This window comes from Gallinula chloropus (genome assembly GCF_964237585.1).
Source record: "Gallinula chloropus genome assembly, chromosome: 3".
In the NCBI taxonomy this organism is placed as follows: Eukaryota; Metazoa; Chordata; class Aves; order Gruiformes; family Rallidae; genus Gallinula; species Gallinula chloropus.
The window spans coordinates 112581002-112725180 of NC_140087.1; the positions used below are offsets into that span (position 1 = coordinate 112581002).

General features: G+C 43.8%; 4 protein-coding genes across 8 annotated transcripts in view; 2 read left to right on the forward strand and 2 right to left on the reverse strand.

Annotated features, from left to right (window-relative positions):
- Positions 1-9001, reverse strand: part of SDC1 (syndecan 1) — a 24339-nt gene extending 15338 nt beyond the window's left edge. Inside the window, exon 1 of the mRNA XM_084261685.1 lies at positions 8710-9001. Within this exon, the coding sequence (XP_084117811.1) occupies positions 8710-8766 (57 nt within the window). The 5' untranslated portion in view covers positions 8767-9001. The remainder of the gene's footprint in view (positions 1-8709) is intronic.
- Positions 9002-23845: 14844 nt separating this feature from the next.
- Positions 23846-71123, reverse strand: PUM2 (pumilio RNA binding family member 2; the record flags this gene model as incomplete). Of its 5 annotated transcripts, none has more annotated exons than XM_084261401.1 (20): positions 23846-26748; positions 27437-27629; positions 28890-29011; positions 29920-30045; positions 31662-31799; positions 32045-32179; positions 34103-34232; positions 34776-35043; positions 41386-41622; positions 46339-46620; positions 47614-47757; positions 56524-56662; positions 58196-58335; positions 59501-59626; positions 61381-61474; positions 61748-62018; positions 65061-65233; positions 65861-66048; positions 66347-66452; positions 71061-71123. In XM_084261401.1, 20 exons carry the CDS (start codon positions 71109-71111, stop codon positions 26617-26619), a joined length of 3195 nt encoding a protein of 1064 aa, XP_084117527.1. In that variant the 3' UTR covers positions 23846-26616. The 5 variants fall into 5 exon arrangements, with proteins under 5 accessions (XP_084117527.1, XP_084117524.1, XP_084117523.1 ...); XM_084261398.1 differs by having other exon boundaries at positions 32051-32179; positions 59501-59623; positions 71061-71111; XM_084261397.1 differs by having other exon boundaries at positions 32051-32179; positions 71061-71111.
- Positions 71124-105322: 34199 nt separating this feature from the next.
- Positions 105323-115245, forward strand: LOC311190407 (b(0,+)-type amino acid transporter 1-like; the record flags this gene model as incomplete). The annotated part of the gene is made up of 6 exons (XM_084262319.1): positions 105323-106066; positions 107643-107776; positions 110846-110975; positions 113077-113201; positions 113949-114036; positions 115012-115245. 6 exons carry the CDS (start codon positions 105323-105325, stop codon positions 115243-115245), a joined length of 1455 nt encoding a protein of 484 aa, XP_084118445.1.
- A 27440-nt stretch (positions 115246-142685) lies between these two features.
- Positions 142686-143675, forward strand: RHOB (ras homolog family member B). The gene has a single exon (XM_084261903.1). The coding sequence runs from the start codon at positions 142964-142966 to the stop codon at positions 143552-143554; it is 591 nt and encodes a 196-aa protein (XP_084118029.1). The 5' UTR covers positions 142686-142963; the 3' UTR covers positions 143555-143675.
- Positions 143676-144179: the final 504 nt, after the last annotated feature.

Genomic DNA, 144179 nt, shown 5'->3' on the forward strand with positions numbered 1-144179 from the left:
TGGTGCAGAGACCAAGCTCTCCGTGCCTCTTCCTAGGACACTAATGGTCTCTGCTCAGGTTTACAGAAGAGTTGGCAATCCTGCATGTCAGACAAAGCTCTGACAGCAGTTGCTTGTTACTGCCCAGTTCACAGTTAAATTATGCAACACCTCAATGAGATTATGGAAGCTGGCTGGTACACTTCCAAGCTGAGTCATGAGGGTGTTGAAGTATCATCTCAAAGCTGAAGCATCAAATCCTCCCCATCAGAAACAGTCTTAAAAAACCTGCTGCTGCAATGGCACTCTAGTCACCTACAGTCCTGCTCCTTTCAGAAATGAACACGTGGCATTTCTTGACCAAATACTTAGTGTATTAAACCAAACCGACCTAGAGCCACCCAGCTGCGCTGTTTGGTACCACATCTGTACAGCAGAGCCCTAACCAAGGGACTGTTAGAGACAGAGAGCTTCCCTTTGATCTAAGCTATTATCCAAGCCTCACTGTAACAGGCACAAGCTTCAGCTACCCCACATCTTCATTTTTGGGTGTACAGCTGTCCTCCCCACAGCCTTGTTGCAGAGCAAGTCACCAAATCAACTGAAAAGTCTCGAGTTTAGGGGGAGATGCTACCACATTTGTGGAGTCTGGTTGCTCTCCTGCCTCATACGGGCAACTGTGATTTGGACATCCCTGCATTTTAGACATCTATACTGTGACAAGACATCACTAATGCCACCTCTGACAGACCATCAGGCATTAAGACAAGTCAACAGAACAGTACCCAAAACTGCAAGGCAAGATGAAGTGGTTTAGTACCAAGTTACTCCTAGCATAACATGTCCCTTAGTTCAGACAGGTTTCTGGGAAGGAGTACCATTGGGATAGCTAGATGCTACGTAATAACAGATCAAACTTGTAAGATGCCATTCAAAAAAAAAAAAAATCACTAAGTTAAAGATATTTCATGTATGTATAAACTTCTGGGTCTACTCACTGACTATTGGCTCTAGTCAGCACAACAGATCTCTGAAAGTAGAGCATGAAATGCTGAAGGACCACCTTATGGGCCAATTCTGAAAGCACAGGCAGAATCACTGGTGTGTACAAACACCATCAGCTTTCACACAGAACGTTAGGAGTCGGAAGGGACCCCGAAAGATCAGCTAGTCCAACCCCCCTGCCAGAGCAACATCACCTAGACCAATCACAGGAACACATCCAGGTGGGTCTGAATGTCTCCAGAGAAGGAGACTCCACAGCCTCTCTTGGCAGCCTGTCCCAGGGCTTGGTCACCCTCACAGTGAAAAAGCTTCCTCTGCTCCAGCTTGCACCCATTGCCCCTCGTCCCATCTCTGGCCATCCCTGAGAAGAGCCTGGCTCTGTCCTCCTGACTCTCATCCTTTACATATTTATAAACATTAATAAGATCATCCCTCAGTCTCCTCTTCTCCAGGCTAAAGAGGCCCAGCTCCCTCAGCCTTTCCTCCTAAGGAAAGTGTTCCACTCCCTTCATCACCTTAGTGGCCCTATGCTGGACTCTTTCAAGGAGTTCTGTGTCCTTCTTGACCTGAGGTGCCCAGAACCGACTGTTCCACATCTTGCAGTATTCACCTTGCAAAGCTCAGCTGATTGATTACACAGGATTTCTCACAGTTGCTCTTTCTCCTGAAGCACCTAAAAAGGTTCAGTTTTCAATGAGAGTCGTGAGCTCCTATTACAAACTTTCACTTTCTTTTACTGGATACTGCAGTTTTCACAATTTCATAATATTCTGGGCCTCCTGCCAGAGGCCCACTGGCTACATCCATGCTCGTAAATTAAACATCAGGGAATGTCCCCGGGCACTGGAACACAATCTATCCCATCAAATTATTAGAACGATCTCTGGCACGGTTTTGAGCCTCGCCAACTGGTACACCCCCAAAAAACGCACGGGAAGGTTCCCCAGCAGGCAACCCAGTGAGGTGGGGGGGGGAAGCCTTAAAGGGTAGGTCAGATAATACAATGACCTGTAAGACTGGGTCCCCTGCCTGCTTTGCTTAAAGCCCATGCAAGGAGGCCGGATGGAACCTTTTAATCCTTTCTGGCTGGGTGCTGGGGAGGTGGGGGCATTGAACACTTCCCATCTACTACAGTAATGGCTTTTAATTATTCATAAGTGCATCTTCCAGGTCCCGTACCAAGACGCTCAGCGCCATTTCCCAGCTCAGCGCCAGTACAGATGCCAACATGGGAACCTTCAGCGAGTTACACACGCTTCAGATGCTGCTGGAGGATTAAGCTAGCAGCCTTCCTCTTCCAGGCCGTGACTCAGTTGATGTAAGCGCACGATAGCAGAGCACTCCTTTGCCACTGGCCCAGACATGCCACAGTCAGCCTCCTTTGTTAGGTGCTTTGTTCACCGATGGGAAAGTAGTCACGATCTAGATGATTCCTCCGTTAGGACAGAAGGAGATTTAGCAGTCAGAGCTGTCTAGCTGCAGGCTGTTAGGCAAGTTTCGGTGTAAGCCTCACCACCAGTTTTCTGTGGCACGTAGGTGCCACTTAAACCCTGTCAGAGCCAGTGAGGTGGACAAATCTCATTTGGCCATCAAATCTGCTGGTGCGAGAGTCTCTGTTACAGCTTCACAAGCACAGCAGGGGAGGAAAAAAACATTACATATACTGGTGTTTGAGTTAGATATGAATTCAAGCAAGATTTACGGTTCCTCTAATTTGGGTTTTTGCTCCTCTTACCCCTCCACTTCTTGACCAAAGAAAGCCTAGACTCTGTCCCTAAAGAATGTACCCATTAGCTGCAAAATGGGATAACAGGTTTGCTTTTCTGCAGAGATGCTCTTACTGAGGCCGATGACAGCCTCGAAATCCTGCTGTGAGCTGGTCAACAAGTTGGACAGGGGTAGCCGCCTCTTTGTATAAATATATACATGCCTATATTTGTATTTCTCCACTTTACTGGCCTCAAAGCATACAATAAGGCAGCAACAATAAGGATCCTGTTTTGGGACAGGAAAGAGACAGGTAGTCTCTTCCTACAGTACCGTGGCTGCCAGCTCTGATCCCAGGGGAGTGTACAAAGGTTCCCTACCAACACAGCCACGGCGGTACCACTACTACGACACAGAGCTTCACAAGAGCCCTCATCTGGAAATCGTTACGTTAATCACCGCTCGCTCTCCAGATGGTAGACTGGCTCCACTCTCTCCTGCCCACCTCTGGCTTCAATATGCAGTCTGCTCATCTAGTAATCCCCAGATGCATGGGACTGGACTGGAGCTGCTGGCTGGCTCCAACCAGGATGTGTACTGCGATCAGCATTAGAAACTAATTAGAAGAGCTTTCCTGTGTACAGCGCAGGACAGTCATGGTCTGCGGTGCTGCCCAGAAAGCATTCAGCACCCTCCCCTCGCAACTGGAGCGGAGTTCAAGTTTCCTTCCATTTAAGAGGCAATAAGCTTCTCATCACGTGGCAGGGGAAGACAAAGAGCAACCGCTGTTCTCTGGCTATGGCCTCTCCGTGCTCAGGTGATGGAGCCAGGGCACTCGGAGGAGTTGCTGCGTGAACCAGCTGTACTTTGCAGAAGGATGGGTGAAGGGATGTGTGCCTGGGACTGCCTACAGCCAAAAAATAAAGTCAAGACTCTCAGCCTTTGCTTCCATGACTGGCCTACAAGATGTTGTCATTACTGCACAGACAGCGTGCAAAAAATACAGGGTGGAGTATGACAAGAACACAGAGCCTGCATGAAAGGCAAAGTACCTGAGAATATTTTAAGTTGGTTGGCAGGCAGTTCCATGACTTTTATTGGTGTCTTTGATTTGGTCAGGGCTCCTCCTGCAACAGCAATCCCAAAGACCTTTCAGTTACTAGAAAACCCACAAATACTAAGAGGCAAAATGAGCGGGCGTTTAAGAGAACCATATTGTGAAAACAAGGGCTATGGAGAGCACAGCTCTCTCACACAGCACAGCAGTGAGACACATTAAGTAAAGCAGCAAAAGCCCTTCAGCTGACCAATAATCAAAGGAGTTTCAAACTGGAAACCTAGCAGGGGAAGCCATGACTTACACCACTTCCATGACTCAGGTGTAACTGCAGCTCCAGTGACTCAATGGGAAGTTCTATTACCAACTCCATCCAAATCCCACTAACACACTGGTTCCCATCCAGCAAAGCAAGCCTCACTGGTGAGACTGGTCTCAGCGGTGAGATACAAACATTACAGTCAAGCATGGCAAGGAGCCCGAGCTAACAGACTCCGTTGGACCCATGCCGGTTCCACAAGACCCAAAACGTCAGCTGCAGCCAAGCACTGCTTGAGAAACTGAGAGGTTGGGAAACCACCACATTAGCAGATGTTGCTCCACAAGAGCTGCTTGTAGGAGGTCCAAATGTTATCTCACCTTGAGGTAAGGCTTCACAGTGCAGTAACTTTTCCACTAGCATCTCCCCAGCAGAAAGTGCACCATGCCAGGTTTCCAGCCAGGCCAGATAAAGCTCATTTCTGTGGTACACCAGTAGCCTAGCAGAGCAGCAGTTCAAATGAAGTGTGCTAGTCAACTCCAACTTACAGACCTGATAACAAAATACACTCGGCACTCTGAAGAGGACACCAATCTCTCTGCATTTTAGTCTATCTTCTCAGCTCAGAAGAGAAGGGATCCTGTAAGAAATATCAGCAGTCCTTGCACGCTGTTGGTCAAAACAGCCTTCAACTTGCAAGTTCACTGGCTGTGTCAAAGGGAGTAACAAAGGTTCCTCACTTCTAATCCACAAGTAAACAGTGCCTTGAAATACTAACACACTCTTGATGTGTCTTCAACAGCTCCCAACCTTTCCCCAAGAAAACCCATCCACTTATGTTTCTGCTCACATGCCTCACTTCAGAACACTGACATAGGACCCAACTATACTCTCCAGTTTCTTCCAACCTTTAGCAGAGCAAGAGCACAGTACCATCTGGAATCACAGCTGCACTAAAACAGGAGAGCGCTGAAAGCTGATGTTTCCCCACTGCTTTGCTAGTTCTCTTGGCACAGGATTAGCAGCTGTCCAGTCTGTTTATGGAGAGAGCTACCTTGCAATTAAAAAGACTATCACGTTGTGATAAATCGCTCTCAGGTAAAGACACTAAAGAAAAGGCGCCTATGCACCCCTCAGAGGCAAAATGAGATCTAGTCAACAAAGCTCTGACAAAGCAACTCACTTTGAAGTAGACATGCAGGGGCTGGTGAGGTAATGCTCTCTTTCCACGACTATAATGAGAGCTTAGGCACCTAGCACACAGATAGACACCTACATTTAGACACCTTAACATCAACTGAACTTTGTCCTGAGGGACTAGTGTCATTTGAAGTGCCCTGTGTCTCAGTGAGTGCATCAATCTCCAGCTGTCCTGGAGTGCTGCACTAATAGCTCTGAGTTAATGAGCAGTAGGAGACATCTAAGATGAAAATACTAACGCCACAATGCTGAAGCACTGCAATTTTATCACCAGCAGCACCTCTTGGGAAAGGGATCCTATCTTCTGTCTCCCATGAAGCTCCCTCCTCCCTGCAGCAGACCTTACTAAAATCCCAGCTCCCTAGATGCCAGGTGACACAAACAAGTGTGAAATGTCCCTCTCTGAGGCAACAGTACGGTTCTCAGACACAAGAGCCGTTTCAAACAAGGTCAGGACAAAGCACTACTACATAGGCCACCTGGAGACATCTAAGCACTAGCAATGCAAAACACATACTTAAAATGGGCTGATTCTGCTGCTAAAACAGCAGCCTACATTTCAGGTTAGTGCACTAGCTTAATTTTAGAAGGCTTACAGGTTTCTTGCACTTGCTGTAACTTGTCTCGGGTTGTTAGAGAGGATTGTTTGGTTTCCAGAAGTCTCAGGGTGCTGCCATTACAAATGTTAGCTTTTGGAGCCACTTGAAACTGGGAGAAACCTGGAACAAAAGCCTGCAGACTTGCACCAGAGCCCACTCACGCTGCAGGAACCGCAGCTGGTTTGTCTGTCCCCTGATCAGAGTTGACCAGGTACAAGAGAGTCACCATTTCACAGGGAGGCAGCCACCAGCGAGCGAGTGCTCAGGTGGAGAAGCGCCTGATAAGGAACACGCCGCTGCTCTGCCTGTACTGCAGAGGAAAGTGCTTCCTCCTTACCCAGCGCCTACACGTTTAATAAGCAAGCTGGACTACCTAATTTCTCCTAATTAGTTTACATTCAGATAGGAATGACATCACCTTTGGAAAAGCGTTCTGCCTGCTCTGCTGAGCCTGAGTTAACCACCAGCATGCACCTACACCAGATGAAACCATCAAAACCCCGTTTTCCCTCATGATACAGGCCGGGTTGTCCATTGCCTTCCTGCAGTGGGCTCTGCATCCTGGCTCAGCTGCCTTCATGGCAATGTTATACCATGTAGAACTTTCCACATGAGAGAATAACTAGGTGAATCCATTAAGATATGTCAGGCTTCTTATCTCAAGGAAAACAATGCCCCTATGACAACAGAGGGCGATTACTCTTGTACAAGGTGCTTTGAGCAATAGCGTCACCTTGATGAAGGTTAGTTTTCCAAGCATCAGACCACCAAGCATCCACCAGAACCGTGCCAGCCCCCACAGCACTGTGACCTGGCACGTGCAGAGGGCTACGTAAGGTCACTCTGCTTCCTGTGCCCAACACAGGAGATGCTCTGCCTCTCGATGCAGAAAGCTAATTAATCCAGGCGGGTGGGAAAGGCAGCTTAGTCGGTCTCACTGGCATTTCGACATGGGAAGAAATCCACGTGGTCACCAGAAGGAAAACCGCCTCACTGCTGAGTCACCGTGGAGAGCCCCAAAGGACTTCTGCTCCTCCATGTGTTCACCCAGGAAACCCCTCCATCTGAAGCGCCATCCAGGCCTACGTGTCTCTTACACACCGGAAAACTCCAGACAAGCATTTATTTTGTGTCCTTATCAGTTCTAGCACAGAATCTTTACCGCAGGGGAATTTTACCCAAACGCACTGCAGAGGCTGTGAGCTGCAGTTTTTCCACTTTCTTCAGTGGAAAGCTCATTCAGAAGCTACGAGCAGAGCTCTCCCCCCATGAAGCAGGGCTGAGTACGCCTCTGTGCTTGTTATTTTCAGTCATCCCACAACTACTCACTACCACGTGGGCTAGAAGGGTCCGTGTCCAGACCTACAGGTAGAGCTCACAGAGGGGTACAGCGAAACTCAAGGTATTTTGAGCAACTTGGATCCCACCACGCACTTTGTTCTGCCACTCCTTACCCAACCGCTGCTGCAGTTCCCCTCCAGACAAGTTTCATATCCAGTAACTCCTTTCAGAAAGGGGAAACCACTCAGTTTTGACTTTGGTTATCCTGCCTCGCGTTCCACCTAACCCATCCAAAGGGGAAGGCTCCACGAGGGAGGCACACAGAGGTCTGGCACTGCGGGACAGCAGAGAGCAAGTCCTCAGCCACCCTCGGAGAGAGGGATGGGGACTCGGGCTGCGCACCCGGGGACAGGCGGCCACACGGACCCCTACCCCACACTCGCGACTCCCCCGCAGGGGTCGGGGGGCGGACCCGGCCCCCCAGCACGGAGCTCCAAGCAAAGCGCTTTCACAAGGCGGCGGTGCCGGGCTCCGGTGGGAAGGCCTTCGGCAGGCAGCGCGGCGGCGGGACAGCCGTCCTCTGCTCACGGGTGACACCTGCCGGCGGCAGCTGCACGGCAGCAGAGCCTCCCGAGCCCGAGAGGCTGCCCGCAGCCCACCGGAGCTGCTGCTCTACGCGGTCCGGGGAGGGCTTCTCCCGGCACGCCGGGCTTTGGAGCAAGCTCAAGCTAACGCGGCGTTACTCACTACGTACGGGGGGAGCGGCCGAAATCAGCGAGCGCGGAGCTGGGAAAGCGGGGGGCTGGGGAGGGGGTGGGGGGTGCGGAGCGGAAGGGCCTGAAGCTCTGCCCAGGCGGCTCCGGTGGGCTGGAGGCGGCGGGACGCCGGGGTGGCCGCACGCCGCCGCCCGGGACAGGGAGCGGGGCTGGTTTCCCGGGTGCTGAGCACGGGCATCCGGGGAGCCGGAGGATTCGTGCGAGGAGCCGACCACCAGGATTTTTGTTGAAAGGGCATCCGGGCGTACCCTCCGCCGGCCGAGCCCTCCGGGCACAAAGGCAGCCAGGGGAGCAGCCGACCCCGAGCTCCCTTCGGAGTCGGGCCGTGCCAGGAGCAGAGCTCCCCGGCCACAGCTGAGCCACAAAGAGCCGCATGCGAGCGCTCGCCCAAACTTACCGCTCGCCCCCCCTCCTCCGGGGCGCGCCACGCCGGAGGGAGGACGTGAGCATCTCTTCCCCCCACCCCCCCGCCCCGGTCCCTATGTCGGCCGCACCGAGGGGCTCCGGCGCCCCGGCGGGGGGTTACCGGGCAGCGCCGCCCGCCCCGCAGCGCCCCGGGGCGGAGCCGCCGGCAGGTCGGGAGCAGCCGCAGCAGGTCTGGTTTGAATTAAGGCTGCCGGGGCTGCCCAGGCTGGAGCCCGCCGCCAGCACAAAAGGCCATCGAAGCCCCGCCGGCAGGGCAGGGCTCCCCTGCCGTAACCTGTCGGATGAGGGGAGCGGGGCGGCCCACGGACCGCGGCCCCCCAGCCCTGCCCAGCCCAGCCCAGTCCGGCCACCGCCCCGGCCCCGCGCGGCCGCCCGGGCCCCGCCGCCCCACGTGCGCCGCGCCGCCCGCCGCGGACTCACCGGGACGGCAGCCTGGAAGCAAAGGGCCACCAGCCACACGGCCACCACGCTTATCATCCTTCCTCCTCGCCGGGCCTCGGGAGCGCGCAGCCTGCCCCTTCTTCCCGCGGTGCCCTCCGCCGCTCCTGCCCCGCTCCTCTTCGGGTTCTTTAAGTAGCCGCGGGCTTTCTCCCCTCTCCGCTTCTTTTTTTTCTTTCCTTTTCCTTCTTTCCCTCTTTTTTTCCCCCCTCCTCCTTCTCTTCAAGCCACCCAACCAAGCTCCCAGCGGCGCTCTGCAGCGGCAAGGAGTTGAACTCTGTCTTTTAATGAACCCACGGCAACAACCTTCACCTTACGGCCACCCCCCGGACGGCTCCGCCTCCGCTCCCCTCCCCTCGGCCCGGCTCCCCGGCCCCGGCCCCAGCCCCGGGCCCGGCCGGCACGCCCTGCCGCCCGCCCCCGCTTCCTGCCGCCGCGCTACCTGCGCCGGCCGGCTGGGCCCGCTCCGGTTCCCCCCTCCCCGGTTCCCCCCTCCCCGGCCGACGGCAGCCGCCGCTTTCCTCCCATTGCATGCCCAGATTTCCTCTGCGGCAGCGGCATTCCTCCCGCCGAGCTTCCTTCCTTCTCGCTAAAAATAATAATAATTAATAATAATAATAATAATAAAGTTTCAAGTCCCTCCCTTCCCTTCCTAGTGTGGGAAAAGCACGGGGGTGCGCTGCTGTCTCCCCCTTCCCCCGGTGCCGCTCCAGGGAGAGGGGAGGGAGCGCTCCCGCCCGGCCGGGCAGGCACCGCTCCCCGGCGGCCCCGCTACCGGGACGACCCGTCTGCGCCGAGGATCTTTCGTTCCTCCCCGAAAAAGGGTGGCCTCCCTCCTGCCCGCGGGTCCCGGGGCTGGCCCCGCACCCTCAGCCCGTGCCCTCGCGGCACCTGATGCTCCGATGCTCGGAGCGGGTTTTCTGGCGGTGCAAAATGGTGCGGGGGCGGGGGGGGGGGGGGGGGGGGGGGGGATGGAGGGGGGGAAGCAGAGGGCTGCGTTAAAAGAAGCGGCTCCCACCCCCAGCTAACCCCTTCTTCTTGAGTAAAGAACTACTTCAGCGCTGCTGCGGGTTGGTCATCGCACATCTCACTGTAGATAACAAAACCGAAGCAGGACAGTGCCCTGCAAAAAACTGACCCCAGGACCCGGGGGTGTTCGTGGACAGCCGGCTGAACGCGAGCCGGCAGTGTGCCCAGGTGGCCAGGAAGGCCAACGGCATCCTGGCCTGTATCAGGAACAGTGTGACCAGCAGTAGTAGGGCAGTGACAGTCCCATTGTACTCGGCTCTGGTGAGGCTGTGTCCAGTTTTGGGCTCCTCGAGAAAGACATCGAGGCCCTGGAGCGTGTCCAGAGGAGAGTGATGAAGCTGGTGAAGGGTCTGGAGCACAAGTCCTGTGAGGAACAGCTGAGAGAGCTGGGGCTTTTTAGTCTTGAGAAAAGGAGGGGGAGACCTCATCACTCTACAGCTACCTGCAAGGCGGTTACAGAGGTGTCAGGCTTGGTCTCTTCTCTCGGGTGACAAGCGATAGGACGTGAGGAAATTACTTAAAATTGCACCAGGGGAGATTTAGGTTCGATGTCAGGAAGAATTTCTTTATTGAAAGGGTTGTCAGGCATTGGAACAGGCTGCCTGGGGAGGTGGTAGAGTCACCATCCCTGGAGGTATTTGAAAGGCATGTAGATGAAGTCCTTAAGGACATGATCTAGAGAGGGACACGGCAGGGTTAGGCTGTGGTTGGACTCGATGGTCTAAAGGGTCTCTTCCAACCCAGGCAGTTCTATGATTCTGTGATTTGACCCTGCTTACAGAGTCAGGGCTGGAGCTCCTGTTCTCACCATTCCGTTGTCTGTTGTTTTGGTTTTCTTCCTCTTCTGGGGTGTGTGCCAGCACATCCTGAAGTATTGGCTATAAACAATGCAACTGAATGTGTGTACAAATGTTATTTAGGAGAAAAAAAAAAAGCCATTTTAAAGAAATAATGCTGCTGCTGGGACCCGCTGGAGCATACGTTGGCTGCATGGCCAATGGGCACCATGTGCCAGTGGAGTAGCTGAAAGGATGGGGGATGTAGTCAAACCTACAGGCATGGGGCTGTGCTGCACTGGGACTGCTCATGGGAAGAAGTACCCAAAAAAGACCCATAACTGGTGTTTCCTGGTTGCTCAGGAGGCTGTTGGTGGCTGTTGACCTATGTCTGCCAGACCCAGGATCCTGATCTTAATAGACCTAATTGGATATTCAATGTTGCTAAAACTTGTGATTTTATCATGTGGTTTTGATCAGCTTCCTTTCTTTCCTGCTCTCTTAAATTACGGAATCAGCCTTCCTAGGAACAGCTCCTGCCATGATGCCTTTCCCTTCGATGAGCCATGGCCACCATGTTCTTCTCCCCATGGTCATAGAAACATAGAATGCTTTGGGTTGGAAGGGACCTCAACCCCCCTGCCATGGGCAGGGGCACCCTCACTAGACCAGGTTGCCCAAAGCCCCATCCAACCTGGCCTCAAACGCCTCCAGGAATGGGGCGTCCACAGCCTCTCTGGGCAACCTGTGCCAGGGCCTCACCTCCCTCACTGTAAAGAATTTCTCCTTAACATCTAACCTAACCCTGCCCTCTATCAGCTTGAAGCCACTGCCCCTTGTCCTATCACTGCACTCCCTGGTGACCAGTCCCTCTCCCACTTTCCTGTATGACCCCTTTAAATATTGATACACGGCAGTTGGGTCACCCTGGAGCCTTTTCCAGACTGAACAAGCCCAACTCTCTCAGCCTGTCTTCACAGGAGTGGTGTTTCAGCCCTTTGATCATCTTTGTGGCCCTTCTCTGGCCTTGCTCTGCATCTTCCCTGTACTGAGGACCCCAGATCTGGATGCAGTACTCCAGGTGAGTCTCACGAGAGCAGAGGAGAGGGGCAGAGTCATCTCCCTCGACCTGCTGGCCACGCTGTTCTTGATGCAGCCCAGGACACAGTTGGCCTTCTGAGCTTCATGATGATGGGGAGGTGTTGGTACTCACAGGACCCCACGTGGCCACTGGTGTCTGAGGTGGTGTGGTGGGGTAAGAATGCAAAATAGAAGTGGTGGGGACACATGGGTGCCTGGTGGGTGGCTATGCTGGAGCAGCAGCTCCTGGGTGGGAGAGAAAGCTGCCAGTGAGGGATGGAGGCAGAGCAGCCTTTCCAAGCCACATCTTGAGCCTGATGCAACCAGGACATTGGAGATAAGACTTGGGACAGGGAGGCTTGGTGCTGGGGTCTGCAGAGCATGAAGCTGAAAATGTCACCTGGGCTTGGTGTGCAGCTGCTGACATCCAGCTGTGATGGCATCACTGGGAGCGGGGACATGCGTGCCAGCCATGGACACCTTTCTCAGCTGATTTTAGGGTGGCAGAGGCCATTTTAGACAGGACTGCACCTGACACTGGACCCTTGCAGCCACGAAGGAGGAAGGAAACACTTCCTTGGGGGCTGCTCCCAGGAGCAGTGACGAGGTACTGGTGGGGTTGCACGACACAGGGGTTTCACGCAAGTGTGGGCGTGCGTTGGGGGAGAGGGTAGATCAAATAGCACTGTGGTGCTGGCTGGGCTTGCTAGAAAACATTTAGAGCTTGATTGGGATGTTCTGGTCAGGATCTGTGAATGGGGTAAGGGAAGAACAATGCTGTGTTTGGAAGCCAAGTGCTTTCAGTGACATTCCTGTGCCCTCTGCTTGATCACTGAAGCATGCGGAGTATTGTGGTTTCAGTCAAAAGAGCTCCATGCTGAAAAGCCAGATGAGACTTGCATGGAAAGGAGTTTCTTGGCAGCCCCGAGCTCAGGGGATGATAGGAGTTGGTTGCCTCTGCCCAGGACAGTGGAGCTGTGGGGATTTCCCAGAACTGGATCAAGGGCTTCCAGCAGTGTTGCCCAATTGAACTCGGCTTCCCTGGGGATAAGGGGCTGGTTTGAACTGTGTCCTGCCATGGGAAGAGGGGAAACACAGCCGGGGGAGGAATCTGGACTGCTGCTTCCGCCACCACCAGAGGCAAAGGGGGGGAGCAGGGATGGCAACTGTTGCTTTTGGGCAAGTGCCACCATTCTTCTGCAGCAGCAGCCATCGCTCCTCGTGCCCTGATGAATGCGAGCGGCGCGCAGCAGCCGGACCTGCCCGCCTGGCTGCCCAGGTGCCAGACCTGCTCCTGGCAGCCTGTGAGGATGCAGCCACTGCCATCATCGTGCGTCCTCACCTCGTGTTTGCCTACCAACAGCACTGGAGCCTGCAGAGCAGATGACTGCTCTTCTCTTGAAGACTGGTTCCATGTGTCCTCAGATGGTTTGTTAATGGACAGCGACCAGATGGGGTTAAATAAAGCTGATTCTGTTCTCAGTTCCCAAACGAGGGCTGGATCGTACCTGTGGCATCAGGCTGGACAGGCTCACACACCACATCTCAGTGTCCTCACCTGGTGACAACCTTGTTTGGGGATGTCACGGTCTGACACCTTCGGGGTGGAGAAGGCGAGTGTAGTCTGTGATACACAGTGGGGGGTAGAGCACGTGCAAATATTGAGAGAGATTTAAGTGTACAGGCTGGTGGCTGCCTGCTGGGGTCATGGAATTGACAGCTCACTGCTAATGGGTGCTGTTTCTGGTTGGCCTCAGATTAGTTGGCTTCCTGGCTGCTGATTGCCTGCTTCTCAGCTGTTGCTTTCATGCCCGAGAGAAACTCATTTTTCCCCGTTTCACAGCTCAGTTAACTAAAGGGGGGTTATAAGAATGGAAACCCACAGCTCTTCACGAGTTCCACTTCCTTCAGCTATGACACGTAGATGAAGCTTTGGGTGAAAGGCCTGAATCTGCATGGTGGCCACTGAACAGAACTGAGAGGAAAGAAGGTGCCTTCAGACACATGGGATGGTTCTGGGTGGTTAAACACAATCAGTTCAATGTGTTCAGATTGAGTCTGCCCCAGAAACTGGTTGGAGTGAGGTAGGAGGTGCACCCAAAACGAGTGATGCTGTTTGGTATGGGCTTGAAGTACTGTCACTGATGTTCCCTTTGGTGTCTGTGTTTTTCCCCAATGGATGGTGCCTCAGAACAGTGAGCTGGCAACAAGAGGTTTTGATCAGTGGCCTAAAACCTGGGGTAGAAGAGGAAGGAATTTTTTGTGTTGTGTTCTCCCGAACCTGGAGGAGGTTGGGGCAATGTGGCTGGTGGTCTGTTCAGAGACTGTGGAGACCAGGAAGGTGCACAAAGTTTCATTCCCTGCTAGCCTGGAGCTTCTCTACTCCTTCCCCCCTGAAGTCTCTCTGCCTGGTGTTTCTCATACCCACGGTCTTGTGTTAAAGGTTGAAGTAACTTGGAGCGATGCCCAGCTCGTTGTTGTAAGCCCTGTCATGTTCAGTGTGCTGAACTATCACGGTTACGGATGCACAAATAATGAGCTCACACCACATCCTCCTCCTTCTAACTCCACAAGCCCAATCTGCTCCCTCCTGAAATCGATACTGAGAGTGAGAGCACATCTGCAGAGGAAGCAGCCTGGACCTTCAGGCTTGTGCTACCAAAACTTGCCTGCCAGTGTGTGACATTTGGCATCCAGTTGCTCTGCTGGGTCATCTTCTGGGTGCACAGACACTGTGGCCCCCAGTTCTGACCAAATTCACTCTTTGTTCAGGGTGGTGGCACTGAACATGCTTAATTCCCTTCCCGCCTCCTCCCAAACCTTGGTTTGCTTTGGATGTCCTTTTGCACCCATGTAGAAATAATTGATTCTGACCCTTTCAAAGGCCAAGGGTGATGTGCAGCAGGATCACCTGGACCCACCCATGGCAGATCTCCCTTGTTCAGCCCAGCCACCTCTGCAGTGAGTCAGACATCTCCATCTACCTCCTGGCTTTCACTCCCAGGAAGTGAGAGACCCAAGGCGGTTCCCCCAGGCATGGAGTGTGCAGTTAGCCTGAGGGGATGTCTGCTCTGATCTCCTTCCTTCTCCCCCATCTAGTGTTCTGATGGAAGGGATCACCTTGCTCATTCAGCCAGGAATAAGCCTTCTTGCAAAAACTCTGAGGGGATGGGTTGTTTTCAGCCTGAACAATGCCATGTTTAATGGTCCCAGCCTCAGTGTAGCTCCAGTGTCAGCTTTATGAACTGAAACAACGTGCCTGCCTCTCCCAAGAACCTGGGGAGAATTTTCTTCTCCTCTGTCCCCTTTCCCTGTGTCCTGCTACTGAGAACTTCTGTGTAGATACTGAGAACTATATATAAATGAGTCTGTGCCACTAAACAAAGAGTTCTCCACCTAATTTAGCAGAACTTCCTTTGGCAAAAGCCCAGCTGGCAGTGACAGGCCACTTTTGTGATTGTTTTCATAACAGCTGTGATAAAACCAGCTGCTGGGTTTTTTTGATGCTGTGTGTGAGGGCCTCGGAGGATCCTACACGCTCATCACCAAGAGCCTCAGAACTGGATTTCAGGGGCTGGTGCATCGAAATCTGCGGAGGGGTTTCCCATTAGCCACCGTGGGGTTTGGCTGAAGCTATGTGGATGTTGCTCACAAGGCTGACTCACACTCCCTTGACAAGGTCTGTTGCTGTAATACCAGCTGGTGCTTTCACTGTTCAACAAGTTTGGCCCATCAGTCTCCGGGCTCCTGGACCAGGCAGGTATTTCTCAGAGAACTCACCTGAATAGCCACTTTTTGGGGGTTGGGTTTTCCCCACCCCTTACCCTGGGGGTTGGGGGTTGGCATTTCCTGCATTTCTGTGATGCACTTGCCCACGTGGCTAACTCAGGACAAGGCACGTGCAGTGGCTACAGCTGGTTTGTACTGCATGATCCTTCAACTTCTGTGACCCTAAATAGAATGACAGAATCATTAATGTGGGAAAAGACCTCCAGGGTCATCTAGTCCAACTGTCCCCCTGCCACCTACATTACTAATTAAACCATGTCCAATGCCCAACCACTCTTTCTGAAAAGAAATTTCTCCTCAGTTCTAACCTGAACCTGGCACAACTTGCAGCCATTCCCTCTTGTCCTATCTCTAGTTATCTGTGAGCAGATGCTGCCCCCCAGCTCACCACAACCTTCTTTCAGGTAGTTGTAGAGAGCAAGGTCTCCCCTGAGCCTCCTCCAAACTGAAAAGCCCCAGTATCCTCAGCTGCTCCACCTAAGACTGGTGTTTCAGACCCTTCACCAGCTTCGTTGGTGACACACTCCAGGGCCTTGATGTCTTTCTTCTAGTGAGGGGCCCAAAACTGAACACAGTACTCGAGGTGCAGCCTCACCAGAGCTGAGTACAGCGGGATGGTCACCTCCCTGGCCCTGCTGGCTCTGCTATTCCTGTGCAGCCCAGGATGCCATTGGCCTTCTTGGCCACCTGGGCACATGGCTGGCTCATGTTCAGGGTAGTGTCAACCAACACCCCCCAGGTCCTTCTCCTCTGTACAGCTCTCCAGCCACCCTGCCCCGAGCCTGTAGCACTGCCTGGGGTTGTTATGCCCAAAGTGCAGGACTCAACACTTTGCCATGTTGAACTTCATCCCATTGGCCTCTGCCTATTGATCCAGCCTGTCCAGGTTCCTCTGGAGAGCCTTCCTACCCTCTGGCAGATCGACACTTCCCCCCAGCTTGGTGTCACCTGCAATAAATAAATAATTTGAGCACAGAACAGGATTTGCCCTGATGTGAAAATGAGCACGGAGAGAAGGGCATCATGATTCCTTGGAGCATGCAGATGGGTGGCTGCTGCTGCTGGGAGCTTTGGAGAAGAGGGCAGAGGTACAGGGAGGACAGAGCCCACTTATTTTTGTGGTATCCCTTGCTTGGTACCTGCTGGCTTTCTCTCTGGCAGCCAGCCTGGCTCTTGCAGGGGGGGGTTCCATGGATCCTCTGCTCCCACAAGGGACATGAGCTTCCTTCAGGACAAGACGCAGAGGTTGGATGCCTGAGCTGTGAACTGTCTGACTGTGGATTAGCAGTCAGACCCTTCATCCCTGCCTGCCATCCTGCAAACCTGGGGCTGCCACACTCTGCACCTTTCCAGGGCCTCGGCAACTGCCGCGAAAATAAATCCCTGTGTGGTTTTAATCCCACAGCTGGCTCTGGCAGTGCCACAGAGACCCATTATTCACCCGGCAGAGGTGGGGACTCTGGGTGAAATGAGGGATAATCTCTTATCAAAGGACTCCTGTCTTTTCTCCCCATAGTCCTTTACCATCCTTGTTTGTGACAGAGGCTCCCGGACGCTTGAATAACTCGTGTAAAACTTGAATAAAAGTTCTCCTGTAGGATGTGGTGCCTCTTCCTCTCCAACTGCACCAAACTTACAATGTCCTCTCGAAGGTGCTGACCGGGTTTCACATGAACCAGCACTGTACTGCTGGTTAAAGCACCTGAGGGAAGGAGAAAGCTTTAGCCAAACTACCCCAGTGCTCAGTCAGCACAGAACACCTTGGGAGTAGGATCCACGCTGTCACTTTTAAATGGCCGAGTGACTCGGGTTAGGTGATTCTGCTACACGGGGAACCTGAGCTAAGCACGTACAGCTCCAGGAATTCTGCCAAAGCAGGTTTAGTACTCCTACGTATGCAAAAAAGCTGTGGTCTTGGAAGAAGCAGATACTGTAGCAGATGCAGCCGTGAGGGCAGGGCTAGGCTGTACCGGGGGTTTCAGTTCCCTTTCGGTAACTGCCAGTTCGAACAGGTATTTGGAACACTGAAAAATACTGTTGTTTGGGGGGGTTGTTCCTTTCCATCAAGCTGATGGGATCCTGGACCCTGGGCTGGCTGAGGGTCTCTGAGTAACGCTGCCCTCGGGCTAGCTGCAGGTTTCATTGTTTACTCTCGGTGCTACTCATGACTGCATGAGTATAACCGGCAGGTTTTCTTCCCCAGGAACCGAAAGGATGCATCCTGCTGTAATTATCTCCCTCCATTTAGCATTTCGAGGCCACTTACCTGCTTCTGCAGAGATGGGGCTTCTCTGGGCTGTGTGCAGTGGCTGCACTGCCGCATCCCTGCGGGCGGTACGCGTGTCTCTCAGCCCGTGCTGTCATAGTGTTGATTCACCCATTGGTTCCCCACCCATCCTGTCTCATCCTTCATCCTGGACCTTCTCACGCATTCATTAGGAGAACGCCTTTGCCAAGCCCCTCTTGCCACCCCACTTGGGAGTGGGCTTGGTGTAACCCCTACTCCAGGTAGGTCTGTGCTCCCGTACCACAGGGATGGAGCTGATACAAGGCTGGAGCAGAGATCAAGCTCCATGGGAGCTGTCTGCCCATCAGTGTGTGCTCCCAGCGATCAACCACCACTATGGGAACGCTTGCCCAGGTGGGAGGCAGGGTGCACGGTCACAGGGAGGAGAGCAGGGCCCAGGAGCAGACCTCCATGGGTAAGGAGATGAAAGGGAGGGAGCGAGGGCTCTAAATCCAGCTGGGCTGTGGGGTGGGTTTGTATAGAGCTGCCCTACAATGTCTACAATCAGGAGGGTTTTACCTTGGGTTTCAGCCTCGTGTGGCACATGTGCATGCTGCCTGCCCCGCTCCCAGTAGCACTGATGCTGCAACAGTGAACACAGACCTCTGAATTGCTTCATTGTTTCCTCAGGTTTTGTCTCCTTTCTGAAATGTCTCCTCTTTCTAGGCCAGGATTGTGAAATTAGCTGTACTTCACAGGGAGGCCTGGAATGGAGACCTTGCTGTGCATAATGGTGTCTTTATTAGTATTTAAAGATAACACTGGGTTCCCAAGGTGCTCCTCCCTTCCCCCTCTCCTTCTCTCAGGATTTATAATCCAAAGAGTCATTATGCTTGTTTATTACATGGTGGTTACAGTAGCTTTGAGTGTGTGTGTGTGGATGTGTACACTTCATTTCTCCATCTCTCGTCCCATCCTATTCTGCGATATAAAGCTCTTCTCGCTCCCACCTCCAACAACCCCCCTAGGCCTGTTCCATCTATTCTGTTCCCTCCCTCCCCCTTTTAACCACTGGTTTATAAAACGTTGCTTATTGGTTTCTGGTACCTTCTGGGAGACCCACTGTCTATATGAGGGAGTCCAGTACCATCTTAAATGTCCTTCTGGAGCAGAAGGCAGAGGTTAGGTTGAGGCAAGCTCCCAGGGAAAATTCACCTGCCCTGTCCAGTTATCTCAGATGCTCAAGGGTCCCTCAAATAGGACCAGATACCTGAAGTAGGTGTTGTAATTTTGCATGGCTGGGTTCTGGTGGAGGAGGGGGCTGCAGGGGTGGCTTCTGCAAGAAGCAGCCAGAAGCTCTCTGCAGGCCCCACAGAGCAAACACCAGCCGGCTCAAGGCCGGAGTCACTGCTGACCAAGGCTGAGCCCATCAGCGATGGTCACAGTGCCTCTGGGAATCACATTTAGGGGAAAAAAACCCACAAGCAGCTGCTTTTTGACACCAGAGAAGGGAGTGAGAAGATGTAACGAGCTGTGCAGACACCAAGGCCAGGGAAGGGGGGGAGGAGGTGCCCCAAGTGCAGGGGAGAAAGATGCTCCTGCAGCCTGTGGAGAAACCCATGGTGGAGCAGGTGTCCCCCTGCAGCCCATGGAGAAGGCTGAGACCCCACCTGCAGCCAAAAACCACCGCAGCAGGCAACGGGATCTATTCCCAGTGTACGTGTCTGCATGGAAGCATCTATGCCTAAACAGGACTGGTTTTAAACTGGGATGGTTTCTCCCCTGTAGCCTTGCTGATGGACTGTTGCTGCAGGACCCTCGCAGGAGTATCCCTTCTCCAAGGGGTTAGTGGAGCTGTACAGCATCTCACAGAAGAGTGGGTGACCTTTAACACTCTGATCAGATCTCAGGGCTTTTGGTTCCCCACGTGTGGAGGGGGTGGCACATGGGTAGGGCTGGATGAGAGACCCTGTCCCAGCAGGATGCGAGATGGAGCTCGTATGACTCCCGAACTGGGATGAATAATCAAACCCTTGGTTCTCATGAGACACATGACGTTTCAAGGAAATAGGAGACATCATGTGAATTTTGGAGTACTTAGGCCAGTCAGTTTTCAAACAAAACAGCTTTTTGAAAGCCAAATGGCCCAGTTGAATGGGATCAGGGATCAATGTATAGCCTGGAGCTCTGACTGGGGTGAACTCTGCTCCACTCATCCCATCCCTCCGTGCAGGGGTTGGAAGATTGACTCTAATTGCATGGAGTTTGTCCATCCTCAGCTTCTCAGCCCAGATTCAGCCCCCTGCAATCCTTGTTTAACCTGCGATTGCTCCAACTGTTGCACCAGCCCCTGGAAGCTAATTTATATACAAAGGTGTGGAGTGGGGAACACCATGGCAGCAGACCCACCAGACCTGAGCCTAACAGAGAAGCAACTGGGCTGAATTCTTCCCCAAGATTCCCAAAGATCCTTCCCCTTGGTCTCCTGAAATCTCTCCTGCTGGATTGATCCTGGTGGAGGGGAGAGTTGAGAGTGCTTTCTGATGCTGTATTTCAGCTCTCAGAGAAAGGGAGGAAAGAGGAGAAAGGTCTGCATTCACACCAGGAAACCTCTACCTTCCGGTTCTCCTGAGGTAGGCAGGGAATAGGGTGCTTGTTTTCCTACAGGAAAGACGTAAAGGTGTTGGAGTGAGTCCAGGGAAGGGTCATGAAGATGATCAAGGGGCTGAAGCACTTCTCCTGTGAAGACAGGCTGAGAGTTGGGCTTGTTCAGCCTGGAAAAGGCTCCAGGGTGACCTAATTGCAGTGTATCAATACTTAAAGGGGTCCTACAGGAAAGTGGGAGAGGGACTAGTCACCAGGGAGTGCAGTGATAGGACAAGGGGCAGTGGCTTCAAGCTGATAGAGAGCAGGGTTAGGTTAGATGTTAAGGAGAAATTCTTTACAGTGAAGGTGGTGAGGCCCTGGCACAGGTTGCCCAGAGAGACTGTGGAAGCCCCATCCCTGGAGGTGTTTAAGGCCAGGTTGGATGGGGCTTTGGGCAACCTGGTCTAGTGAGGGTGCCCCTACCCATGGCAGGGTGTTGGAACTAGATGGGCTTTGAGGTCCCTTCCAACCCAAAGCATTCTATGAGTCTATATTTGCACTCATGGGAGAAAAACATAGCTGTGAATGTGCTTTCTGCCACCATCTCCCTTGCTGGACAGTGCTTTCTGTCACCATCTTGCCCTTAGAACCCCCCTTCTTGTAGTTTCCATTCACCCTCAGGAAGCAGTTGCACATCTCTGGGGATCTTCATTTTGGCACCTACTTTCAGTGACACCTGAAACATCTCTGCTTCCCTACCACCATGAAAAGCCCTTTGACAGAAGCAGACTGTGGACATGCTCCCCAAGAGGGCACAGCAAACTTGACCTGGAAGGAGAAGGAGCCTCAGCAGGCTTGGCCAATTCCTCACCAGTCCCCACCAGTGACACCAAAGCTCCACCCTGCTGTGCATCCCAGCGTTTGTGGAACTGCAGTATGTGAACCTGCCTTGTGACCGGCCGCCAAGCAGGCTGCCTTCCCCAAGGAGCCTCCACCACCCAGCACGGCTGTGCCAGGAAGGTTGTCTCCCTCCTTGTGCCGCTTAGGCTTGCCTGGGAACAGACCTGGCAGCTGAGCTGGGAAGGGCTGTGGTGCTGTGCCAGGAAATCTGAACCCTCCAGGCAGGTCTTCAGCTCAAATGAAGTTCATTAGGGCTGCTCAGCTCAGCTCAGCTCGGCGCAGCAAGGGGGTTTCTCCCTGTCCTGTGGTCTAGCACGTCAACTGTGTCACTTCCAATGTGGTCCTGATTCCTGTTCGCTGACCTACACTTCAAGGCCAGGTGCAAGCAGAACAGGCAGAAGACCTCTTGTGCCCAGAGTGCCAACACTGGTGAGAGGCTCAATCTTTTATTCTTGTGTTCATTTCTACTAAAGCAAAGAGGGTCTTTAAGTCTCCCTGGATTTCAAGGGCTATAGGGAAAGCCTCTGGAGCATTTCCAATTTGTTAATGACAGGGGAACGCTGCTCCCAAGATCTATTTTGCATTAAATGAGTCTGGGAGAATGGAGTTGGGAGACAAGGATCTGGAGAGCAGAACCTACCCGCCCCCACCCGCGTGCTTTCGGAGTCATGCTCCATCTTGTGCCGTTTTGTGATGCAAGGAATGGTTCAAGCTGTGCAAAGAGCCCAGCCCAAACTCAGGAGCAGAAAGCGAACCCGCCCAGTATCTCGTGGTTAGGACATACTCCTGTGAAGTGAGGGAGGTGGGTTCAAAACCCCGAGGCTGAGAAAGGAAATGAATTCAAGCATCTCATTTGCTGAGCAAGTTCCCCAACCACAGAGCTAGCATGCAAAGGGAGCGGGCTCTGTCCAAAGGGCTGATGGAGGGAAACCTCCCCCTGCCCCACCCCACCGAAGAACACCAGCAGCTCGGTTCAACCCCTAAGCTCCATCCCACCTCCCAGCTGCCTGCCCACAGTGCCAGCAGGAGCTTCCCGATACCCTCTGGTTTGAAAATTGGTACAGAATATCTCATTTTGGTTCACTCCAGGATAAAGCAGTTCTGGGGTGCTATCAGTGCTTGATGGACATCCTTCCTGTGCAGGAGGAAGGGACCTGTGACTGGTCTATCCACAGTAACAGTGCTGGTTTCTAACCTCAATGATAGGTAGCGGAGGCCTGGACTGCTCTGCCACAATAGCACAGTCACCCCAGGCTTCCTCTGCAGCAACTCAAACTGTCTCTCCCTGGGTCGCACGAACATTTGCCAAGCTCTCCCAAACCTCTCTAGCCCAGTTCTGCATACTAGGCCTTGAGGAAACAAGCAGAGTCCCAAGAGGGACACACTATCCCTGCCAGGAACCAAGCCAAGAGGCACCCGAGTTGGGATCTGTTGGGCACAGATGGTGCCTGTGAGCCTTGTGAGCACAGGAAATACTTCAAACTGGGACACGCTCACTGAAACATCAGTGATGCCCACTGGCTAATGGGATCTTTGGATCCCTACAAGCACTTCCAGTAGCTTGGTAAGACACAGACCTTTGCGTTACACCGACATAGGCTCCAACACTGTTGTAGGCTGGGGACCAGGAGCCAGGACAGCCAACAGCAGACACAGCACATGGTTTTGCCCTTTCCTTCCTCAGCAGCAACACAGAACCACCTCACCTCTGAGCCAAGCCGCACAAGTACCTGTCCTGCTCGGGATACAGGATGACCAGCCACTGCTCCCTTGCTAAGATTCCGCAGCAGTGCACTGCAGCTGTGTGGCAGCATGTCACCGTGCTGTAGCTCACACCAGGTTTCCCCCCCAGGCACCTGACCTAGATACAATCTGCAAGTTTAATGACCAGTCACTAGATCTCAAAATGCTTTTGCAATTGTTCTTTCGGCTTTACTTCCCTGAATTACCAGGTGGGAGGAGTTGTCAACTCACCATTTTCCTAGTTACTACATCAAATATTCCCACAGAACAAAACTGACTGACAGATCACCCTAACTGCCATGCCACTACACAGTGAGTCACAAAAACCTCCCGAAATGTGCATTTCCTTAGAGCAGAGGGAAGGAGAGAGGCTGAATCAGTTTCTGAGTCTCTGTCAGCACTCTAAGCCACCTAATTTATGAGCCCTGAAACCTTACTCTTTCCCATACTCCGAATGAAGAGGTGTCAGTGGGTCTAGCAGCCAGCAAGGCAACAGAATTAGGGTTGTTCTGCCTGTAAGGGGCCACTTCGGTGAGTTACTTTAACACCAAAAAGCAGGCCTGTTCCCCTGGAGTTAGACCACTTTGCTCCACACCTTAAGATAAAAATGCTGGGCAGTAACAGGAGTGTGGATCCAGCAATGCCACACAGAGCTGACAAGTCCCAGCCCTCTCAAACACCCAGAACTCAGCCTGCATCTGGTGAAGTACAAAGAACACTGTGGTCAGGCTGTAGCCTTACCTAACACAAGACAGCATGAAGGTTTAGCTGCTCAGAACTGGCAGTTAATGATCTAACAAAGGGTTCTCCAATGACTGATTGATTCCCATCGGATCACGAGTACCTTTTCAAAGCTGAGCTCTGCAGGCAGCAGACAAGGCATGTAACAGAACACAAAGAATGGCTGGTTTCCTACAGGAAAAAACACAAGACCAGATGTATTTCACACAATGTCATTCACACATTTTCATTTTGATTTTTACAGTATATACATGTGAACATTACATTATTCAATATGAGCCACCTGGAGTCAAACCTAATCAAACTGGTCCATAAACAATCTATATCAAAAAGCGATACTTGAGCAAAAAAGTCTAGTGGTTCTACCCAAAGCCTAAAATAGTTGCAAGGAAAACCAGTGATTTTCATGTTCCTGAATAGAATTTGTGCAAAATAATTTTAGGAGAGCAAGTGGAAGTTTATGTTCCAGATACTGAAAGCTCTAACGATGACAGTTCTAGGACTGTTTAAATTCAACCATGGCATGAGTGCTACAGGGACAAAGTACTGGGACATGATCAGTTTCTGCCTGGACATCCCCAAAAGCCTAATTTACTCTTTTACATGCTCAAGAGAACATTGGCTCTGTGCAATACAACACACAGCGTTTGTACACGGGGTAAAAATAGTCACTGGGAACTCGTGCGTCCACAGAAGTGGCTCAAAAGTCACCCTTTGTGTGAGGACAGGAAAGCTCTGGCTCCAATGGCAGGGCTTGTACCTCTGCCATGTAAAAACTACTTGGCAATTAGAATTGTACTTTGTGAAAATAATTAGGCCTACGACATCCCTTAATGCAGGCACTAAACAACAGATCCAGAATCTGGAAGCAGGCCAGAACAAACTTTCCCATTTGCCTATTAAGGAGTTAATGCTACCATAAAAAACATAGTGCCTCAGATGTACACTTCAGCAAGGTTTCTGTAAACCTGACACACAGTAACAGGACAGAATTCCTTATAAAAGTTTATACCCCCACTATTTTCCTTCCTCGTGATCAGACCCCCTACTGTACAGCCTTTTATTTGATCAATGCTCAAGACATTGCTTCCAAACTATCTCTGTCGATCAAAACTTCAGGTTAAGCCATCCAAATGAATGTTTTACACAAAATACTTACTTCAACAACATACAAAGCACTTTCTTTATCTTTCAGAAACTGAATATACAAAGTAAGCTTTTTTTTCCAAAATATTTCCATAGGCAAAGGATTAAAAAGGATTTTAATTATACACATATGGTCACAATTCTGCCTTAAAAAGATCATTGGGAAATGTACATAAGGCCGCTTGTAAATGTACATCATCTTTATGTTACTGTTACAATGTCATATGTCCAGAGAAAAAAATTGACAGTATCATACATATTTGCTTTACGCTGGGAGAAGGCTATTCAAAAATACAGTACTCTTCTGTACAAAAAAAATCATGCCACATTTATTAAGATGGAAGAAGCATTGGTTTCTGAGATAACCAAATCTTTCAGTCCATTTCTTACTATGCAGATTACCCCGACTTAAAATTTGAACAGATTGATTTTCCCAAGTGTCCATATTAACAGAATCGACAGCTATGTTATAAACAAAACATAATGTTTCTCACAATAGATAAAAAGAAAGCCAGTTCATATTTCTGAAACCATATAAAGATAGAATTTAAAAAATCACTCTTGATTTGCTGAAATAAATTTACATTATACAACACTATATGCCAGGGGGAGAAAAGGGAATGGGGATATGAATATACACTAAAATGCAAATTTTTGTCCCAAAAAGGGGTAAAACAAATTACATTTACAGCATGAAGGTTTACAAATGTACATCTGTACAACCAAGGTAAGCATCACTACTAAATTAGCAAGGCTTGTAATAAACATCGAAACGAGAGATTTGTTTTCAAACTGTAAACTTACACCTATTAACTACACGTATACAATGCTTATATTTATAGGAAGCAAAAAAGCTATCTGAATATTTAATCGATCATGCTTAAATGTTGAGCTATCAAGTTTACTTTTCAGTGGCCCCTTTTCTCTTCATCAATACCTATTTTTTTTGCATCTACATTGAGAAAGCAAAATAAATGCTCAACACTTTCAAATCCTTACAAGTCTATATGCAAAATAAAAAAATACAAATCTCTACTCTTCCTGCGTTGTAAAACTGACTGTAAAGTTAATACAGGGTTGGCTCCTTTTCCAACAGCGTACTTTACTGAGAGGAAGTACCACCATCATTTGAATCCCTCTACCTTGTACAACAATTAAATATATAAGTATATACAGCGCTTTTATTTTTAATACATTGCTAGAGGAAACCTTAGGGCACTATTAAAAAACAAACAACCCCACTGTATCCACAGCAAGTGATGAAAGAGAGTCTTTTAAAGTTTCCACTGTTTTGTTATTCCCTATGTTAATTTACTGTGCCCTGTTTATTATTTGGAGAGTACGTTGTGAACCACCAAAATACAACTTAACTTTTCAACGTGTTAAATAATGTTTATGCAGCTGATCAATTTTAATCTGGTATAAAAGACTTCACACAAAAGGGAAAAATAAGGATCAATTCTATATACAACTCTATAAACCTGTTGTGCTATGATGCTGGGTAGACCTACCAGATTGCAAGCCAGTGTATTAAAAGAATACTGTACTTTTTCCCTTTAAAAACTATTTCAGTGACTTTACAAGGTAAAAATTTACAAAATATGTGACAGCTATTTTGATACAATTACATCATATACAGGCATTCTGTGCTTTGCCAGCCGTCCAATCTGATAGGTCTCCGGATCAGGGCTGGAGATAGTTTTTTCTTTTTTTTTTTAATAATTCACTCCCCAAAAATATACACAAGAATAAAAATTTTACAAATGGATGAACAAAGTCAATAAATAGATTTAAAAAAATCAGAACATTTATAGTTAAGTTGTATGCTTTGATCATTCACAATTCAATTTTTCTTCCGTTTCTTTTCCTCGTTTACAGCATCCCATTTGGTGGTCCACCAATTGGCCCCAGGTCAGCACTGTTCTTCAGGTAATACTTTTCCAACTTGGCCAGAATGTGTTTGCCATAGGTATATTTACGCAGAGTTGTGATGTGGGGTCGAATCTGTAAGAAGAAACCCGTTATTTTTGGTTTCCCCCCCCCCTCAAAAATTCGAAGTGGAGGCTACTACATTTGAAAGCATCAGAAGCTGTATTTCAGAATCTCTGGAAAGATGTCAAATTGGTGATTTTGACTCCCGAACAACTGAAGCATGTGCCACAGGAAAAGGCACGCAGCCCTTTCCTGGGAGTGCCCCAGAGCTCCCACAGGAATACACTGGCCTGTGTTAGACAGTGTAGGGCAGTTACAGCACTAGCACTTTAGTCCATGTCTGGGGACCGTTACCTAGGAGACATGCCTGTACATTAGGAAGTAGGGGAATCTCTTTTGGGGGAGCTGCAGAATGGATTTACACCAGCAACCACCAAAAAAAGAGAGAAACCTGTATTTCTCTGGTTCCATTAACTAAGATGACAGGTAGTGTATTTTTTACAGTACAAGTATTTTCACAGAAAGGCTGGCACAAAGAGAGGATATGAAACCCAACCTTCCAAGCTTTCCTGTGTATTTATACTTTAGACACGACTGAGAGCTGAATATATTCTGCTTTACCAAGCTCCACTGTATTTAGTTTATACATTACATTCTAGATTGCAGAACTAGCGGTTTACACCTAGAGGGAAAAGTATTCTAGCAGAAAAATTAGCATACATAATATTTTCTGAACCAATAAAACTATATATCAATATACCTTGTGCATTATTATCTTCCGCTGAGCCGGTTCAGCCATATCAATCATCTTCTGAACAACGTAGTTGGCGTACTGGTCCTTCATCATGGTGTATAAGGCACTGTGAGGACCATCATTCTGGCAACAGACCTCATCAATCAGTAGAGCTCTTTCAGCACGAGAAGCATGAGTTACACATTTTTCTACCACATTGCTGAAAAGAGAAATGCATACTGTGACTCAAGAGGTAACATGCCTTTAATCACCAATTTTAGATTTAACCTGAACAATTCAAGAGTTTTAGTGCCACTAAGGAGCCCACCGTGAATGCAAGCCCTGATCTCCAAATCTTTAGTCTGTAATGACTGAGGCAGTTAAAGGACTACACACTCCTGCTTGTGTTAGAAAAGTAATTCCTGTTACTTCTTATCTCCTAGGAGAGATTTTCCACGGGACCTATAGTAGCTGTACTGGACCTCAGGTTGCAGACGTGTTCTGGTACATCTATTTTGGTTGTGGGCCTTTTTAAAACATAACAGAGAAAGCCAGGCACATGGCTTCCTGCTTTATGAATAAAGGCACTTTTCAGGATCAGAGAAATTGTGAAGTATTTGTTTTGTAGAGCAAGTCTCTGACCTTCCAGGCATCTCAGAAGCTGGAAAGGCCATCAGTGCTTTTAAGACAGCAAAGAGGTTCTGGACCTACGTTTGTACTTCAGAGATTAAGGGAGTTCCAAGGAGAGGATTACAAACTGTTCTATTTAGGCAAAAGGAAATAAAATCCAGATAAACTCGCTAGCTTGCATACAACCAATTTTCAAAACAAATGCCCCAATATTGTCACAGTTCATTTCTACTTAACTTTGATGACAAGGTTAGTCTCACTAATCATCAACCAGGATGAATTCTGAGGTGTGCTTTCCTTAGCAAGAGGCACACAATCTCATTTCAGAAAAAAGGTGCTGAAGGATGATGTTCAGGTTCCAAGTTTAGAATAGCTCAGGACTCCTGCAATAGTCTTGGAGTCTTCCTAAGGCATAAAATCCTTGTCAGGCTGAATAATCATTTTTTATGGCTAGCCTTTTATACTTGTACATTCCTTGGCTGGACAGACAGTCAGGAAGTCCCAGCTCATCAGCAGCAGCGTATTAGGAAAGTCAGAGAGCTTTTCATCTGGCTCTGGGGATCCTCACACGGAGACTTGGAATCCATTCCCTGCACTTGTGTACAAGGTGAACAAAGCCTATTCAATAAACCTGTGGAAACTCTGTTTGGCTACAGAACAGCAATTCCCCTTTTCTTTCCCCAAATCTAGTATAAAGTACCACTACCATTCTTTTCTGTAAAAACATGAAATTTCAGGAGGGAAGTTACACAACAGAAAAGCCCTACCATATCCTTTTTGTTACACAATTTAAAAAATCTGATACGACAACTTTAAAAGGTCAGTGAACCTTCAGACGGTTGTGCCATACCTGGCAAATTTGTGCTGACTCAGAGCTAGAACTTTTCCTCTTATTTCTGCAACTATTTTACTCTTGTCTTCAGGACGACCGTGCTCCAGTACATGTTGAATAACGTAATTTCCATATTGATCCTGAAAATAAGATGACTTCAATTATCCTTTGTGTTCATAACAAGTAAACTACACAGCTTATATATATATATTTTTATAAACTTTCAAATTACTTTTTGCCTGGATATAAGGGAAAGTAAATGTCAACATGATAGAAAAAGTGATGTAATTTCTTGCATCAAGACCACAAAAATTACAAGCAAAGCGTAAATAATTTGTGAAACCAGCCATTTGCTAGAGCACCTTGTATCCTCTTAAAGCAGCTCCCCAAATTAAGATCATCCCCAAGACAGTTACGTTTTAACCACAGACTTGTCTATACAAGAAACCACTGAGAAATAAACTGGACTGTGAATATGCAGCAGAAGGCAATTCTTGCCTTTTTACGCATGCGAATTCCTACTGAACACCAAGTCCCTTCTAGTACACTACACTGAACTTCAAAGCCATTAGTAGCACTTGTTTTGTTCATCTAAGACCAAGAGAGGAAATCATGCTGGATAAGGCTTTTTGCTGCCTTTTACAAAATATGCTTTTTTTTGACTAAGAATATGCAACATGTATATTTAAAATGTTCAACTGTGTTTAGACATTAATAGACATTATCTAAAGGACACCTGAATGAATCAAGGCAAATTACTAAAGGGCAATCTGTGCAATGAAAGCAAATACTAATTCTGTGTGTTTACAATGTATGTTCAAAGCTACAGTCAAAAGTATAATTAAAAGGCTTTTCTATCTTTTTTGCTTCCCAACTTCCAAATTAATTTTCATTAGAACTATGGAAGGAAAGAAGAACAACAAAAAAATCCATGTCCACAAAAGTAAGAAGAGCCAAATGCTCTTAAACGATTTAATCTATGAAACAGGAATATATTATAACAGAAGAGTTCTAGAGTGCTTTTTAAAAAATGAATATATGCACTAACCTGCACTAGCTGTTCTGTGTGTTGATGCAGCTCTTCCAAGATTGGCAAAGTCTGCTCAGCAGTACAGTGTTCCAGAATACGCTGAATTACTCTACAACCATACGGATGAGTTGAAAGTACAAATACCTTAAAACAGGATTGCAAACTGAAGTTAAACCGACTGAAGTTTACAGACACAGTAATATCATCATGTTGGAAACAGAACTGAACATGGCAACTGTTTCTATAAAACAAAAAGTTTTTCCTGTCAAGATCAGGAGCCCATCTCCAGCAGAAGTCAGGAAAAGAGGAAAATGTGGTTAGCTGGTTGTGTCCCCAGCAGTCCAGTAATTCTACAGCTATGAACCCAAGTTTTTATTGCAATGTTTCTAGACTACTTAACTGCAAAGAAAAGTCTGGAAGCGTGACCCTTAGTTAAGCACTGTTCACCTTTCAAGCTTTCCTTTTGACTTTGTAGTCAATTTTCAAGTGTTTTGACGTTTATAAAAAGGAATTTGATTATTGCAGCATTCCTCTCATTTCACATTCCAGCATATACAACAAAGTTAGTACTCAAACATACAGTCAAAATCTTGCTTATTCCTTTTGCTTACTTCTCCAGGAGGCAGGTTTTAGTTTCAGGGATTAATTCAGAAGATTTAAGAGTTGTTCAGAACTGAACACAGAATCTTGTCTGATCCAAAGAACAGATTCAAACAATGAAGAAAGGTGGAAGAGATACATATTGTTACACCACATGACTGAAGTGTTGTATTTTTCATTTGCCACTTCATATTAGCTAATATTTTTTTAATATGTAATTACTTGGAGCTTGGATGAATGTCCAGTAAATAAACTGAGTCATATTTTAGTCAAAGGGCTCTCCTCACAGTTTAGAAACTGTATCTCATCTAACACATACAACACTTTTTGATGTATAAAGACCCAATCCTAGAAGCCTTGGAATGACATTTACTACTATGCATAACAATAATTCAGGTATTGCTGTTGTGGAAGATAGGAGAAGTAGATTGTAGATTAACAGACAAATCTGGCCATCGACTAAAGTAAAATTCAGTAACACTGCCAAGTTAGAAATATTTTCACATTTATTTGAAACTATAAAAGTACAGGTTTGTCTCGAAGTATTAAAATCTTACTTAGCAGCAGCATATTCTCTAGCCTGCAGCACAGTATCAATCTTGTGTTTTAATAAAAAATGTTTTTAGGAAACAAAACACCCCCCCCCAACCTTAAGTAAAACAAATACCACCACTGTTCACTGAGCCCCAGCCCATACATAGGGAACAAATCAGTGTAGTCCTTTCAAGGTATTTCCTTAATGACAGACGTTAACTGGGAAACACTGAAAGACAGACTTGCAGCATAAGCAACAGAAGAAGAATATGGAAATTTTAATGAAAAGTATAGGCTAGGGAGCAGAGACTTTATTATATCAAAAATGGCAGTGTTAAGAGTTATAAAGGAAATTTCAAATGGCATATCACAAAGTGCAAGCAGAAAGACTGGCCTTAAGCAAAAACCTCTATTAGTATTTCTAATACACCCACCAATGTCTTTTTAGAACCTCATTTTCAACAGATTCATATTTTTACAGCACCTTAACTGCCTTTTCTGTTTTTATCACCCCTTTTTTACCCTACTTAAAACAAGCTGACTGCCAAGCATCAAACAGCATTGATGGGAAACAGTCTGCAAGTCAAAGCAACCCCACAGAAGGGGAAACAAACTGCTGACACTACCTGGCCTTTGAACGCGTCGATGATGAACTGAAGCGACTGGGGTTGGACACACTCGATGCATTTCTGTACAACATGGTTTCCATTTTGATCTTTCACACATTTCAGAACATGACCATCCAACTCCTTCACCATTTCATTCTGTAAAAAAGATTATCCACATCTTTACAAGGATTTTTCATTTATTTTTCCCTTCAAAGGAATATTCTACTTCACCCTAACTGCCCAATCTTCACATTCACTGGTGGTTTACTTGTGTACCCCAGCATTTTATTTTACACATCAATTTCAGACCTTAGGGCATTTCATAATGGTCAAGGATTTAAGTAAAAAGATGAATGCAATAAAAAGAAATAAAATTTTAAAAAAATATTGATCTAACTTACAATTACCTGCTGGTCAGGTGAGATTGACTCAAGTGCTTTCTGAATTACACGACAACCATACATCTGTAGGGCTAATGGCAGAACATGACCACGTATGCGTGTTGCTAGGGCTAACTTTTGATCCAGGCTTCCAAACTAAAAGACAATAAATACAATGAAGACATATTGCAGCAGGTTGAGATTCACACAGAGTAAGTACTTTCAAGATGTATTACAACTTTACTGTATGTCCTGAACGATTGTTCCCTTTGTATTTCTGGTGGATATATTTACCAGAAGCTTTCACCTGCGGAATGCAGTGTTTTGTAACATTCCACATTCCAGTCACATACCTGCTATCAAATGCACAACCTTGGAAGACAATAGAAGGAATCAAAGTAGTTTATACTTGTCTGTCTGAAGGAGTATTTAACTGCAATAATCTTAAGACAAAATTATACCAGTCAAATTACTATAACATATTAATTCAAATCAGAATTTTTCTGGTATCTCAAATCTGTACTGGTTAGCATCTCTCATCTTGCATAGACCACGCAATCTGTAGTAATAGGTGGAGGTTGGGAGGAGGGAAGATTTCGACTCCTTAAGTGGCTTCTTGGTAATTTCATGTGACTTGAAGGATCATTCTTACCACAGGTGCTTTGGGAAATCTAGAAATCCTGGGTTTTGCAGAACAAAATCAGAATGGTTTTGTACACCACCAGAATTAGAGTATAATCCAAGCAACATTTTTCAGCTGTAGCTACTTCCTGCCCATATGATTTCCTCCATGGTGCTATGCTACTCCAACCTTCTGTGCCACTTTGTGTTGACTGGAGTAGAAGCCAGTCAATAAAGCCATGTTCCCAGGTGCCCACACAAGACCCTGAGTCAGCACAGTACTGGAGGCCACACAGAAGTGCCAATCAGCTGGGTGGCACCAGTAACATTCACACAGTGCTGCTGAGTCCCCGTAGTACCCCACATCTACAGTCACCTAAGACTCTGAAGAAAGCTCAACCAACCTCCCTTTCTTGCTTAAATAATCAACTAAGTCCCTTACTACACCTAAGGCCTAGTACACTTTTTTTCTTGAAAGTTCTTCTGCAGAATTAAAATGAAAACACCCAATTAACAATGATTATCTATGGATACATCCAACTTGAAAGTTATGGAACACACACCAAAAAACTGGTGGTCCTTGAGCAAGATCAGTACCTTGTATACCATATGTCAGCCACACTTCTCAAAGGTATTTTCATTTGTAAAAAAAGAATCAGGTAATGAGAAAAAAAATACAACATGTTGTTTTGCAGATTACTCAGTAAAAACTACACTCCTGTTTACAACTTCCACCTTATCTCCTAAAGGATGCTTTTCAGCTTCACCTTCTACCCACCCAAATACTTTAATATGGTCCTCAATTTAAAGCACACTAAGCTAGATCCTTTTCCTACACAGAACTTCTTCCAGGACACAGGTATTGCTTTTTCTTCTCTAAGTCAGATTTTGTAATCCTTTGATAAAGGTTTGGGGTTTGTTACCCCATAGTTTTTAACAAAAGCCAAAACAGTTTTAAGCACTAATTTTAGTAATATTGGATGCAGCTTATGACATCCCTTCCTTAAAATTCTTCCACCTCAGTACATTTAATGTGAGTTTCTTTGAATACAGCACTGGATAAAGTTCAGAGAGCTATTTATCTGGGTGTAAGAGCATTTTCCAGACCCACTCTTTACCCAGATCCAGTAACCAACAAAAAGTATCCTTCAAATCTTCATATGTCTATCATCTGCTGAAAGCCTCTGTAAATTATACAAGACTTGCAAAGCCTGAGTGTGCAGCCTGTACATTTCCCAGTGTATGCACCACCAGTGTAAAGAGAAACCATGCCCATTGTGCAAACACACAAGCAGGGGATACAGAACAGAAAACACGTGTGCAGTGTTATACACTCAGGTTCTGTGGTAAAAGTCCAGTAGAGTTCTTCTATGATGTTAAGCAAAAAACAGTTCATTTCAATCAGATTTTACAGCATTTCATTCACATTTCTCTTCCTACACTTAGTGGTATGCTTACCTCAAAGAACTTCTGTATAACATAGTTTCCAAACACATCAGTCATCAATTGATATGCTGCTTGCAGGATCTCATTAAACACCATCTGGCGCTCAGCTGGAGTAGCTCGTTCCAGCTTTTGCTGTATAAATCTAAGTGCAAAATAAGGTGTATTACGCTTTACATACACAACAGAAAACCTTTCAAACACCATTTCAATGAGACACCTCAAAATTCTAAGGCATTCGACATTTATAAAACCTATTAAAATGAAAGTTGTGCCTTTGCATGTAAAGGGATATATTTTAAGAAAATTATACTTGAAAACTTTCATTTGAAAAGGATTAAAGATGAAAAGAATAACAATAACTAAGTACCTGATGATGTATTGCTGAAAAATGGTTTTACATTCCAGATGCCAGATATTTTGTTTTCTTAATCAACACCTTTTTGATACCTAGAGTTTACAAGTCTCGTTATGAGGCTATTTCTACACTGAGAACTTCTACAAGCAGCTAAATTTATAATACTTCTATAATGAAATTTCCTAGAGAAGAAAGAGGTCAGTGTAAGAGCATGTGCCCCAATTAATACCACGCTTTGCATTAAGACGACTAGCAGTTCACTCAAGAGTTCAACGTTAATATAACAGTATCACAGCAGTAAAATATTATTAACTTTACTGGAATAATTACCTAGAACCATGCTGATCCTGGGAAAATTCAACAATATGTCCAACAAGGTCTCTTAATTGAAGATTAGGGAAACGATTGTTTCTGAAATCTTCCAGCAACCGACTACGTCCAGAAGGCATAATATCAGACCTACTGTAACGAAGGCGCGAAGGAGGGAAGAGCTGACTGGTGGAGCTAAAAAGACTGGAGGTACTTGCCGCACTGCGATACTTTGCTTCGGCTCCAGGTGCCGCAGAAATATAGCGACCACTACCATTTGTCAGTCCTCCTACAAGGAAGCAGTTCTGTCAGTAAAAGCCACAAGGAAAACAAGCAACAGCAAAACAGATAAGTGTACTAGAGCTACAGATACACCCTGGAGCCAAAGAAATCAACAGTGTTGTCTTGTTATTTACATTTACCTCATATTGGCTGGAGGAGTTAGATAGCTTTATCTTCCAATAAATAAAACCATTCTCCTCCTTGTTTTTATTTTGTGACGGGCACCAGGAAAAGAAACATCATGAGAAGAATATAACGAAGCAGGTAAAGTGAACACCCACTCAGACTCAAAGAAACTTTAGAAGTGGGTGGGCCTTGTCTTAGCAGACAGATTTCCACTTCACAAGTAATACTGACTTACACCCTTGTTGGCAGTCTTGAAGTTAGCCAATTGTTTCAAAATAGACCATGAAATCTGAACTACCCTTCAGTCCCTACTGAGGCACCTTTCCAACTTAGAGTGTGAAAGGGCATTTTTGGGGAGGTGCTGTACCTGTTCTGCAGGATATTTGATGACTTCAGCATCTCAGGCTTTCAATCTGGTACCTCTCGTAAGCACTAAATAGGCCAAATTTCAAACCAGGTAACTAAGAATGCTCTACTTAATTCTAAAAACACCAAAGGTATATCAAACTGAAATTCCTTTTAGAAACATTAAGTCCTTCCCTCGCTGCAAAAACATCTGTCACTCTCACTACACTTCATCACTCCTTATCTTCTAAGAACTGAATTGTGCTCCTATGTTTAGGTCCTACTCATTTTTCTAGTGATTCCACCCACAGCTATCATCATCCTACAATCTGTGAATTTCTCCTCATATATATAGTGATCTCTAACCAGTTTATGTCATTCTGAACTTCTGGAGGCCCCTCTCCCCTCCACTTTATAAAAGGCTGCAATTATCGTAATAAATATGCAAACAAAGCATTTTTCAAACTACAGTATGATTTTAAAAGGAATGAAAATTCCCACCTAGAAACCTCAATGCTACTACTAAAAAACCCACAGACACCAAAACCACCAACCTAAAATTACCGAGTATGACTTGTAAAAAAGGAAGGCATTTTCAGTTTCCCTACAAATTATCTAAAAAAAGTGACATAGTAACTGAAAGCCCTTTCAAAGTCAACAGAAGAAATAATGACATTTTGTTTTAAATTGCAGTATGTGCTGTTTGAATGGTGCTCTGTTACAAAATTAATTAAAAAAAGAATCATCTGACAGTGCCCCAGCCAAGCCTTCTTTTGGTTCCAAGTAATTATAAGGCCAGGCAAAAACGTTACAGTGGGCTGGTATTAATGGTAAATTATCTTTTTCAAGAGGTCAAACTGCAATACCAGAATCTGAGATGTTAGTGCTCTGCAAAAAGTATCAAGCATCACATTTATTGCACTGTATAGGATTATGCCCTCAAGTAGAAATAATTAGTATTTATTTTACAATTGGTTTTCAAAATTCAGGTCTAGGAATCAGTTAACACTTTATGCCCCACAATACCTTTAAAAATCACTAGGTTTTCTTTTAAATTAAAGCCGCTTAATCCTTTAATTAGAAAAATCAAGGGGTTTTTTAACTATCTTCTTGTTTCCACGGACAGTCACCGTTTCCAGTAAAGCGCCGACAGCGACAGGATACTAACAGACCAAAAGAACAAAGAAACCCAGCTTTCTGCAGGGGAAGCAGTATGCAGAGTGATGCTCTGCAGCCATTGCTAGGAACTGCCTTCTAAAGAACACCTGAAACCACAGTATTTCTCATCTAGATTAAATATGAATGAAATCATGCCTTCCCTGTAAGCGCAGTGAAGTAACACCACTAAATGCCATCAGAGGGCAGCAAAGCCCGCGTAGAAGGAAGTCTTCTAGTGTACTTCCCTGTCATAGCCTATGGCTCCACTAGATCCCATGCTCAATTCTGTGCCAGGAACTAACAGGATAGTTTTTGAATATATGCTCACCAACTGCAAATGACTAATTAGTACACACAGTCATGGGATTGCTCATGTGCATCAAGAACTCTTTCAGTTCATTGTTTTTTTAAATCTGAGCCTTCGTATAAATTTAATGCAACAACTTATCCAGCAATTAAAACTGAAATGAAGAATGGTAGCTTTTAACAAATATGCTATATATGTGCAGTAGAACTGCATGCATACACTTCACTCAGGATTATCAAGCCTTTCTTCAGTCTAATTTGAGACCCATCCCTTTGTAAGACTTGTAAGACAACTATGCTGTGACTAGGAGACACCTGTCTAGCCTGTGAAGCTGTTTGAGACAATCATGTTAAGCAGGATCATAACACAGGAGAGCTGAAAACATACCCATAGTGCCTAGAAGAACCTGTCATACTTCAAAAGCACACAGAAAGCTTAGCCTTGAAAGCCCTAGACACTATTATAAAACATAATAATTTAACAGGTAATTAGCTTTTCTTCTTGTGTAACCTTTTATTACAGCAGCAGTGTTACAGTTCAGTGGCAATTTTTCAGATCTGAAAAAGTAAAAGCCCTCAAAAGCATATTGTCATATGTACTATTAATATGCAGATATACTCTTGTATACATTGGCCTATTTTCTTAAGTACTGTACTTGTTACTTTCCCAGTCCAAAACCATGAAAGCACTAGTGTGGACATTAAGGACACCTGGCCTTCCTGAAAACTTTTGAGTGTCAACAGTTTAAAAAAATGGAAAACCAGAATCTGAGTTCTAGTTACCCAAGCCCTCCTTGTTAAGTCCACTACATCCCTGTGCTCTTCAAGACCTCAGGACAGATCCTGATTCCAAACTAGAAAAGTACCTCTAGACCTCATAAATTGTTTGGGGAACACACCCTACTGAATAAAGCATCTAAACTTGTCTCTTCACACTGAAATTTTGAAGACTAATCAGGAATCAGTACAGCCACACAATTACAAACCACTGGGGAATAAAATGTGTACTTCATTCTTCAGATAGTCACCTAACTATCAATTCTGATTGCATAAAACAAAGATCTCCAATGCAATGAATAACATTAAGTTGGTTTACAATCTAATTGGGCCTAAATCCCTGTGGCTAGTCCACAGGGAAGAAGAGGCACAGAGGTATAAAGGGGATGGAGACCATCTCAACCAGAGCTTTGCTAATCTTCAAGGACACAAAGCATGTTAAATTACTAGCTCCTTAACATGGATAGCATATTTAATGTGAACAACATGAAAAAAATACCAAGCCGTAGATCTAGGCACATTTCTTTTGATAGCATTAATCTGTTAGTACTTATAACTAAAGTATTTATTCAATAAAACAGATATACTGCATAGTAACTGCTGTTTAAATCAGTCAGCAATATGATTTTCTAGTAAAATGCAAGTATATAAACACTTTAAACTTGATTTCTATCAAGTATTTGTTCATCACATCCTCAGCTAAACACCTAATCTTTATATGGGAACAGAATTACACATACATACATAGACATATATGAATATATACGTATGTGTATTTCATCAATCAATGCAAGTTCTTATCATGCCTGGTTTACTAAAGCCTTACAAAGTAGTTAACACAGCAGAGGCAATGCAAAGTTCCCTGTACTGCCAAAGGGCCTTTACTCTTACCTAAAATGACCACTTCTGAAGATAAAACAACATCTAAGCTAACAAGCTTGGTTTGCAATGCACAGAATATATTTACTTCCAAAAGCCCAGATTTTAAAAATCCTACTCAACACTTAAACCCTGCTATGTACCATCAAACAGAGTAAGCACTACCAATAATCTAAGGGGATTCTTTAATAACACAGGACAAATACTTCCTCTTGCTGGTTTTTGTCCCTGGGAGTGAAAGGGTAGTTCAAATTCATGACCTTACTGCTCCAACTGATTACAGTAAAGAAGCAGTTACAGACAACTGACAAATCCCTTCAAATACAGGAAAACTGGCACTAGAACAAAGTAATTAGCACACTCCTATTTTAGGATGTTGGATAAGAGTTGGTAAGAAGAGGTAAAAACAGTAAAAGACCACAAATTTCTTGTAAAAGGGAAATTGTTTTTTAAGCTACAAATTGCAGCAGTGTCTGACAAAGGGGTTATAAAACCATGCACCCTTTCCCAGGATTGTGCTCTAGTGTTCTGGTGGCTGAAACAGGAGCAATCGACTTTGATGCCCATTTTAAAATAGGAGTTAAACTTAGCTGAACCTGTTGATCTAAGCAGGCAGGACAACAAGTTTTGAAGGTGGAGGGAGAGCTGCATTTGACAGGCATTATCAGAGTACCAATGGAAACTGCATGCAGACATGAACTTACAATGTTGTTCTACTCTGAAAAGTGACATAATTAATTGTACCCTGTTTGATTTCAGGGATAACTTCTCATTTGCTGAGAAAGTTCTGTTTTTTTTTATATTTTTTTACATGAGAGGACAAAACAAATGCTTCCAAGAGTGGCTGATGAGAGCACCAGTCTAATTTGAATAGAATGACAATCTGCAGAAGCAGTCTTCAACTTGTTGTGATGGTGCACTTTGGATGTAAACACAAAGGTATGACACTGGGCAGAGCGCTGGAAATGTTAAAAAAACACTTGCATTTTTATGGAAGTAAAAACCCAGATAATTTCCATTTCCAAATTTTGATTGGTTTGGTAAGGTAGGAAAAAGTTCACCTGTAATGGTGTCCCACTTCATTTGAAGATGAAGAGGCAGCACACGTGGAAGCCAACAAGGTTGTGTCAATTTTCAGAGTACAACTGCACATTCTGGCCTTTACACACTGATCTAGTACATGATTTTAACCAACTAATATGCTTAGTTCACACTGCCAAACAGTCCAGAAATGGATAAAAATCAGTATTGAACAATTTCTGCTGATATAGATAATCCTCTCTGCTGCTTGCAGCTTATTTTCTCAGAACCAAGAAGTCTTTTACTTAACATTCATCAAATGTGAAACAACACAAGACTTTCAGTGGTTTCAATTTTAGATAATGCCTTCCAAAATTTGGTTTAAGTATAGTTTTCAGTAATATGAAAACTATTGTGAGAGTACTTTGAAAAGAAAGAAAGAAAAAGATTTCCATGATAACCCCATTGTCAGATGTTCAGAACTTTCTCAAAAGCCTCCATTTGGGCTGAAACTTTCCATGCTTGGTCTCAGCCCAAAGGTGCACTTTGTAGACCTGAAAAAGGAAAAAAGGTAAGTAAAAAAAAATAAAACGTGCTGAAACATCCCCTTGCCCAGTTTTACTTCGGGTATTCAGCACTTAACCACGAAGGGAATACTGAACTGTAAATGTATTATATATATATATTTAAATCACTTTTAACCTTGTTATACAAATCACTCACACATTCCTGACTTGAAGTGTACATTCTGGTAGGCACTTTTAATTTTCCTGTTCTGTTTACACTAACAGAAGTACAGGGGACTAGGTTGCCTTTTACATGCACAAAAACGTGCACTGAGTAGTTACTGGAGGAACAGGCAACTCAATGTTGAAATTACATCCAGTTTCCCTGTATGATTTTAGGATCCAAATTTAACGGCCACAAATATTTGTAGGAAAAAGTAAAGTTTATCATGTAACCTCAGTTTAGAGGCATTGTCTTCTAAATAAACTGTAGGCTGTGGTAGGGTTTCTTTAGATTTTTAAATTTTATTTTATTTTTAATATTATTTATTAAAAGGTTGAGCTCCCATGTCATCTCCCTAGCTCAATTTTCTAAGACTACTCTTGTCATTCCTTAAATACAGAGAGCCACCACTGACAGAACCTTTGCTATTTCTTTCACAAATGCATTTTCTTTTTTTTCCAACAGCCTGGTGATGAACTATTGTCTTCCTGGCAAAGCATCTGGGCCACGAGGTAGCAGGCACACTGATTCAAAAATTGCCTTTCAATAGACTTTGCATTGAGAGCTTTGCTCACTTTTCTACTTTATCATGGTAAGGGGCAAGAGTGAAAGTCACTTCACCGTTAAACACAATATGATCTTAAAATGTCCTTAAAAGTGGCAATACACTGAAGTAGAAACAAAAATAATGCACCTTTGCTTGTCATACTGTAGAAACAATACAAAAAGGACCAGTAACTCTTACTGGGCTCTCTATCGGGCTTCTGCAAGGGAAGAAAAATCAGTTGTTGGCCCAACACTGCAAAAAGCCGCGTGCCCTCCGCTGCCAAATCAAGGAGCACTTCAGCCTGCTCGTCACCTCTCAGGAATGGCCCCTCTTCATTACAAAACTCTTTAACAGCAAAGGTAACGTGACATCTCTTATGCAACATATATTTTACACATAGAAATACATACACACATACAAACAAAAAGTGTTTTTTTGGTTTTTTGTTTTTGTTTTTTTTACCTAAATGCAAACTGGATGAGGATCCATGTGATGAAAGTGATGGCGGTGGCGTAAGTGAATGTCCTGGCGTTTGGCTTGGCAGAGGCATGCCTATTGGACTTGGAGAGGAGGAAAATCCCAGACTATTGTAAAATGGCTGCCCTATGGGTGCTAGGCTGCTACTAGATCTTTTGTACAAGTCAGAGCTAGTAGATAGAGAATCTCTCCTTGTGGCACTACTACTTGCAGAACTGCCAACTGAAGAAGAAATAAAAAGACCCTAATTACACAGTGTCAACTGAATAAAACCTATCCCCAACTACAGCTGGGCAATAACAGATGCGATCACAACAATTACAGCAATCGTTATGACAAAGACAATTACTGTGATAACCACACATGCTTTTAAGTAAACCTAAGTGGGTATAAACACACCACTGAAAAGTACTTTCACCAATGCCCATGTCTTCAACATTTCATTCTAGACTTCTCATAGCAGTATTGCAGTACTGGTTTAACTGCCTGGCTTCAGGCTTTGGGACAAATACAGAATTTATGAGATTGGATTACACTGTCACTTTACAGAATAAATGATCCTAAAAATACTTCCACTAAACTCTCTGATATTTTTTTTCCCCACCATAGATTATTAGTGATACTTGATTTCAGGAAAAAGGCCAGAGACAACTGGTTGCTGCTGTTTAAGGGTTCAGAAAATAAATCTATGTTGGTATTCAGCTGTTTCTGAACTTCATCTTGTTTGTGAACCCCTCACCTGTAGAAAAACGTTACTAAAAATTCCCTACAAGAATTATGGTTCTCAAAGAAGTGTTTTGAAAAGATATAAAGGAAGAATAAGCTAGGAAGATGATGAGAAGCAGAGCAGAGATAGGAAAATTAAGGTGAAAAAAAATTAATTTTACTGCTACCAGTATTTCTGAAAGTCAGATTAGACTAGAAGCCTTAGATAAGTGTATTAGTGAAGGACTGGTTATCCTGCACAGCATCATTCAGCAGGGTGATAAACAGTCTAGGATAAATGAGGAGAATAATTAAAAGTTTTTACAAATGTTAAATTCTAGTATCTGTTGCATACTAGCAAAATATTAAGCTAGAGTGTCTATTTTAAACACTGGAGCATTATTATACTCGAACAAAACCATGATTACGGATATTTTGGTAACAAAGGTGCTTCTAAAACTGAATTTGGAAAACTGATTTCTCCTTTTAAGTTAAAAGGGAAAAAGTCATAATTTCTATTTCCACAATCTTTACCCTTGCCAGGTACCTTCCTACAACAACTGGCAACAGGGCCCAATATAAAGGCTGCCTGACAATTTCCATTTTAAGACACTCATTTGTTTTGTCCTAACATTAGCAACTCAGCTAACACTTTTTATGGCAGATAGCTGCTTGGACCAGATTTTTCAAAGAAGTTCTGTCCAAACACCACTGCCATTTCAGAAAAAAAAGCAAGGCAGGATGCTTTATCCTTAGCAAAATAATCCAGCTACCTATTATTTGAGAAGTTAGTGCTTTCATTTACTCACACCAATGTGGTAGCTATGGGAGAGCTTTATTTTCACTCTTACTTTTTTTGAGCTAAAAATCATAGTAAAATCAGAGTTCACACAAGTTCAGCACAGGTCTGCTACAGACTCACAGCTGAAAACTTAAAAGTCCTGTCCATACATGGCACATCCAAGATGGCTGATAAAGGTTTTCCCTGTAACTAGGCTTCTGTGTGCCATGCATTAAAAGACTCTGAAAGTGCTGTCCAAGATCCCATCTTGTGTTCAGAAGGCCATCAGGCAGTGTGGAAAAGTTTTCTACTTCAAATGCAAAGGAGACAAAAGCCAAACACAAGAAATAGACCAGGAAAAAAAGGGAAAGAAAAAAAAAAGAAAGGAAGGAGGGAGACACCAGAACCAGGAAGAGAGAAAAGGTCAGACAAAAGAGCCAACAAAGAGACACTAAGAAAACTGGCAAGCACTTTCAAAACCAGTGGGACTGAGTATGAAAAGAAAGCAGATCTGGAAAGTTGGGCTGTAGAAAGTATACGTGACTGTGGGGCAAAAAGACTGGAATAGTAAGCTGATGATGGGAACATCACACAGAACAAGCAGAAACAGAAACATTTTGGGGAGGGGAAGCAGGAGATAAATGTGGCCTGGAAACTGGGAAGGTATATTAGAGGAGAAGCCAGAAGGTAAAGATACTGGACTAACCAGGCAAGGAGATTGAGAATAAGAAATCAGAAGAGCAAATTAAGGCAACAATTGAAAGAAATACCAAGATTTGAGACTAGCTGCACAGGTTCTGGCTCAGCTGGTGAACCATGTGAATGTTAATACAGCGCTACATGATGGATTGTTATTCTCCAACTATGAAAAAAGCCAAGCAAACTTGAGCTTTCTTCAAGGGTTTTTTACTCAGCTAAATTACTGCAGTTTAACAAGTTACTGGGAACCAGCTGAGCTGCATTTTTTCATACAAAGAAGCAAAGCTCACAAAACCCAGAAAATACTTTGAATTAGCTCACTCCACCACTAAGCTAAAGCAATTAGCTCAGACCTGTTACAAACCAGAAGCTGGCATCTGGAAGGTTGCCGTAGTTGATGGAATTCTTAGTTACCTGTTAAGCTGCAGTAACTTATCACGTACCTACCCCTTTATCATGGAGTATGAATAACTTTTATTATAAAAAAGCAGAGACTGTACAGTACATACAGCCATTTAAATGGTATGCTTGCCTCTTTTTTTTTTACCTTATTGTTCAGTCATTCAGCTAGAACATGCTAATCTTTGCATTTTTTACAGAGCTATTTTTTTCTCCTGCGACAACTGAAAACATAAGGGTGAGATCTGTATTGCCATCTGTCAGTCTTCATGGCTATATTTTAACAGAAATTCAACCTTTACAACACACTGAGGGGAGTTACAAAGAAGCTGAAGCTCTGGCAAATAGAAAAATTAAACTTGTTTCTAATTTGCCTCCCCATGCATCAACACCATTTGTTTACTCATCTGTGTAATTTTCAATTCATATACAAACTCTCAAAAAACAATCAGGAAGCATTTTTAATGGCTATTACAACAAGCACGATTTATACTTGGCAGACGGGCACTTTCAATATACTTTTATTCCAGTGATACTACTAAAAATATTTGAGGTTCAGATAGCACCTTTCATCAGCACTTCTCAAACTGCAAAAGCATAGGCTTCCTGCTACCCTGTGGAAACTACCATGCTAATTAAATCCCCTAGGATACTGCTGCAAAGTTTCAGCACATGCTGTCTATGCTGAAGGCTTTGGACAACGTTCTGGAACTGACCTTTGCTACAAGAAAAAGGTTTAATCTTCTGCACTGAAAGAACCACACAGATTCTTAAGTAGATACACCACTAAAATTTGTATTCTATGGAGGTCCTTGTGATAATGCTCAATAACAACTTTTACGACTTAAAACTATTCTATCTAGAGACTTAAAATTGGTGCACTGCATTAAATATGCAGATACTCTTGTGATCACTATCTCAGTGAAACAAAACTGTACCTAGAGTGAAGCACAGCTGCTAAGAATTCACTAAAATCCTACAAGTAGCTCACAACAAATTATATTACAAAAGATAGCACCTGGATAGCACAATTGCTTTGTAGATAAGATTTACCTGCTGTGGTGTTATGGGAAATTAAGAAACCCTACACAACTGAGTAATCTCAACATTTTATTTATTTATTCCTAATTAAGATGGTATGTTTTGGGTCTCCTACTTAATCAGATATTAGAAAGGATCAATGTATACATTTATTTTGGATTTCCTAGCATTAGTTTTGTTAAAGTAAATAATTTTTCAGGTTATTTTACGAAAAACAATACTGAGAAAACCTGTTGGTACACATTACATTTAGTATCACTATTTACCTCCACTTAGTTACCAAGTAACAGGTAACATGTTTTAAGACCTAAGGGCATACTTTTCCTTCTGTTTTTCCATATATTAAGCTATCTTGTAACAATTTAAACTTTTTACATTTCTTTCAATTTCTTTCATTTCCCTTTGGGCATTTAATTTTGAAAAGAATACTGTTAAGAGTACCCTCAATTTCTATGGATCTGCCAAATACATAAGATTATAAGCATGCTCCACTGATCTAATCAAAATAATAAGCAGCAACTCTGTGTTGTAACCAATAGCCAAAGGAAATACTCTTTAGAATAGATATTAAACTTGCCTTACTAATACTGAATCTGAAATATTAGAAAGCCTACCTTGCATGCTTAAAATCTGTGTAAGGTTTCTGCCATAGAGCAGAAACATGATGGCAATGCTGGGTTTTTGATACAAACAGGTTGAAAATATGCAGGAGCATCTGTTAATATAATTTAAGGCCCCAAACTTGCACAGGACTTTTTATGGATTAACTGTACCTATGATTAAACCTACTGGTGCTAACAATGACTATTCCTGGCTATTAAGTCTTTCGATTTTATAAATCCTATAAAAATATTACAGAGGTAAACACTTCAATATTGGATCAAATTTAGAGTGTCATATACACTGCTTTTTTTAAGATAGGAATTTTCCTGACATGAAAATTACAACAAAAGAACACATCCCTTAACCATTATAGATTGTTATTTTCAACACAGAATGAAGGCTCCCTTGAAAATAAAAAAGCTTACTAAAACCAGTAACAAACTTCTGGGGCAGAGCATAGTGCTCAATATGGAAAAGTATTTTGGATATACCTATGATTACAGGATATTCTTCAAAAATGCATCTTTGATACAGAGCCCAAGTGAACTTAAACCCCCATTTTTCTTTCCCTAAAATTTGTTTTTAAACTTGAATAACCTATTTTTGCACTCTTTTTTAGAAAGGTATGTGTATATAATATCTGAATACAGATACATTTTTCACTTAACACAGAAGTCTCACAAAATGTCCTCACTATGTTAATAACCTACCTGATGAGCCAAATCCACCAAGTGCAGAGCCGATAGCTGCTCCTAAAGAGCTGCTACTTCCAAAGCCAAGAGATGTGCTTCCTGGTTGGCCAGGACCATGTGAAAAAAGGGAACTGCTCTGGGAGTTACTGGTCAAAGAGTTACTGCCATAAAATGAATTGGATTGTAGGCTACTATTTGTTTGCTGTTGCTGTTGTTGTGGCTGGGCACCAAGTGGCCGAAATAGACCGTTCGTGGCTCCCGCGAGATTGTTTGCTGTTCCTCCAGCTGATGCAGCTGCAGCTGTAAAACACATGTTTTCAATCATAATTACTCTCTCAAACATTTCTGACTGAAAATGGACTATTCAGATCTAAATCATGTTTTCTTGAAGCTCTCACAAGCAAGCAGAAATTCACATATTAAAGGACTAAAGAGAGACTTTACAGTATTACACAGTCTTAATTACCCGAGGGAAAAAATGAAGGCAGCGTATTTTGTAAGCTGATCAAGGCTGCAGAATCGTTAAGTAATTGAGGGAACGTTCAGTGTAAACACCAGACATTACTGGTTACTGAACTGTGTATCTAAAGTTGCAATAGTAGAGTTGCAGCTAAGAGTTGGACATCGTCAGCAAGTTCTGCAAATAGAAAGAAGCTTATAATTTAAAATCTAATTTTACGGACAGATTAATTAAGTCTGGTGCTAGCATTCTGGATTTTAATTCAACAAATGCAATACATACAATGGTTCAGTAAAGTATTACCAGACCCTATCGTTGATAAAGGCAAAAAGAAAACTAGAGGCTTTTGATATAACTAATTCTCCTCTTCTGCTGCCCGTTCTATAGGATTTTTTCCTTGCCACACTTTCCAGGAGAAAAGCACGGCAGGGCCCCAGAGCACTCCATCATCTCTGCCAGGCCGAAGCAATGAAATGATGCTTCCCAGAGGACACCATTTAAGGGATTGATGAGAAGTGCATGTTATATGCATGGGGAGAGGGAAGGGGGAAATGTTCATATCTGACAAGCAACAACGTTTGCAGAAACATGCCTGCATATGTATGGGGAGAGGACTGTAAATTTGCATTAAAAAGGAAAACTACAACTCTCAGAGAAACAGCAGTGTCTCTCAGAGAAAGGGAGTCAACAGAATAAGAACGAGAGCATGGATGGCACACCCTTCACAACTGCATACAAAACACATTGATGGTACCAAATACTAATTAAACAACTCCACTGTTAAAATTCAGTATCAAAGGAGAAGAAACCTCCATGCAGGATCAAATACTTACCCGCCTGTGCTGCTGCAGAACTGATTATAACAGGAGTTGAGGCCACCAATCTGACTGGTGCTCCAAGGCCAGTTCTTGCTCCAGGGCCTACTACTAAGGCACCAGTCTGATCGTAATAGGCAGTGGGAGCTAGTACTTGATAGCCTACACAACACAGAATGCAAGAGTTAGTAGTACAAACGGTCTCATATAGTCAGTGTTTCTTTTCTCCTTGAGATACTCTGACAAAAAAACTACAAGGGGGGAAAAACATTTCTGTCATATTGCCTTGGAAAGTCAACTGAACATCAAAAACCAGTATCATGAAGCTACAACAGTCCTAATCAGGAATGCTCTATTTAAAAAAAAAAAAACCTAGAATAAATGCTAAAATTGGAAGTCTAAAGGTGAATTTTATTTTTAAGGTTAACAAATAAGTTTTTACCACCACAGGGAAAAGGTACAGGAACACCACCACTGGCCATATTTGGATGATTACTGAATCAACTTCTTTTAGCAAATTGTTGTGGGTTTGCACAGCAAGGTTTTGGGAAGTGGTAGAGGGGGCTGCAGTGGTGGCTTCTGCAAGAAGCTGCTAGAAGCTTCCTCTATGTCTGACAATAAATACCAGCTGGGCTCAAGACTACACCCACTACTGACCATCAACGACAGATGCAGCACGTCTGTGATAAAATATCTAAGAGGAAAAAACCTCAAGCAGCTGCTTTTTGCCACCAGAGGGGGGATTGAGAAGATGTGAGAAACTCTGCAGATACCAAGGTCAGTAAAGAATCAGGGGGTGGTCTAGGCACTGGATGAGATATTCCCCTGCAGCCCATGGAGAAGATCATGGAGGTCTTCTCCAGCTGGAGACAGGTGAGGACACATGAAGAGTGGAGACACACTAAGGGTGCTGTGACCCCGTGGGAAGCCCATGATGGAACAAGCTCCTGGCAGGACCTGCAGCCTGTGTAGAGTGGCCCACGCCGCAGCAGGTTTGCTGGGGGGACTTGTGACCTTGTGGGGGGCTGTGCTGGAGCAGCCTCCTCCTGCAGGTCTGCAGCACATAGAAGCCACGCTGGGGCAGTTGTTGAAGAGCTGAAGCCCCCATGGGAAGGAGGAGTTTGTGGAGAACTGTCTCCCATTGGTGGGACCCCGCAGTGGAGCAGTGGAAGAGTGAGGAGTCCTTCCCCTGAGAAGGAAGGATTGGCAGAGACAACTCTGAATTGACCACTGCCCCCATTCCCCATCCCCCTGAGCCACTTGTAGAGGTGGAGGGAGAGAAATCATGAATAAAGTTGAGCCTGGGCAAGAGTGAGAGGTGGGGGGAGGCATTTTAACATTTGGTTTTATTTCTCATTGACCTACTCTGTTTAGTTTGGGTAATAAATTAGATACATTTTATTCTGTACTGAGTGTTTTGCCCATGACGCTGCAGAATGATCTCTCCCTGTACTTATCTCGACTCCTGAGCCTCTCAACACGTATTTTCTCCCCTGAGGAGTGACAGAGTGACTTTGGTAGGAATCTGGCCTCCAGCCAGGGTTAACCCACCACATTTTACATTTCTCTTGTACTTCTTTGTACATGGAAAAGATACTGAAATCTGTATAATTGAAGGGCTGAAATACATGCAGGTATGGCAGTTCCATACGTTAGTTATACTGAAAAGTCTATACAAAAACAGATGAGGCAAGGAATGCTCTATGTGCAGGGATACCTTGGACCTTTCACAGAAAAAAAAAAAGGCTGTAATCCAAATTTCACTCAGTTAACAGTTCAGAGTTGGAACTGGAAAAGAAAGAGGAGGAGGAATTGAGAAAGGAGAAGAGCAAGCAGTAACAAGGAAAACAGGATACAAGATCTGAATGAAGGAAAGCAAGAGACAAAAAAGAACAGAATATAACATCTTTAAGAGCAAGATAATTAATTTTAAAGCTCTGACACTTTATAATAAGAGAATAAGAATTCTTGAAAAATACAAAAAGGCAAGAGCTAGGATAATCTAAGAAATGGTGCTGATAATGAAAACACTATCTTAATTTTTAGGTTGACTATTCTTATAAAGCAGTAAAACAAAGCCAAAAAGAATTTTCAATATTCCTTCTATGTTCAAATATATACTAATGCTATTAAGGAAAAAGTCAGGATTGCAAATATCACACATCTATTTTTGTACATATAAGAACTGAGATTTTGCATCCTATTTAAAGTCAGATTCCATCTATATTCAGAGCCAGGTCTAGTAGAGTTCTTTGAAACACATATGGACCTGAACATAAAGACCTGGGCCCTCTGATTCTGGGTGAGTACCTCAGTCACCAGGCTTCCAAGTCATATTTTCTCTTCCTCAATTTCTAAAACATCTGTGTAATCTCTTCTGCTTAGATGCCTTGCTTCAAAAACAGAGCTGGAAACACCATCTGCCTACTGGCCTGAGTGGTTACAGTACTCTGCAGGAAAGCTGGAGACCAAATTCTTCACACTAAGAATATCTGAAGATATGAAAGAGACTCAGATAGTAACTTGGAGTGATGAAAATCCAAATCTGTAGGTCCAACTCATGGCTCAGGAGATGAATGCATTATATAGTTATGAAGTCTTGTCAAACACTGTTGTTCTAAACCTGTTTTTCTCAATGCTCACTACTTGTTTTGCACTCTGGGTGCATCTAGTTTTTCTTTCCCATCAACAGCACAGGAAGTCAGCTGTCCTCTACAGTCTGTCTGCAAGTTTGGCTAGTTAAAACCAACCAAAACAGGTTTTAATTGGGTAGGAAATCTTTACTACGGGTGTCACTGCCTCATCCACCTACAAATTTGTGCTACATGGTCTACAACCCTCACCACTAAGATTGCTAGGCTCCCAAGGTAGGGAAACGTGGGAGTGACTGCTGTCTGTTTTTACTGTAGCTCTGTTGAGAACGCAGCAGGGGATATTAGAAGACTAGTGACACAGTAGGAAAGATGTTTATAATACCACACACGTCCCTGCATACATCAGCAATGTTTAATTACTATTAGCTGAATAATTTCTACTTTTACTCACAGCATGTTCAATAGATAGCACCACATTGGCCCTGACATTTGTTTCTGCTGTATCACATTAAACCACTTTTTCAGAACTCAGATTGGCTATTGCTGCCAGTGCCACTGTCCATAATGGATAATGCTATAGCTGTATAAAGCAAGGACTGATCATATACATACACCCTTGTGCTCAAGTGAAACAGCAGTTGATAAGACATCAGACCCACAATGTAAACAAGCCTATTTTTCAATGCGAAGTATTAGGAGACACCCCCCTCTCCAAAAAATAACTTACACAGTATTACATAAGCTTACTGGGATTAATACTAATGCAGTTTAATACACAACTTTTAGATTTTCTAAAATAATTAACTAGTATGACTGCTGAATTTAAAAAAAAAAAAAAAAGGGAAACAACTTGTACTTGCTCTTTATATTACAAAATGTCCCTTTTCTCCAGACACTTCCATGCCACTGTCCAATCAGTGATGACACAAACAGGTCATTTAAAATTAGTAATAATAAGCTAGGTCGCTAGCATTAAGATACCATCCATCAGAGAAGGTTCACATTATATATGAGAATTTACAGATGCTTCCATGTTCCTAATCTCCAAAGGGAATATTCTGAGCTGGATTGAGGCCCTCCACTTTCTACTCAAATCTACTATAACAATGTAGCAAGTTACCTCTGAGCCAGCAGTGTGCCCAGGCAACCAGAAGGGCCAACCGTACCCTTTGGTGCATCAAGCAGGGCACTGACAGTCAGTCCAGGGAGGGGATTGTCCTGCTCTCCACTGAACTTGGTGTGGCCTCACCTGGAGTACTGGGTGCAGTTTTGGGTGCCACAGTTCAAGAGGGACATAAAAATATCGGAGAGTGTCCAGAGGAGGGCAACAAGGATGGGGAAGGGTCTGGAGGGGAAGTCTTATGAGGAGAGGCTGAAGTCCCTTGGTTTGTTCAGCCTGGAGAAGTGGTGGCTGAGGGGAGGCCTCATTATGGTCTGTGGCTTCCTGACGAGGGGGAGCAAAGGGGCAGGCATCAATCTCCTCTCTTTGGTGACCAGTGACAGAACCCAAGGGAACTGTATGAAGCAGAGAGACAGGAGGTTGAGGTTGGGTATTGGGGAAGAGGTTCCTTCCTGAGAAGGTGGTTGGGCACTGGAACAGGCTCCACAGGGAAGTGGTCACAGCACTGAGCTTGGCTGAGGTCAAGAAGTGTCTGGACAGGGTGCTCCGTTTCATGCTCTGACTTGGCCTGGCCCTGTGTGGAGCCAGGAGTTGGACTCGATGATCCTTATGGGTCCCTTCCAACTCAGGATATTCTATGGATGCAATGTAAGACTATTTTTGAAATAGCCGAGACCTTGCTAAGTGCACCTGTAGCCTCAAAGTCATGAAATTATTTGCTCTGACATAAAAAATACAAGTTCAGAAATATGATCTCAGATCAGATTAAATAACTGGAGAACGTCTTTCACAGCAAGAAGTCTTCTGCTTTCTCTTCCTTCACAGTATCCTACAAACTCTTCACCTCACTCCAAAAAGGTGGGCACAAAGATAAAAAGCTATTTCCCAGCCTTCCCGCTTTATCAAACAAAGCTGTGACTTGCCAGATGACCCCTCTCCTCCTGTTTCAATTTTTATTACCTCTATGTCATGTGATCATCCTGTGGCTTTGCAATTTCCCCTCCACATTAACAACTACCAAAGTTCATTTCAGTGCCTTCACATTCAAGCCTACTGTGGTCTTCCACTGTAACAAAAAACCCTAAAACATACTTTTTGCTTCCTAATCACACCTTTTATTTTAGAATTCAACTGCTCTGTCAACACTTACTGTCTTCAGATCAGCAGGGAACATGAAAGTAAACAATCTGGTTTATCAGTACTGTACTTTGCTGAAATAATTTCCAAATGTCTCAAAACCACAGATTCTGAAAACTTTCTGGATTCTTTTCACACAAACCTTACATGTTCTCAAAGAATGAGAGAACGCGAGGGAAATCTGTTCTCTTGGCTTGTGCAACCCATTCTTAGTGTTGGTCTTATCCATCCAGTAATTTCTTCAGTGTCTTTCACTGGATACTTCACACTCTTCTCACATTTTCATATGTAATACCACAAAGCTCTGCCCAGATCTCCTACTCCCTTCCCTGTATGCAACTTCCCCTGCTGATGACACCCAAACTTATGTCAGAATTTGTCACTTCTCTTTATTCAATTTAAGCTAACAGATGTGACACTTCTTACTGCCAACTCAATTATCTGCCCTTTCAACACTACCCTGACACCCCTCTCTCTCTCTTCCCACTCAGGAGCATAACCTGCAAGTCACTGTGGTGTCCTCCTTCCCTATGTAGAAAATGTACAGTTGCTCCCACCTCAACATTCCCAAGTTCCAATTATTTTCCACTGCATACAGATTGGAACATTTATTCAGATTTTCATCTTCCATCTTTCCTTAAATTCTGCCAGCTTTGCTTCAGTCTCCCAAGCTCACCAAAACCGTAACCCTTTCAGCCTTCTATTTGTCATGGTGAAGATACACACAGCCTTATGTCTGCACATGTCCTCTCACAAATAAAATTCCAACTTACCATTCTACCAGTAAAGAAATGTTTTGTACTTTCTAACCACTCTAAGTTTGCTACTGTAACTCCCTGTAATGTCCACCACAATTAAATCTGACTTCTACTCCACACTAGCGGAAGGCAGAGAACACACAACCCGCTGCAACTTTACACTTAAAATTCTTCTAGGTAATAAAAATGGAATACAGACAGAAATTGTTCATTTTTATGTTTTATACATGTTTGTCAGAAAACTCTATTTACATGTCCACCTGATACACCATTACCTGCCCACCTAACACATCACTTGCATGAATTCAGTAAAACTAAATTGCATCTGTTGTAGCCCATGTAACCACTGAAGCCTCTGGAGGGGTTCAGCTGCTGGACACCTATTTTCGGAGCAGCTCTGCAGCGTCCGCACAGCAACTGCACTTGGGACATCCCCACTGAGCACACTGGCTTCTCAGACAACTGAGGTCACACACAGATTCCTGAATTTGGATGACTGAGTCCAGCCTTGCCTGTGACAAGGACTGGTATTGTATGTAGAAAATCTTATACTGACATTACAATGACATCAAGAGTACCCTCTGACTGTGTCTCATACATTTATTCAAAATATTTAAGAAGCCTTTTTACTGAGAGACTTCTTAAATTAGGACCAGAAGAATTTAAAATATATAAGTGCACAACGATGCAAAATGTACTTTGCTTTTGATGGTTTTAAAAAAGAACCTGAATTTTTTCTGAAAAAAGATTTAAGTACTTCAGATACTTTCTCTTTGCACTTAGGATGAGATATGCACCTTAAGCACTACATGAATGTACCTCCCTAAATAATTAATATAGGAATGCTTGAAATATTTATATCCCATAGGTGGCATAGCTCATTAATTTCATACAACATGAAGGCTGTACAAGTGGAAAGCAGCTGAAACTATTTAAAGACAGAAGTACAGACAAGCTGAATAATATACCCTCATTTGTTGGTTCACAATGAAACTCAACTACAAACTCTCTCGGTAAAGAATATTTAAAAGCTTGAAACTCAATTTGCAGCAACACTTTCCTGTAAAACATCTAAGTCCATTGAAACAAGAATTCCACACGTTTTCTGCTCATTATGTGTGTTTTTCCGTGACTACTACCTGGAATTCACTGAACCAGTTTGTTATCTAGATGTAATTTAATGATCTTGACTCAATTTTATAGTAAGTGAATAGAAAATGGCACATCTGAAGCAAAATCTACTTTATCCTAAATCATGTAAGTAAAACAGTCTCAGATGAACCAAGACTAAAACCTCCTACTTCTCTTCATCAGCTATACAAGAAGCATTATTTATCAAGCTCAAATACACACATCTAAAACAGTAGCATGATTTCCATCTAAAATGGCTTATATTCACCTGGTCATTCTATATCCTTCTTCACCTAAAAAGAGAATCACTGGCAGGCCCTGGCACAGACAGCTCAGGGAAGCTGTGGCTGCCCCTGCATCCCTGGCAGTATTCAGGGCCAGGCTGGATGGGGGTCTGGGCACCCTGGGCTAGTAAAGGGTGTCCTTGTCCATGGCAGGGGTTGGGAACTGGCTGATCTTTGAGGACCCTTCCCACCCAAACCATCCTATGATTTTATATTCTAAGCCCCATTCAATGTAAAAGTGTGGTCAGTAAGGCATAAAGCCAGTTGCACAGTTTCCATTATAGCACAGCTGGAAATACATTCACATGAATAAAGTTCTTCTCTGGCCATCCAGGCTGCAGCAGATGGGACAAAGCAGCAACCTACAATGGAAGCTGAATAAAATGGTTCCTGCTCTCACAGATAATCTTGTAGGGCTTACAGAGAAGGAAAAAAGTCTTCAAGTGCCATTTTCTTCACAGGAGAGGTTCCTGCCTCACCGAGTTATGTGAACTTGACCGCTCAGTATTAGTTATAATCATCCATTTGGAGATGGGGCCTTTTTGTGGGTTTTAAGAGACAGCCTTGAATTTAGATAGTTACTTTTCTTTTCGAAAACAACGTGCTTTTTTACATCTTCCTATTATGAAGTCATAAGTTCGGACTGGGTCAAGATTTCAGATATTATTTGACTCAAATTAAATTCCACAGGCTTTTTACAAGGCACGGGCCACCCCACAGTCTTAGAGCTCAGTGTCCTAAGCAAGAACAATTGAGTAGCTAAAACCCAACACACCTCTCCCACCCAAAACAGCCAAAAAGGTACAGTTAGTCCTTTAAGTGTTTTGGAAATATGTTTATAGCATCTCTGACATGCCTTGTTGTTTCCAGGCCTCCTGCACTGCTTTGGTGAGGCACAGAGACCACTTAACAGGCGCTGTGACAGCACTCCACCAATTCCTCATTTTACATGAAAGAGAAAGATGCTAATAGCTGAAGATGCTGCTGCATGAGAAGAAAATGGCAGTTATAAAATAAAACAGACAAGAAAACCAGTGGAGTCAGTCTGTTCTGCAGCTAGAGGTGTAAAATCTGATTGTGTGAGGCAAAGCACGCAATGCAGTCCTGGAGCATCAAGCAACTGAGACATCTATAGGCTGTGAGGCACTTCCAAGTAGTGCTGACAGAGGAAACCATCTATACAAGACAATGCATATACAGCTACCATCAACAAACTGTGTAAAACCTAAACTTCTGTACTCGAGAACTGCCAAGTACGCTCGCTACACTGAACTTGTTCTCACTCAGGTAACTGCAACAAACACTTAGAAGTGATGCTGAACTTCAAACTAATGCACACTGTGCTTTTACGACACGTAGTGCAACTGAGAATAACCATTCCCCAGGTAAGTCAGAAGCCATGTGTGCTAAAAGGACCTGAGTCTCCAAGCTTTGGAGTGCTCCCACTTCAAGCATGTCAAAATCTTCAGAGATCTTTAAGTCATAATTTTCTTCCAAGTTTCATAATTTTATCATTATTACTATACACAAATAAAAATTTACTTCAGAAAGATAAATTAATACTTCCTATTGCATCAGAGCAACAATTCATACAACTCGTGACCTTTTACAATAGCATGTAGTTGCTTCATTATATACTCAATTATCCAGCAAAAATGTACAATACTCATTGTGTCCACATTCATAACAGAGGAAATGCTCCAAACCAAAACCACTAGAGGAATTTCTTGTGCTCTAAGAATCCCATGACAGTATTTTAACCAACCGAACGACAAAACTATATAAAACTCAATTCTAAGCAGCTTATCATAAGCATAGCAGGACTTTGATAGCTAATCTGCTATCTAATAACACCAATACTTTAACTTGCAGTGATTCTCTCGATCCAGGGAGAACACACATACCTGGCATGCCTGTAGCAAGACTCTGACCAAAAGCCAAAGCTGGATTTGCTGCTGCAGCTGCTGCAAGTGACTCTGCCTGCTGCCCCTGCTGCCCCTGATTGGGAGTAAGCGGGCGCTGAGTTGCTCCAGCTCGCAGAACCTGGAAAAAAGACCAATACAACACCTTGCCTTAAGAGGTAAAAAAAGACCTTTATATGCCAATAAAGGACTAGAATAGTTGCTCTGCATATTTGGCAATGCTTAGCTCTGAATTTCTTTTTGGGAATACACCACATTAATGGTTTCATATATATATACACACATACAAAGAATAAAAGGAGCAAACATTTATTTATTAACTGAACATCTGTCCTGCTTTGATAAACACTTATTAACATTGTTTTCAGACAATTGAGTAACTTAAGTCTGAATAGCTCAGAGCTTGTAGTAACTTGTTTAAATGAAGACCAAACTGCCAACAGCGCTGTAAAGAATGCGGTTTTAAGACTTCACATAACACTCCATCACCATGCAACACAGGCGTATTTTATTACGTTCTGACAGCATCTCTCTGAGAATCTGATTGAAAAGCAATCTAAATTCTTGTAACTACTCTATTCTTTGTGTTTAAAAATATCTTTTCCAGGTCCAAAGAAAGAGGGAAATACCGTTTACTTACATAGTGCCACAAAATATCTTACATGTGATTAGCATAAATTGGATATTGATTTTATAAGAGGAAGCAAACACCCCCAAACCACTGGAGATACAATACACATTCAGTTATCAATGCAGTTCACTGATCAACCATCAGAAGGAGGAAACATCCACCTCAATATTAAAACAGGGATGAAACTACTGTGCAACTTTATGGTAACTCAAAGTAATTTCTCATATTAAATTTATAAGCTTGGCATTGAAATTAAACATTGCTAGTAAAAAACTAAATATATTTACATTCATTCAAGCACAAGACTAAGATTTCTGGTTTTTCATCGTGGAAAAAGGCCATTTGTTTACACTGAAACATCATATAATTTTTTTTAAGTACTTCTGGAGTAATGACAGAAAATTCAGCTTTTCTCTTTAAAGTCAAATAAACTGAAATTTCCATACGTTCTTGTAATGATTGCTTACTCTTGATTTACAAAGGCAAAAGTAACATGACATGTGGCAATGTTGAAATACAATTATTCTGTCACACAAGAAAACCTTTTGTCCCTTTAAAAAGTAGGGAAATAAGAAAAAATGTGAAACATTCCATTTTCCAGCTAATTAATAAAAACACATTTCATTTTTTTCCAAGCTTAAAATACCATTCTCCTAAAATAACTAAGCTGTCTGGTTTTATCCCCTTGTGTTACCGTTCTAGATTAGTTTTTAACTTTACATGAACTGTACAGGCAGCATTATCTAGACCTAAACATACCAGCACAGTAACCTGGCTTAAAGGAATTATTTTTTATAGTTTTATTTTAAAAATTTGGACTGCTAAATAAGGTGAATATTTAGTATGCAGTAAGTGAATTTTTAAAGACAACGATCAGTAATGTTACGAAATTGGTAACATTTATTATTCATTTATTGTTTTCTACATCATCTAAATTATGTGCAATTTTCTAGAAGTTAATCTTTATATACTGAAAGTGTTAAGGTAAGGTTTGAAATGCACATCTTTTCACAAAGAACATACCGGTTGCTGTCCCTGTTGTGCCTGTGAAGCTGCTTGCTGATTTGCTGTGGTATTTGCTGCTGCAGCTTGCTGCTGAAATAAATTGGCTGGATACACCCCCCACGGAACACCGTAATACTGAGGTGGAACCACAGCAGGACCTAAAACCAGAAAACATGATTATTCCACCTATTTCAACTAGTTAATTAATTGCTTATATTGTTTGTAGCATCTCTCATAGATCTATCTGCTGAATTTTAGAACAGAAATCCGAATTAGAAAGAACTTCCGCATTAGCCAAAATGATGTATGAACACAAACAGGTTAAAGGAATCACATCAAACCATACCTCCTCTAAGAAATAAATAAATACCCTCAGACTCAGGTGACAAAGAAAAACCTGAAGCAACCAGAGCTTCTATTGCAATGAACATTCAAAATCTGTTTCCACAGTTGGAAAAAAGATCATTTCAGAACATCACAGAATGAACCAAATTCATCCTCCCACTGGTGATATACTGAGACTTTGACCACCTATTATTTCTTTCTGTATGCTTCCTTTGCTTATAAACACAAGCACTGCCTCTGCCTGCCATGTCTACTATATTACCTCTTCAGAGTGGGCACACCTACCTCTTCCAGGCTATCGATAAAAAGCCCATAGCAGAATGAGCTCTCTACCACTGTACTGTGCACATAATGCATTATGCACACATATATTTTAGTTCTTTCTACTGCCTTTCCTGTGAAATCACCAACTGGAGATAGTTTTTTTTTTTCAGAATGTTATGCTCAGGTCTGCACACTAGCTGGGACTTGAATCCTCAGTAGTCTTGTTTCACAGCAATGTCTATTAACTTTTTAAGAGACTTTCCTGAGCTGGGGGGGTCTATCTGTTGTCCGGGCCCTTTAGCATGCTGGAGACCATCTTTATTCTCATGCCCACTGGGAATGAGAAAACCTGGAATTAGAAAATGAATACACCAAGTAAAATCATAAAAGGAAAGGCTAGCTGTCTCATGTTTTGAAAATAATATATACTACTAATGTCAGATCAAACCTAATTATGGGTAAGCATTTTTAGAACACAAGAAACCCAACTGTTCCATATAGAATCCGGTGGAAAGAAATACTCAGAATCCCATATATAACAAACTGAATCCCTTTACACTTCAGTCAAAGTTTTCATAATGGCAATATTCATTTTCCTACAAGTCTCTCCTTCCTCAAAATACATTTACAGAGAACAAACAGAATAGAATTGTAGCTTTTTTTCCTAATTTCATTCTGCAAAACTGAGACAGACACTAGAAAGTGTTCAGTTACCTGCTAGGGTAGCTGCTGCAGCTAATCCAGCTGCAGTATATGGGTCAGTACCTGGAGGAGCAGCACTGATAATGTATGGGTTTGGCACAAAAGCAGCTGGAGCCAAGCCTGCTGAGAATACGCCTGCTACAGTAATAAACAGAGTTTAATTATAGCTAACATACTTAGCAAGCATCATCATATTCAAACCAATCAAATCACAAAGCATATCTGTTAAAATCAGAACTGCTTGTACTGTGGAAATTTCTAAGAGAAGGTACACCGCTACAGATATCAACACTTGTATGCCTTCTTACCACTCCCAGGCCTAACAGCTCTGTTTTACTGGATCTACAGACTCCAAGGAAATTTCTCTCCTAGGCATCTACCCACCCTTATATAGAAGGGATTATTCTAAGTGGAAATTACCTTGCCCAATTTTAACTATTTGATGTTTATACTAGTTTACTCTTACAACTAAATCTGTATCAGAAATCTAGTGTCTTAGATGAATCAGCTAGGTAGCATAAATAACCTGCTAGAGTTATGACTCTCTTCATTGACAACAGAGGGGGGAAAATGTAACCTGATAATTTAAGTCAGATAACCATTTAAAAGCCAGTTGTGAGATGCTAATCTTGCTTTCAAGAATCTAAATTTGGTATGAGGATGTTAATGGAGGAGACAACTGAAAAATCTCAGTCATCAAAGAAAGCATCACTACCCAGTTTCCCCTGCCAGTCAGGTTTATGTACTTTCCCCAACACTGAGGCAGCAACTAGTCCAGCAAACATGGTACATCCAACTACGCCCCTCCTTTCAAACAGGCTTCATTTCAAAGACAATATACAGCTGACTGCTCAGCCAGCGCTTTACACAAAGCAGGGACTTCTCTGCAGTTTAGAAGTCAAAAGCAGGACCTGTGGGTTCTCAACATCTCAATTTGCCATGCTCCCAGCTCTAAGGCTGCTATTAGCTAATAACACCAAAGAGCTGTCACTTTTAAGCCGTATCGCAGCAGAAAATGGACATGCTGCTTCCTATTTCTGTCTATCCTTCTGGCCCCAAGAATTCTTTTCCCCTTGAAGGAAGGAGGTAGGAGCACACACCTCAAGAGAGTAGTGGTGCATAGTGGGAAGGGCAGGAGTCTGTAAATATGCCCTACAGTGTCAGGATATGAGGAGCTCACTTCTTAAATACAAAACTGCTACCATGTGTGTTCCAACCTCCCTCACCACAAACACACAGCTTCCCCACAGTGGCAGATAAAACTGTGTCACTAAAATACAGCCTCCTTGTTGAGTTGCCAGCACACCAAGAATTTATGCACATAATTGATTGAATTACTTTAAAAGGCTGGGGAAAAATGCTTGCTAAAGAATAATGCCATCACAAAGAAAGGTACCCACAAGAATAAAGAGCTATCTGTTGAAAAGGTGTCATTAACAAGGAGGAATGAAATCAAACCTTTGTGTTCCTTAATTCAGAATCATACTATACAGTGGTTTTAAACTGGATTATCAAAAATACTCAACTGCAACAGAATAACACAACTGCATGTATTGGGTATTTTAGTAAATAGAGTTAGTGCTTCTATCACTACTCAGAACAGAAAAGCTATTTTATCTCTCATCAAAATTCAACTATTGTGCTACACAAGCAAAAAAAACTTTTATTTCTGTGTATATAAGTTTAAAATAAGCAAAAAACTTATACAGCAGAACTTTCTCTAAGGACAGGACAGCCTTGTGCAGTCATTCTGAGCAGTTCTCAAGAGAACCACTAAAAAACGGGCCAACTGTTCAGTATCTGACTTAAAATATCATGGGTAAAAACAAAAGGATTATACCACAGCAACATTTTTGTACAGGGATGCTTTCTGTGCATTACAAAAACCTTACCTATGTGTGGCTGCTGAGCTGCAGCCAGTGCGTATTGCTGCTGCTGGGCTGCTGTTAACTGCTGAACAGTCAGAGCATTAGTCCTCTGGAAAAGCTACAGGGAAAGAAAAAAACACGCATTTCAGTTTTCAAGTCAGGGCTGTATATAATATAATGGGACTTATTTAGAAAAAATATTTTAAGCCACGCTTCTATTCTTTTACATTACAAAACTAGAAAATTATGTGCCATACTCTTCTAGGTGGAATATGTATTTGCCTCTAAGTGTCACAGAAAACAAAATTAAATGCATTATATTCTTAAGCAACAGATTATTAGAGGAGAACAGATACAATGAATTTGTCATGTTCTGAAGTTCAGTACTAACCTGCTGCTGAGAATTGTAGTCAAAAAGTCCTACAGTAGCTCCCGAAGAGTCCATTTGTACCTGACTGCCAGGATAGTCAAACTGTAGAGAATCAAGACCAACTTGTTCCATGGCATCTAGATTCTGATTTTCAGGATTTGTAAATTCTTCTACCAGAGGCTTGTGGGCTGTAGGATTGGGAAGTGGACCTAATCCTTCTGTGGTGCTGGGATTGGGGCCCAAGCGTTCAGCTACTTCTGTTGGGGAGGCTTGTCGACTTCCAGGGGTACGACTGTTTAGAAGAAATTCCAGATAGGCTCTTCAGTCTTAAATAAAACTTTGTCCACGGACAAAGTACAGCATTTCTATTTTAAAAGGATGGCTGAACTCAGAGACTTTACAGAGGGAAGTGACAGACTGATTTTAACCAGCATGCACTGATGGCTCAAGATAAAGGACATATCCAATTTTAAAGCACCATTATTATTTTTTTTTTGGAAGTTTAAGACTATCAGGCTCTTCAAATAACTGCAAGAAAACCAAACTAATCTTTGAGGCTGTTTTGAATGAAATGGAGTAAACAGTGGTCACCTGTAACTTCTGGGATGACTCTAGTGCATTTTGGAAGTGTTGGGAAATATTAGAAAACATTGAAATTTAAAAAAAAAAATGAAATGGTTAATTGCATCTCATACCAAAGCGGGGGTGGGGTGAAGAGAGAGAGAGAGATAGAGAAAGAGAACACAAAAACTTCAACTGGAGAAAACTAAACACACCATATAGCAAGAATCTTTTACATCTTAAAAGCAAACAATGCATTCTTTACCTTCATAAGAATGGACTAACAATGTCCTCACTTAGCATGACTAAACCATTTAATTTCCTACACAAGTCATGTAACAGAATGCGCTACACCAGATTACTGCTCAGGGGGGAAAAAATGTTCCTAATATAATCCCATTGATTCCATCTCAATTTCCCTAAATATAAACACAGCCTGTTGTGCCAGAAGAAAATCTTTAGGATAGAGCAAAACGTAGGTGTTAGATTGCTGTTAACAGTAAGACAGAGATATGGAGTGGGAAATCATTCACTATGCCACACCCCTAAAAGCTCAAGCTTCCAAACATGAAGAGCTGGTGACTACTGAGATGTAGATAGCTACACTTAACACACCTCTAGGTGCACTGGTGTTTATATTCCCATTAGAGGGGATGAAAACTTAGTCAACACCAACAACAAAGCCTAGATAGCAACTCAACTGACCAGTCACTAAAGGTTTTACTTTAGGTGAAAAGCCGAATTGTTCTCTCATCTCCTCCAGCTGTATTGATTATATCCCCACTGACTACAGGGGAATCTCTGTGCATCTATAATCGCCTGAAGGCAAATAAATATATGAAGCGAGACTAAAACAGATTCACATCACAGATTCCCAACCCCATATTTGGTTAGATTTAGGGTAAAACCGGCAATTCTAAAATTCATACAGCCTTGGTACTACCTGTTCTTCCTCTTCAGGGCTCCAGAACTGAAGTATCTGTTCCTTACTGAAGCACAAGATTAATGCAAAGAAATCTGCCAGCATTAAGTATTTGCTGATAAGAACTCTAAAGACTGCATAGCTAGAAAGCTGTCTTTCAGTGAGTTTATTCCACAGTATTGTATGATCTACTACTCCAGGAAAAATACTTCAAAGATAAAGCAGTTACACTGTTGGTTTGTTGTTTTTGTGTTTGCTTTTTTAAAAAATGTAATAACCAACCTCATGATGATTGTCTATAACATACGGGCTATCATCTAAGTATCCTAACTAGCAACCATGTCTTGCTCGACATACAGAACCTGAGTTTGAAGTCCTTTAATAATCCTTCTTCCCAAGTGACAGACAGTATAAGCAAAGTGAAGAACAAAAGGAAAAAAAGGCAGTTATTTCACTATAAATTTTTGGTTTTTTTAAAATGTGAGTATGATAAAAATACAAGGAGGAAGACAGGACAAAGTTTGTTTACCTAATCTAGATTGCTCCTCATATTAATGCTGTTCTGTTGCTATAGTTAAAGTTGTGTCAATACTTCAATTATAAACCTCTGTTTGGAGAGCTTTATGCCACCACTTTATGTGGCCCATCTGAATTACATAGCTTTGTTTTCATTTTTGAGAGGTTTACTGGCTTTGGATGCTTTTTTGCATTTGCATGTTTTTTAATAATTTCTCTCTTTAGATAACATAAAAGGTATTTTGCAAGCAACTATTTCAAAATTGAAAAAGATACTTGTAAAGTAAAGCAGGACAAAATTTGGTCTGCATTTTCTACATATAGTGTTGAAGGTAACTCCTGTGCATATTGCAGCATGCATCCGAAAGGAGCTAATTTGATCTAATACACCTGGAATTATACCGCATTCAATAATCCTTCTTTGAAAAATACATTTGAAGAATCCCTCCTTAGCCTCAGGTAAACACTTTTTATTTTTAAAGGGTAGGAAATACTTACATATGGGACTCAAACATGCATTTTAATATACTTAATCAGTAATGAAATAATGAAACCATTAACTATTCAGTCATGTTCATCACATTAATACAAATTTATGAGCTGCACTTGTTTTCTTATCTTGTTAAAGTCTTCTGTATGACAGTTACAAATGCATCACAGTCATTTGAAAACAAAGATTAGTCCTTTAAAATACCTAATTTAAAACGCAATTTAGTATTAGGAAAAACAGGCTTGGTGTGGTCTCATATGGGAGTTCACAGTTCAAAAGCTCAAGCAAGGTCCAATTTCTTTTTCCCTAAGAAAAAAGGAAACTACAACACGATTCTATACTGTGAATAGGTGACATCTAGCTATGAATAGGGAAACACAATGTTTCTCCTTAGTCAAAGAAATGGCTTATATAAAGACTTCTGTGGGGAAATAATTGTGTCAGGCTGTGGTATCCACTAGCAAAACTAAAAGGAATATAAAAGTTCTGTAGGTCTTACTCTCTACAACAACAGATGCAAAAGTTTTAGAGTATTAAAAACAAGCAGAGAAAGAAAGGAATTTAGTTTGAAATTAAAAGGGTTAAAGTTTTCACCCCTCAAATTCACCACATTTTGAAGATATCCTTTTACTTCTAATAATTACTATATTACAATGAATTTGTTTTATGAGAAGTGACACACACATTAATGACATCCTAAGAAACATGTGGCACAGTGGGAAAGGGAGGACATATGAGGTAGGAAGAATCAGTTTGCAGCTGGGTAATGTTTAAAGCTGACACACAAACCAGAACTTAATCTTAAGAGACATGCTTGTCTTCTTGAGAAACAGTTAAAAGCTTACTTAAAATCTTTGCAATCGGCATCCATTCCATTTGGCAAACCTCTGCCATTTATTTTAGTAACATCCTCATCATCTCCTTGTTTAAGATCTCTGTTTTTGTCCTCCTCAAATGGAGAAGCCTTGCCTTTCTGATCTCCTTTCTCAGGTCCATCTGTTTCAGCATCTCTAGTGCCCTGAGGAAAAAGAATCTGTTTGATTCTGAATATTGAACAGAACACAATAGGAGCACCACAAGGTGACCTAATTCTACACTACAGTGCACGTAAACAATACAAACTGTTTTCAATTCAATTGCATTTGGTGGGTAACTTGGTCATCAAGTTTCAACCACATGCAATTAATAACTGCCAAAATGTGAAAAGGAATGCCAAGATTTATAATGGAAGAGCTAACTCAACCTTAACTATAGCGGTGCTATTAAAGTAGTAACACTTCAAATTAAGTAAAGTTTATTTTATCCAGTTAAAACATCTAGAACAAAACAAACCCGTATGGAAACAAAGAATAGGAAGATCTAGAATAAAGCCCATCACCCATTTTAAATTAAGGTATTTGCAATCTTTTTCCTATCTTTATTTAACAGTGTTAGGAAAGTACTTTTTTTTTTAAGACAGCTATTTAGTCAAGGTTCCCAAACCTCTTCCCTTTTCTGCCCTCCCGAGGCAGAGATACAGATTGCAAACTACACAGTTCTAAACAGTTAAAAAGAAAAATGGACAAATAGAGTGAAAAAAAAATAATCACATAAAATAGTAGGACCAAAGTAGGCAGCTAGGCAAGCTTAACACTGCATTACTTACAAAAGCTCCTTTCCTAAACCGGGAATCCAATTTATCAGCTGGAGAGGAACTTAACACATATTCTACCATGCTCACTCCAAGGCCACCACTTTCTGATCGTGGAGACAATACAGCATTTACTTCACTGTTTCCATGAAAACCCTGTCCAGGCTTTCTCTGTACCATAATAGGTTGGGACATAGAATGGTCTGTTAAAACAAAGAAATAAAAGTATTGCATTTTTTACAAATACAACTTGCAATGTTTTTGCATTTCATTACAGAGGCAATATTAAAACAAGACCAAAATCGAGTTATGTAAAAAACTCCCAATCACAGTTTCAAAAAGTGTTACTGGAACTTAAATCACCAGTGTGGAATACATTTTCACAATTATAATTGAAGGAAAAATCAAATTTAATACACAAGTTAAATCTATAATATTTACTTTTAAATAATATTTAGTACACATGACTGAATGATGTATCTGTATTGAAAGATCACTTACGAGGAGTTCCCCATGCAGTCTCTCTCCACTCATCACCAAGGAATATCCCTTTTTGTCCATCTTTTGCTGAGTCATCAGGTTCCCAAAACTTTTTGGCAGGTAAAAGCTGCCCCAAAAGAGAAAATAATTTTGTTTAAAATATGCTCATAAATGGGGAAAAACACAGCAATAATATTAAAAGGATATGCAAGTAATTAACTTTAGACACCAAAGGCAGCTTTACATAAGGAAATATGCATTGCCAAGGAATAGTACAGACACTAAAAAATTATGTTGTTACTGAGGCTGTTGCTATAAAAAACCCCTTAAGAGCCCCTAAAAAGACTGAGATACTGAAATTACACTAAAAGATACAGAATACAGGAGCAGCTGTGAAAAAGCTAATAAAATTAATCCCAACGTTAAACCAAGTCAATCCTTCCAGAAACATTAACATGACCTTTTTTTCCCATGTTGGCTCAGAAGTTTGGCCTTTAACGACTACTATCATGATAACCAGAAACAGCAGCAGTTCACTGTAAAATTCTGCTCACTTAGAAATGCATCTTGTTCCAGATTTTATAAAGTGACTAAAAGCCATGGTGGCAAGACAGCTTCTTTGAGCCATAGTTACAGATCTGTGGCATTCAAATCAAGTTCCAGAGGCCAACTATTTCATTTACCTGTATGATTTTTTTCATTACTATTTCTAAAGCAGAAAGTTTCCTGTGATACCAGTATCACTGCTTGTACTGTCTTTGAGGACAAAAGACAGTGCAGGATGACAGAAGCACCGCACAAAAATACCTCAAATGTTTTTACTTTATTTCTCTAACTTTTCCTGTTGTTAAACTACCGTACACCACATATCACACTTCCTCTTGAATATGTAACTAAAACCTCATGCTCTCAGACCAGATTTTACATACTTTATAAGGTCCATCAACCAATACTACAATGAAAACAACTCAAAAAAAAAAAGGAAGACCTCTGAAAACAGCATCATACTCTATTAAAATCTGCAAGTTTTAGTGTTCAACTGATTTTTTTTTTTAATTTAGAAAAAACAAATGTGAGAGCTCTTTAGAGAAACAAAGTATTTTGCCTAGCTAACCTACCCAAATCCCTGGACGGTGGGGAACAGCCTATGCAACCTACTCATCCTGTTTAGCTTTATAGTGTAGCAACTTTGCAATACTGCTTTTCATTTTGTAGGGTAGTAGAACAGAAAGCAAGCATGTGATTATCTATGAAACCTGGATTTTGAGAATCGTGCTTTATTTTAAATGCAGTCTGAGACAAGTTCAAATATGTGCCCAGCTGAGATGAGAGCTATGAGAAACACAAAAATGAAGGTGTTGCTCTTCTTAAAAAAAAAAAAAAAACAAAACACACAAAAAAAATTAAACTGTATCCTATTGAGAATGGGATTTACAGAAAAAAGGTCATTGCAATTTCAAGACAAAGATGCCCCTCAACTATTTAAATAACTGGAATTTTTTTTCTTCCCCCCTTAAAGTTTACAATCCGGCACCTCCCTGAGGGCAGTGATTTAGATTTATTATTGCTGGCAGACTATGCATATGACATACACTGTGCTCTCTTTAAAGGGATATTTTAGCTATTGGAGTGCCATATAAATGAGCCGCCTTAGTGACTGTCAATTATTTCACTGAGGAACTCTGAAGAGAGTACTTTTCAGTAAAACAAAACCAGTGTGTTCCTCTAACAGACAACAAACCCCCAGAGGACTTGATCGGCTCTACTTCAGAAGTCATCATAAATTAACACAAGTAACTAAAATCATCATGCTTTACCCTTTGATAACATGTGTTTTGCTTGATATTTCCTGCATTTAATCCAATAAAAAAAGAAATTTTACAAAGATACATCCAATCCTCATTTAACATAATGGAAAAGACTGACGTATTTCTTACTAAGCTCTTCCAACAGAAAGCTAAAAAGGTCTTCTTCAGTATCAGCACTGATCCCTGTAATATCTCTTCCACATGAACAAAGCCCTTTTCTACACATAGATAATAACCAATTATGCTAAAGCTGCCTCTTAACCAGCTCTCTGATAAGTAACTGCACAGTCTTGATTACTGGCTCTTGAATTAAGGATTATTTTTAAGATCTGAAATTATTACTACAGAGCCTTCTATATTTCTCTGAATGAAGCTTTGACACACAAAATGGATACATTGTCCCTAAAATTAAATCTGTATGTGCTCTGACACTGTAAGTTTGTGTAAGTAAGTATAAAAAAATATTTAGTTTTATATTCTGTTTGGCACATTATTTTGTGTAAGCCCACTAGACTGGCCTTGAAATAGCAACAGATGACTAGAGAAGAGAAATAGCACCATGTGTCCATTTTCCTTCAGAATCTTATCACAACCTCAAGGGTCATGATAGCTTTTGGGAGCTGGAGCCAGAAGCATCATCTGTGTTTAACCCATCTAACAGCTAAAATTTTAGAAGACATTTAGAGAAAGAGGCCTGCAATGCAGCAGATCTCCTGCTAATAAAACTAGTCTGTTTCTCTACAGAATAAATTAACAAAGAATTATAAGACAAACAGATCAAGGAAACCATACATCTGGCTCATGTTATGCTGTCCTGATCCCAATATTGATTGATACCAGGCTCCATCTGAATGCAGCTCAGATGGATAACTTAACAGAAGGATTTCCAGTACATATTATTTCCAAAATGTGTTATGGTACAATGAAAACAGATTTCATACTGTATTTCTTTACATTAGCACATGGAAGAAACGCTTGAGGATTCACAGTCTTGATTTTAGTAATGACTGAAAAGTAAGACTTAACAGCCTCCTAATGTTAAGTATTGGCTCCCAGTTATTTAAAAAAAAAAACCCAAAACAATCCCAAGAAGTATTAGAATTATACACAATAAATAAATTTCAGTTCAGAGAAAAATCTATCCAGATTAAATTGAGGAAAAGAACAATTTCCCAACAGCTAGAAGCAGATCACATGACCTCACTTTCACACCTTTCAACATAGGCTGAGAGCAGCACATAGGAACATATAACTATCAACTGTATATTACAGGGGTATTTGTAAGTATTTATGAGGACATTTCCTTTAATATTTTTGAAGGTTACAATAAAAGGGAAGGTTAAAACAGCCATGGAATCTACTCCAGAACTATGTTACTGTTGTAAGATAAATTAAGAAAATTGCTAAGTCAACTTAGCTATGTGAACCTGTATTACCTCAAGCTACTTCTAAGTCACCATTGGCATGAAAGACACAAAGCTACCAAGTGTGGGGTCAAAATACAGTATCAATTTCCGGTGCTGTATTACTGTACCAGAGCCCTGGCACTCTGTGTGTGGTTCTTTTGTTGTGCTTTATTTAAAACAGCTTCACAGATCCACAGAATACCAATCAATCAGTCATGCAAATGTATCTCCCTCAATCTCAGATAACGTAAAACAAAGATCTGTATGAGCAGTCATATAGCCCCCAATTTAATTCCCAGGCATCTGTGCCATCCTTCACTATAATCTTTCAAAGGACTTTAAGGGCAGCAAAAGAACAAGCACTGATACGGATTTCACCCATCTACTCTATCACACTGTTGGTACTATCACTGGTAACTTACTAACACCTTTACCTTCCAAAATGAATTTTAAAAGCTGGGCAGGGGACAGAAGCAAGCATATCTAATGTGGCTACTTGGCTTTCTAAAAACCAGGGCTTCAGCTACTATTGCTTTTTCAAATGGAAGATGGTTCAAAAAAGTTTACATGGAATCCTGGATGAAATCAAAATTGCTGCAAACTGACTGGTTGCTTAAATGCTTCAAAGTGAAAAAAAGAAGGAATAGCCATGTGTCAAGCCCAGAGATGTACAGCAGCTAGAACAAGGCATTTGTTCTTCATATTTCCTGTAAGGATCACAATGCTATCATCATTTTAAGAAAGTTAAGCTGAAATATTGCCACTTGTTCATTTATCAACTGAATTAGGTTAACTGAACCGAGCAAGACAAAAGGATCAGCATTTGAAATCTTAGTTCAACGTGAAATTATTACCATAACTGTCCTGTCAGGGCAGCTAACTTAAGCTGATAACTTTCTAAACAGTTCAGAACAGTTCAGAGAACTGCTTTTGAAGAAGCTACGTGATTCCCTTCTCCCCTCCCCCTGCAAAGTACATTGACTTAAAAACAAATCGACCAAACAAACCAGGAAAAAAAAAGTCCTCCTTCCTTCTAGCTAAATTATACAATAGCTCCCTTCACACTGGTTATAGTCATCTTTCAAGGAGTAATTACCAGGGAAAAAAAATTAAGTTACCACACATTTCTACCAGGCTGTGCCAGTTTCACTTGCTCCAAACCTTTTCAGACCCCAGCCTCCTTGGCTTCTCAAAGGTAGTATTTAGCCTAGCTTAAATACAGTGACACTGAAAACACACCTAATTTCATACAGCTGTTAAGCTTTCAAACAAACTACCCTGCCACTTCCCAGGAGTATCAGTGATCTAAAAAAAGACTGACATAGTAACACAGTAGATACAGTCAACAACTCTTGCAAAGTACTTAGTTTTTATCATCACTTCAGAACAGAAATTTTCAGTTGCCTGAAAAATAAATTTTGTCTTGAGAAGCTCTTTGTTTCATGTTGCATTATTTAAGACTTCTTAAAGCATTTCCCCATTTCCAAAATACCAACTGGATTTTCAGCCGCTGATAATTACCTCTCCCATTCCCCGAGATTCTAGGGCAAGAGCTTGAAACTCATGATTCATCTCATCCACAGATCGAACCTGTAGAGAGAAAACCAGAAGAGCAATCCATTAATGAAATGCCTTTTCAAAAGCTGAGTCTGTAATACTCCACAAGATTTCTGGCAATTCAAAGCACACAGGAAATTCACTACTCAGTCTAGGCTGAACACAAGTTTAGATCTCATGAACAGCAACAGTGACCAATTTAACGAGCCACACTAATATAATAACATGCAAGACATTCCAAGAGACTTAATTTTAATCTTCATCTATCCAAACTGGTATTGCTCACTATGGAAACAATGAGCAACATTCTATTTGCAACAAAAGCAAAAAAGCGAAATTAAAGATCTGGATATACAAATGTCCCTTGGAAAAGGGATGAGCTGTTGCTCACAATGTTACCAAGTACACTTAGCAGGAAACAAAGAAAAGCTCAGAAAATGGGTCCCAGAAGCTACTGGTAATGCACTGCTTTTAAAGATCTAGTAACTGGACTGCATAACACAATTTCTCATGCCTTCTTCCAGGAAACAGCGCTCTTCCTTCTCTATGTGTTGTCTTATTTTTGTTGCTTGTTGTAAACACGGAAGGCATATTGCTAAAGCAAGAGTTGCTGCTGCAACAAACCACCTCCTTTTCCATGGCACGCAGACACAATGCACTGGGTGAGTTCTTTGTTGAAAAAACTGTTCCCACAAGGAGTTTTCAAAGCCATGACAAGCTTAGAAAAACAATTTTAAAAAGGAAAGTTCTGAGTTGTTTCTCCCCTTCCCTCATTTCTCAACCATGAGATGAGCAGGGTAAAATGGGAAAGCTCAAAGTAAAACTGAGGCTTTCCTCCCAGTCAGCGTCTCCTGAGGATTTAATTTCACCTAGTCAGCCCATCTGTTTACATTAACAAACAAAACAAAATTAAGTTTCTCTATACAGCCAATAACACATTAAGATTTCTTTTCAAAAAAGAATAAAATATTAGGCAAAGAAAAAAAATCTTATGCTTTAAATATTCTAGAGCAACCCACTTTTCCAATTCCTTCTTAGTGTTTGAAAGTGTTAATTACCTGTCAACAGATGCTCTACTCTCAAAACTCTATGCTCAAAATATTATTATTGCCTCATAATAATTATAAGCCATTAGCTTCTGAGGCTGAGTCTCTCTGTACTTTTGAGGAAGAAATTTCACATTTTAAAGAAATGTTCCCTCACAGAAAGAACAATGCTGTAGTTAAGATGGATTCTTGAAACCAATTTGCAACAATTTCCGTGAGCTACTGAAGAACAAATTTAGTTTCACAGTGAATTATGGAGTAGGGAGGAATCGGCACCTTGACCTTTCTTCCAGTGATGCTGACATTTAAGGCAATTAGGCTGATTTTATTCTTTATAAAACTGAAAGTAGATTTTCATGTATCCTTAAAAAAGCTAATGACTTTTATCAAATGAATTAAAAAATACATTTATAATTCATGTGAAAAGCTTTTTATTAGTTCTGAGGGATAATCAAGTCTTTGTGCACACACAGAAAGATTAAGAGCAGCAGCAGAATTATTTAGAAAGAAAAAAATCAGAAATTCAGATTTTTAAGACTCCTGAATTTGGATATTACAGTGTCTGAAAACAGAATTTCTTCTACGGATGGATGAGTTCATTATTTTACCAGAAGCCATCTCCCTACTTCAGTTTCAATTACAATCAAACAGTAAATTAGGTACTTCTGTCTCAAAAGGTGGTTTTGGTCTAAGAGTATCTCAAAACAGAACTTGTAGCTACAGCTTGCCAATCTGTATTTAACATAAATACTACCAAAATCACTGTCAGATAAAACACAGCCAAGCCTGAAAGATTTTCAGTTGTGTTTTGGGGATAAGCTTTTTTTATTTGTTTGTTGGTGACTTTTTTGCAGGGGGGGATTTTTTGGTGGTGGTGTTTTTATGTTTTGATTTGTGGGTTGGGGGGGGTGGGGGTGTCATATGTTGGTGCCTCAGGACTTAATTCCAAATGCTTATTTTCCACAATTCAGCAAAGTTCAAAAACACACTGACACACTTTCAAGTCTCCAAGAAAAGACAATCCAACTATCAGGCAAGAGCATAACTAACTCCCTTTTTTCTAAACCTTTCACAGTCAACTCCAAGAAACAGAAGTTTTCTGAAACTGTAAATAAATTTTAGTACACTGAATGCTGCTTTTACTCAGTCCTCTTTACTACAGGCATGAAATATAAGTGTTATCTATTGCCATTCAGCAGCAAGAGAAGGAACGCAGGCCTTTTACTGTACCAGAGGTCTCCATTTCCATCAAAACCAGCAGCCTGCACAATCCTGTCCCCTATCATGAATTCATTTCACAGATCAGTTTACAAACTGCAGAGCACACAGGCAGCATTAACGTCTTCAGAAAATCTGCTTTCTGCAATGCCAGTCCTACCGCTACAACAGAGGAAAACATCCAGAATGACAACCAGGCCAGGTCTACTGCATATAGACATGTCCTGTCCTCAAACGAGACACTCTGGTTAGGATCATTGGTATTACCAGGAAGTTTTCTCTAATCTAATGCCAACAACATTCACCTAATCAATATGCTTCAAAAATAAACATGAATTTGTACTATTTTACCTCAAATTCAGAACATTAAAAAAAAAGTCTCATCTCTATTCACTTCCTGTAATAATTCATAAATAAGAGGCCTATGAAATTTACAGCTCAACATTTAGTGCTTTTTTGTTTTGTTTTTGTTGATTACATCTTCTTTCCTGGTCTTTTTTTTCTCCCCCACAATCACTCCTCTTTCTCCATTTACCACCTACCTGCTTTTGGGATCTTAGTTTTCAAGAGCTGAATGCTAATAAGCCTTTCCAACTAAAAGAGGCTGGTCATGGTTTCAAACTTCTGATATATATCACATTATTCCACAGGGCCCCCCAATTATGCACAAATGGATACTACACACCAAGGCAGTCTTTAGGTATACCAATTCCTCACACACCACTGTTAAATAGATAGAACTGCTAAAGCCTTTCCCTTTGACATACCAACAGCAAATTCTGCTCTTTTTCCCCTTCCACAGAAATGAGATGCAGCATACCAGTGTCAGTTCAATTTTCAGTTCAGCAGCAAGAACACAATTTTAACAAACAGCAAAACCAGTATTATTTGGCAGTCCCTTCCTCCCTAAGTTTTGCTCTTTCTCTTTCTACCTGAGACTTGGAAAATTTCTTTAAAATCTAGAGGCCTACAAAAAGGCCTTCCTTTACTCAGTCCAAACTCACAGTGAGAGTAGTTAGCTCATTTCTACTGTAATTTCCTATTTCACTACCTCACCCAGTGTCCACAAGACAATCCTCAATCATGAATGCTGCAGTGTTCAGCCAAAAAATTGAGTTCATGACAAAGCTAAGCACATCTAATCAGCTACTGATGAACAGGACGGTCCTTCTCTCAACAGCATTTGCCACTCCCCTTGCAATGAACTTGGGAATCATCAAGTAAAAAGTTTGATTCAGAAGATACAGGATAATTTCACCACATGAGATACTGGCTGAAACAGGAAAAGCAACAGGGAGAAACTGAACTGGAGCACAGTGCAGCAGGAGTGCTTGATAATACCCATTTCTGGAATTCAGACACCCAGATCCAGACCTAGGATAAAGTAGTGTTTCGAATAACCCCAAATCCTGCCAGAATTAAGCTTCTAACCACTTTCTTACAAAAGCAAAGATCAGCCACCTCCTCTGACACAAAATAAACCGGGGCAAAAGTAGCAACAAAACAAGAAATGTAAGATACAGCTTCAGTGTATACATCAAGTGGTTAAACCAACTGAACAGAAAGTCCGAAAAACAGGTTTTCTGCATTATAAATTCTAAACTTCATTCCTCCCTTCCCAGGTGAATACCCTAACCACCTTGACAAAGGAGGGCATGTTTAATACTTGAAGCTGTGGTACTTGGCCAAAAATTTAACACAAAACACATGGTAATTACAGTACTATGACTGGAAAGAAGTGGAAGCTGCTGCTCACACTGCTAATGCTTCAGCCTTTTCCTTTCTTTTCCTGAATGACTAATGCAAAATACCTTTCTAGTAGTTTTCTACAGAGGCAGCTCTACTGCAGCATTTATCTCATGTACAATATATGGTTGTGCAGAGACTTAGCATCATCAGCAAGTTAAATTAGATTATGAAAAAATTGCTCTATTTTAAGAAACAGTACATATAGCAATTCTGCCAGCCCTCCATTAAGTTAAATGCTGCCTTGTAAAGTCATGTCAGACACTTAACTAGATATTAAAAGAAAAATTCAAGACAGGTAGCCAGCTTGAAACTACGAAATGAAATCAGTATGTTAATGCAAATTAAAACATTAGACATAAATCTAAAAGACATTTGTAACAAAGGAAAACTATACAAGCCTGAATTGCAAATCCCCAAACCTCTATTAAGAAATACTGCTGTTCAGGGCTGCATATAGATATTTCTACTCCAGAATATTTTGCCAAATTACCTAAAAATCATTATTTTGGTTTAGAGGCCAGTCAATAGTGCATCCAGATAACAAAAGCTATTGAGCAGATAAACCAGCAACTAAGAAAGCAACAACCAAACTGTACAAGCTACTAAATCTTTTGTGTAACTTTTTAAGCAAGCAAACCATTACTCGATTAAAGCTGCCTTCGGCAAGAGGCATCTTCTCATACCTCTCTGTAGCATCAAGGAACCAAAGGTTTGGTTGCTACCAAACTGGTTAGTAACAATTGCTGCTCCCCAGTAATTCAAAGTCTTACTGACATGCTGGGTTTTGCAGATATAACATTTTCAGAGGACCATATGGAGCAGTAATGCAACTGCAGACTTAGCTAAATACTCCAAAATGCCCAAGCTCCTTGAACTGTCTGAATGAACATTAGACATTTCTGACAAAACACTTAAGCAGTCAATAGTAAGTTCTAACAAATATTTCCACAGTTATAATCTCAAATGCATAACATTCCCCAGTATGTATTAAATAGTTTGCACTGCATTAAAATATAGTGTTGTAAAAGAAACACAAACTTTTTGCAGGCAAGTGAATAATTCAGTCCCTCTATTTTAGGCTTCTTGACTCATCTCAGATCAAGCTATACTTTTACACTTTGACCTGTAATACATTAAAATACTCTTAGAAAAACCAAATTTCTTTTGTCAATTTAGTTGGCTTGGCTCAACAATCACTCTGGATCTTAACATTCTTATGTTTTATTTCCTTATGAAAATTGTATGTTAAATTTGAGAATTAATCCTACAGCGCTGAGGATGCCAGCAATGAAAAAAATGAAGCTAGCAGATTTCAAGGTAAGGTTTCTGCTGTATGTAGCACAGGGGGAGGGGTGTGGGTATGTGTAAACCATACTCAGCAAAAACACTGTACAATCTGCAGAAAAAGCTGTAACAAGAGGGCAAGGTGATCCTAAGAGTTCTCCCTTGTATACACAACACTGACCAAATGTTTTTCTTGCTTTCTTTACAATAGGAGTACCAGTAATCTGGAAGCATGCCCACAGGAGAATGGAATTCCCTATGTTTGTAGAAGCAGCATAGATATAAAAATATACATAAAATTATTCTGGATAGTGTCTCAAGTCGCTGCCAAGTTTGAATATTACATATCTATCTACACAGCCCTTTGCCAATAGATACAGAGAAAGCAAGCAGGACACCACCTGCCATGAAAAAAACAAAGGAAAATGAAGCATATCTTGCCACCTGTTTCAGAGGTATGTCATGGTTCATTGGCCTAACGAGATTCAGGAACCTCGGGTTCTGCTCCCAGCTATGGAATGAAACATGTTCTAAGGAACAGGTAATTGCAGGCATTTCCCCAGACCATCCTGTAAGAAACTAACCATCTCCTTACACAGACTTTCATGTGAGTCTTTCCACCCACCTTCAAGCTCTGCCCAAAGAGCCGCAGAACCATTAGCATGGGGTTTTCTAAACTACTGTCATCTGCCTTCAAACTCAGGATCTTAATCCCTTCAAGTTGAATAGTGGCAGAACTACCAGCCCTACATAAATCCATAATAATATATCTGTATGGAAAGCAGATTTTATGATTATTTATAACAGTAATATTGTTTGCTTAATAAGAGCTAAACTGATATGTTCCAACTTCAGTAGGGTATATAGCTTATACTAAATATCTTAGCAGATTTCTCAGTCTTAATCATGTCAGAAATTATCCACTTGAAAGAGGTTCTAAAAAATGTACGCAACAGGAAGTGAGGGTGACAGATGTTGCAGAAGTTTGTAAAATAAAAGTCTAGAGAAGAGACAGCTGACAAAATGTTTATATGTAACTTAACAAAATAGAAGAGAAATCCCATAAAAAATGTCAACTGAGAGTTTTTGTAAACAGGGAGTTACTTTTAAAAAATTGATTAACCAGTTGATTGTAAAAAGATTTATCCACACATTTTTTAGCTTATTTAAATGAACTACAAGGAAAAAAAGGGGATGACTGGTCCCTTATTGCTTATAAGGCTGAAGAACTGTCTTCCATACAAGAAACACGTAGGTTTCATTTTCAATGGGAAATAAGTTTAGGGGTAATGTTCCTACATAAAAAATACCACAAAAGGAAGACACTAAATGTATTCAGAAGTTTGAAAACAAAGCTGCAAACTAAAATCTGAATTGCAGTCCTTGTCTAAACACGCTTATTTTTTAATTGGTTCTGATTACTTACATACACAGGACATCTTTTTTTCAAATTTTAGAAATCCACACTTTTCTTGTTTACCAAGTCAGTTAGCATCACCTTCATGTAAGAGTAATAAGTGCTCCCAGTGATGTAACAGACATTTATGGAAATTAATGAGAAACATTTCTAACCATTATAGTTCTATTCCACAGCAAAAGGCTTTGTGAGTATTAACACCATGCAGCTACTTCTATAAGGAAGCATGACTTTCATTTGCTGCATTGCTGTTTCGAGACATCAGCCTTTGTTAATTCACCATTAACTCTTATTCAAAAAAACTATTTAGTAAATTACACAAAAAAAATTTGTGCACCCTCTAGGCAATATGGTATAAAACACCCACCTTAACTCTTTGTTTTTTCTCATGAACTCTGTATAAACCCAAAATTTATCTACACACAAGCAGGAACTAGGGACAACTTATCTCAGTATTCAGTGTAATGATTAATGAAACTTGGAACTTTCATTCTAAGAGAGAGTCAACAAGCTTTTCTTAAATGTGTTAACAAGAATTGGAACAGTTTGAATGTACAGGCCTAGAAACAAGTAAAAATTTCCATAAATTAACTTTCTATATTGCAATCAAGACTTATGTGTTTTCTTTAGGTATCCAAATAATTTTCTCTTTTCTATTTGCTACCAGAGAATCTGTAACAGAACACATCTCACCCTTTGAAAATATTTTTTAAAAAAAGGCTTTAAATTTTCACTTTTAGAAATTAGGGGTATTTAGTATCACATTAAAAAGAACTTAATTTTAAGGAACCTCAGAGAACATAAATGATTTTAAACCAATAAAACGAGTTTGTACATATACATACACACACCCCCCCACACCTCCATTACAAGTCGGGCTGAGGAAATGACAAAAGTCAGCCTGATAAAATTACCAGTAAACAGTTGTATTTGGTGTTATCGTAGCGCAGGTATCAGAAGAGTTCCTCCCACCCCTAGCAGTTCTGGATACATCACAGTCCCCATCCTCAAAGCATTTACTTTCATTTTCTTTACTGCTGAACATGGCAAATGCAGTTATAACAACTCTTATTTAAGTACACAGTTTAAGAACACTATGTGCAAAAACTAAAGTTCCATCATTAGTTGTCCTGCCCAGAAGTTTTCAGCATCATGACTTCTCCCTCACAGCCCAGCACCCTTTGAACAAGCACCACCATGTGTCTGGCAGGTTTTTTTCCTTTGCTCCTCTAGCAGGTAAGAAGAAAACGGGGATCCCAACACAGCCTGGTCTTTTCAAAACGGGATTTAAAGCCAGAGACAAAGAAATGGAACTACCTAGTCTTTAGGCAATTAATTTAATAACAGGTAGTATAAAAGAAATGCAGAATTTTTAAGCTTCTCACTCCAGTCATTCAAAAGAAAGCTGCTGATAAAGCACACAAGTTCACCATGCCACCAGCATAAGATGACAGTGAAAAAAACAGAAGTTTCCTTGATTCTTCCAGCCTTTAAACTGTGCATAACCTCAAAGACAGACAGAAAACACTAAAGCATATTTCTTTTAACTTATTTTAAAAGAATTACTACAGGGAAGCACATGTTTTGTACTTTATCTGTCTACTGCAGCAGAATAGATACTAAAAGAAATAGCTGTTATCAATTCTTTCAGCTGTTTTCTAAGGATGTTCTCTTTGGACAACATGTGTATTTAACCACAGATTGCCTAAGAGCTCAAAAAAACAGCCAACTGAAAAATATAAGACAACTGCTTCTAATTCAATGAGCTTCATTCCTAATTCAGTAAGAGTAGCAGCTTAGCCTTGGACATTAATATCTCATTAAATGTTGGCCAGCATAGTACTTGAAAGTTAAAGTCTAAAATAAAGTCTAAAATAACACAGAAGACTTTATACTGATGACAATTAAGCTATTAGAAATAAAGTAGGCTATTTACAATTCAAATTAAGGTAATAAAAGCTTTATAACAAAAATTAGTTCAGACTGGCATTAATACATCTGTGTTACAATGGATTTAAAGCAAATTCCTCAACTTTTTAACTTCAGAAGCCAAAAACTTAAAAGCATGTGTATCAACGCAGCTATCAGTACATCAACCGCAGAACTTGGGGCAGGCAGAAGCAATAAATACAGACACACACATACACAAGAAGAGACAAATTTCTGAACTGCCACCTAACAAAATACAGGAAGTGTTTTTACAAGACAACCTTCGGATTAGATGCCTAAATTCCAGGCTATTAATTCTCACCTAAAATAAAATACTCCTCAAACAATTCACCCCATTACGTGCTGCCCCCCTGCCTTTCACATACTTGCCCACACCACATTGCTCCCTGCAAATTCCAACCCCAAATACAGGGATAAAGCTGTCACATACCTCTTCCACTACCTTCACAAACACACCTGTGGGCCCTCATCACCTAAACGTAGCTTCTCCATGACCCAAATTTTAATCCCATAAAAACCCCTAAATACTAAAACTGCAGATAAGAACTTAATTAGCAAAATAACACAGACCCAAAATTAGAATATTTTTATTTACTTCACACATTGAATTATAGAAGAAAATATGAAGAAATAAACTGCAAATGCAAAATGCCTGAGTGACTACATGCAGCCTTTTATCCCCACAAGCTTACTGGCTTCCATCACCTTATCCTGGATGTAAAACTCTTTTAAATGAATCAATGAAAACACCTTGGAGTATGTCACAAAATATTCCTTTTTAGCTATTTTAAATCAAAGGTAGGGGAAGAGACAGGCAAGTTGCCTTTTTCCAGCTATGTCTGCTGCCAGAAGTCTGTGTCAGAAGCAGGTAATAAGGTGATGTTTGGACTACACAAGTTGCAAGACAATTTCTTTTTAACACACAAAAAGCCAAAACTTTAAAATTAATCTGAAATATGTACAGTGCTAGCTCCACATTATACAGTAGTATGATGGGAAAATCTCACCAAGAATGTATTAAATGTTGTTTTAACAGGGCATACATTTTCCAAAACAGGATTCAAATGCCCTCCTGCAACTCTCTTCCCTAAGCACAAAGGAAAGTCCTTTCAGTCTACAATCCTTTTCCTAGTTCGTTTGGCTTGAAAAGTTTTACCCTTTTCCAAGTTTGAGAAGCTGCTTAAAACATATATTTGACATCACTAATCTGGGCATCTAGTTAAGTGGAATTAAATGCTACTGTAATTAATTGAAGAAAATAGCAAAATAAAACCACTGCATACTTAAAACACAGGAATACAACACCTAAAACAAAGTTGTTAAAGCTGTTGATTGCAGAAACAGAAATAAATCATCTTCAGAACAGCATCAGATGGATATTAACTTTACAGGAAGAAAGAGCTATCGATCAGCTAAGATAAAATTTGAGTTTTTACTATAATAAACTAGCAATATTTGTGCTACATAGTTGCTTAACATTTGAACAAGTCTGAAAGCATCTGTTTATGATAGCACTTTAAAACAATACAAGCTTAAGTAAAAGTTGCAAAGTTAGGAAATCAAAAAGCCATGTACTGCAAGCTCATTTAATCATAAATTTTAAGAAGAACCTAGAAAAGGAAAAACTAATGATTCAGGAAATGCAACTCCCACCTTAAGGTCAGGAATAGATTCTGTTGCTCTCAGTTTGAATTATGAGATTATGTTCATTGTTCCAAGGTATGGCTACATGACTGTGAGGTCTTATATTGGAAAATTCTTTCCCATTTTCTATTGCACAAATATATTAACATATCTTATTCGAACAAACAAAAATCTTACTGTTTAAAATCAATGCAAAAGTTTCCCCAGAAATTGCCCTTTTTATCCTGAAGGCAACAATATTAAAAGATTTGCACATTTATTAGTTTAATAATACCCACACATTTTTCATGGCTATATTAATGCTAACAGATCCTCATGGAAGGAATATTCACAAAAACTGATATATAGAGAGCTTTTCCTCCATACCACAGAGGTACTAAAAAGCTCTTGAACTCAGCAAGATGCTCTACTTTGTTCTCTCCACCCCAGCAAAAAAGGATTATTTTTGTTTCAGCAGCTATTCACAAAACTTCTCCAGAAATGTGTACATTCTAATACAGAAGAGTTACAGCAACTGCAACTCACCTGAAGCTTTGTGCAAAGACACAATTTATATTTTTTGTTTACAGCACCACTATCCTTTAGATGCTTTGAAAAGGCCACTGCAATCAGAGCATCTGGCATTCTTTTACTTAACTCTTGCTTCTCTGGGAAGCCTAGCAGCACGCAGTTCTCTAGTTTTTTCCCCACCACCAGTTCCTAACCTTTTCCTTCTAGTAGGAGGCAGAAATAGCAGAAGTGGCAAACGTGAAAATTCATAACCTTGTGTCTTTAGCTTAAACAAAGTGCCCAAGTACCTTTTGCCATGAGGGAGGGTAGGTTAGACAAGGAAGAGCACAGCTACAGGCTGGGCAGAGAATGGATTGAAGGCAACCCTGAGATGGGCTTGGGGTGTTGGTGTATGAGCAGCTCAACATGAGCTGGCAATATGCACCTGCAGCCCAAAAAGCCAACTGTGTCCTGGACTGCATCAAAATCACCATTACAAGCAGGTCCAGGGGGGTGATGATTAGAGGGCTCTCCTACAGAAAAATTCTTCCATGTGAAGGCAGCAAGGCACTGGCACAGTTTGCCCAGGAAGTGGGGGATGCCCCCTCCCTGACAGTGTTTAAAGCCAGGTTAGATGAGGATTTGGGCAACCTCAGCTAGTGGAAGCTGCCCCTGAGGTCCCTTCCAACTCAAACCAGTTTTTGATTCTATGAAAAATGAGGACATAAACCTTGTGCAGTCTCACACTGCTGCAGCCCTTTGGTTCAGTATGTGATAAGAATATTCGCAAGTCCTCTGACATCCAGGGAAATACACCTTGAGTTTCCCAAAAACCTCATCTCTATCTCCAAATATTAAAACTGCTGATAACTAAGCTTTGTATCCTAGATAATTCTTTATGACATAAATGATAATGACAAGCAGATCACTAACCTATCTGCAGCCACATGGAGATATTAACAAACAGATGATATCACAGTCAACAGTTGTCTTCCTCAGATGCTGTGCTATCAAAGCACCTGAAGTGCCTTTTTAGTCTTGAGGTAAGGAAAAAATAGTCAAAACCCCAAGTGAGATAGGTTTTATGCTTAGTTTATCATCCTTTATAACTCTTCTCAATATTAAATATTTAGAGGAAGATGAATGAAACCCAGGGATGGTTATTTGTAGATTCAGAAGTTTATACTTAATCCTGTCAGTCAGTGACTGAATGCTCGCTGCTGTTTTAGTATGAAGGGTAACAATGGCTGTGTCCTAGCTCAACTTGCTCTTCTGGCTTTGGCACCTTGTATTGAAAAGTAGCAATTGCATTACATTTAAACTGAAGTGCCTAAAGATTTTTGCGTATCATCTCTCATGCAAATGGGCACTCCTCTAGCCTCTGCCCTCCCTTATGCTGCCAATTATCCTGTATACCTCTCCTTCTGCCAGCCAAGTAGTTCAGCTTTCCAAAGTTTTTGCCATAGGAGTAACTGCTGTCCATCACTTGAATATTCTGTTGCTACAGCTGAAGCAACCTTAGAAGGACACAAACAGAATGTGAATGTTAACAATGTCATACATTTCCATGCCTCTTATTCTGAAATGTTAGAAGCCAACCTGTCAAGCACACACTTATCAGAAAGATTTTTCCATTTCAACTAAGTGTTGAATTCCATTCAACTGTAGCCTCTCAAATGTGTGTGGCACCAGACATTTTTCCATCGCAGTCTTGATAATTCCCAAATCAGCATACATTAGGCCTCAGTACTCCCATGAAACTCCAGGATAATCCACTCGATCTTTCTCTTGTGCCTCAATAGGCTTTACTATGTGTTAAGACATTATTGTGTGTTAATACTGAAGAGAGTATTTCAGCTGGAAGGGGTCAACTGCCTGACCACTTCTATGTAGACCAGTAGTTTAAGCAGGTTATTAAAAGCATGAACTGTCTTCCAATGCCTGGCACTTCACTGACCAATCCCACAATTAATTTCTCAGTAATCCCACGAGGGACACTGACAAGCAATTCTTAGTCTTAACCAGAGTAAAAAAATAAATATCCTACTAGACAAAATTATCCTTTAGGAAAGACACTGTCTTGCCTTATGCTTAATAAGATGCTCAGATCTTCTGAAGACATTTCAGACCAAAATGATGTTTCCCTAGTCTTCTCAGGAATTAGTTTATTTGAATTAAACAAGTATATTAATTTATTCTGACTTCAAATGGGTTACTCAACATCTTTAGCACTTCAACTAATGTGAAGACTCTTCAAAATCTATCAGTGATTCCAGCCCATTTGGTATGTTCCTCTTAAAATCAAATTGCTTACAACTCCTCTTTCAACACGTCTATGTACCACTCAGTCAAAACTATCAGGTATCTTCTGCTACATAAGAACACACAAGATTTTTCCATATTCTGTATTTACTTGAATCTACCTGTTAAGACCTCAGGCTTATGCCAGATTCTTGCCAGAAGACATGGGTTTCAAAAGATAATTTAAGTTACCCTTAATTTCAATATAAGAAAAATTATTTTTTATTTTTGCTTGAAAAAACCCTGCTGAATTCTCAATCTTCCATTTCTGTATTTTCTAGACATTTTAAGTTCCTACCAAATCAATGGGGTTAGAGCTCCAATGTCTTAGTGAAGTAAAAAAAAAGTTCAACCGTGCTGTATTTATGTAAAATGGTTTTTTTATTACTTTGACATTACCTGGCATTCTTTGACATGATAAAATTTATGTAAAATCTACAGGTTTAAGATATGCTTAGATTTCAGTAGTTTCATTTCTCCTTCATACCTACATAATTATCTGGGCAACTGGCTCTAAGCAGTCCTCTGCTTGAGCAGGTGGGTTGGACAGGAAGGCCCTTCCAACCTCAACCATGCTGTAATATTTACCCACTACACTTATCTCTATTATTTCTAGTTTTTCCTCTAAATGCTTAAAAATACCTGACCTTTCACATATTTATCTACATGGAGATCCTGTCTACCCAATACTCACATAACACAATTGCAGCTAAACTCCTTCCACAGTTTGCCTAAATTTATATTTAAAAACCACACATTTCCTTAGTACTTATAACTCAACAGCTGTCTTCTCTCTAAAAAATAAAAATAGAAAACCCCAGTACCTTCTGTTTTAACAAAATTTCCCAAAAACACTGGTACACAGAACTGAAATGGGGAAGTATCCTGATCTGTACTTGACTGGTTAGTTCATATCACTAAGAATGGGAGCAGTGAAAAATGGCAGAAGATGAAGGCAGTACTTATCACAGGAAGTTGGAAAACACTTTTTTTACATAGGAAACAATGCACAGTAAAGTAAGAGTAGTTTCCCCTTCACTAAATCTTCATAATGGGTATAACCTTTGAAGCACTTAAATATAGTAGCTGCCCTGCACACCCCATTCAAGTTACCAGAAAACATACAGAAGTTTCATGACATTTACCTGCTGGACGAACACAGAAATACTTTGATGGACCAATGTGATTGTTAAACCTGCTGATTAAGACATGTCTCTGATGTCCACTGGGGACAGAAAGCAGGTGGCAGGAGAGATGCAACTGCAACGCATAATTGACTTACTGGTGAATAGTGTTACACAATATATCAGCCTTAAGGAAATGCTAGTGAAACTCCACACTCGCCTGTTGTAACAGACTGAACAAAGGCAAAACCCAGCATTTTCATACTCAGGGTAAGTGGACAAGTAGAATATTGTAAAATTTTGTATTTATGGAACTACTTTATAGATAGTCCTGCTTTTAAGGACAGCAAATTTTGTTTATCCACATTTACTCCTATATTTACTACTCTTTTTTTTTTTTTTTTTTAAGACACCCATTCTGTAACTCTTTGGACTTGTGAAGTTGAAAAAGTTCCTTATGGACTTACAAGAGTCCTGGGGGGAAAAGTCATTCCTATCTGAAATTTCCGAACTTCACAACGAAGTTGAGGTTTGATTTTTTTTAATAAAGTTCGGAAGCCATCTCAAACATTTGGAGGGAAAAGCTTAAGAGTGGATTTTTTCTTCTAGGTTACCACCTGCAGCAGAAGAAAATAAAGTTTTGATCTACGCTTAACTCTACAACTTCTATTGTACCTGAACTTTCTTTTAATCTGCAAGTGTAACAAGTCAAACTGTAAGCTAAATCTGTATTACTTCTCATAAAACCCACCAGAAGCTCGTCCCTTTACAAATGAAACCTTTTTTTTTTTTTTGCATAAATTCAAACCTAATGGTTGGTGGTGTTCTGATAAAAGATAGGTACTCACAGAAACATGAAATTACACAGTTCAAACTGAGTATGTCAATTATTTTATGCTGTTTAATTTATAATTGCTTTAATAAAATTTAACTGGAACTTTCAGATTTTGGGTTACTACAGGCTTTGAAAAAACTATTTAACTCATACATATCTTTCTTGAAGAAGTGATTTCAACACAAAACACAAGAACAGTTTCAATGAAAAACAAATAAACTAGCTTTCATATAGATTGTTTGGTAGGTTATCTCCTGTGGGCCACCACTGTTTGCTGGAGTAGTGACTCAACCACTCACCAGTTGGTGTCTGGAAGAAATACCCAACTGTGGTAGCATCCCACAAACATTCACTGAGTACCTGGGCTGTGGAAGAAGCACCTAATGCTGCAGCTGTAGAGATGGCATGAGAAGTGTTTCCACCTGAACTGGGATCTTACGTTGCACTGACCATTGTTCCAGCTGAGCCAAACCCTCCTCCAACCCCACTGACTTCGTGACCAATGTGTGCATGCGTTTGTTTCTCTAGTCTCCTGCCAGGTCACTTCATGCTTAGGAGGACACACAGAATGCTCATTCCATGGAAAAAAGCAATAGAAAAAGTCTTGATAACACTTTCCTGCATACACCTTTAAATACGCAAGTTCTTATAATCAGGTTTTTTAAAGTCTAAGCTATATGAGAACATCATTCATTGTCAAGATGTTTGTCAATTTAAACTTTAAATACCATTACCAAACTAGGTCTCTGAGGTAAAGTACAGAAGAATTTTACAAGACGATATATGAATATGGTACAGTTCCAAATATTATAAATGCTTGCCCACATATTCCTTGCTAAAACAAATCAAAATATGATTTTCAATCGTAAAGAAGAGGCAGCTATTATAACTCAGCACTATGTGTTAAACCACTTAATTCCATCATACCACTATGTCTGATTTTATATATTTATATAAGGCGTATGAATGCAATGAAGTAGCACAGCAAACTAACTTCTCGTTACGAACTACTTCTCATTCTCACACATCAGCCTCAGTTTTTCTTCCAAATTTGTTAAGCTATGCAAGATTCTACCATAGTAACTGATATTAAAACGTCTTCAATCCACATGATAGAACATTTTGGGAGTTTTCACAAAAAAGTTTCAGGCTCAGGTTCAAATTAAGTTTGCCAACTCATTTTTGAAGCATTTAAGTCTTATCTTAAAACATGTACAAATAAGTAACAGCAGCAAAAATTTCTCTTTGATATTGACAACATCCTACACAAGAAAAAAATACCTGCCTCTGAAAACATACACTTAATGATTTCCACTCACTCTAACATAACTGAAGTATTGTCAGTCTTTTAGCATGTAAATAGACTTTTTAAGGCAAGAGGACTACATATGTAATCCCCAAAATAATCTCTTGCAATCTTAATTAAGTACTTTTAGAGGGAAAAGAATTTAATTTTTAAGTTGAAGAATTGTCTCATTTTTCATGCTAAACAAGAGTGGTAAGTCCAAACAACAAAACCTGACATATATGGAAAGATTCTTAAACACTTACATCTAAAGATGTAGACAAAAGAAACCACATTTCTCAAACACATTAATGTAATTCTACTTTTTAAATCCAGCCTTATTAAAGATTGGTCATTCAGTCATTAGAGTCATACAGATATGGATAGAAACACATTAGGAAGATTATTTTTTATATATATTACCTTGAACAACTTAGTTTTGTGAATAGCATGAAATACCTAAAGCTACTTTGTCTTGTTAGTAACGTTACAGTAGCTATTTGCTTTTGTCAAAATACCCAACATCCCTTCTGCAACTTCTTTAGACTACCTAACTCATCATTGTAGTATGCACAGAACTAAAGCTTCAGCAGTACACATTGTAATGGAGAAAAACAGCAAGATACTTGAAAAATGTGAGTCAAAACAGACTACTCACTTTCAGCTCAACTACACAAAGTCATTTCCAGCAAGTGTAGCTTTGTATTTAATCAACTTGCACGTGTCAAGATTTACGGAACTAAACACACCAACCCAGCTTTTAAAAATTTACTTCCCCTTTGAAGAAATTTGTGAACAAATACTGTATGAACCTGCAGCCCAGTCACACAAAGAAAAAAAACATATACAATTATTTCAACACATCACTCAAAACTCTTCCTTGAAATAAAATGGATGAAATCTAACAGCAAAGTAATGAACAGACAGGTCTGACACAACCCTTATTTTTATTGGGATTTACATGCCAAGAGCTTTATAATGGAAAGATAACCAGATCTATCACCTGTGAGAGATCTGCTAATATCTCAATAGCATTAATGAAGCAAAAGGTAACTTATCTTAGAATTGTATGAAAAATTAAAATTTTAAATAATCAGAATTATGAAATTCAGACCACTTCAGTTAGTCCAATGTCCACAACTATATATTGTAAAAATCTGCCTGTTAGGCTGCAGATGTGGTATTTAACACAGCCAGTAGATGACATGGAGGATCACATCACCGCTCTTAAGTTTAGTGGAAATACCTGCATATATAGAAAAAGCTAGAAAAAAAGTCACATGTGGATTATTTTGCTACCTTTCAGTGTTTTACACTTCTTCTTCAACTCCCAAAATGGTTGGCATAACCTCTTCAGACATTATTTCTTCTACATGTCTACAACTGTTCTGGAATAGCCATGTTTGGTAAAAAAAAAAAAATCTGTTAACCAGTAACAAAATATAATCTTTAAAGATATTGCTAGAGATGACATCTGGTCTTTATTTGTAAGCTAAACATTTCACATACCAGCTTGAAAAGCTCTTGCCACAGCAGGTATTCCAAGTAGGATTCAAACTAAATCTTGCTATAAAGTTTCCGCATGCAAGCAGTCACTGTAAAATAATTTGTATACAACTTGTTTGAAATTACACCCAAACAGCTAGAACTGAATACATTTACATGTTCTGGTGTCATTTAAAACGCTTTTCCTCTGTATGACTATGAAGTGTCCCCAACTTCATTATCAGAATAACTACAGAACTGGTATTTGTTGTCACAGGAGGAAAAAAACAAGCTTTTAAATCGAAGACTTCTTATCCCACTTCTGAGACAAGAGCCTGAGCATGAGTTTTGTGACAACACTGCATTGTGTTGAATAATCAAGACAACAGCTATGTTATGGGTGGAGAAAATTCACATTACATGAGGTAAGCATTTTCAACTAAATATACTGAAGAGAAAGATCATCAACTCTCTCACATACCTACATAAAATACACACAATGTGAAGTGTGTATAAATCATGTCTACTCTACATGTTTGTGTTGTATATGTCGTAGATTTTCTATTATAAACTTGTTTTTAAAGACAATATAATGCATCAATGTTTCACAGGGGATTCCCAACACAGCAATAATTTTAACATTTAGTCTTCTATTAGGACAATGAATTTTTATATAATTCCACATTTGAAAAGAAGCATGAAGACATACAAGCAAGAATTAAAGCCATCTCCTGGATTACTTGCCTGTGTCTAAAAACCTGGTCTAATAATTTTGGGATTTTAGAAACCACTCTACAAAGAAAAAAGCCATCAAGGAGAACACTTTTAGAAAATTCAGCATATGCTGATTATTCAATGTACAATCACATATCATTAAATCAAGGGGGAGGGGGAGAATACCTAAAAGTGAACTGGAAAGTACTGCTGCAAATCAGATCTAGCTCACAGCGTTCAACCAGCTGAAGTCCTGCTAACATACTTGCCCCAAACATCTGCAGTTTCTGGTCAAACGATCGCTGTAAAGAAATATCTGAGAGCAAATCTTGAGGAACACACGTACATAAAGCTTTCAGTGTGCACTACAATCCTACGTAAGATTTAACACAGACTGTCATAGCAAGAGGTATCTCCTCATCAAAAGACAGGCGAGTCCAATGTTTTCAGCCAGCTGCTGCCTGCACTATTAGCTCCATCATGTTATCAGACCCGATTGTAACTGCCTTAGCACTGTGCCAATATCCCTAACAGAAGAAAATTATTAAGTGCTATAGAGTGATACTATAGAAAAAAGGATAATTCCCTACTAACAGGGCAAAAATACTATTCAAATAACACGGACTTTCCTGTGTGCAATAACCACATAAACTGCAGAATCTGCATTATCAGGCAGTTTCTCACATGAATTTGCCTACTAACCTTTCTGCTGGGACAAATTCCAAATTTTCAACTTTCTGAACACTTCAGAAAACTCTCAGGTGATTTATGTCTGTCACCTCTACACATACAACCCAAACTACACCAATACTAAATTATCATTTTTTTATTCCAAGTTTCCTTCTCCTACCCAACATTTATAGTCTCACTGACACAAACTGAGCTGTCGACCAGAGAAAGGTATGCAGTAATTCTATCAGCTTCTCAACAAAACTACAAGTGTTGTTAACATTTGGTTTTAAACCTAGACATAACTAAACATAACAAAATACTAGTCTTTCTATGTAAAAATAGTAACATGGGGTAGTAATTCTATTCCAAATGCATTCACATCCCACATACCTGAAGAGCTATACCACCAACTTTAGTTGGCACGATCTCTCAGTTGAGATGTAACAAAGACTTCAGTAAAAGGGAAACTAAAATAATCTGAAAGTATTTTGATAGCATGTAGCACATAAATTAGGCAATAGAAGAAGTTTCACCAATTCTCATTTGCAATGACCTATATAGCTCATACACGGCTACAGTACTCAGAAAAAAAAAAGCATTCCAAAATCAGCTGATATAACCTCTTTATCACATCACATATAAACCATGCTACACATTTTGGTGTTAGGCCATCTTGCTTCAAACAGCGAGCCAGAAGGATATACAAAGCGTCCCGAGTATACAGATTTTCTCTCAAGGAATTAAGAGTGTGAGGTTATGAAATACACGAAAGAGAACAATAACTCAAAAAAACCCCCCCAAAACCTCCAAACAAAAAATCCTCTTTTGCACACTGACTGCCAAGGAGATTAAAACCCGAACTGTTAGTTGTAAGCACGATCCACTCAGGGCATCTGGCGTTTTTCTCAACTTTTTGTTATTGTCTGCGCAGGCCGGTTTGAAGGAAAATTAAAACCTAGCACCTCATTGTGTGGTATCAACTAGCAAAAGCATTTGGCCTTCTCGCTCCACCCTCAGAAAGCAGTCACTAGCCTTAACAGCATTACGGAAAGAACAAAAAAAAAACCCAAACCAAACCCAGAGCAACAAAAACCCCACCAAGTTTTCACGCTTTCGGTACACTTAAACAAAGCCCATTTCGCCCCAATTCCGCACGCACGCTATTGCCCGCGGGGGGTGCCGAAACGACGACCCCGTGTCCCTGGCTCCCTCAGCGCCTCACAGCACTTCGTACCGAAGCCTACTGTAAGAGCCAGCGCTGTGTGTCCGTCCCCCGGGCCTGCCCCAAACTCCCGTCACCCTCACGCGTGTACGCGCCGCGGTCCTTCTCCCTACCTGAGGCCCGTACCGCCTCCGAGGGCCCTGCCCACCGCCCCCCCCCCCCCCCCCCGACTCCTCTCGGGCAACAGCTCCGTCCCCCGAACGCCGCCGGGACCGAAACTGCTCCCCAAGTCCCCGTTTCCCTCGGCTCGCCCAGAGCACAATGCCTGCCCCCCTCCTCCCCCGCATCGCCGCCCGCCCCCCTCACACCGACGGCGCCGCCACCGCCTCTCCTCACGGCGCTCCCTCCCCACCTCGGCGCCGCTCCCCGGTGAGCCGGGAGGACACAAAGGCGGCGAGGCGCGGGCGGCCGCCGAGCAGGCCCCGCGCCGCCCGGTGACCTGCCACAACATGGCCCCCTCCCGCCCTCCTCCTCCTCCTCCTCCCCTCCCTCTCCCCTCCCTCGGCGCGCAGCCGAGGCCGGAGACAAAAGGGGGCTGGAAGAAGGGGGGCCCGCCCGCCCGCTCCGCCCGCCCGCGGCCTACCCAGCGCGGCCCCGGCCCCCGAGGATACTCACGGGCTGGCTGGCGGCGCAGGTCGCTGCGATGGAGCCGGAGCGGGCCCTGGGACACCCCTGCCCGCTCGCCGGCCCGCCGCCGCCGCCGCCCCCCTCCTCCTCCTCCCTCTCCCTCTTGGCGCCTCTCCTTCCTGCCTCCCCTCCCCCCCTTGGGCCGCCAGGGCCTCACAACAACATGGCGGGAGGGCGAGCCCGGCGCGCACCGAGGGAGAGGGACAGCAAGAGCGCGGCAAACCTCCCCCCGCGCCGCCGCTCGCCCCTGCCGCCGCCACCGCGCATGCGCGCCCCAGCCCGGGAGGGAGGCAGCGAGGGCGAGCGAGGCGGCGGCCCCCAGCCCCTTCCGCCGCGCAACGCGCAGGCGCCGCCGGCCGGCCTGTGCGCGCCCGCCCTCTTCCCTTCCGCCCTCCGGCGCGGCCGGGCGGGAACGCGGCGTTGGGGCCGGCCCCTTCTCCTTCGCCCCCGCCCCTACCCCCCCCCCCAAGCACGGCTCTTGCATTGGGGTTAGTTTGGGTGCTTTTTCCTCATTTTCGTTTTTCGCCTTCGGAGAGGGGCGGCGGTGGCGGCGGGAGGCGGTGCCCGCCCCGAGGCCCAGGGCTCGGAGACAAAGGGGAAGGCGAGGCCCGTGTGTCGGGGCAGCCGCTGGCTGCTGATGGCCTCGGCCCCCGCGCCGCCCCCCTCGGGCAGGGTTACCTTGTTTCTGCAGCGCACGGAAGCGCACCACCGCGGTTATTAATTAACTCCCGCGGCGGTAGTTGATGTGTGATGGTTTGGGGAAAAGAGTCAATTATTTCCTTCCCTCCAGAGGCTTCAAACGTAGGAGCTCTGGCACGGCTGGGCGGTGGTTATTGGTAAATACGGTGCTGGGCGCTGGTAGTGGCGGTTTTTAATAGCCTCGTCCGGGATGAATATAAGTTCTACTTACGTAGCAGCCCCTGAAAAAGAGAGGGAGCTCTGCCTGTCCGACACCTAACAATAGAGATTTCACAGGAAAATCTGCTCTTCTGCCTTTTTGCTGGTTCTGAAAGGAGTCTGGTTAGACTCCGTTCCAGGAAATGGCAGGCAGATGCCATCTGCGAGATGAGACGTTCAGACAAAACCCTAACCGGTTATCGGCGGCTGTTCAGAACGCCGCTGCCGGCTGCAGAGAGGAGGCAGGCCCTGCCAGCCCCAGGGACTGGCGCTGGCGACGGCAGGGCGAGAGTGGGCGAGTTGGGGCTTGGGGTGCTGGAATACCACGTGTGCTGGTTGGTGCTACCGATGGCAGCAGCAGTTGTGGGGATGATGTCTGTGATTACGAACTGTGTTCTTAAAAATAGAGATGTCTCGAAGGAAAAAACCCTCGCCGTTTTCAGTATTTATAGACATGGCTGAAACCATGAAAGTTCGGCTCCTGATAAAGATAGAAACGTTCTCCCAGGAAATGAAAGTTACTTCTTTGGTTTAATGCTATTCAGCTAAGTACCCAGGTGCCTTCAGGCTGCTGCCGCTTGCCTGGTTAACCTTTGTGACCCCCAGTGTTTTATCCCACTGCCACCTTTTTTTTGTCTCCAGGGAGGCCACAGGGCTGAAAAGCCAATTCCTTTGCTTACCTAAGGAGAGAAGGCCTGGAAGTCACGGCCTGGAAGTCACGGCCTCTGAGTCAGCCCTTCCTTTCAGGAGGCTGGCTGGGACCAAAGAAAACCCTGTTACGCTCCTGTCATCCTGAACGCTTCCAGCAGCTGGTCTACGGTACACCATCTCTCCAGCTCAGACCCTTTTGGGGACCCGATTTTCTCACCAATGTTTGTATAAAGCTTTCAGAGAGCTGTGGGCAGCAGCTCAACATCCAAATGGAGGCCAGCGGTGAATGATGTTCCTCAGTAAATACTGGGACTGGCACTGTTAAACATCTTTGTCAGACACATGCACAGTGGGAGCAAGTGCACACTCAGCAAGTTTGCCAGCAACACCAACCTTTGTGGTGCTGGACACGCTGGAGGGAAGGGCTGACATCCAGAGGGACCTTGACAGACTAGAGAAGTGGGCCTGTATGAACTGCATGAAGTTCAACATGGCCAAGGGCAAGATCCTGCACATGGGGCAGGGCAATCCCAAGCACAGCTACAGGCTGGGCAGAGAATGGATAGAGAGCAGCCTGAAGAGAAGGACTTGAGGGTGTTGGGTTAGCAAACAAGAGTAGGCAATGCGCATTTGCAGCTGAGAAAGCCCACTGTGTCCTGGGCTGCATCAAAAGGAGTGTGACCAGTAGGTCAAGGGAAGGGATTCTGCCCCTCTGCTCTGGTGAGACCCCACCTGCAGTTCTGCAGAGTGGGTTGTGTTGGAAAGGACATTAAAGACGATCTGGTTCCAACCCCTTGCCCCTCCATTTAATTCCTACAAGCTTCACAGCCTGTTCCTGTCTCAAACATCTGGCTCACTATATGCAACTGCATTCATTGCCCAATTTTAATATTTAAAACTACATTAAGCTTTTCTCCCATGTGTGGGAAGAACTCTTCTGACTTACCTTAGCCTCCTTCAAATTTCCCATTTAACGCAGAAACTGGTACAAAAAGACCTTCCTTTAGTATAACCAGCCAGGTTCTCAGTGTGCTGTAAAGCCCAGTCTGCTCTCTTGCTGCAAACTGTGCCACTGTTTCTATTTGTTTTCCCTACCTGTCTGGGCAAGTGTGAGTTACTCCGAGGAAGACCATCTATTGCAGCCTTATTTTTGACTATCTAGGAAGTGACGTAACATGCTGAGCTAGTGCAAACACTTCAGTTTAGTACCAACAGAATTCACAGCTGAATTATAACACATTTTGTCACTAATCCAATTTTTAGACTTACTCATTACTTAATTACTCTTTTAAAATGTGGGGAGGCTGACTTGCCATTCAGTTACATGGTCCTGGCTCCTGTCGATGTGATGAGCTTTTCCAAAGAGCTGCTCTGCAAGAGGTGTAAAGGAAATGCCTGAGAGGAGGCATCAGGGAATGGACACCTGCCACCTTCGTGAACTGGTCCCGAGGAAGAAGTGTCACTGGTGGAAGTGCTTTGCTGAGTAAGTCTGTGCTAGAATGGGCAAGAAGGTGTCAGCCTAAGACTGGTTTCACCGGCAAGACAGCTTTTATCCCTGAGTCCTTCACCCCCTTGTAATTGGCTGAGGTATAAACAAGCTTCATAAACATACCTCAGAGTCACAGCCACTGGGGACTGTCATTGTAACAGAACAAGAGTAACTAATGGCATCATTTCATATCCATGAATGTGAATAGCGTTGGAGTGGCAAAGCCAGAGATAACGCCAGCTGGTTTTTAACTTCACATTCACCTCCTTCACAACAGACCGGCTATCAGCGCTTAGCTTGAGAAGAAAGCCTGCCTGTCTCAATAGAAGTAGATTTTTCTTTCCAGTAGAGAATTAAGTTCTGGGAACTCTTCATGCTGAAGGCAGACTGTGGCTCTTAGAACTGAAGATCACATATTACACTCAGTACAAAGAAGGAAACCTCAAAGATGAGCATCAAATTGATTCTCACTCATTTCATACATGAAGCGGTAATGAGTAAACACTCTAGTTTCTAAACAGGGAGAAAGGTTCAAAGAAATATCCCCAGCAGTGGGAGCAATCACAAGAGCTCTGAATAAAAGGCAGTTGTTTGGGGTTTTTGCACACTTAAAAGAAGATACTTTCAGCCATCCCAGAACCAAGAAGAATGGGATTTTTTTTCCCACTCTCCTCAGGAAAACCATTTTAAGAATCCTAAAAGTATATCCATAAGGTTTTTTTTATTTTGTTGCATAAAAGCCTCACCAACGTAGCCTGCATGGACTAGAAATTATCTGTATTTTCAAAAATGAAGAGCAATAGTACAGAGGATAAACTAGAAAGATCTGCAACAGCACTTTGTGCTTATGTAATTTCTCTCATCTTAAGTTCACCAACACCCTTCTACCTACTGCTGTCTCAAATAGGGATCCTCCTACTGCAGCAGGTTCCTCTGATAAGGCTCCGAAGAAGCAGCCCAGCATCAGGTGGACTTTGCTTAGGGTAACATTGGACCTCTGTGGTCATCTCTGCTCTTGTGATGTAATCACTAGACTATATATTTTTCTTCTATCTTGATCATACCCGAAGCCTGCCAGAATTTCCTGTTCAGTCAAAGGGGCCAATCACAAGCAGCCAGATACTTCAACATGACTGGACATATCAGTTGAATACCAAAACGTGGCATTACTGTATTAGCCCAGAGCTAATTAAGACCCCTGTTCTGACTCACAGCATGAAGACGAACCCCCTAGTCCCTATACACAGAGAGCCCAAACCTTATTCAGTGCCAAACACGCCTTCAGAGCAGCAAGGCATGGTGCAGTGAAGATACAGTGCCAGCGCTGTGTTTGGGAAGGGAAACCCTAGCTTGCTTCCTGAGCAGAAACAAAATGGTTGGGCATTGTAGTACTGGAGAGTAGGTGTCAATGTTATGCATGTGTTGCACAAAGTGTTACATAAATAGCGACAGTGTGTTCATAGGCATGTGGGCTTACCTTTTATTCCATCTGCAGGTTTTACTGACCTCTAAAGTACTTCTGTTTCCCATGCATCCCTCTTCCTAGGCAGTTAGTCAAGCACAGAACAAACAAACCAAAAAATCATCCAGTTGAGATAATGTGTTTTTTAATATTTCCAAAATTCAGGTCCTGTTTCTGAGTCAGCTCTCCCTCCCTGGCAGTACAGGAGCCCTGTGTTCAGCTCATCTCCTATCAGTGCCCAACAGCTGTTTGTGCACCCGCACCCCCAGTGCTGGGGTGGGGGCCCAAGGGTGAGCCCGTGTCTGTAGCAGAAGACAGAAAAGGCAGGGCAAGAGGGAAGAGCAGCACTTTGGGATTGCTGCACAGGCTGCTGGGGCAGGAACCCACCACCCACCCAGCTGTACCCATGTGCTGTTCCTGTAATTCTGGGAGCAAAGAGCTTCGCGAGTGGGAAGCAGAGATTAGCTGTTCAGGTGGGAATAACCCATTCCCATGTCCTAGCACAGGAAAAGTGGGCACTGTGCAGCCTGTGGCTTGCTTTGCCTCCTGGCTTGAGCTGGCTCCAGGCGGAAATCCAGTTCAGCTGGAAAACTTCTTCCCGCGTAATACATCCTGTTAGTGCACTGCAAAACAGGAAGTTTGTGTCTGTAAATGAGAGTGTCTTTCCACTCGTTTTGGCTAAGAATTAGGAGTCAACATCTGTAGATTCATCCAATTTGCATTCAAGAGAACAATACTACTTCAGAGTGATTCTTGGATGTACCATTACATCATTATTTTATCAGGTGACATCATCCCTGACAAGGGCAATTCGGAAGCTCTGATCCAGGACCAGAAAGAGTCTTCCAAACCTTTAAGCACAGTTCTTTTCTTCACACAATCTCAAAAGCAAACTTACCAAATGGAATTAAAACCTGGTCCCCCATCTCCCACACATACTTCCCCTGGAAGGCCGAGAAAAGATGTGTAATCCATTTCATCCTTCCTTTTATTCATATCTATTTATAACTGTAACCAAAGCATACAGATGGGAGTAATTGCAATCTCAACACATCACTATCTTCCTGAGGTCATTAGTTTTTCTGCTGGTAACACTGTAGAAGATGAAGCATTCTTTGCAAAACAGACATTGGTCACAACTTCGTAAAGCACCAGCCAGAGACATGACTTCTCCAGGCAAAGGGTTTTTTTTTCCCTTGATACTTCACAGCATCCAAGTGAGGTTGTAATTAAACAGAGTGATAGTATTAATCCCCTATTCTAGCTTTTTGAGAAGCTAGGCAGTAACTGGGAGGCTGAGCCCCCTTGTCCCGGGCTAAGTGTATCCCAGGAGATCAGAGATCAGCTTCACAGTGTAAGCAAGGCCCAGAGTCCAGCATACAGACTCTACCCACTCCACAAGAGAAATGTTTTGGGCATGCAGGGGCAAAGCCTGACCTCACGCTGGCCCTGGCCACATGCTGAAGCACATCCCAGCCCAGCACAGGGGAAGAGCAGTGGAAGAGTGATCTGCCCCACCAGTGCTGATGGCAATGCAGGTGTAAACATACCCAGCAGCACCCTGCCCTCCATCCTGGGACAGGGAGAAAGCAAGCAGGCAGAGGCAGCCTGCAAGACTTGCAAGCAAGGTTACCCTCATTTTCTTCCTGGCTGTTGTTGTCTGAGTGCTTTTTATGGCCCCATAGCAGAGCAGCTCCTCTGCTATGCTACCAAAGCTGGGTGCTCCCTCAGTTTTGCCACAGCAATTTTAAGGAGAAAAGGGGCAGACAAGTGTTCCAGTGGTTTGGGTTGTTGGGAGGAACATGCTGTCATAGCACCAGTGAGGTGGGCTGGGGACTGAGCATGAAACATCACTTCTGGTCCAGGGTTTCATTAAAAATAGGTAGAAGTTTTGGTGAGAATGTTAAGGCACTAAGTGAAATACCTTTGGTTACAATGTTTTCTTTTCACCTAAGAAAACCTGGAATGATTTGTGCCAGTACTGTGATGTTCTTGACAAGAATCACACAGAGGATACTATTTTATTATAATGATACCTAACACAGTCAGTGTGTAGGTTAAGCTCCAAGCATGTGTTGTAAAAGTTTGTTTTAAAAATAATAACACTGCTTAGTGTTAGTGAAAGTATTATTAGATATCTCCTCATAAATGTAGGAATAAATGTCACTGATTAAACAGAATTTCAGAGTTGAAAATACAGCCACACTTTAATTCTGTTTTTTTCATCTTGCTTGCTAGAAAGTTTTAATGCAAATATTTATATTCTGGTATTTAAAGTGAGAGCATACATTTGGTAATGATTCTGCAAAACAGACTTAATGCAGGACATAATAATCTAATTTTGAATTAAATCTAATAAATTAAAAAATTTATTCAGATATTTAGAAGGAGTTTGAAATTGTTGAGACAATTTTAAAGCACTGCTAGGAGAGGCAAGAGAAATCAGGACAACTTTGGAATGCTGTGTGTATTTACACATATATGCACTCTGTGTGTATGTATGTAGCCATGAAATCAGGAGATACGGATATAAACAGGAATGAAGGAACAAATTTGGATAATATTCCTTCAGTGGGTGAAATGAAGAGTAGCACTACTGCCTGCCTGCAGTGCCACAGTGGGGAATCCTGGGGCCGGCATCAGCTGAAGACACTTGGTTTTCTGTGTTCTGAATTATGGGTTTTTTTAGTGACATCACTGCCCCACCAGCCTGGGGAGTGAACACTTGCATGGACACTCTTCTGTTGCTCTCAGTCTTAGGGTTGAGATCTTCCTCACTTAGGATCTTCCCTTGTATTGGTTTGCAATGTCTAGTGGTAAAAACACAACCCTTATTTGACTCTTTAGCATTATCTTTTCTAGTTGTATTATAAACCTTTCTAATAATTATTTTATATTTTTAATAAGAATAAAATGTTTGTAAACTGACCTTTAAGTCACAAGTTTTGACTTTTCCAGCAGTGGCTGGGACCAGTACTCATGGAAGTTGTGATTATTTTCTTTTCAGCTGTTGTTCTCGCTTTGTGCTATTCCATCACTGTTTTCTGTAGCAGTTCTTTTATTTAAGAGTACACCCATGCAACCTATAAGAGTGGGACTGTTATCACCCTATGCCCAGCAACCCAGAGAACATACAGTACAACTCTAGTAGGTTCCTCCTGGATACAGTAAGATAACGAAACAAAATATTCAGTATCTGATTGGCAACATTCAGGATACCAAGTAGGTTTTAACGCACAACATCTTTAAACCAAACGCAAATCTTTCCAGGTTTAATACTTGCAGGGCCTGGGTATGCCAGGACCTTACTGAGGGAGAGTGGGGAGCCTCCAGCTCACCTTCCTGCGGCCCCGCTGCGGGCTGCCTGCAGACCCAGGCAGGAAACACTAACTCAGCTTACAGTAAATTCTTGTTTTCTTAGATTCCCTCTTAGTCCCCTGGGCCCAGATCAGCAATTGTAAAGTCACAGTGAAAGGCGGTTACTGTCCAGAGGTAAACAGACTTGGGTTTTGTGATAATTCTTGTTGTGAAGCTGAGGGCTGCCATGCATCCTCAGAAATGCCTTTTTACCCCCATTCCACTCCCAGTAGCCCAAGCTGGGGTTGGGGTATTTTTGCTAGCTACAGCTCATGATGGTATTTTTACAGTCCCAGCCAGAGCTCCTTTGCTGCAAGGCACGAATGGGACTCTGGTCTCCAAGGGGCAATCAAGCGCTGCTGGTCCCTGGGTGCACAGGGGCTGACAGCACCACAAAAGGACCTGGTGGGTCCAGGTCACCTCCAGAAGGGTGGACACCTGAAGGTACACTGTTTGGGGACCCAGATGTGAGAAGAGCCTCTGTGGAGGTAGAGTGAAACACTACAGGGCACCTCTTCCCCAGGCAGGCACCTCTGAATGAGTCCTCTTTCCTTCTCCTGTTTTTGCACAAGGCACTTGGAACATGTTTTTTCCTGCCCTGTTTATTCTTCTGTGTTCAAGACCTGTTTCAGAGCTCCACTTTCTTACTCTTTATTTCCTCCCTCTTTTCAAGCAGGGATCTGTACTTACATCACAAGTGGAGATACCAAGACCTTCCTGCAATTGCAGCTCAAAGCCCAAATTTTGTAGGTGAGGGTATTCCACTTGGATTTGAGACTTTCCATGTTTTCAAGTAGAGAAGGCCATTGCACCCACAGGTTATGTCCTGAATGAATTCTCTAACCCTTAGTTCACCTTGCAGAACTTGGATTGGTGGGTTTTTATTAATTAATTATTTTTCTCAAAGCGGAATCTCAATCCCTGTGCAATTTGGTAAGTATAACATTGCAAGTATAATATTGCCATCTACCTCTGAAGAAAGCTAAGGGCAATGGCTTTGACCACTCCGTCCTCAGACTGTGGGTTCTTTTTAATCCCCATTCTGAGATTTGTAACTCCTTCCCAAGCATGGGATAAGGAAGCCAAACCCATCACTGTGTTCCAAGTACCACTTCTGGGACCTAAAATTAAATATTGCAACATATTTGCCCACATGTTTCATTTAGTTTTTACCACTGATTTTGGCCTTTACCTTAAATGAGCTTTCTCTAGTCCTTGTAGCTATTGCTGAGATAAAAACAGCCCTATGGACATTAAGGAGAATCACCATTCATGACTTGGGTATACTCTATTTGAGAACTAACACTTGTACAGTTTCCTTTTAATCAATAATGCAAAATATCAAAACCAAGTGTAGAGTGAGGCACGTTTCACTGGACAAAGCTGCCTTATTGTTTTGAGACCAGTAGATGGCAACCAATGTCAAAGGTAAGTGAAAAGTGAGAGTTGTTTAGGTAGGAGATGTACTATGTGCGGCCTTGTGCAACAGGTTTACACTCCACAGAAGAAACAAGCAGGACTTCACTTTTACTCCTGCTCATACACATCTTTTGAAGAGGAGCAGTGAGATGCCCTCTTACATACACGTCAGGTTTGACAGATGATAACTGTGACAAATCCATTAGGCTAAAGTATCTTATGGCTGCTCCTTACTGATGATACCAGTCAAAAAAGGAACAAGTCAGTGGAAAAAAGATTACAAAGCAATTGGACTGTCTTAGTTGCTTCCACAGGAAGAAAAATTCTGCAAATTCTTATCATGATTAATTTGATTCAGTTAGGACTGAGTAACGATGATCCTGGGATTGGCAATAGACCTCCCTTTAAGAGCTGACTGAAGCTATTGATGTACTACTTAATTAATCCTTGTTACCTGAGTGGTCTTCTAGGAATATTTTTTTTTTCTGTGACCAAATTTGAAGAAATTCTGATTCTACAGCATCAGATTAAAAGTTTGTAATTCCTAGGAGCAGGAACTGTTGAGGTTTGAGATTCTCTCAGGGCCTCCAAGAACCATGCCTTTACACTTCAGAAGAGAAGCTCCTTCATTAAAACAGGAGAACAGTTAGGGAAATGTATCTGCAACCTCACTAGAAGAATACTGAACCACCTGTAGTCATATAAAGTTTTCCTTTAGCACTGATTTAACTGTATTTAGTGAATGCTTTTTCAGTTAGGATTGGTATACATAATACATGTGTGGATGCACTCAGAAGTGGAGTGTCCACAGTGCAGAAAAAGACAGACCTTTAAACTTCAGGAGGACTGCAGCGTTGCCCAAGACTGTGATTAGCAATTTCAAAAAGAATACACTACAAATAGCTAAACCAGCTAACAAGAAGGGTACTGTCCCTTAGTAGAAGTAAAACAAAATGCTCTGCGTTGCTGGGATGCCTCCCTCCAAGGTCTCAAGCGCTTTGGAGACCATTAACTTGCAATGCATTAACTTGCATCCTTGCAGTACAAGGGGCATGTGTTTCTTCTCAGAACTCACATCTCTGCTAGCATGACTTTGAAAAAACCCTACTTGATACAGATAAAGTAACCTGGCACTTTTGTTATAGCTATGGATTTTTATTAGTGACGTTGAAATTGAGATAGCCAGCTGGGATTCATTTCCTAGTGAATACTAACTAGTGAGTTGGTATTAGGAATAGCTTCTAGTATCCCTAACACCCCCTGATCTTTTCTCATTATTTCCTTCATCTAATAATAAGATTTATACTTAAGGAAACCCACTCTTCAGTAAGATTTGAACTGGGTTTTTTTCTTCCTTGAAGAATTTAAAGGCTTGCAGTCCGATGCTAAAACTTGTTCAACTTTGTTGAAATTATGTGACTTGTATAGGTTGTTTTTTCTTATTGGTCCATGAGTTTTGATAATAGTCCAAGTGTTACCCATGGAAAACTGCAAAGCTAACAATTTTTTTTAAAATAAAAGAAACAACCCCAAAAAACCCCAAGGAAAGTGAAATTAAATTATTTAGAAGAGAAAGAACTTTTAGACAAACAATTAAAATAATTTTTTTGCTTATATTCATGTAAGTTCAAATGAATGAGGAGGAAAGACATTTTTAAAGATTCCAGGTCTGGTGTTTCCATGAAAAGCTGAGGAAGGTCTCACTCCACGAAAGCCTGCAAGAGACTACCAAGGACTAACTCTCCTTCTTCGCAGTTGCAGTCAGTAAAGTTTAGGTTCATTTCAAAGGACTCCATATGGACATTTCTTTCTGCTCAATACTTTGTACATATCTCAGATCACAAAATACACCCTCATGCACTGTGAAAAGGTTCAGATTTATAGCAGAACCCTCCCCCAAATCTGACATTGTATGTGTTAGATGGCTAAGCCAGGGTCAGTTCAGTGCCATTTCCAAAAGCTCACAGCTGTACCACTCCTCTTGGGCATGCACTGAAATGTATAGAAGATGAGCAGGGACAAAGTCCTCTAAGGATCGTGGTCTGGTAAGAATGTGCATAGCTCATGTCCACTGGCAAAAAGGGCCTATAAAAATGTAATTAAGTTATAGCCTATTTACTCTTCTCCTCATGCACTTTCTAAAACTTGAAAAGGTCAGAACTGCCCCCTACTATTGTAGGAAACACAAAGGTTATGTACAAAGTAGACACCACCTCCAGTATCTGTAACAGTATGTTCTGAAAGTACAGTAAGCGGGACAGGATGTCTTAATGGACCAAGGATTTCTAACAATAGGGCCCTTCAAGGTGTTCTTTCCCTATTACAAGTATATATCAAACATAACCAGCCTTGGAATAGTACCAAGAAAGTATCCGTGTCTCCTCAGCTAACCTGTCCTGATTTTAATACTAAAGTGTACCCCCTTTGTGAGCAATGAGTGTGCTGATTGGGACACCTGCCCAGATATTTGGAGCATAAAGTAAAGCACGTAGGAATGATGAAGCTGGGTGAAAGGCGGATAAGGAGGTTGAAGAACACTGGTCAGCTAAGCCCTGTTACCATACAGAAGGAACCCTGGATGCCTTTGGTGTGCCGGCTGCTGTTAGATGTTGCCCTGCTGTCATGGTTTTACCCCGGCTGAGAGCCAAAATCCATGCAGCTGCCTGCTCTTTAAAGGAAAAGAGGAGGAGGAGAAGTTGGGGGGGGGGGGAGGATGGATGGGTAGGGAAGGGAAAAGGAAGGGGCAAATAACAACCCCAAAACCAAGAAACCAAAAGCCCGTGGGTTGGGATAAGGACAGTTTACTAGAATAGCAGAAAGATACAATATAACAATGCCAACAGGACTTCAGAGCAAAAAATATATGAAGCTGTTGATACACAATGCAGTTTCTCACCGAACCCACAACTCAGGCCCTGCCACCCAGACCCGTCCCGGAACCCGACCGTCCCCCAAAAACCACGTGTCCTGGAGCCACCCCCTTCTCCTCCCATCAGCCCCCCTTTATACTGAGCATGACTTAATTGGCATGGAATAGTCTCTTTGGCCCCTTTGGGTCACCTGTCCTGGCTTCATCCCCTCCTTTCTCATTAATAGGGAAATAGGAAGAACTGAGAAAGTCCTTGACTGCTTGACTCAACTGAAAAACATCAGGGTGTTATCAGCACTGCTTTCATTTTAACTCTCAAACACAGCATTCCATCCACTGCTACAGAAGAAGTTAACTCCATCCTGACTGAAACCAGGACACCTGCAGACTAGAAATAAAAACAAATGTCTCAGCTCTGTGCATCAGTTGGCTTGTTGCACACCAGGTGAAGAATGCGGGTTTTGGGACTGCATTGCTGTTGTGCAGAAAACCTCTGGACTGTTTTTAGCAGAACACTTCTGTGCCTTTGGTGAAGACACTGAAAATGTCCCTCGCTGTGGACCTGTTGGGTGACAGGCTTGTTTGATCACTTTATGGTGGGGAATGAACGCTAAAGCAGGTGCTAGAGCACTGCCTATTAATCAAAGAATAAAGTACAGGTTTGCTTGGAGATTTTCTTCCTTTAATCCTTATTTCAGATGCCCTTTGAAGCATAATTTAAAGGAGAGGTAATCAGGGGCACAATCCAGCAAGGTACTGAGATTCTGAGGTGGTGCTGACTGCTGTCCATTACAGTTGCTTGCAGTGAGAGTCAAAGATAATCAATCTCAACAGCCATAAATTATTATGAAGGTAAATTGGGTAATGACAGTACGTGAAAGGCAGAAGGTACGTTTTTGACCGTGTTCAGTATGACTTTTGTAATTATTAACTTACCCTAAAAGACTGAGATTGTCCTTATTCAAATGCCTCAGTCTTACTCCATAGTTTCTCCTGACAACATCTGCTCTCACTTCCACAATGAGGAGGAGGAAGACAACAGATTCACTTCGTTCATCCACAGATCCAAGTGAAGGGAAGGAGAAACTAAGACTGAAGCAAGAGGTTGGCCTCATTAGTGGAGTGTCATTAATTGCAGGCACCATGATAGGCTCAGGGATCTTTATGTCCCCTGAGTGGGTGCTACATCATATGGGGAGCCCTACCAGCAGCCTGCTTATCTGGGCAGCGTGTGGTCTTCTGGCTATGTTCGGAGCCTTGTCGTATGCTGAGCTTGGAACCATAATTAAAGAGTCCGGAGGAGAGTATATTTACATCCTGAGGATTTTTGGTTCTTTTCCTGCTTTCCTTTTCGCCTACACTTCTGTTATCCTGGTGAGACCAGCTGGTTTGGCAGCTGTCTGTCTGAGCTTTGCCGAATACGCCGTTGCACCGTTCTACCCAGGATGCTCATCGCCACAGGTTGTCATCAAGTGTACAGCTGCTGCCTGCATCCTGCTTTTAACTATCATCAACTGCCTCAACGTGAGGCTGGCGACATCTGTCATGAACATTTTTACAGCTGCCAAACTCTTGGCTTTGCTGGTGATCGTGGTGGGTGGGTTGGTGCTGCTTGCCAAGGGACAAACTCAGAGTTTTCAGAGTGGTTTTCAAAACACGACTGCAAGTATCGGAGCAGTGGGAGTTGCCTTTTACCAGGGACTCTGGTCCTATGATGGGTGGAACAACCTGAACTACGTTACTGAGGAACTGAAGAAGCCTGAGGTGAGTGAGTGGTCTGGGTTTCACTTAATCCTGCTGCTGCTATGTTTGATTCTATCCATGAATGTGTTAAGAGGGGTAATCAAGGGATTGGAGCATTGAGGAAAGACTACTGAGCTTTCCCCTGGTTTGTTCTGTCTTCTGGGGCTGGACACCTGTGAATGTGTCCAGAAAAGATAATGACGAGTGTCTAAGCAAAATAACAGCCTACCTACAAGAAAGCACCAAAATACCTAGTTGAGTGGGGAAAAAAAATCTGTTTGGCAGCACTTGAATGCTTTGGGGATGAAGTTTTGTCTTCTTGTTTAGAGGATGTCACTCCAGACACCTAGATTTATGTAGAAAAGCACTCGCTTTGCTATCATCCATAAAGGTTTCTTAACACCACATACTCCCTGCAAGGGTTGATCCACGATATATGCATCCAAAATAACACTTATCTCTCCTCATTGCTTGAAGGGGAACTTCAGAGCAAGCCAAGCCTTGCTGGGGAGGGAAAGTATGAATGTCCCTTGTCTTTAAGTGTGTATTTTTTTAGGCATTGTTCTGCCCATGCTGTAGGCGCTGAAGCAGCTTGTTTGCATCTTGTATCAGCCCTCTCTGAGCTGTATTAGCTTTCTTCACAGGTCAGACACCACAACAGCAAACAACCCTTCTGTAGAAAGAGCTGCATGAGCGCTGAATGTATAAAGCGTGCTTTCTACCAGTGCAACACACAAGATTTTACAGATTAAATGAAAATAAACAGTTAAATATTAATCTAAATGGTAGCAAAGATCCTAGGATCATGTGGCACGCTCTCCCAGAGGACCATGAGCACTGATATTCAAACCCTTGCACAGTGGAGGCAACAACATAAGGAATTGCTTTGGCTTGTCCTATAGCTGGAATGAAAAATGCAAGAAAAAGTGATATTTCAGGTTTTCAGAGGTATACGGCTGCTCTGTGATTGCCCTACTCTGTGCTTATATCCAGTGCTTTCAGGTGTATAAGGTAGTGTGTGCTGATTTTAGTGAGCCTTAAAATGGCTCATGAAGTTCCAAGGCAGCATCCTGTCCCTAGGAAGCAAAACCATAATTCCTTCCTAGTGCAAATTTCCCTTTGATTTAGCCCTTAGAGCAGTTAAATGTGACACAACACACACTGGTACTTCATCCATGTTAGTGGGATGTGCATGGGAAGATGCAGCACGCCAGGACTCATAACACACTAGTAACAAGTCAATATCAAGGTAATCAAGAAAGTAATCAATAAATCAGTATTAAGTTAATCAAATGATGAAGCAATGGACATCTTGGGCAGCTATGAACTACAGTCTTTTTTAATAAGATTTGTTTGGGGTTTTCTGTTGTTTTCAAGACTAGCCTTACTGCTGTCCTGACAGCTTTGGGAGGCTGATGTAAAAACTGCCAGGTCAATTGTGTGACTCTGGATCTGAGTCTTGTCCTGTGGAAAAGCTTGGTGGGCGCAGGAGTTTGAATGAGAGAGAGATGTGGGTGGTGGTGAAGACAACACAAAGAAAAAGCCCAACGTGGGCATAAATGTGCTGTACCTAACGCTCTTGTCATCCCTTTTCCAGGTGACCCTTCCCAGAGCTGTGATGATTGCCATTCCTCTGGTTACATGCCTGTACTTGCTGGTAAACGTGAGCTACTTGGCAGCCATGACTCCATCTGAGCTGCTGTCTTCAGGAGCGGTGGCTGTCACTTGGGGGTGAGCTGCGCTTGTGGCAACACAGCCAGTAGCGTCCTGTAAGATACGGGCTGTGTCCTCAGTTTCAGGAGGGTTAAGTGCTGTTCCACGGTGAGGATGCAGTGAGGGTCCTATCCAGGCCTGGGGACTGGTAGGTCCCCCACATTTTAGATATTTCCGTAACAGTGGAGAAGACAATGTGCTGCCCCACTAGTGCAGAGGCAGTGATTTGGGAGTGAGACAAGAACCCACTGAGTGTATCCTGTCTGCTCAGCAACTGGAAATTAGACTGAACTAGAGCGTGTTCATTCAGTTTCTCCATCTGGGGGGAAATGGAAAATGACACTGATGTCTACAACATCCTTAGAGGAGGAGAAGTGTTTCATAGCTTTTGGTAACTGGAGGTTTCAGTTGGCTTCTGCTTTTCCAGAGATGCACAGAAGCTGTGCACCTTCCATCCTCAAGTGTTTGGTGATACAAAAACGATCTGTGAAGGGCAAAGATTTTAGGAAGAGTAGGAAGGGACCATCATGAGAGATGTAGGTACCACGGATTTCTAACCTGATGACCTTCCACTAGAACATCCTGCCTCAGTTTAAATATTTCCAAAGACACAGAATCGATGCTTGCCCTAAATGAGTCATCTGGCAGAAACAATGACACATTATATCCAGAGATAATATTGCTGCTCAGCCTCTTCCTATGAAAATCATCACCAGCTTTGCCTCTGTGTGCATTTCAGAAGATCTCCAGTCTGAAGGTCTGACTGAGCTCTCGTCCATGTGTTCTCTAATGGCCTTTCATGTCATTATAAGCAGGAGCTTTTAAAGGTCTAGTGCTTTGTTTGAACAGGTTACAAAGCCTCACTAAGCTGCAGTGTCGTGAACTTTCTCTGCACTTCCTTTCCCAACATTCCCAGTTAACAAGTTATTTGTGAGTTTCCTCCTTTTTAACACATCTCCTTTTCCTGCCTGATTAACCTTTTCACCCTGAGAGCGCAATTCCAGAAGAAACACTGAACTAGCAACCAGAAAGCTGGGCACTCAAAAGCCTGGAGGACAGGCAGATAGATAGTCACAGGCTGAGGAGTGTCACAGCTGTGGTTCAGAGCAAGAGATGCAGCTACTCAGGCCACTAAGGAAGGATGGGAAAACTATAAAGAAGCCAGAGGAGGACATGTAACATTTAAATGCATTTATTCCCCATATAAAAAGAAAACTGCCAGAGAGAAACATTGTTCAGTGGTAAGAGATGCAGCCACAAAAGGAGCTCGTGAAACTCTCCCCAGTGTTTCTTTGAGGGCAGGAATTTCACAGCAGCTGCAGATCTCGGTTTGCTTGTAAGAGGTTACTCACAGCAGCACCCGTGGTTCATTCTCAGGGTCCAAACAGCAAAGCACTGATCTCATAAATGCAAAATACACAAGTGCTAAAGATTTTATTATTCATCTTGTGATAGATATTGTTTTCCCCTGAGATCTTGTGGTTATGGAGTCGCATGATCGCAGCAGATGCCCAGATTCCATCATTTTGAAAAAGGAAAAAAAAAAAATAGTTCTGTTTTTTGCAAGTAGCTTGATTACTTGAAGCCTGAAGGACCATATCCCAGGTATTAAGTTTCTAAACTACAAGTTATAAATTATTGTGGTAGATAAGCTGTGATTTTGGGAAGCTCTTGTTTTTTTGAACGTTAGGACAGGTGATACTAGAAACCTGAGTGCATATGGTTTGTAGAATCATGGAATGGTTTGGGTTGGAAGGGACCTCAAAGAGCATCTAGTTCCAACATGGCTTAAAGCCATACAATTCAGATGGAAATACAAAGTGTTCTAAAAAATTTATGAATTGTTGATTTTTGCTGCTAAGATGAACAGTGTGCCTGTGTATGTGTGTGTCTACATGTATGTGATATTTACCCCAAATACCAGAATTTATTACTCAATTCACTATTCTTCATGCTGCTTAATTCCAGAAGACAAGCTTAACTTGTAGATAAGGAGGTTATCATATTTCCCAAATCTTTACTCTATTTGGAACCTCGCTACTTCTGTTTCAGAGAAAACCAACCATAAATGTCTGAACATCACAGAATCACAGAATTGTAGGGGTTGGAAGGGACCCCAAGAGATCATTGCATCCAACCCCCCCGCCAAAGCAGGTTCCCTTGGACAGGTCGCACAGGGAGGTGTCCAGACGGGTCTTGAATATCTGCAGAGAAGGAGACTCCACCACCTCCCTGGGCAGCCTGTCCCAGGGCTCTGTCACCCTCACTGTGAAAAAGTTCTTCCACATATTGGTGCAGAACTTCCTGTGCTCCAACTTGAAGCCATTGCCCCTTGTCCTGTCTCCACAGAGCATTGAAAAGAGACTGGCCATTTCCCCCTCTGTCCCATACTTGAGATATTTATAAACATTAATCAGATCCCTTCTTAGTCTTCTTCTCTCAAGCCTGAACAGCCTGTCCTCATAGGGGAGATGCTCCAGTCCTTTCATTATCTTCATAGCCCTCAGCTGGACCGTCTCCAGGAGATCCCTGTCTTTTTTTATACCAGGGAGTCCAGAACTGGACACATGCTGAAGAAACAAACTTCTGGAATTCAAAAAACTGCTTTGGCTTAAGCCTGCTTCACAGAGTAGCAGAAATACACACATACAGGATGACAGGGTTAAATTCTATTGCATATTGCAGAAGTTATAATGCAGGGTGTTTCTCTGGTCTGCTGGGAACAGTCTTTCTGCAATTTCCAAGCTAATACTGTTGGCTGTAATAGCAGTATCTCCAGGATTTGCACCACAGCATCTGCACACAAAAAGGGGGGGATGCCTGTTGTGACAGCTTTGTACATCACTGCAGTGTAGATGGATGTAGATATATACACCAGGCAGGAAGAAAAGCTGCCTTTTCCAAACAAGGCAAAGTCACTAGTGACTAAATATTATGGGAAATTGAAGGGGGCATTAAATCATTAGAAAAGCTTTGGGAAAAAAAGCCAGGGAGAGTAATGGAGGGAAGGAACCTGTCTGGTTCTACTGTGAGTATTTGATACATGTATGAGCTGACTGTTATGCTGTGCACTCTTTCCCACCGCAGGGACAAAGTCCTGGGCAGCTGGGCATGGCTCATCTCCCTGTCAGTGGCACTGTCTACGTTTGGTTCATCCAATGGCACGTTCTTCAGTGGAGGCCGTGTGTGCTACATTGCTGCACGGGAAGGCCACATGGTAAGGGCAAAAAAAGGGGGTCTGGCTTTCTCTGAGCAACTTTTACCTTCTTGGGACACTAAAGCGGAGAGGAAAACAGGGTGTATGTTCAGTTGGTAGAGTAATCTCTCATCTGTTTTGTTTCTTGCTCAAACACTTTCTTCCCCATCTTTTTCAAACGTAATGTGTATGTTCATATAGAATCTCCTGAGTTGGAAGGGACCTGTAAGTATCATCAAGTCCAACTCATGGCTCCACACAGCGCCAGCCAGTCAGAACATGGGACTGAGTGCATTGTCCAGGTGCTTCTTGAACTCAGCCAAGTTCAGTGCTGTGACCACTTCCCTGGGGAGCCTGTTCCAGTGCCCATCCACCCTCTCAGTAAAGAACCCATGATGTCTCTTGACTTTCTTCTTCAGCCACATAATTGCATAGAGATATATAATTCAATGTAGCCTGAATTTTAAGAACAGCTTTGAAGTGAACAATTGAAATACTGATGTATTGGAGCACAGGAGGGGAGACCTGGTCATGCTTGTGTGTTGTGAGGCACTCTTACTCACACTGGGAAGGTAACTCAGCACTGCAAGCTGCCTTTGAAGCAAGCTCACCTCAGGCCTGTTACAGCCTTCCCTTCCAATGCTCTTCAGATAGAGCATAGGATACCTCTGCTCTTCAAGCTTCATAGCAATTACAAGGTGACACCAAGCCTTACACCTGCCCTATCTGGGGTTTTCATCATAGAATCACAGACTGGTTTTGGTTGGAAGAGACCTCAAAGCCCATCTTGTTCCAACCCCCACCATGGGCAGGGACACCCTCCACTAGACCATGGTGCCCAAAGCCCCATCCAACCTGGCCTTGAACCCTGCCAGGGACCCGGGGGCAGTCACAGCTTCTCTGGGCAGCCTGTGCCAGGGCCTCACCACCCTCACAGGGAAGAATTTCTTCCTAATATCTAATCTAAATCTGCTCTCCTTAGTTTAAAGCCATTACCCTTTGTCCTATCACTACACTCCCTCTATCTTTCCTGTAGCTCCTTCAGGTACTGGAAGGCTGCAATAAGGTCTTCCCAGAGCCTTCTCTTCTCCAAGCTGAACAAGCCCAACTCTCTCAGCCTGTCTTCAGAGCAGAGGTGCTCCAGCCCTTGAATAATTTTTGTGGTCCTCCTCTGGACAGGCTCCAACAGGTCCACATCCTTCTTGTGCTGAAGGCTTTTTGTGTTGTCCTCCTCTGTTTTGAACAGGCATGTTGTGCTTCTCATGGACCTCTGCATCTTTGGTCCTTCCTCCCCACACCATCTGGCATTTCTGCTCCCAGTTGCAAAGGATAGCACTGTGCACCAGCTCCACACCCAGGTTCCGGGTTGGTGGAGGTGACTGAGTTGGTGGCTACTGGTTTTGTTTGGTTACTGGTTCCATGTCTCCTCTTTTACCTATGACAGTGTCTGCTGCATCATGGCAAGCTCTGGACTGAGCAGTTCACAGTCTGAATTTAACCATACCAGATGAAAAGCTGAATGCTTATGCCATTTCTCAGACACTTGGCTCCAGCAGAAGTCCTGACATGATGTTTTGCTTGGAAATAAAAAAGAAAAAATAAACTTTTCTCATTAAACTCTCCCAATGAGCCGAGCAGTACAATGGCTAGTGATTCTCTCCGTGCTCTGGAACAAATCCTGGTTTGCTTTCAGTTAGTTGCGTGAATGTTTCAGGAGTAGCCTTTGCCTCATTTTCCAGTCAGCCCTGGAGAAGCCAAACTCCAGAGAGACATGACAGAGGACAAAAGAGTGCACAGAGTCCTGATGATCGTCGTCAAAGCTCTGATTTGGCTCAGCCCTAGCCTGTCATAGCAGTAGTTTAAAAACCCCATCTTGTCTGCCTGAACTGAGCATGTATGACATAAAATCAGTGAGACACAATAAAAATATCCTTGGGGAGGTGGAGGGGGGGATTCCATGTTTACCCTCCTCAGAGTTCAACACCTTTAACGCTCTGATGCTTATTTGATGACCATGACTGGCTCTGGCTGCAGGCAGAGCTCCCACCAGCAGCTGAGGAGGGATGAGTAAGGATCTCTGAGTACGTGATATGCTGACATACTGTTTTGCTTTGACTTTCAGCCAGACATCCTGTCCATGGCTCATGTGCGGTGCCTCACGCCCTCCCCTGCTCTGCTGTTTACATCTGCCATGTCTTTAATAATGATAGTGGCTGGAAACTTCACCAGTATCGTGAACTTTTTCAGGTGTGTATAACATTTCTGTTTGCATCCCCCATGGTCCTGGGGTTTTTTGAACCTGAGCCATTGCCTTCTAACTGATGTTGTGGTGGGCAGGGGGAGAAGAAAGAAAAGAGCGAGCTTAGGAACCAGCATCTCTGCAATGCATGAATGCTTCTCTCATTACATACTTAAGTGGGGATCTGATTAATGTTTATAAATATCTGAAGTGTGTGACATGGGGAAATAGCCAACCTCTTCTCAGTGGTCTGTGGGGACAGGACAAGGGGCAATGGCTGCAAGTTGGAGCACAGGAAGTTCCACACCCACATGCGGAAGAACTTCGTCACAGTGAGGGTGACAGAGCCCTGGGACAGGCTGCCCAGGGGGGTTGTGGAGTCTCCTTCTCTGGAGATATTCAAGACCCATCTGGACACCTACCTGTGTGACCTGTCCTAGGGAAACCTGCTTTGGCAGGGGGGTTGGACCCGATGACCTCTGGAGGTCCCTTCCAACCCCTACAATTCTGTGAATCCATGAAGTGGATGTGATTGATCCTCATACTGAAGTGGATCCGTGGTACTCAGATCATTCTAAAGCTCCCACTGTCTGTGCTGGAAAGGAAATTAATGGAAGAACTACTAAATTTATATCAATATTCTTCTTAGTTGGAAATAGAAACATCTGGGACCTGGAAGGCAGGGATGACATTCCTGGATGATCTCACCCCAGATTTCATGCTGTCTTTTTTTTTTCCTTTTCTTTTTCTTCCAGTTTTATAGCATGGTTTTTCTATGGCATGACTATTTCTGGTCTCCTGTATTTAAAAATCAAGAAACCAGAGTTGCCAAGATCCTACAAGGTAAAGTAAGATCATAATACCCTCAAACCCTTTTCCTTTATTGCCTAAGTGACTAAAAGAGCATTACAAGAGAACAGAGTGCACTGAGGTTGCTTGCCTGCAGATGTAGGGTGGTTCTCCTTCCTATGTTAATTGCACATTTTGTCTAGGCAAAGTCAATGATGGGCATGATGATGTGAATATACAGATATAAGTTAAGTTGTTGAATTATCTAATTATCTATACTGATAAGTTGATAATACACTATTGTCCCTGCCGCCCCTTGGAAAATATATCTACAATATCCTCTTTTTTCTTAGAAATTTAAGAGGAAAATGATTGATTTGGAAAATTGATTCTGATCACCAATGCATTTGCCTGTTCATGGTCTCAGAGCTCGGTTGCACTCCTCAGTGGGCAGTGCAGGTGTGAGAGCCTTGGAAGGGAGAGAAAACTCATCACGAATGCCCTGAGACCTTTGAGATGGCCAGGGGATGTGTTTGTTCCCCACAAAACAGCAAAGTGGAAGGAAATCAGGAGTTACTTGAGCTTCCCCTGGAGCCATGAGCGAGCTGAGCTGCAGTGCTTCCTCAGCGACCGAGGGGAACATTTTTACAGAAAAAATCCTAGGAATGGGGGTGTCATGAGACTGTGAGTGCCAAACAGTGACTCGTCCCTGAGACAAGCTGAATGAACATCCTGGTTTTCATGGGATTCCCCCAGGAGAGAGATGATGGGCTGACACTACCAGGCTTTGCAAAACACTACTGGGTATCCTGTGTGGCAGTGATGTGGCTCCTGCAGGAATGTTCAACCATGGATTTGGGATGGGCTGGGAAACAGGATGTCTGGATTAATTTGGATTTCTGGGTAATACCTCAGGCTGCAGCAGGGTTTAATTGAAAAAGCCTTCTGCACAAATTTCAGGGTGGTCCAGACCCACCACCACCCCAGGGTTATATGAATCTTTACACTGATGGTTTTTTATTTTCACAGGTCCCAATTATCATCCCTATAATCGTGCTGATTGCAGCAGTGTACCTGGTGTTAGCTCCCATCATCGATCAACCCCAGATTGAGATCCTCTACATCGTCCTGTTCATTTTCAGTGGTGTCATTCTTTATTTCCCACTGGTTCGCTTCAAGTGCCACCCTCGTTTTTTACAGACAGTCACTTTACACCTCCAGTTGTTCCTGGAAGTTGCTCCAACCACCAGGGATGCAAACTGAGGTAACATCTCCTGCTGTCTGGCTGCCTGCCCCTTATGGTTTATCTCAGCACCTCAGTTTTCAACCCTCAGAAAATACTTTTCTGTAGGGGAGGAAGAGTAGAATGAAGGTGTCACTAAAATATCTAGCTGAGAGGGACTGGAGCCACAACTCCTCATGTCTCCTTAAAGTTTGAGGGACATGTTTTTCTCCTTTTCAGCTCTGTCTCGGCAGATTACATGTGGACTTCAAAGGAATATGTGTTTTTGAATTCTCAATCCCAAGAAGAGCTGTTTGTCAAAATCTTAGCTCTTATATTTCAAGGCAACAGGCAACAGAAGCCTGGCAATGAAATATCCCTCTACCAGGCTGTGACCCCAAGCCATTCCTGGCAATGCCTTCCACCTAGTTCATCCCAGTGACTGCCACTGTGACTGCAGAGCTGCTCAAATAAATAAAGCATGTTCACAACAACAACAAAACCCATTTTCCACTCAGACATTCACTCTGGGAGCGTGCTTTTCTCTTGCTCCTCCCATTCCCAGGTATACAATCACAACACTCCTTTCTGTGTCTCAGTACGTGGTTCCACCACATTTCAACCTGAACCATCCTACATCTCCCGTAGAAAAACCTCTGATGTGAGATGAGAAGTGCTTTAAAGCTGTTGGTTTACTCAGCTGGGAATGGACTCGTCATCTGGGATGCATCCATTCATGGTGAGGACACAGGCAACATCACTTAAGTACTGACAGACATGCAACAAGGACAAATTATTTGGTGACAAAGCAAGCAAAAAATTAAATCATCAGCTTATGTGCCAGCCAGATATTCTCTCTGTGAATTAAAGAAACCACATACTGGGCTACATTAGAAGACGTGTGGCCAGCAGATCAAGGAACTACTCTGTCCCTTTGAACCCAACTCTGGTGAGCAGACACCTGAAATGCTGTGTTGATGATCAGGCCTTCCTGTTGAACAGGGACTTGTGAAGACAACAGACCAGGGCTCTTCTTGGTGGTGGCAGTTAGGGGAAACAGCCACAGTTGTGGCTTGAGACGCTCAGGTTGGACTTGAGCAACACTTATTCACCATGGGCAGTGCAGCCTTGGAGCAGTGTGCAGGAAGGTGGTGACATCACGTACATTTCCCACCATAGCCACTTCTACCAGTTTCCATGATTCTAAAGGCACAGCACCAAAAAAGTCATGGGCTGCACTCTTACTCACATCTAATACATTCCAGTCCCATTACCTAGGGGTCAAACCTTTTTCTCTTGTTCTAGGGGAGAGACATTATATCTGTTTCTTTTCCATTTGCCCTGGTGGGACCTGTCCTGTCATAGGCTAAAAAAGTCTAGGTGTCAATCCCTAAAATGTACTGAGTATCAAAGTACCAAATGTTACTCAGGTTAATTTTCTATCAACACTTCTTCTACAGATCTGTACCTAACATTTGTTCCTAGAACAGGGACACTTAGTCCTCCAGGCCTCTTCCAGCCCATCTCAGACCTGTGTATCTGATTGCAGTCTCGTTCTGCAATGCCACCTCTTTTGTTCCTCTTCCTGGTGATACCAGCAGCTACAGAGATGCCAGAGTGTTTCCCAAGTGTTTGATAATGGGATTGGCCAGTTGCTGCTCATCTTATCTCAAACAGTGTTTAGAGGGATTTCCTTCCGCTGCTTTGTACTAGAGTTGTTGACAAAGGTCAATCAAGGAACACTTTTCCCTCCTGAATCCTGTGACAATGCAAAATTCTTGGGATGCCACCTTGTCTTCCCTCCCTGCATGCCCTGAAGGAAGGAAAGTGCATACTTAAAGGACTCCTGAGCTCACTGAGTCACTAGGTTTACTTCCCACCACTGCCCTGGGCTCTTCATCTGATGTCAGGCAAACTTCTTCTTAAAGGAGCTGTATCTCATCTACTCACCTGAACATTAAGATATTATTTCTCTGATTACCAATTTTTGGAAGCAATCTCTGTTTCCTACACGTATCTACAGAGCCTACCACATGGGAGGGACAGTGGATTTTTTAAGATCTACAGTCCATATCCAAAAAAAGTGGGAATTTTGCTTATTTAAAGGATAGACTTGCACAACATCTGTGGCCTTAGCCATCTGTCCATGTGTTCCTAAGCACAATCAGGGTTGGTATCACCTGCACACAATTCTTGTGAGACAGGAGCTATTGCCACTGTTTGATGTCGTGGTTGTAGCATGCTACAGATGATGGGAAGATGAAAGGATTATGCAGCTTGATCAAAGTCACACAGGAGATTTGTGGAAGACGTGACTGTTTCTCCCAGGGCCCAGTCAAGCATCTTGCCGTGCAGCCCATCCTTTCCCTCTGTGCACCTGTGACATAGGAACAATAATGATGAACACAAAAAGGCTTCACACTTTGGATAAGCAGACTTTAAATTTTATTGGTTTGTGGGTGGATGTGGGGGAGATGAAAAGCTGAAAGTATCATATTTTGCACCAATCTCATTTTCTATAGATCTTGTGGTAACAAGATGTTCTTTTTATTTATGTGGCCTAGGGTTTGCACACACAGGTGCTCATAATGCCAAAACAAGATGCTGAAAGCTCAGAGAATGGCAAGATAATTACAATAAAATGGACATTAAAATGAAGTGAGTTGATGTGGTTCCTTTTTTATTCATCCAAGAAAAACAATTCCATAGAATTTTTACTGCATGAACATAAACAATCAGCACCAGGCTCATCTCTCCTTTGATGGAAGGTTTCACCACATGCATGGATGCTTATGTGTGCATACACTCATTTTTCAAAATGATTGCTTATCTATTTCAACCCCAGCATATGCAAATCAGAATCTCTTTTTCCTTCATCAGACATCTGCAATAGGAGTGTTGGGAAGAGGCAACATGTTCTTACTGTTCATTATCACAGCACAGTAACAATTGTGATGGGAAGCAGAGCTCTATAGCTGCCCGTGTGTGTACAGGTTATACTGTAGGATCATGCTGGTCCCACCTGTCTCTGAAGCTCCAGATAGATCCCTGTGAGCTGTGCTTAGCCTCTTCCTTCATGGGCTCTGATAAAAACTGGGCTGTCATCAGAACTGCCCTCAAGGTAACCATAAGATCTGTATTTCACCTGCATACCCTGAGTCTAATCCCAGGCTTCAGATGTCAGCCTGCAACCAGCAGTTGGGAGTTTTACCTTGATACACAAAGCTGAAAGTATTCTGGATCTTCCTGATGTCCTAGGAAGCTTTAGAGATGGGCTTCACCTGGGGAAAGCCAAGGATGGTCCAGTGTGTGAGAGAGTGATTTTCTGATAATCCTTGTTCATGTGTCAAATCTCAAGTAATTATCGTCATCCAGGACGATATTGAGGAGGAATTTCCCTGTGGGTGAGACAGAGCAGAATCCATCATGATTTTAATTTTCCTCTATTGCAGAAGCACATTTCACCTGCTTGGATTGGTTGGGTTTATCTTACCAGTTCACTTCCATTGCAGAAGGTTTGGTGTTGTCTCTCTTGCTCTTTCTTGGGACATAGGGAGTAATCAATGCCTCACTGGAGCCTCTCAATAGCGCTAACTTGTTCTCCAGGTTGTTATGTTGAGAGGACTGTAGAGCATCTGTCTTCAGAGATTAAATAAATGCAGCCAACTCTGGGAATCATTGACCATTAAAATATGGGTTGGAACTGACCTCTCAAAATCTCTAGTCCAACTCCCTGCTTGGAGCAGGACTATTCCCCTGACTGGGTCACCTGTGACTGCCTCACCATGGCTTGGAAAGCACCAGGGATGGAGAGCCCACCATCTCTCTGCACTGCCTTCCTGATGAAAATTTTTTTCCCAAAGTCCAGTCTGAACCTCTCAAGGTACAGCTTGTTGCCCTTCCCTGTATCATCTGCTACTGCCAAATATGTCAGCTCCATCATTTTTGTCAAGTCTCCTTCATGGAGTCGCAGGTTGGTATTAGATTGCCTCTTACCCTTTTTGCCAGACTCAGCAAGCCCAACTATCTCAGCTTCTTTAAGTAGGTGATGTGCTCTATGCCTCTAACCATCTTGGGAGCTCTCTGCTGGACCCTCCCCAGATCCTCTGCTTCTCTTTTGAACCTGAGAGGGGGTCAGAAAACTGGACACAACATTCCAAGTGTGCCCTCACAGGTGTTGGATCTACAGGGACACTAATGTCTGCTGATGGTTCTTCTCCTAACATAGGCCACTATGTGTAACCCCATCTCCTCCCAGCCAGTCAGTTCCCAGCCTGTACTGATTCATGAGGTTATTCCATCCCAGATGCAGGACTCGTGCTTCTCACTGCAGACCTGCAGGATGCATCTGCTGGCCTGATCCTCACATTTCTCTGGGTGCCTCTGGATTGAAGCTCCCCCATTTGGCATGTCAGCCACGCCCCCTAATTTACTACCACCCACATATTTGCTGAGAGCAAATTCTGTCACATCACCCAGGTTGCCCATGAAGGCACAGAACAACATTAGCCCCAGGGTCAACTCCTGTGGTCCCATTAACAGCTGCTGACTAGATGTCAGGCCACTAATGCAGCCTCAGCTTCCTTTATAAGGGACATGCTGGTACAAGCTTCAGCTGACTCGGTGGAAGGCAAAGACAAACCTTATTTTATACAGTTGGTGCTAGCATGAGAAACCTTGGATTAAGCTCTGATAAATCTCCCCATCAGGATGACTCAGTCTAGCAGTTTAGAGAGATCTGTGTCTTGCATTTTATCACTTATTGACTACTTAACTGAGCACCATCAGGGGCTTCTTGTATGTGACTCATTCCTCAGGAAGGAGCGATTTTTTTTGCTAAAAAAGGATGCAGACCAAGGGTCATACAACAAACGGGTGGGTTTAGGTTTGCCAGCTAGCCGTGAGATAAATGGGTAGTGAAATAGTCAGTCTGGTTTTGGAATCAAGATACCATGTCAAGATTCTCCTCAGGGGCGGTCGACCCTATGGCTTGAGTGTCTGGCAGATAAATCATCACTGTTTTTCTTCAAAAGGTTGGTCATTAATTCTTATTGTGTAATTTCACGGAATATGGGCTGTGCTCCCAACCTGCCCAGCAACCTCCTGCCCAGTTTTCCACTCTCTTTTGATTTACTTGGTGCAAAAAAAATACCATTCCTCAGATTTGCAAAGCAAAAGGCTGCCCCAGGCAACACACCAAACCCACTTTTCTCCGAAGACCTGAGGGCGAGCCAAGGGCAGGGCTCTGGTGGCTGGTGGCTCTGGTGAAGCTGACATGGAGGGAGGTGGGCGGGGTCGGCATTGCAGAGCCTTGGGCTCAAACCTCAGCTCAAACCTTGGCTTTGTTAGCTCAGACACAGAGGTGTGCGCTGCCCCCCGTGCTAGTGCCCCCAAGCCGTGCGTGAGGGTCCCACTACCCGCAGCAGCTGTGGAGGCCATCGGCCTGCTAGCTCCAGGCTGCGGAGATGGCCTGGCAGCGCCGGCAGATGGCGGTGGCAGCCGCCTGATGAAGAGCTCGGTCGCGTCAGCCTCTCCTCCCCTGCGCCTGAGGCAGAGTGACGCGGGGCAGAGAGCTGCGCCGGGGGAAAGGTGATCAGGCAGCCGTGGTGGTGGTCAGGGGCCTGTAGTCGTGGTCAGGCCCCTGCCAGCGTGAGGGAGAGGGGGCACCCTGTAGCTGGAGGCGAGATGGAGAGCTTGGATCAGAAATAGTGTGGCCAGTAGGTCTAGGGAGGTGATTGTGCCCCTGTACTGTGCATTGGTGAGGCCACACCTCGAGTACTGTGTGCAGTTCTGGGGTCCCCACCATAAAAAGGACATTGAGGTCCTTGAGCGAGTCCAGAGAAGGGCAACCAGGCTGGTGAAGGGGCTGGAGGGCAAATCCTATGAGGAGCAGCTGAGGGAGCTGGGGCTGTTTAGCCTGGAGAAGAGGAGGCTGAGGGGAGACCTTATCACCACCTACAACTACCTGAAAGGAGGTCATAGACAGGTGGGTGATGGTCTCTTCAGCCTTGTGACAGGAGATAGGACAAGGGGAAATGGCACAAAGCTGCCACAAGGCAGGTTTAGATTAGATATTAGAAAAAAATTTTCACTGAAAGAGTTGTCAGGGCCTGGAACAGGCTGCCCTGGGAGGGGGTTGAGTCACTTTCTCTGGATGTGTTTAAAAAAAGGGTAGCTGAGGTACTTAGGGATATGGTTTAGCATAGGACAGGAGTGGTTGGGTTTGATGATCTTAAAGGTCTTTTTCAACCTTGTGATTCTGTGAAGGAACAGGTCCTGCTCTCCTAAAGACTGGGCTCTCAGTCTCTGCACCGTACAGGGACCTGCCATCAAGCACCCACCAGAGCCGCTAGTGGAGTCTTCTTCATTGTGGAGTCTTCTCCGGGGCTGCAGCCATTGCCCTGTCCCGAGACAGGGCATCCTCCTAAAGTCTGCTGGTTTTTTGCTTAAAGCAATGGTGATTACAAGGGAAGACAGCTTATCAGGCTTAAATCGGCATGACTCCTTGTGAAGCATGGCAGATTCATGAAAAATGAATTATTCATGGCTGTGCTTGAAACATAACCATTCCCCTGCCATGTTGGAAATCCAGATGAAATGCTTTCCTGCTGGAGCTGGGTCTCCCCAGAGGTACTTCAGTAACACACTTTATAAACCCATCTCTTTGTCTTGCCTAGAGATCAAAGCTGTTTGGGAAGCAGGAGCAGCCTCCCAAAGCATGCAGGACCCTGCCCAGATGAGCTCAGGGCTTGCTGCAAGCCCACAGAGTAAAACTCAAGACTCAAGTTGTGTAACTGGAGCACAAAGTGAATCTGACTTTTTCATTTCACCGTCCAAGGTGAGAGAAACAGCTGGGATAATGGCAAAGGGTCAATTAGATGTAAATTTTCCATAGCCTGGCACTTTGGAGGAAGAAAGTTAGCATTCAGTGTGAATTAGGACCCGCATTTTCTAGGTGCTGTATGTATGCTGAAGGCCCCTCAAAAATGAAACCTATTGCCAGAGACCATCTCAGTGTAACCACACCACACAATGCCTGAGCTGTGCAGAGGAAACACGCTTGTGTTTTCGGTGGGTGCAGTTTATGTCCCGGAGCCCCAGTTACAGTGCGATTCAATGTGCTTTGGATGGCATATGCAAAGCGTGGCTCAGGGAAATGCTTTCTGGGACAGTACATCCTCCAGAAGTGTTTTCTTAGAAGAGGTGGTACTGGCAAACAAACTCAGTTTTCCCTTTTCAGCATCCTCAGGCAGGACAGCAGGGATGCACACTCCTCCTGGGGCAGAAGAAAAGCAGAATTATCAGTCCACCAGCTCGGCTTGCCCGCAAGGATGTATCTCCCTCTTCTGCCTTACCTGTAAGGAATATCTGGATCCATGCTCATGACATATCAGCAGCCACAGAGGTATCTTGCATTGGTGGATAACTTCAAGCAGAAACAGAGACATGTAGTGCATGTCATAAAGCTTGTGAAGCAAAGAAAGCGTGTAAAAACAATACACAAGCTTTGCTGTCTGCTCTGAAGATGTCCCAGGCAGATGTAGTAAGCCAGCCATGAAAGGCATTAGCTATAGCTAATTAATTTGCTAAAAACACATTGAATATTAGCAGGTTACTTTGACCAGGTAATGATGCTGTTTGTTTGTTACTACTCTGAGCAGTGAATTCTCCAGGGTTACAATACATTATCTGACTTTCCTCAAGCCACTGAGCATCCTTTCCACAGGAAGATCTGGGTCGTGCAAGACACTATTCCAGCATTTTGGGGGGGTGGCTTTGGCTTAGACTTGAGTTCTGTCTTGAGGCTTAAAAAGGCCATGGGGATTTTGCCTGGTGGTGAATGTGTGGCCCAAAGAAACCCTCAGCAGAAGGGAGAAATGAGAACAGAGCAGGGGGGTGAAGCTGGATGGCTTTTTGGAGTCACCAGGAAAGACAGACCAAGATATGGAAGACACAGGAGTTGGTCAGAGCAGGGACAACTCCACAGCCTAGTCCATAGTCGGGGGGGGGTTGGGGGGAGTGGGGGGAGCTCAGTTTTGGAGCTACCAAACAGAAGGAGAAAAAAGCTTTGGTGAAAACCAAGGTGAAGAAGTGAAGGGAATAGGACAGATTATTTCAAGTGTACAAATTAGATGTGTTCTGCATCTTCATATTACAGACCAAGGGAAACCAAGACATTTTCCCCCCAAGCATGCATGTCAGAAATCAGCATGACTTGTGGGGCTAGCAGTAGCTAGAGATGGTACTTGAGATTGGAGCCCCCTGTGAAATCCCTGCTAGAGGCACCATGCTGAGAGTTATTCTCCTAAATGCCTGAGGTCCCCAGAGTGATGAGACAGGGAGCAGACCATCCTGGACCAGCCTTGGAGTGATCTGTTGGGCCAGGGGTGGAAATCTCACTTCTCTCCACTGTAACACTGAAGAGGTCACGTGGTAGCATCTAGGTAGATGTCCTGGCCCCTTATTCCCCCGAAACCTATAGCCCTGTGTTTGCACTTCAGCTCCCCAGGTGGGTGGTGGGAGCTGCCAGGGACAGGCACTGAGTGCAGGGTTGTGCTTAGGTGACCTGAGCTGTTCTGTCACTTCTCAGCAGGATGTCCCTGTCCCTTGAGTGCTCCCTTTATGCCTGCTGAGCCACAGAGAGCCCTGCGCTTGGCACTGCAACAGACCCCGTGTACACAGTTAGTGCATCTCCGCTGAGCAGTGGGAACACCATGTCCCTTGGCTTCCCTCTGACCAGGAGGTTTGTGCTGTACCCTCTGCCTCCCAGTCTGGTTCCCACAGCACGTCCTCATGCCACATCATCCCTGGCTGGGGGGCAGGGGGGTGTGGGGGGTGTGTGTAAGGGAGGAACAGGCACAACTAAACCTAGTATAGAACCTGCTTCCTTTTCATCACAAAGCCTTAAAACCACCCCCGTGTTCCAGCAGTGCCATTTGGGGGGGCAGAAGTGGCCAAACTGCCCTCACTTACTGCTGAACTTTTCCCAGAAGGCAATGCAGCTTCTTCTGAGGGGAAGAGAGTTCTCTCTGAACTTCTTACCCCAAAGGAGTTTCAGCCCCTAGTCCTGTCCCAGACATTAGTCTATGAAAATGCATCCACCTCCCTGTCTCTCACAGGCTGGGCAGGTTGGAGGAAGCTTTTGAGAAGTCTGGTGTATCGCCAGAGACGGCGGCGAGCAAATGGGATCCACATGTGTCCTCCAGCACGAGGCTTTTCTTCTGGAAGGAATTTTCCAAGATCTTTCCCCAGATTTTGCTGTCAGGGTTTCTCTCATGACGTACAGCTGCCTGGTTTCCCTCCTGCTCCCAGACATCAACATCAGCTTTCCAGGTATAGCCGAAATACTGCGTGCTCTCCTCCATTGCCACAGCCTGTGCCTGCCCATCCCCTATGTCAGGGAGGAGAGGGATGATCCTCTTGGGTACCCTGAGTGGCCCCAGACCTCCTGCCAACCCCTCGCTCCACTTCAGAAAGCCAATTTTATCAAAGCCGACATCAAAAACAGTGTGACCAGCAGGTCAGAGGAGGGGATTCTGCCCCTCTGCTCTGGTGAGGCCCCACCTGCAGTACTGCATCCAACACTGGGGTTCTGTCCCGGTTTCAGCTGACATAGACTTAATTTTCCTTCTAGTAGCCAGAATAGTGGTGTATTTTGGATTTAGTATGAGAAAAATGTTGATTGTTGTTATTATTATTATTGTTATTGTCATTATTATTATCTTCCTTTTTTATCCTGTCTGTATCCCAATCCACAGGTTTTTTTGCCCATTCTCCTCCCCATCCCCTTGGCAGGGAGGGGTGAATGAGTGGCTGCCTGGTGCTCAGCTACCCGCTGGGGTTAAACCACCAGAAGTCCTCAGCAGAGGAAAGATGTGGACTTGTTGGAGGGGGTCCAGAGGGCCACAAAGATTATTAGGGGCATGGAGCACCTTTCCTGTAAGAAAAGGCTGAGAGAATTGGGCTTGTTCAGCCTGGAGAAGAGAAAGCTCTGGGGAGACCTTATTGCAGATTTCCAGTACCTGGGCACTGCAGTTAAACTGGGGAGGGCTTTTCAGTTGGGCCTGTAGTGACAGGACAAGGGCTAATGGTTTTAAACTAAAAGAGGGCAGGTTCAGACTAGATATAAGGAATACATTTTATACAACAGGGATGGTGAAAGGCTGGCACAGGTTGCCCAGAGAGGTGGTAGATGTCCCATCCCCAGCAACATTCAAGGTCACGTTGAACGGAGCTTTGAGTGACCTGATGTAGTTGTAGATGTCTTTACCCCTGGCAGGAGGTATTCATCAGTTGACCTTTAAAGGTCCCTTCCAACCCAAACCATTCTGTGATTCTTCCTTGGAAGGCCCCAGCACACAGCCTGGTTGTTGTGAAGACAACAGGGCAATGAAGTCCTGCTGCATTGACCTGAAATGATGCTTCAAAGCACACAGAGAGTGGAGCGTAGAGCCAAGAACTGAGCCTGGACTCCTTACACCCTCCCTGTGCTGCCCCAGAAATGATGATGAAGCATTTATTGATTGCAATGACGTACTGCTGCACTAAGAGAGCTAAGGCAGAAGTCCACATGGCTCAGTGTTTCATATCCTTTGCCTCAACATTTTTTCCAGTGACTAAAATGCATTTTTTTGCCCTCAGGCAGACATTTGGCAGCAGTTAAATGAACCCTAAGGGCTGTTAGAACTTAGATGCATCTTTGGGAGCCCCATGATGTGTGAGAAAGAGCTCTGTCTTGGCAAACTCCTAAAAGCAGAAGTGATGACAACATCTTGCTTTTCCACTGATACTTCCAGACATCTTCCAGCAGGATCGCTGGGTGGGTTGTGGGCAACCTAATATCAGTGCTGTGTCATCCTGCCTGTTTATTCGGTGAATTCAGATTTTCAAACATTAGTGCAGTAGAGAAATTCAGCAGAGGTTTGTCTTGGGGGACAAATATGCCTGGGAGTCTGAGCTTGAGGAATTTAAATCAATAAATGCAACCCATTAAGAGCGTCCTGATTGTGTATTTGAATATTTCAATTTAAAATGCTGCTTAAAAAGAGTAAATAAAATATGCTTCGGTTCTGTAAATGAAATTTACCTTCCAAGTCGATTGAGAGATCCCCAGAGGGGGAGTTTGCCCTACATTGCTTTTCTGCCCTGGGGTGTTTTCACAGCAGCCTGAGTCATCCCAAGCTCCGGAGCAGAATTAATTTCTGAATCTCATAGTTGATATCCCACAGACAAAGCCACGTCTGTGAGTCCAAAAAGCGCTGATTAATCCCGAGCGGGAGTAAGCCAGGCACTGCCGTTTGCTCCTGCCTGCATCCCCTGAGCTCACTGGAGCCAGGCTGGCTGGCTGCAGGCCGGCACCGGGATGGCAGAGACCTGCCAGATGGGATGGGGACACCCTGTGTGTTTGGTCCTTTCCCCACCCCAGCAGCTGCCAGCAGCTGTTCACAAACATCTCCAGAAGCAGCAGCCAGGACTTCTGCCACAGCTCTGGCCCTGGTAAACCAGGACAGCATAGAATCATAGAATCATAGAATGGTCTGGGTTGGAAGGGACCCCAAGGATCATAGAGCTCCAACCCCCCTGCCACAGGCAGGGACACCAACCTCCAGGCTTGGATCTACACAAGGCTGTCCAGGGCCCCATCCAACCTGGCCTTGAACACCTCCAGGGACGGGGAATCTACTACTTCTCTGGGCAGCCTGTTCCAGCACCTCACCACTCTTTCTGTAAAAAACATCCCCCTAATATCTAATCTAAACCTTCCTTCCTTTAGCTTTAGTCCATTCCCCCTTGTCCTGCCATTATCTGCTCTTTTAAAAAGTTGAATCCCCTCCTGCTTATAAGCTCCCTTCAGGGACTGGAAGGCTGCAATGAGGTCCCCCCGCAGCCTTCTCTTCTCCAGGCTGAACAAGCCCAGCTCCCTCAGCCTCTCTTTGTAGGGCAGGTGCTCCAGCTCACAGCACTTTGCTGTGTTATACACAGTGTGCCACACTCATCCCTCCCCGGATGGAGTTCACCTTCAGCCGCTCCAGCACAGCCTGGCCCTGCAGGGAAGGTCCTCCCACAGCTTTTTGGCTTCTGTCTGCTGGAGAAGAAGGAGGAAGGAGACCCTGCCTTGCTGGGGACACCCCAAAGCAGGGACTCTATGGCAAGGAGTGATGGTCCATACATAGCCAGCGAGCTCTGAGGCAGGGTTTCTCACATCCTCCTCATGCCAGTGAGGAGCTGCACACACCAGCACCAGCAGCGATGCCTCAGGCAGCTGGACTTTTTTCAGCATTTTTGACTCCTCTGCTTTTCCTCTGGGCATTCAGACAGTTTTTTGGGCAGAGGCACTGCTGCTGTCCAAGTCCTGGTGGGGAAGTGGCAGAGTCCCCGGTGAGCTCTGAACTCACATTCCCCTGATCCTCCTGCAACTTCAGCTGGGCTTGGAAGTGTTTCAGCTGCCAGGAGCAGCAGAAACCTGGCTGTGCTGGGGCTGTGCAGCCCCTCAGCGGGTCCCTGAGCAGCTGCCCGTGGCAGGGCCTTCTGATGGGCGGTGGGGTGGTTCTCCTGCTGTACTTTGGTACATAGGCAGATGGTGCCATCAAGATGATTAACAGCACCGAAACCAGTTTGCCAAGAGCCTATTTATTTTCCAGAAGGGTCGCAAATTTTCTCCTTATGTACCAGCACCGAGCTTGAAGTAATCTGCCATATAGCAGGAGGGAGATCAGCTTTCAGCATGATTTAGAGAGAGCTGAGCTGCAACCAGACGCATACCAATATGATCTTTCTTGACTGCTGTTACATTCTGCCTTAATAATTAATTAGAGATAAATAACATTTATGTTCAGCACTAATTTGTAGCTGAGTGAGGGGAGCAGACTGGATGCCAGGATTGGGTCCTGTGCTGGGTGGACAGCTTCCCGATGACTCACGGTGAGTAGGGCTGAGCCCGGGCTCTTCCTCTCCCCAGGGATCTTTGAGATTGGGTATGTGACTGCGTAGAGCCGCGACGGCGGCGCTGGCACCGCGTTAACCTCTTCTCTCAACAGATGGAGAATCTGGGAAGATCTCCGGTTAGCAGATTTTACCAGACATGTGGGTTTGCTCTTGTCTTAAAGCAGATGGATTGTGGCCAGACAGCAGCAAGGGACCTCATGACCCTGCCACTGCCAGGAGCTCGCCCCTCTCCTCTGGGGTGGTGCAGCTGCTTGCCTTAGGCACTGTACAAACCCGTAACAAAAAGGTGGTGCTGAGTGTGCAATCTCATCCCTTGATCCATATGGCTGTCCTCACAGAAGTGTGTCAGAAGAGCCTGATGCGTGTTACCACAGGACTTTTCTGTATCTGTCTAAAGCCAAGTCTGTCTTGTGATGGGGCTCTAGCTGTCAGGGCAGTAGCAGAGAAAAACAACGAGTTTGGTTTCGAGACATTGGATGCTGCTCATTCCTGAGCCCTCAGCTTTTCCCCTGTGACCTCTGCTCGAGACTGAAGCATTGTCTCAGCGAAGGGGAGCGTGGCGATGCTCTGCCCACCGCAACAGGGGCTGACCGAGTCCTGTGGGCCTTGAGCTTCAGAGGCTGGGGAAGAGGCCAGTGTGCCCTTTCCAATGAGAGTGGGATGAAGAGAAGCAGAAGCCTGAGCTGCCCCCATGGTATTTCAGAGCACCATCTTCTGCTGGCAGTTTGCTCCTAATGCAGCATACACCATATTTACAGTGGGTCGCTGGAAAGTTACCTGCACCCATTCATTCACTTTTAAAAGCAAGGAAGTGCTTTAGTGCTACATTAATTTACATTTACCTTACTGCAGAAAGCTGGCAGACAGGGAGCCTTCCAAAAGATGCATTTTTATTAGCTCTCTCTTCTATGTTTGACCGCTGGTAAATATTTATTTAGGCTTACCCTGCCAGAGCCCTTAAACACAGCTACATTTCATCCCCTTCCAGGGGTAAGTGGTGGCTTTGGCCATCAGTCAGTGATGGGCACAGCCTGCGGGCCAGGCAGCAGCGGGCAAACCCAAGTGTCTTCCCATGGTGGCTGGGGAGCGTGACAATGTCTCAGCCCATGAACACGAAAAAGCTCAGGGCAGGGTGGGGAGGAAGTGTCTTGAGATTGCACAGAACTTACTATGAGATGTTTAGGGAGAACCAAGGGTGGGGAAAGGGGGGATCTGGGTAGTCTGGGTAGGAACATGGAGAGCAGTGACAATGGGATATAAGGTGTCAGTAGCATGTAAAGAGTTGGCTGGTTGTATGTTTGCCTGGCCATGCCCTGTGCCTGGTCAGCAGGGCCTGTCATCTCATTGAACTCCCTTTCAGTTGCTTCTCCTGGGTGAGGAACTCTACTCTGTGTGCACGTGTGTGTTTGGAGGTCTACATGAATCACAGGTGAACCTCAAGCTGGGCTATCTGGTGAGTAGGATAGGAGTCTTTGGGAACCAGGTGTCAAAAAAAAACCCTATAAGCCTGGTCTGGATGCTGCACCAGAGGTCTGTGCCAGCAACTGGGCAGATGGGGATCTGGAAGTCAGCTGAGAGGCTTGTCCTTGTGTGTTTGTGCAAGAACCAACTGGAGATGAGAGGACCCAGGGGTCAGCTATGTAGACTGTTTTGGGCCAGTGGCTAGAGGGCTCCATGTTGTATGTATGCCTGTATAAGTGTGTGTATACATATATTCCATTAACAGGCTTTTATCTGATCAGCCAGAGAAGGAAACAAGATGAGACCGTTGGTGCTGTTTGTGTGAGCGTTGAGCATTCGTGTTGCTGGCCATGTACACACATGAAGGTATGTGTTGGCCAAGTGTGTTTGTGCTCATGTGCCTGCTGGGAACACAGGCTCAGCCCCACTGCCCGCTGGACCTGAGGGCAGCAGCTGGACCTGGCAGCCTGTAACAACGACCTCTTCACATGGGCTGGCAGTTGGGTTTGAGCCAAGGTCTGCAAAGACTATCCTGCTGCCCAAGTGTAATTACTGACAGGGAGAAGGTTGCTCTTTTTAAGGCCCTCAAGCTTGCAAACTGCCTCTCAACCCAAGTGGGTGATGACAGGCTGCTAAATCCCCCAGTCCCCAGACGTAGGCACATCCACCTTGTGACAGGGCTTGGTTCAGACACACCTGAGCTGACAAAATTTCTCCCAATGGCCTGAAACTGCTCAGAAGCGAGTCATGGGGTGATTCATGAATTAGATGTTCCTCTACCAGTCTGTCTGCTAAAGAGGCACAGCCCAAGGGGTGTGCTGAGACAAGTACCCTCCAAAAAAGCTGTCTCACCTTGACACAGGAGGCAGCTGGCATACAGCATGTATTTGGGAACTGAGCGGGTTGAAATGTGAACCCATCAGGAGTGTGGAGGCAATTCCAATGATGGACATGTCCACCAGCAGAGATGAAGCTGACTGAAGAGGCTTTCACAGCCTTAATGAGATGTAAAATTTAGTTCTGGCAAAAAATGTTTCAGTCCTTCTGCATTCTCATATGCTACTCCGAGCAGCTGTGGAGGAATACCATGATCCAGCCCCTTATTTTCCATCCAAACATAATAACAAATTACAGGATCTTGTATCAGTTTGTCATTCTCCAAGTGATTGCAGAGAAACACTCCAAGCTGATGAATTATTTAAAACAGATGCAGTACATTTCAGAAAATGAATTTGATTAAGTGGCAAGATATTATGAAGAAAACTGAGACAAAAGCCTAGGAAAATCTATTTTCATAAAATATAGCATGCTTCCTGTCTGGTGATAATTTTGAGTAAACAGACGAATTAGTAGGTAGACTGATGGATTGTCCATAGGAAGGCATATTTACACATATTTTACATTTTACTAATACAAAATGGAGAATGGTCTCACTAAGCAAGATGTATGACCCTCTCTCAGCTCCATTCCCAAAACAGGCAACGAAAAGGAAATAACACATGGTTTTTTTTTTTTTCAGTTTCAAACTTCTTTCCAAAGCCTTTGCTGTGTGCTGTACGGGTATGTTTCTGCTAAAGTCTTACTGAAATGTCACTTTGTAGATGTTACTGAGGCTTATGGGTTCTGCCTAAATCTCTACAAAACAAATCCTTCCATGGTTTATCACGATAGGTAGACCACTGTAGGGAGAAATCAAGTCCTTTGTCAGATGAGGTGTGGAAGAGGTGTTTGAAGACATGAGTGTCCAGGAGTTTGTCTGGGGTTTTTTCCCAACAAAGTCATCTTGTCTGCAGACCTTGTCTTAACAACACTCTTAGGCACACAGGTTGCTACAACCTGCATGAAATGCATGCATGAAGTGAATGAACTATCTTGGCATTGAAAATGCAGAATTGTTCTGCTCTATTGCCTTGTTGTTATGTACTGGTTTTCTTTCTTTGTCTCTTTCTTCTTTATTTCTACTGAAAGTCATCAATATAATTTATTTGCATATTTGCTTCATTGAAATCACAAAGCAGCTCTTATTTAACTGCAATGCATATCATCATGTTCACCTAATATAGTATAAATTCCCCTGCTGTTTCAGTTGGACATCTGTCTTAAACTGTTGCAGTGGGGAGTAAACAGTATATTTCATCTTAGAGGCTGCTCTGCTGAATGATAAGTGAATGTTCAGTTAATTTCCATCAACTCTTCCACAGTATTTCTTTCCTTAGCTTTTTATTGTCCTTAATAAAAAGTCATATGTAATACTTAAATCCACAAAAGTGAAAAAAAAATGGTTAATAAAATAGCTTGTGACTTTCCTTTCCTCTCTCTCTCCCCCTTTTCTTCTCTCCTCTCATCCTCCCCCCCCCCAACACTGTTAGAAAGATTCATATTAGAGGATAGCACTTCTGGCTCGAGCCTGGCTATTGACTGCTGGCGGTTTGCTTCTATATGGATTCATCACTATTGATTTTTGTTCCAGTTTTAAGATACAGGCATGAATCACTTTCCCAGTGTCAGTCTCACACAGATTTTCCAGCTGTCCCATGGCCAATATCCGAGCTCTTCGCATGCCTGTGTACAACCACCACCCCCAGCAGGCCTGGGGGTAGGAAGCCTAACATCTGCAGGCTGCAGAGCCTCCTCAATACACAGGCTCAAGCTGGGAGGATGAAGTCTTCCCTTCCAGCTCCATGCTGCTATAGGGGACCTGCTTCCTCCCCGCTGCGTTGCAGTGCAGACGTGCACAGTCTCTTCTGTACGGCTCTGCAGACCACAGCTTGCGGCGGAATAGAGAAGCAATGCCAAAAAGATGTCTTAGGCTAATATCCTGGCTACTGTGCTATATCCCCTTCTTTCTGAATCACAAGCCAAGGCTAAAATACAAAAAAAAAAAAACCCCAAACCCTCAAAAAGTGTCCAGTCTGCGGTTTTCTCATGGGATCCAGATGTGTTGGAATATGCACAACTGTCCAACGGGTTTCGTGAACAGCCACCAGTAACCTGCTCTTGAAAAGTGCTCTGAGAGGAATAAAGAGGAAAAAGCATCTGTGTTTTTTGACAAAAGTGGCAGAAAAAGAGAATTTATACAGCTTGGGTAAAAGGATGCTGAAAAGCCTCCCATGGATTTCTCTTTTCCAGTACCACAGCAGTATCCAAGGGCAAGGGACCACCAGCTTTTTCTCTCACAGGAAGACAGTGAAAAGGTTAAGGTTAGGAAACAGAAACTGAGATCAGCATAAGGAGCAATGTACAGCGAATACTGGGAGCAAAACCAGTTACCCTTACCTTGAACAACGCACCCTTCTGGAGGAAAACACGGGTCTATTGAGATTGAAAACAGATGCTGGTCAGTGTGCTGACCAGGGCCCTACACAGCAACAAAGCTCAGATTTGACAGAGTGGTCTGGACTCTCCAAGCAGTGGGACCAGTAAGCACTGGGTGCCTCTGCAGAACTGCCTCTCTCCCATTCAACACCCCACATCACAGGCACCCGAGGCACCCGCGTTCTTCAACTTATCTGCAGTCTGATCCTCCCCTCCCACACACACACATACAAGATGGAAATAACAATTTAAACCTATCTACATAAACGCAGCTCTTTGGAACGCACTAATGTGTGTTATTACCTGAATCAGGAGAGCACTTAGGCACAGCACAGGCTTACAACCGAGTGGCACGGGGGAGAATGGCTTTAAAGTTGCACCATGAGGGTTGTTATAGAGAGAGAGGAGAGGAAATTGAGGTTTAGAATGGGCCAGGAGGGAAAAGGGAAAGGGCATGGAAAACAAGTGAAGAAAAAGAAATCTGGAGAAGTAGCTGGTTCACAGTTACTTTAGGCAGCAGTGTAAGTTCCTCAGTTTTGAAAATGGAAATTACACCTACTTATCACCAAGAGGTGGGTTGGTAATTTCTGTTGAAAAGATCTCAGAGATTCTTGGAAGAAATGTACTTTGGGAAATGTAAAGTGTCATCCTTGAAGCATTTGTTATTATTTCACAAAGGGGGGGGTGGTTTTAAATTGGAAGAGGGTAGATTTAGATTGGGTATTTGGAAGAAATTCTTCCCAGTCCGGGTGGTGAGGCCCTGGCACAGGGTGCCCAGAGAAGCTGTGGCTGCCCTTGGATCCCTGGCAGGGTTCAGGGCCAGGTTGGATGGGGCTTTGGGCACCCTGGGCTAGTGGGGGTTGTCCCTGCCCATGGCAGTGGGTTGGAACATGATCTTTAAGGTCCTTTCCAGCCCATGATTCTATGATTCTAAAGTTGGTTCTAAAAAGTGATACAGGAGGAAATCAGTAACCCGTCCAAAAATGAACACTTGTCCAGTCTCAGTACTTCTGTCCGTGATGCCATCAACAGACAAACGCTGGTGGTTCAAATAATGGATAAGAAAAGATCATAAGCATGGATTTTATTAGGTCTCTCACCTGGAAAAGCTAGTTTACAAAACTGTGTTTACTCTCACTTTGTTTCCCCCCTGGGAAACCGTAATCAAGCCGCCAGAGTGATGAAACCACCACCAAGGAGTCAGCAAAAGACAAACTTCCATGTTCTCCCAGTTCATGGCAGTTATGCTCAGTTAGCCCTGTACCTTTTCTTCGGGATCAGTTTACCTTAAAACACTTTCCTGCCCACTTACTGTGTCACAGCATGTGCCTTCCAGTCCTGCAGCCACAGGATTTGCCCGCCCCCAAACTTGCACCTTTAATGGGAGTCTGTAACTCAGTTCCTTGGGCTGCCAGCAATCCGTGCTTCAGAGAAGGGGGTAGTAGGGAGATGCACCCAAAGTCTTTCTATTTTGGTCCATCCCCGTGCCTCTCTCCCATCTCCTGCTTAGTTGGAGAGTGTGTCTCAGTCACTTTCCAGACTTGCAAAGCTGAGAGCGTGGTTGTTGGCATTCCTTTTACTTCATGTCTTCTGCCTGCAAGCGCTAAGGAAAGACAGAAAGATTTAAGATACACTCAGACCATAAGGACAAAGAGGTTTAGAAACTAAAGTCTGGTCTTTTTACTTCTCTCCTCTTAAGGTAGGAATTCTATGAAGAACTGGATTGTCCTATCCCAGAGCCAGGCTGTTTTTACCCCAGTTTATTTGCCTGTGCCTGAAGAAGAGGCAGAGACAGCACTGCCTTCACCGTACCCTGTGCTATACATTGCATTCCTGATTCATTTATGGAACCAAGCCCAGGCCAGCTCTAAGAATGAATCCTGGAGAGTCAGACCTGTTCTGCCAGTCAGAAACCTGCTGCTATTAGCACAGCAGACTTTTGGATAGGTCTGTGCAGTGACTCCCTTCCCTAAGGACATCCTTCAAGGAAGCCTGTGGAAGGAACTGCATACTGGGAAGCCTTGTCAGTGCAGCTGCTTGCCACAGTCTTGCAACCAGGAAGCCAGGATTAGATTCACTCAACATGTTCTCATGCTTGTCCCAGTGGCTCTGGTTTAGGTTCCTGTTCTAGTCTGCACCTATCTCCTTTGACCAAGAAAGCTCTGTGAAGAAGTGTAGCCTCTGTGAAAAAATGTAGCTTGGTCACTTCCCTTTCTCAAGATGAGGACTCAGCTTGAATCTGGAATGGTGCTCTTCAGCCCATTGTGGAGGTAGAGAAGGAAACCAAACCAACGTTTCAAGTGTGACACTTTGCAGATCCAAGGCTTTTTTTTTTTTCATTCTGTAAGATAAAAGCAGTCCCTATAGCATCTATGTAGCAGCAACAAAAAGCCTTCTACTTACCTTTCCACATGATGAACTCCAACAACAAAATAGTATGTGCTCCTCTTACAAAATTGGGCAGCCCTGTAGTACCTCTTTCTCTTTCTTTTCTCATTCAATACACATTGGCTAATAATCTCCAGGGCTGTATCAACGCCTTCTTTTGACTTGGCAGAACATTCCAGGTAAGCATATGCCCAATGCTGTCAGCTAAAGCTTTTCCTTCTGTAGTGTTAATTGGCTCGTTTCCTGGAGCAGTTAGCTGCTTCTCTGTACCTTCATCACCCCTTAGTTCTATCTTGGTAGCCACCAGAACAATAGGTACTGTGGGACAGAAAAGCCTGGTTTCTGGAACCCAAAAAACCAGGATGTTTTGCTGTGAGTCAGGCCTGTCCACAGAGAGGCACGTTAAAATAATGTCAGTGTCCTTGTAGAACATTCTTCCCTGCCACATGGACGAGAATTAGCTTCATGTCCTTCCAGTCTATCTCTGTGTCAGTGGTGTAGGTGTCAAACAGGGTTGGCTCGTAGGACTTGGGAAGCTGATTGTGACACAGAGCAAAGAGGAGGTATGTCTTACCACAGCAGTCATTGCCAGCTACAGTTAGCTTTCTTGTAAGAGCAGCCATCCCTTGGAAACCAAGATGAAGTCCAAAATAGATTATTCCTCTGCCGGGTTGGTGTGTGTGTGCGTGTGTTGTTTGTGAATTTGTTTTTTGTTGTTGTTTGTGTGTGTGTGTGTGTGTGTGTTAGCTTTTCTGGAGGGTAGGTGAGGAGAGATATCTCATGAGTTTGGAATTCTTTCCCTTGTGTCCTTTTTTCTCTCCATACTTCTGTGTTACCTTCATTCCCTTATTTTTCTCCTCTCTTAATTTCTCTGGTATCAATATCTTCTGACATTGTGAGTACCTTGCTCTTGACTATTATTATAGACCAAAAAATGAAGGTGCAAACCAAGTCTGGATGCAATCGAGATTCCTGCAGTGCCCTATATTTCTGTTTCATTATTTCAGACATGGTTTGTGGTCAGTGTTCAGTCTGTAACAGATTTCATTTTCTAGATTGAATGACTTAATTTTGTGAACGAGATGGAGTATAAAACACTATACTGAACAAGTATCCAAATCAGTTTTACTGACTACATCTTTCCTGCCAAGGCCTGCTAGTAGAATTCTACCAATGGCAATAGCTATCCTGTGTAAATCCATGCTGCCTTTGCTCATAAATATCATAGAATCATAGAATGTGTTAGGTTGGAAGGTATCTTTAAAGGCCACCTAGTCCAAACCCCCTGCAGTGAGCAGGGACACCTTTACTCGATCAGGTTGCTCAAAGCCCCATCAAACCTGACCTTGAGTATCTCCAGGGATGGGATGTTGTCATGTGGGAGAGAAGTGTTCTCAGTCTTCAAATATTCATGATTACTTTATATGAGATAGAAGTCTGTTAGGCTTACAGGATAGTAATTTCAGCATCAACCTTCTTTTCCTTCTTGATGTTCAGTATTCTGGTTTCTTCTAATATTGTTGCCACCTCAGCTTCTTTAGGTCACTGGTTGCCCTGCAGAGAGAACTTACCTTCCCTCTTCAAAGGCTATCATGATGACCACAGTATTTAAAGGAATAGGTGGTGTTTCTTATTATAGCCAACCAATCTACAAAGAGAACCTAGTGACATCACCAGTTTTTAAAAAAACCTACTTTACTGGCAATAAAGTGGAAGTGACACAATTCACTAACAATCCACAGCATGTTTACTTTAGAAAGTTCCTCATTCCTGCTGCAAAAGGCTAACCCTGAGTAAGCATTTCAATATCAAGTGTGACAAACAGCTTTGGGAGGGCGGGGGGGTGACAGTGCTAGAGTATAAATCAGCAGTAGACCTGCCAGACAGACCCTCATGACGCCCCTTTCCAGATCTGCTGAGGCATCCTAGAGAAATGAATTGCAGAATCAATGAACGGATGTGGTAGGAAGGGATCATCTAGTCCACCCTGCTCAGAGCAGGATCAGCTACAGCAGGCTGCTCAGGGCTGTGTCCAGTTGGGCTGAAATGGATAGACACACCACAGTCTCTCTGTGCAGCCTTTTCCAGTGTTTGATCATCCTCAGAATAATGAAATGAAGGCTATCAACTGCAGAGTCTGAAGAGAAAGAACTGTCCAGAACCCCAAAGATGAAGACTGAACACCCTGGTATCATGTCGGCATTGGACAAGTCATTTCTGCTCAATCTTCCCAGTAGACAAAGACTGGAAGGTGTTTCCAACCACTACAAGCTGAGAACAAAGGGAACTGGGGTGGATTAATTTGGTCTCTCTGCAGAGAGAAGAACCTTTTTCAAAGGCATTGGTGATGCAGATGCTGCTGGTTAGTACAGTTAGGTGGTCAGCCCATTTATTTCATACAGCTACAGGAGAGTCCTTCAACTGAGAAGAGGGGGTTTAGGTGTAAAAATTTTAGCCTAAGGACGAGGAACTTGTTTTTACTTAATTTCAATCCAGCTGGAGGCCTGAGGCCATTTTAGCTTTCTGTGGTGGTCTAATTTTACTCTGCCAGACCATATTTCCTGTGTCCTCTTGAGGTATGAATCTGAGAGTCCCTTCGTGGGAACTTGACAAAATTAAAGTCACCAGCTTCTGACTTGCCTCACTTATTCCCTGGAAGAGCAATGCCAGTGGGTCACATGGATGCCTTCAGAAGATGATGGCATTTCTTCTTTGGGATGATGTGCTTTCACGTGCACTGTGCTCAGGCTAAACCTCTGCACAAAAATGCACAGGCCTTTTTCCACCTTCTCTTTTTGCACCTTGCCATTCTGATTTCTGGGGAGATCAGCCTGGCTTCTCTGCAGAGAGCACTGATCACAGTGGGACCCAAGAGCTAGAAGTCTGTTTTTTCTCGAGGGACACTGGAAAGCCGTGGACGTGCTGTGACATGCGACAAATGGTCTGGTTCCTATATGCATGCCAGGAACTCCTAGCAGCTTGCAGAGACAGATAACTTACCATTTCTGCCTGTCCTCCCACATCCACTCAGAGCTTTTCAGCACTAGCCTGCAAACTGCTCGTGTTGAGGTAGCTCTTGCACTCCTTCCTTCACCGAGAAGCTTTGCCTGCGTGAGGACTGCGGGATGCTTGTTGCCAGCGTTACAGTACAAGCCAGGGTGCGGGACTCAGTATGCCATTCCTTGGCACAGACGGCTCCCTCAGCACGTTATGCCACAGCAGGCAATGTACCCACTTGCCTACTTATTGACAAAAAGGAGAAAGATTACCTTCCCCGCTGAGCTTTCACGCTTTGGGTAGAGATTTATGTTCGAGCACAAATTAAGTGAGTTACAGACATGCCCTTTAGAAAATCTGTTCAGCAAAATGAGCTGAGGGGGGAATATAATCTGGAAACAATCTCCAGCGATTGACTGGAATTCTCTTCTCAGCAACACAAAATGCCAATTGGATTAAATCAAGTAAAAAACAAAAGGCTGAGTTTTAATCCCCCAAACCACCAGCACAAGCTATGAAAGCAAAGAAGCGGTGTCTCCTTTCTCCTGCTTCATACTTCCTTCATCACTCATACAGATGCACGTGGTGCAGCAGAACTAATGCTCTGCTGAGAGGGTGCATTTAGGGATTACTGGAAGTGAAGTTTCAGCTTGCTTAAAATATAGTTTAGCGTATCATGCAAATTCGATTAGAAAATATTAAAATTACAACATGAAGTTCAAGTTCAGCCCTAAAATATGTGGGCTGGTTGCACTCCCTGGTGCCTTCCAGACCATGGCCATGCTTGAATACAAAATCAATACTGGAATATAGTCCTGTACAAAATTCCCTGAGGAGAGGGAAAAAGCCACCAAAATATTTTCCTTATTTTCTTTCCAGGTTTTCCACCTCAGGAAGGAAGCCTAAGCATGGGTTATTACTCGCTGCGCTCATGTACTGTCCCACTGTGGGTCGTCTTTCTGTTGGACTCACAGCACTGGCCAGATTCCCATTTTCCCCGATGCATCCATTGGAGCAGGAAGGGAAAAGGATTCCTATGTACCATCTACCCCTGATTTCCCCTGTTCTCAGAACTGGCTCACTTTGTGCTTCCATGAATGGGTTGAAGAAAGAATGCTCCAGAGGAGAGGTGGATGCATGTAACAGAAAGATAATTTAAATTAAGGGTCTCTTCATTTCCACTTAAGACAGCTCAGGGCAGGTACCACAAATACGCTGATATTACAGGCTAAATCCACAGCAGGAGAAAGGTGGCATGTAGCAAATTTACATAAGTATGACTCCCAGGCTGTGACCAACACACAGGCATTACACATTTAAGTGTATAAGTGGGATAACCCCAGTGACTTAGGTGTTCCCTCTAGAGTCCATTGCTGGAGCCTGCCCAGGGCAGTGGTGAGTGTGACCCCATCCTCAGTGTGTCACAGCGCTGGGTCTCTGGATACAAAGTCTCTGGGAGAAAAAAAAAAAAAATAAAATAAAATTAAACCCTAGCTCAAGGAATTGCAGGGACCGTGCTGCAGTCTTTCTTGCAAGGTGAGAGGTGAAACATCAAGCCCTTTGCCTTCAGCATAGCTATGTGTAAGACTACAGATGCAAGACCTCACACTAAGCAGGTACAGCTCTGACCATGACTGTGTGCTGGAGCTGAATCTGCGCTGTTCAGAAGAGCCCCTGGTATGGGCTTGGCTTGGATTAGCTGGATATTCGCGGAGTATTTCCTTAGCATAGTATGGAAGTTGGGACCAGCAGGCAGTTTGGCTGAGGTCACCCTGCTTTGAATTTGAAAAGGTAAAGGGTGTGAATGCTGGCCACTTTGTTTGCTTTCCTACCCGGAGGCACACAGGTAACTGCTGGCAGCACTCTGGGTGAACAACAGAGGCTCTGAAATGAGTAAGCTGCGTATCTGAAAGGTCTTTTCCACCCTGGTGATTCTGTGGTTCTGTATTTCCCTGCCCTTCACGGCACAGCACTGATGAGATGATCAATGGAATTGTTTATTTTTCCTATCTAACGAAGTGTTTTGCTCATGAAAAGACAAAACCAGATACCCAGGCATGATTCCTCGTGCCGCCCAGAGGTCAAATAAAAACTGATGCGAAGGAGTGTTTCAGCAGCACCTCTGTAAGGCAGTGACAGCTTCTCCTGCTGCCACCCCAGCTTCCAGCTTTGGAGCCGCAGGGACCGCGGGCATCCCGGCCGGCGGGGCTGCCGCAAGGTGGCTCTGAACTCCAGGGAAAAATCCACCGCCCAGATGGTGTTGCTGGAGAGCTTCGAGAGGCTTAAAGCAACAGATGCAGGGCAGCAGAGGCATTTAGAAGACTTGGGTTATACAGCAAATTAACTCTGAATCCCTAGCAGAATGGCTCTACACGCTTGTGGTTGTGTTTATAAAGGCTACACCAGCATGGTGAAGACTTTCACATGGGTTAACTTGTGTGTTTCTGTGATTCTGATCACAGAACTGTGAGCACAGACAACAAATGTAAAGGGACAATGCAAACCAGAGATTTAGTTTGTTAAAAGGCTACAGGTACCCGAGAACACCGATGCTTATGGCCACACTTTATTTCTGGGTTGTTTTGGGGTTGTTTTTTCCAAACATCAGTTTGGATTTATTACGTTCACATAAAACATGCTGCACAAACTATGTAAGATCAAGGTACAAATCCATCCATCACCATCCAGGGACACACTCTTCTGACAGGGAGAAATGGGAATTACCAAGATCTCATGGAAGAGGAACTGTATTTCAGTGTCTGGGATTAAGTGAACCGTAAGTGAACCATTTGCCCTATTGACACACGCTGTTGTAACAGTCTGACTCGTCAGGCAATCTGATACACTCAGTGGTGCATGAGGTCTTCCACTAGGTGTTTTCAAACACAGTTTTTAATAAAAATCACATTACTCAAATCACTAATTTCTGTTCTATTCATTAATGACAGTGCTGCTAGCAAAGGGGGGACGCTTTGGCTCCAGGCCTGAGAGGCAGCAGCCACGGGACATTGTTTAGGTGAAAATGCTTGCAGGGAAAAATCTCAAGACAGCACCCAGTTAGAGAGTGAGAGCTGCAGCAGGGACACCACAGCACCCAGGTAAAGAGTGAGAGCTGCAGCAGGGACACCACAGCACCCAGTTAAAGAGTGAGGGCTGCAGCAGGGACATGGCACCCAGTTAAAGAGTGAGAGCTGCAGCAGGGACACAGCAGCCAGTTAAAGAGTGAGAGCTGCAGCAGGGACACCACAGCACCCAGTTAAGAGCTGGAGCAGGGCCACGACAGTCGCCGTCAGTAATCTCACAGCGTGAGGCTTTACAAGGCACGGCTTTATTAATGCACTTAGGCCGAGGTCCTCACACCGACCCTCCGCACAACCTGACACCCCAGCCTTCTGCGCTCATTTGTTTTCCACGTTCATTTTTTCATTCCCCCGATTTCCGTCGTCTCCGTACACTGAGGCCGAAAGGGACCCCCCCTCCCGGCTCCCAACTCCTCCGCTGCCTGTCGGCCAAGAGCTGGCAGGAGCGGGACTCGCCGGCGGTGAGTGTTTTCCTTTAAGGAAGGAAACCTGACCAGTCCCGCGCCTTTCCAGTCATACCCAGGGCAGGCTTTTGTTCGGTGTGATCGCCCGCAACAAGCTCAGTCCCACTTCGCTGGGGCGTTAAAGGCTGCGCCGGGGCCGCAGCGGTTCCGCCTGTTCGCCGGGCTGCTCCTCCGGCCCCCTAAGCCCGCTCATGCCGCGCGGCGGGGTGGGCGGCGGCGCACAGGGGCCACGGCCGGGACCGGCCTGCCCCGGCCCGCCCTGCCCTGCTGCACAGCCGCCGCCCCGCGCTCGGGAGGGCGGCACGAACGCAGACGCTCCGCGGCGGCGGCACGGTGGGGCCGGGGGACCCTCCGCGGGCTCCTCCGGACGTGCGGCATCGCTGCGGTCCGGGCGCTGTGAGCGGCCCCCCCCTCCCACGGAACCCGCCTCACGGCCCTGCCCCGCCGCCCCCAGCCCGGCTCGCTCGGCCCCTCCGCCTCACAACCACCAGCCCCGCCGCCGCCCTGCCCCCCCTCCCCCCCAGCCCGGCTCCAGCCACCCCACGACCACCGGCCCCGCAGCGCGACCCTGCCCGGTCACCACCAAACAGCGCGGTCCCGTCACGGCTGCGGGCCGGCCTGCGCCCCCTCCCTCCTTTGCCCCGCCCGCCTCCCGCCCGCAGCCCTCCACCAATCGCGGCGCTCTCCGCCGAGGATGACCTCACTCCTTGCCTTCTCATTGGTCGGCTATATTAAGAAAGTCGCGAGCGCCTTTAAATAGCGGCGCCGGCCGCAGCTTGCGGCAGTGGCAGCGCGGTCGCTTGGCGGTTGCTCCTGGGCCGGCTCGGGCGGTGGTAGCGCGTCCCCCGTGAAGGAAGGAAGGAAGGAAGGAGAGGTCTAGCCGAGCGGTACCGGCGGCGCTCGCTGCAGCCCTAGCGCTCCCCTGTCGCGGGGAACCGAGGCGCGGTGCCGGTGCGAGGAGAAAGAAGGACGCGCCCGCCTGCCTGCGCGGGTTCCGGCTCGCCACGGTGCCCTGTGAGACGCGAGAGGAAGGGGGAGGCGGCGGCCGCGGCGAGGAGGGCGCTGCCATCGTCCTGCTGCACGGCAAGGCCAGCTTGGCGAGCCTGGCCATGGCTGCCATCCGCAAGAAGCTGGTGGTGGTGGGGGACGGTGCCTGTGGCAAGACCTGCCTTCTCATCGTCTTCAGCAAGGATGAGTTCCCCGAGGTCTACGTGCCCACTGTCTTCGAGAACTACGTGGCTGACATCGAGGTGGACGGCAAGCAGGTGGAGCTGGCACTGTGGGACACGGCTGGCCAGGAGGACTATGACCGCCTGCGCCCTCTTTCCTACCCAGACACCGATGTGATCCTCATGTGCTTCTCCGTGGACAGCCCGGACTCGCTGGAGAACATCCCAGAGAAGTGGGTGCCTGAAGTCAAACACTTTTGCCCCAACGTCCCCATCATCCTGGTGGCCAACAAGAAGGACCTGCGCAACGATGAGCATGTGCGCAATGAGCTGGCCCGCATGAAGCAGGAGCCCGTGCGCACTGAGGATGGCCGCGCCATGGCCATTCGCATCCAGGCCTACGACTACCTGGAGTGCTCGGCCAAGACCAAGGAGGGTGTCCGGGAAGTCTTCGAGACTGCCACCCGGGCAGCCTTGCAGAAGCGCTACGGCACCCAGAACGGCTGCATCAACTGCTGCAAAGTCCTATAGGGTGTGGCTGGAGCACGGCGCTGGGTACGGCGCCTGGGTCACCTGTTGGCAGGCGGAGAGGAGCTGGGTTATGCACGCACACGGCATCTGCCTGTCCCCTGCGCTGGGGGCTGGCGATGAATCGGGGTGGGGGCTAAGGGAGGGAGGGTGCTCCCTCAGCCTTGGCTGAGAAGGGTTGTGCTGGCTCAGCCATGGGGACCGAGGGAGGGGGGGATTGCATGCCCTGAGTCTTGGGAATAAAGCGGGGAGAAGCCGCCTCCCACCACCGGGCCCTGTGACTTAGTCGCGGACTCTTGACAACAAAAAGCTGCTGAGACTGGACTGAGCAAACGCTGCACCCGGCTCTTCCCCTTTGCCCGCCACTGCCTGCTGCTCCCAGCTCCCAGACAGCCTCCTCTCTTTTGCAAGAGGAGAGTGGCAGAGCTGAGATGCTCGAAGGGACTTCTGCCTCCTGCCTGCATGTGCCTCCCCTCCCAGGCAGGCTGGGGAAGGGGGCTGCATCTCTCGGGCTGCCCGCGGCATCCTCTCTTCTCCTGCAGATGTTTCGGCCTGAGCCTGGCTTGCTGTGGAAGTTAGTGCCCTGAAGACCGAGACTGGGAGGGGAGGGTCATCCCAAGCGAAGCCT

Coding starts and splice junctions, on each gene's coding strand:
- RHOB (XM_084261903.1), top strand. CDS start 142,964: ATGGCTGCCATCCGCAAGAAGCTGGTGGTGGTGGGGGACGGTGCCTGT.